A 144,179-nucleotide genomic window follows, 5' to 3' on the forward strand; every position below is an offset into this window, starting at 1 on the left:
TTTGCCTTCCTCATGGGTGTTTATTGTTCCTACCTGAAGTTCAACCTTACTTAGAAAATAAGTACGATTTAAAAGGTTTGTTTTCAGTAATAAGCTTCAAAAGAGAGTAGCAAAAAGTGAGGCCTTGTACAAGACGCAGTACAAATAGTAAAACCTTGAACAACCTGGTGCTGAAGTTAATGACTTCCAACAGCCTTAAGTCACTTTATTTATCTCATGTATATGACATGAGATTGCCTTAAAATGTGCCAAGTTTCAAAGCTCATCCTTAACCTGTCATGGTCTTGGGCTGGAGTTTGAATTCCCTGTGCAAGTTTTGCATTACCAGGGTGACTGCAATGGCTGCTCTGTTATAGGTCCTGTATTGAAAAGTGAGGGGTGGAAAAACAAATTCACAGGCAAGTTCTTGCTTTCCATATTCTAACATTTTTAGGCTTTTCTTAGCAAATTAAGCACTCAGAACCTCAGCCCACAGTTTTTTAAAATGCATTTATTTTTAAAGCTTACATAAAATGTTATGATTCCACATTTAACTGTTGGGAGAAGGAAGACATGCTAGCTCAACTCTTTCAGTGAGGCTGGCACCAATCATTACCACTGAGAATCTGGACAGGAACTGAATGAAGTCCAAGTAGCAAGCCCAAGAAGCAATTTCTAGGGAGGTTTTTGTATTGAGCAAAATTGACTGCTTACAACTGGGATTCTGCAGAGTTCTTGTTGAAAACACTAATATATTGTCAGGTTTACAAACACCAAGGAGCATACACAAACTGCTAGAAGGCAGAAAATTTCAGGTTTAAGAGAAGCTATAAAGCAGACATCTCATCAGTGTCATGTAAATTGACTTTTATAGTTGTTAAAAGAAAGTTGGTTTTCTCCCCCATTAAAGTCCTTTCATTTGTCATTATCTTTTTACAGTCTTTTCTGATTACATAAAATAAACAATTCTCCCTCTAGAGCTGGCAGAGCCCCTATTACCATTGATACAAAGGATTTTAGTTTCCACTAAAATCTCTCTCCTTCGCATGTCATCTTTTTCATGAGCAGACCCGTGGCTAGCAGAGACAAGATCTCAGACAAGGGAAGCTCTGGTGAGCTATTTCCATGCTGGCAAGAGATTTCCCACATGACAGCTGTGCTGAAAGTGTAATTCCAAAACTGTGCCTTTGCATTATCCCATAAACATGATTCTAGGGAGATTAGTTAAAAGGCATTTCAGCATTCTGCCACCCACACCATGCAACTGCAGAGGAGTTTCAGTTCAGATAAAGTACCCGCATTTTATGGAAACAGCAGGGAGAATTTCCATGAATTTAACAAAAAGTCACAGCTCATGGAGAAAGTAAGGAAACTGGCACTGGGAACATTCTGCAAACAATTAACACATTAAGCCCTTTGGCTCTATTTTCTCTTGTTATTCTTAGCAACTGGTATTTCCAGGAGTGCTGATACATTTAGGATCATAGGAGGAGTGAACAGGTTTCTCTATGGGTAGAAACTGGAAGCAAATTAACTGAACAGGCCAGCTAGGAAACCTGCCTAGCTGAAAGTCATGCAATCCATGTACCATTCTGTCATCATGAAAATCTCTTCTGCAAAAATATATTTTTCAGTGATGTGCACCAATATTGCCACATACATAAGTCATGATCTTAGTAAATAATTGTAATCATTCACTTAAAAAGAGAGCTGTGTCCTGAATTTTTCAGTGTATTGTGTGTTTGATACTGTTTCCTTTAGCTTAAAGACCTTTATATTCTCAGTATTTAACATTATATTCTCAGTATTTAACATATGCCAGGGACCAGAAAAATGATCTGAAGGATTTTGATTCTCCGCTTCTCTGAACTCATTTATCATTTGTTATGGTAAAAAAAAAATACAATTTTTCTTACTTTTTGTTTCTGAATGTAATGTTAGTAAGGGAGTTAAATGGTGGTAATTAAATACAACGATCTCTAAAAACCTGCTTAACTAAAAGGATGTAAATATTTCCCACTAAAAGAAAAAACATCTTTAAATACCTCTTCAGTCAGGTTGTTGTACTTTCTGTATTGCTTTTAATGCTGAAACATAGCAACTTCTATCAGCACATGATATCTCAGCATGACAGTTAGCTCAGAAGAACTTCTCTTATGTGCTGGTCTTAAAAAGAGAGAAACCAATACTTCTTTTGCACTGGATTTAACAATGTATAAATAAATCATGCAGGCAGAGAACAAAGGTAAGTGCATTAACATCGACAGAACTTCTTTTTCCTATTCCAGGACATAGTCATGTTTTACAGAAAAGGATGTCTGCCATGAACCCTCATCCACAGGTATAAATGTAAGTAAATTAAAACCCATACTCCCAAAATTCAACCACAAAGATAATGAAAGGTTGCAAAAGTTACCTGTAAACCACCAAATAGAAAAGCCAAGAGTCATCATGCTATATTGTAGTTCCTCCTGTTTGGCTGGCCAGTTGTGCATACATCAACTTCTAATGGTACACAGTCTAACCCAGCTACTGAAAACATTTTTCGCATGCAGGACGACTAAAAAAACACTTTTAGAAGCAGCAGAATTGTGTCTCCTCTATGCTATGTGCACTAATACACAGATCATAATACATTTTATTTTTAAAACACCATATGCTTTCCCTGTCTGCATTTATCTGCCTGATAAAGTGCATTCATATGGCTTCTCTACCTTGCTCAGGAAGTAGCTGGTATTAAGACTTGGTTGAATGCAGGTAAATTGCAGATGATTGCTCTGTTCAAGCCCAGACTTCACAGTCTTCATGTGAACCTATATCTGAAGAAATAGTCTGTACCAAAAAGGTAACAAGCAATGGTTTAAATAATACGTGTGACTACTGCACAGAGACACTCAGCAGACCAGCAAAGAGGCCAGTTTACAGTCTCTGTGACTTGAATTGTTCAATATAATCAAGTTGATTTGAAATAGGCTTATCCAGCTTAAAACTTCTTGTGGAGATCTGCTGACGAATATCAGGGTGGCCTGAAGAAAGCTGAATGAAATTCTAGTGAATTCAAAATATTATATGTGGGTGAATAAACAACTTTACCTAGATATGCATAGTTATAAACTAGGCTAGCCAAGACCATGTAGAAAATATGGTACACAAAATACATCAGAGCTCAACATTCATAACAATCTACCACACTGCATATTTAGAAGTGAAAAAGCTACAGACAGAGAAGTCCAGGACGATGAAGGGTTTTAGAAGAGTTCCTCTAAACAGAGGATCTAAATTAATTCTTTTTTTTTTTTTTTTCTCATTTGACCTTTTCAGTTTGCCAGTTTGTCATTCTGATCAAAACAAGTTAGTCTCAGGTTTCTTCAAGAGGACTACTTGACAAGGCTTAAGAAGACAGGAAAATGAAATCAAATACCATAAAAAATAAACAAAAGCAAAATATGAAGAGAGTATGGTAGGAGACTACAAAATTATATATGCCACAAAGTACATTTGTAGAGAAGGATTCTTCGTGACTTCTCACAATACATAAATAAGGAGGCACCAAAAGAAATTATCCAGTTTAAACGAAAGGAAATGCTTTCTCCACATAGTTTCTTAATTGGAGTGTGGAATTCATTACCACAGGAAGTTGTGGAGGCCACAGCATAAAAGGAATTGAAAAAAAAAAGGGGGGGAATATGTGGAGGATAAACCCATTGATGGCTATTAGACACAATGATCCGGATGTAAATTTTAGCACAGGAAATTCTTAAACTATCGGTTACTGGAGGTGAGGATAATAGTTTCTTACATCCCCTGCTTCTCATCCTTCTCTGTAAGCATTTTTTGCAGGCTACTGCTTGCAATAAGACACTAGATTGGCTAGACCTTCAGTTGATTCATATAGAAGTTGTTATGGTCTTAAGTCAAATTGCATTTACCAAGATGTCAGAAAACACAGTGAGTCAACACCACCAAGTAACATATGAAATCAAATTCAGCAATTTGTATAGTTATCCAAAGTAAGAGATGCTATTTTCTGAGAATGGCATAAGAAAATGCATAGTAACTACAAATTACATACTTGTGAGAAAGATGCTACATCAAGGAAGCCCTGAGTTTTGCATGACAGAAATCTCCTTTTGCAGTGAGTGGCACCCAAATGGAGACTCGTGTCTAGGTTGAACCAGATTCGTGTCTGGCTTGAACCTCAACAATTAAGTAACATACCTGCCCAAGCTTACCCAAAAACTCCCCAAGGAGGAGCACTGGGAGTGCTACCTATAAATAATCGCTAGTTTTAATTATATGAGCCTGAATTATGGCTAGTCTTCATCAAAAATACCATTCTACATACCAAAAACATTGCCAAGCAAATGTATCCAAGACTTCAAACTGGGGTAGGCGCCAGCAAATGCTGTGCTGTCCTTGTGCTGCCACTAATAGCATGAGAAGTTAAGCATTCTGGTGACATCTTCATTAAAAAGTTTAAAGCAACATTTCTGCCACGTGCTATCTTACCCTAAAATGGGGAAGGGAGGGTGGAGGGGCTGTTCATACTCATGACTGCAGCAAAAAAAAACATGTCCTGTGACTCAGGACGGCTAACCCCAGAAATGCAGTGTTGCTCAACAAAACAAACCACAGACATTCCTGACTACTGTGAGCAATGGGACATGCTCTAGTCTGTTGAAAGTTCGTAAAAGGAAAATTGTTGCTAGCAAGAGCTAGACTTCATACCAAAAAAAACCTCCTAATTTTGTTCATAAATCCACTCATATTTACTCAGGATGGGTCTAATAATCCAGTCAGCAGAATACTTCTGGGATAGTACAGCAACATTCTGTGGCATGCAAAGCTGCCCAGAGGGACAAAGAAAAGTCCAGGACAGAAAATCTCAGGGAGTCCCACTGAGCACCTGTCTCCTAACAAGTAAGAAAAACTTTTGTGTTCATTTGGACTCAATAGCAGAGACTTATGGCTGCATGAGGTTGCCAGGAATAGAAGCCCATGGAAACAAGGTACAGTACTTGCCCACACCTAATTAGCTACACATTCAGGGGTGTTAGCACCTAGCTACCTATGTGTATGGGGAAAAAGTCTTCATCAATCATTCTTACAGCTTCTTGTATGAAAACCTATAGTAAACTACCTCAGACTTCAACACATTGCATTCAAAATCTTCTATGTCATTTTCTCATGATCCTACACACATCTAAATTTCCTATTTTAAAGTAACAATCCTCATTACTATTTTCGTCTATAAAACTGTAATTTAAAATTCTTCTTTTTTATGAAGAAGCTTGATAATATCTGCTTAAGTGTTATATCCTTTAAACTAAAAGTCTCATGGTTGTGTATTTGGTCACTACATTCATCTGCTATTAAAAGTGCACTTAAAAAGAAAAAAAAAAGCACACGCCCAAGTGATCAAAAGAAAGTTAATTGCTGAGACTGACTTACGATAAGAACCAACACAGTCAGCACTTTGAAAGCATGGCTCAGAAGAACCGGCACCAACAGAGAGGCTTTCTGTAGTCCTCTGATATTTACATTAGAAGGCGTTTGTGCCAAGCCCAGCAAATTTTCTGACTGAAGGCAGCAAGTCCCGTGCAGAGGGTAAGGAAGGAGGGGCGGGCGAGGGGCTGCGGGCAGTGGGAGCTGCGGGGTGAGAGTTCCTTTCCCCCCAGCTCAAAGTGTAGGAGGAACAATGCTGAGAAAGGCAGGCGGCTACGCCCAGGTCAGCGGGGACAGACAGTCCCCCCCCCCAGCGACAGCTCCACGTCCTGGCTTTTCTGCAGCATTTCGCAGCTGTGAACTGCGGAGCTTTATTTCCTTGTCTGACTTCGTGGCTTCAAGGGGAAATACATTAAAAGATGAAATTTGCTTACAGTGATAAACTATAAAGGGGACAGTTTTTATGCGTTACTAGTAGGCATTCCTTGGCTGGCATCCACGTAACCCCGACAGCTTTTCTTTCCCAAGGAGATCTGCAGTTATTGCAGCACGTCCCAGGTGCCTGAGCTAGGAGTGTGGTCACCCCACAGCAGGCACTGGGGACCCCAGGTGCTACCCAGCCCAAACACCCCTTTGTCACCGCTCTCTTCTCACCCCCGGGCACAGCACTCTGGGTGACTGCCCTCCTCCTCTGTTAATACCCGTAGGGTTCACATACAGGGGGGAAAACTGGGTTGGTATGCATTTCTTACAGGGCGCTGCAAGAGGATGCTGTACCAATTAATTAATCATACCCGCCTCAGACACGTTTGCGATTTGGGGGATCCAAGCATCGCTTATGTGTAACAGCTGCACCCTGCACCGCCAGGCAGCAGGCAGGTGAGGCTGGGGAAATAGCAGCGCGGCACACCTGGCAGCATTTGCAATGCACCCACAGGTCACAGCGATGAGCAGGCTTCCCTCAGGACATCGGCCCCACGCCCAGGCACCGCGGCTCCAGCCCATCCTTCCCACGGCAGCTCTGCGCTGAGCCTCCATCCCCCAGCGCTACGCTGGCCTACATCCCGAGCCGTCAGCCACGGGCCGTGCGGGGCCCAGGGTTTCCCCGGGGCAGCCACAGCCTCTCACTCCACCCGTCCTTGCAGCGGGGCTGGCGCACAGCCCTGGCTCTGCCCAGCCTGGCTGCTCGGGCACCGGCTGCGGTCGGGCCCTGCCCGCCCTTCCTGCGGAAAACGCTGTCCGTGCCGAGAGAGCCCTGGCTGCGGGGGCCGCGGGGCCTGCGGGAACACAACAGCGGCCCTGCGGCCCGCCATGGCAGCGAGGAAGGCGGGGGCAGGCAGCGTGGGGCAGCAGCCGGGCAGGGCAGCGCGGCCCGGGGCACTGCCAGGCACAGCTTCTGCAGCGGGACCACGGCAGCGGGGCCACGGCAGCGGGGCCATGCAGCAGCGTGGTGCAGCAGGGTGATGCAGTGGGGCCGTGCAGCAGGGCCATGCACTGCTGCTCCCACACAGCTGGGCAACGGCATGGGCGCCTCTGGGAAACTGCAACAACTTCTGCAAGGAGCAGCCAGGGAAGAGCTTGTGCACTGCTAAGCAAGGAGGCAGCAAAGCCCCTGGGCGTCTGACAGCACCACAGTCCACAGACAGCTTCGATGAGACACCTTAACCAAGGCTCTGGGTATACCTAACCCTTGTCGAAATTCATGGAACAGCTCACTACCAAGGGAGGCAAAAATTGTGCTGATTCCCTCTCTCACACATATCACACTGGCCGGCAAGCTTTGAACTTCTCTTCTTAAACTGCATATGTCCTACGCTGTATATTAATTTTTTCAGAAAAAAAAAGAACAAAAAACATTAAATAAAGAACAAAGGAATCCTGGATACATCGTATGCTCACTTGTCGCAGTTTTGTTCCCATTCCCCATACCATAAATAGGCACAAAGCAAGGCATAACCATGCCTTGAAGAGTGGGTCTCTGATCTGCAGGCTTCTGCTTTGAAAGAGTGAACAGTTGCTCATGCAATTGCCAGTCTAGGGGTTCCTGTAGTTTATGTTTAAATTTTTCATTTTCCGCGAAAGGACAGTTTTTGCCATGTTTGCATAAAAATAAAAGGGTGTTCAGAACACATGGCAGCTTGGGATGCTAATTCCTGGGCATAAGCACTGTGGGATAACCATCGCACACACAGGGAACAAAACAGGCACAAAGTCAGACATGACAAACTGACCCATAAGATGTGGCACCAGTGACTGGGCCTTGTAACACAAACACAGTCCACATAAGCCTGAGCATGAGTTTAACCAAGTTAATTTTCGTTATAAATTTTCATAATAGAAATCCCCAAAGTGCTTTGGTGATGCAGGACCTCCAAAACCCTGAGTTATGCAGAAGAGAGGTCTGGGTAGGTACATGGAGTATACACACAGTTCTTATACCTCATTAAGTGGTCTCTTTCTGTGTTTCAGTTGTCCCAGATCACACTGGTAGGTGGAAAAGAGGGAAGGGTTGATTAGGATTAGAGACAGAGAAGGGCATTTACATATACAGGATTCCACAAGCCCTCAAATTCTTAGAGTGTCCTGGCTGAAACAGGAGCACCCAGCTACCAGTTCATATTGTATATCCATAAAAAAGCTCTTAAATGCCGCTGTCCTTGTTGCATTGGAAAGTGCTTCATCACCTGGCCAAAAATGCAGAGAGCGCTTCAACTCCTTCACACATACATCTCATGATAGACATATTTCAGTCAGAAAACTGCATTTTATCTAAAATTTTAAGCACTGCTGGCTGTCCTAACCCCAATCGCCCAGGTCTGCAGTCCACCCTGCTGCATCAGCACCTGCCAGTGCTGCCTCCCATCAGCTCCATCATACAGGCAATCTCACACAATCACCTTCAGGCCTGCCTCTGACATCTGCTCCATGCTTTCCTGCTGACCCACCCAAACCCACTCATCAGACAGTAGCTGGGCCACCCCTTTCTATGACCTTTGACTCAAATCTAGACCAGAGGAAAGGAATTGCAGAATATTTTTGCAAATGTGTCTCACAGTCAGGATGGAAAAAGCCAGTCTGACCAATTCTGCACCAAAATAATAACAGCTAAAGTCAATGGGTTATTCCTAAGCATGCTCTTAAGCAAGTGCCACAGAGGTGTTGGTCTATCAGCTGTCTAGCTCTTACTGGGTAAAAGCTCCCTGTACACTGCCCTTGTTCATAATGCTCGTGAATGATCTCAACTTACACCTTGCAACTCTAAAACACTCCAATATATTTTTTTAGAAATTAGAAATACAAGAACTATGTATTTTCCGTAATATATAATAATATATATGTTTATATACAATAAGTATTCATGCTAATAATATATATTAAAATATAAGTTAGGAAAAAAGTAGAAAATTAATTTCTCGTTTAGTCAGACAGTAAACGTAATTCTTATCAAACAATCAAGCACAAAGGAAAACAATATAAGCTAACAAAATAGTCCATTAGAACATGTTAACGGAGGAAGACGACTCCACAAACTTAAAGGAAATAAACAATTATGACATCAGTAGTCTAAGAAATTGTCCTATGTTAGTGGTGCAATAATATGTATCTGAAACAAAATCTCCTATCTGTTATAAGTTTATTCATTGAAAGCTGTGTGAACAGGCTATTGCAAATGGAAGCATTTTCCCTCTTTTCTCCAGGTAGCTGTTTATTGGTTTTGGTGTTTTAGCCCAGCTCCCAGAGGGGAACAAAAATGAAATTATTTAATCCACATCAGTGAAATATTACAACTATGAGTAAATCATGTTCTGATGTCATGATGTGAAAATTAAAGTTTTAGTCATGGAAGGCAGCGAGAAGGAAATTTTTCTCAGACTGCCTGGTGCTTCCAGCTCAGTGCCAAAATAGATATCATCTCTCAGGTTCTGGTAGGTGACTTCACACAGGGAATTTCCCTGGGGATCAGAAAAGAAATTCCAGAATAAAATGGAAGATATTAAGAGATAGATAGATAGATAGATAGATTGATAGATAGACAGACAGATAGATAGATAGATAGATAGATAGATAGATAGATAGATAGATAGATAGATCGATCCCATTGTCTCCATGCATAAGTTGATAGCTCTTTTCTATGGGCAAGGGGTGGATAAGGAGAAGGAAGGAGGGAACAAGCAAAACAGGAAAAAATAAAAAGGAAAGAGAAACAGATCTGAACCATCACAATCTATTTACAGCAATTTGTGTAGTAACAGGTCTGGCTGAAACACGTGTAGGAAAGCCTGCTGGAGAAATTAAATCATGCTCAGGGTTAGATGTCAAGTTTTCTCAGCCAGGATTAAAAAAAATGTTTGTTTCCAAATACATTTATCCTGCACACTGTCAGGAAATAGTTTAATGAAAGCTGTTGCTAAGCCTTGTTTCTTTTGCCATGAAGTAAAGAAAACAGTAGTGGTACTGGAAACACTGAGAATGGCTGCTGATTTCTGTGTTATCTGCTGGATAAATGGCCTCTGTTTCTGTGTTATCTGCTGGAACTTGTTCCTGGTGCTTACCCAGCTCTACCTGATTGACTGCAAGTTTGAGTAAGACCGAGCACTAAGAATAGCTCTAATCACTGCTCAAACATTTCCCTCTGCAGGCAAACCAACACTAACCTGTTACAGTTGGTATGATTCTACTTCAAACTTCCATAAATGTTCTCTGTTTTTGAGGTACTTACAATGTTTTTGTTTGGTTGCATGAGAAAGCAGAAAATCAGTGCAAGTACCTGTGGAAATGGCATGCTGAACACACTACGAAAAACAGCTTTGCCGTAATTGTAAAGCTTGGAAAAACCTGGGTCATTCTCTGCTTCACCAAAAGCTGGGAATGTGTATTTTGACTAAGTCAATTTACATTATTTTGTACTGACAGTGCAGTTAAGAGGTGGATGACAGAGAAAGAGGAATGGAAAGATATATGGAGAAGACATACACTGACCAACGCAAACTAAAAAAAACTGCCAAAACAACCGTGCCTTAAGGAAGGAAACTGAATCAAAGCCGAGATGTGACTGCTCAGTGGATGAGACTGAAGCAATCAGTGATTCTTTTTTGCTTGCAGAGGGCCTCTGTCACTCGCCTGTGAAAGCACAAACAAAGCAGATTAACAGGCAGACAGTGTGGAGTGCTGACTGTGGCTGAAGCTTAAAAATATGTCAGTGAGATAAACGACAAGTTCATGTTTTAATAGTACAGCAGTGTTACCCTGAAGCTCTGGGCTGTCTGGCTGCACCAGCACAGTGAGGAGCAGGGGAGATCTCCCCAAGGCTCCTTGTGCCCCGTGGACGGGAAGCTTTCGTGTGCTCACAGTTTCCTCTCACCACATTCCACACAGACACATGGGATTTTCCCTCTGCCTTGGCCAAGAATCACACTACTGATTACAGGACTAAGGCAAGCCCAGGGCTGAGCCACTTCCCAGCTATCACTCATGTGCCTCCCAGAGCAGAAACGCAGACTCTAGAGCAGGCGTGTGCTTTGGTGAGCTGAAGCTTGAGCCGATGGCCCAAGAATGGTGGTGCAATAAATATTTCTTACATCCAAAGGTTCCAGATATGGCTAGACACGACCCAAAAAAAGCTGGTGTAACAGAAGTACAAAGGATCTTTTTGTCATTGTCTCCAGGCTTTCTACCTCAAACACTCCTGAAAAATTTGCCCCTCTGGTTATTTGAAGTGGGATGTAATATTCATAGAACAACTGGTATTTTGTTAAACAAAAAGTGACCTGCAATATTCTGTAATCGATACTGACATTTTTCATGTTCTGTCTTGGTTTTATTAAGCCTGCTTTATTTTTTTTTGGTCAAAAATACCATTTCACATTTTGTCTTTCATTCTGCATTTAACTTCACCAGCAAGTGTCAATAATTCTGCATTTACTTTTGGGCCCTACCTCCCCTGGTTTTTTTAAGTTGTACTCCCACAGATTTGATAATAATTTTTATCCCTTGTTTAATAAAACTATGTACTACAGATACAAAACTAGCCACTGTGGAGAGAGTTATTATATCAAACTTTTAATGGAAGCCTTTGAGAATTAAAAATGAGTACTTAACAATATCTTGCAGGAAACTTTGATATAGCTTTTAATTTTTAAGTTTTATTTTCCCAAATAAGTTTTGTTTGCATTTTTAAGTATTCAGATGTATTTAAAAATAAAAATGTATAAAAGAAAAAATGTCAAGATGAGCAATTGTAAAGTATACCATGAAATTTTCAAGGCTTTTGACATGCAGAACTCTTACAAACAAAAATGTGAGCAGGCTGAGTGAACCTTAGGGTAGGCTGAGGAACTTTAAGGGGTGCTCTGGAGAAATTCACAGCCTGGCTGGCAACAAGTCATGCGTGACATTTCTCAGAGGAGGCTCCTGGAACTGAGCACCCTCCCCAGTAAGCTGGGCAGGGGGACACGGTGCCCCCTCAGCAAGTCTGGGGAGGGCAGCAGTGGGCAGGGGCAGTGCCCTGCAGTGTGCAGGCTGGCTGGGCTGCAGTGGCAGACTGAGGGAACGGGTGATCCCCCTGCTCTGTGCTCCTGAAGCTCCCACCAGGGTACTCTTCCTCTGTAATCACACAGGCATTAATAGAGCTCATCAAAACATGACCAATTTTGAAGAAGTAAAATACTGAGGGTTCAAGCTGAGTCGTCAAACCAAGCTCAAGAGTAAGTTTGGATACTGATCAACTAAGAAAAAAAAATAAGTTACTAAAGAGTCAAATGAGAAAAATGAGGCTGGATTACTTTTTACAGTAACTCCCTTGCCTCTATCTATTTTGTAGTTCTTCCGTCTGTGTAAATCCCCTTGTAGTCACAAAAATGATGTGATAACGAGCTAGTGTTAGCCTCGTGATAACCTGAATGTCGGAGGTGAGAACACACCTTGGAAATATCAGGCAGAGGATACCAGCGTTGTGAATGGAGAAGGAAATGCTGTCAGCAAAGCTTCATGTTTTGATCCACTGAGTACATGTACAACATAGGCTCCCGCTCTTATCTTGAGGAAGCTTTTTCTTCCTATGTCTCTCACTTGCTCAAGAAGTGAAAGTAAGCTGGTCTGCATGAAAACAAGAAGAAAAGGAGTGCAGTCCAAGTTTTCCAATGGCAGTAAACCCATTTCTGTAATCTAGCCATGTTCTCCAGTGCTGCCCTCACAGTTTGTTCCCCCAAATGCCTTTCCTGAGGCTCCTATGCTCCCCTGCTCCTGCACGCCAGACCAGTGCTCCTCCTGTGTTTTGACATCAGCAGCAGAGCCAGCTCACATGTTCCAGCTGAGCTGCCCATTCCTGCCTTTCACATGTGTAAGGCCACCTGACAGATCACATGGGTGAAATGATGGGGGCTCTTCAAAATACTGTCTGGAAATCCTGATTCCATCAACATACTTGATGCGTGCACCCATTTCTATTTAATTATGTTTCAAAAAATAATATCATGGCTATGTAATTCTAGTTTTATCAGACCCATGCAGCTCTGAAAAATGATCTTTCACTATCACAGATATAGTTTCTTCTACAAAAGTACACAGAATAATATTTCACCGTCTGTTTTGCACGTACACTGGTGTGCTGTTTTCTTTCAAAGAGTTAAAAAAGCAGAATTACCTCATGCAGCATAGGATAAGATTTTTCAGTTGAATAATCTTTTTGGCAAAAATGCAGATTTGGGTACAACTATAACTATTTGCAGACAGGAACATAATTAGTTGATTAGCTTCAACTGAAAAAGCCTGAAGAGAGGGAAAATGTCCAGAAAATGTAATTTTTAATTTTAAAAATAATTTTGATTAGAAAAGTGTCTGAATATAACATTGAATTTTAAAAATGCAAACAAAAAAAACTCCTAGGGTACTAATATTTTTTCCTCTTTTTCAGTTCAACAAAAAAAGAAGAAATGTTTAATTTTAATCACAAACGAGATTGAAAATGAGAGTTAATCCACAAACTAAAACGACTCCTAGAAAATCAGTTGCAACGCAATACACTTGAGCAATCTCCCCTAGTCTCAAGATCATCAGTTGCTTGAGATTTAAGGCTGCTTATATATTGAACCACAGACTCTTATAAGTCCACTGCCAGCATTAAACAAAGCTTGAGACAGAGCTACACTTCTGGTTAATAGCAATAATCTCCCAGTTCAACACAGTCAGGTTCCATTTGGCTGCTGGGCATCTTAAAAGTAAAAGATAACAGCTTGAGATCTGTCCTTCTACAACACGGTAGAAATTTAAACAGCAGCTCCCTTCAGTGTTACTCATATTCTATGAGATTATGTGAATGTTTAGTCAGGAAAGTAAATGTTATTATTTTTTTTCTTCTCATGCAGTGGAGAAATTGAAAGAATTAATACTGAGTTATTTACTTGTTCCTGGAGGAATGCCGACTGAGCTGTGTAGTTTTGGCTATCCCTTATTAGAAGCAATTATTTTAATTAAAAAACAATGGATAAATAACTTAGAACTTCTGGGAGAACATTTTTCCAGTGGAAAACATCTATTTATGAATGTCCACATGTTTTGAATAGGGATTGCAAAGAAAACTCGGGAACAGCTGCCAGCAAAGTCCCTGGACCCCCCAGATACCTGCTGTGAGGCTGCTGAGAGTCCTGCCCTCTGGGTCTGATATATCTGCACTATTACACCCTCAATCTGGCAAACTGATTTTCCTAAGAAAAAAGATCACACTTTGGCAGCTTTGCTTAATAGAGTGATTCTCAGGCCACAACCTACTTGTGACCCAGTGAATCACTCTGACACTTTTCTGTGTGCTAAAAAGGTGGGTCTGGAGCATGGCATGTACAGCTCACCCCACCAGGACACAGCTTTCAGCCAAAGCCACTTCACAGAGCAGCTGCCAGGTTTATCCTCATATGCTGCCTGCCTTTAGCGCCTTAATTATCTTATCAGTTTCAGCATCGTATAGCTATCTAAAAGCACCTGTGGGAAAGAGACAGTCTTGGGAAAAGGGCATTATCCCTCCTTTCAGGTCTGACCTCAAAATTTTTTCCCAAGCCTCAACACTTGTTATGACACCAATTTCAAACCTTCGCAATAACTCAGTGTGATAAAGGAGGCAGCAGCCAGAGCTCACACCCTTCCCAGGGCCAGAAGGCTTGAAAGCCCTGGAAATCACCCTGTCGTGTTCTCCCCACTCCAGTGGTTGCCAAAATAGCTCAGCTATCTGCATCAAACGGCTGGCAAAGGGATTTCAAAACTCCCTGGGCTAGCATATGTTGCTATGAAAGTGTGGGGGCCAGTTCTGCTGTGCGTGTGCAGGATGTGAACACTGCCACCGAGGGACACCTTGGAAGGGCACACAGGTGCACTGTGTGAGATCAGGACAGCATCTGTGCCTTTGGGTGCATCCTGCACCTAAGCCAGCCACAGCCAGGGGGAACTGGAAGTAATTTCTGCATCCCTCCTTCAGGGCTTGCAGTCTCCCTGCCTGTTGTGTCGCTGTCTTTCATGATTATGGGATGATCTCACATGCTGAGAAATGTCAGAACTAAAGGATGAAGTAGGCAGCCTCCAGCTTTACAACAGAGAAAACAGACTCAGTGAGCTCCTTTGGGGAGGTCGCTCACAGAGAAACAGGCTGTAGACAACAAAAGCAAAACAGGACCGAGCAACATAACTAAATTAAGGGCAGCAGTACTACACAAGAACTAGGATGATATTTATATGATATTAACATAGAGTTGATTCAACATTGATATGATATCATAGTGATGTCACTCACATCATTACATAAAGTGCAAACGTGTTTTTTCATAATATTTATGCTAATCATTTGGCCTTTGAAAAATAAATGTATTGTGATTTTCCTACAAATCTCTGCAGCAAATACCATTTTTTGGAAAACAGAGAAGTAAGAATAGGTTACATGGAGCACACAGGCAAACATCATGCCTTCAGCTGCTCTACAAAGGCAAAGTAACCTGGCATGCTCTGCATTTCAGCAAGTGGAGAGCACAAAAGGAATTTTTATTCCTATGTTACTTCTGGTGGAGCACAACCTAAATTCTAAGGATTAATGGATGCTATAACCCAAGTCCTAGACCTATTAATATTCCTGTTTATGTTTTGTTTTACATACAAAGTGCTAAGAAATAGTCTGTAAGGCATGTTTTCATTGCCTGAATAAAGATAAAAAAATCCTGCCACAATCCAGGCTTGTGGTACTTGGGATGCTAATGGCTTCGCAGAAGCCTTTTCTGCTGACCTTCAGATTTCTAGAAAGAGCTTCTAGAAAAAGTCCTTTGACCCCGCTCTTCCTTGATCACAGACAAACCCAATATTTATGCACTTCAGTCTCCAATTACTCTTTAAATGTCCCACAAAATTCCAAAAAATAAACCTCCCTTGAAACTACCCAGCAGACCCTCAGGTAAAAAAAAAATAGTATTTTTACTTTCTACATTTTCTCTAATATTTGCCAAAACCTATACTGTCTCTTAGCCCTAAAATGTCTTACAATGTTACATCACACATTTTTCTTTAGATTTTAACCCCCTCATCCCCTGAAGGAATAAAATTTCCATTTCAGATTTTTCTTTGTTTTGATAGATAGCATGCAAGCAAGTAGTTCATGACGACACACTTGCTATCAGATAAATTGATTTTTCATGAAGGATTTTTAACTGCTTAGAACTTTTCCCAGCAAAAGCCGTAGTAAATTGGAGGGAAATCTCATTTCTCATATGTGATGCCAACATTATGCAGCTATTAGGGAAGAAAGACATTGATATTTTACTTAATCTTATGGACTCCTGGAAAATTTTGACTTTGAAGTTTAACAAAAGGCTTGGTATAAACCCAGCATAATTGATTCTTCACGGGGAATGTGAGGGGGCATATGGTCTGCCTGTAAAACCCTCTTTGCTATATATGTATTATACAGTATACATGTAGTCTCTAGTGTAGGTACTACAATTGCTCCAACACTGCCCTATGCTCATTAGTCCAATGTATATTCCCAAAATGTCAAGACAAAGACATAATTGACTGCAATTATGTCTTTACACAGAAGCATATAAAGAGAATTTTAATTCAGTATTTGTAAGGGCCCTGTCATATATAGGTATAGCAACAATGACTCATTATTCCTTTTTCTCCCTTTCTAAAGACATCTTTCTAACAGTTTTTTTCTGACAAGTTTGAAAAAACATGGATTTTAAGTATACCTGAGCACCATATTCACGGCAGATTCTGAGGACTTATACTGCCAGATGAGAGAGAGTTATCCTTTTTACCAAATGCAAACTCAGAGCTTCAGCTAAAAGTGATTACTGCTAGTAACCAAAATAGCTCTTTTTTTGCTGCCTGTGTTTCCACTGCTCATTTCTAGGAGTGACTGAATTTTAAGTCAGTCACTCAATGCATGTGAAAGAATCAATCATCAAATATATTCATTTGTTATAACTAAAATATCCTAGTCGTCTGAAATTGTCCACATGTGGGGATAAAGTGCTTCACAGGCAGCAGGAATAACATGGCAAAAGAATATCTCTGTTTTTCCAAAAATTTTAAACACAGTCTACCTTGACCAAACATAATTTTTCCAGTGAGGTTTTACAAAGAGTGCTTTAGAATGAGAATACAAAAACTCTGCCTTGGAGAGTATTTTCTGTTTTCATATTAAGATCAAAACCAGTGGTTGTGAGAATCACAGTTGTCTAGGAGAATGGATATATCTGTTACAGTTGTCCAGTTCACAGACCAGCTTACAGACAGCTCTCTGGAAAATAACATATCTCCCCAAAAATGAGGAAAAAAGCAGCATTTCTCCCTGAGACATTTCGTGAAGAAAGTTTTCATGCCATAAGTTGCTTTAGCATAGAAATGAAGGGTGGCAGCTTGCACTATTTGGTGAGACAGGTCAAAAAGTGTTATCAGGTATCAGCTCAAGAGACCTGCCCAGGTCTGATAGTTCTGAGTACCCTCCTCATCATCTACCATGAAGAAATGGAGCTAGGAATTCCTGGTTTAATGTTTTCAATACGAAAAGAAAATCAGGTGATGAGGTTTTGGGGGCTTTCTTTCAGAACTGAAAATTTTTCTGTGGAATTGCCCTGGGGATTTTGTTTGGTTGGGGCTTTTTGCAGGGGCTGGCAGGGCTTATGTAGGGAGAGATTATTTCCAGAGAAAGTTTCTCTGCTTTGCTAACAAATTGTATCCATGTAATGTGCAATATCACCACAGATGTATCAACTTTAGAAAAGAATATGTGGGGGTATCATATTCCTCAGCTATTTTAAGATTCCATTATTACGAAGACAGCCTAGGTATAAAAATGCATGTACAGACACAGCCTCATGTTTTCAACAGAGCCCACATCTAAAGGCAAAGCTCAACCAAGAAGCATAAATATAAAAACAACCTGCATAATTTCTAATAATCCCATGTTAAAGATCTGATTTTATTTGCATGAGTACAACGAAATTAGATGCCAAATGAGGAGATGCAGAATCAGAGAAAAAAATTCTTGTGCCTTCCTTACAATAGATTATGTTATTGTGTTTAAATACTGTACCCTTCTGGTAGGCAATACACAAACAGAGTCAATTTTACGTGGGAGTGGCTGCTGTTATAAACTCTTATATACAGCAATCAGAGACCAACAGAGCATCTCAGCTGACAGGCAGAACAGGTTTCAGTATGTTATTCCAGACCTTTCTACCTCAAAATTAGCTGTCTGTGAAATGAGAGAATACAAAGAAACCAAGTTTTATTGAGGGATTTCAGCTGTTAATCCCGATATAAAATTATATCTCTGTATTCTCTTTAGGAACTTCTGCCAAAAGCCTGCAGATCTTATGGTCCTTCTGAGAGCGTGCAGGAATCCATTCACCAAGGTTTAGGTATCTGCAGGCTAGGGCTTTGGATTTCACCCAGAAAGATAGCCTTTTATGTGGGTGCCCATCCTTGCTGAATACAGGTCACGTAGAGCAGCAGAGAGATGAGCAACACATCAGCTAGGCTATAATCTTGAGCCATCCCTGATTACAGAATACCTTGAAGATTTGGTACAGCTTATTTTGCCATTTAGTATTGCCCAAAGCTCCCAGTCATTTGGGCATAAAACCCTTGATCCCTAGAATGTGCATTGAAATCATGTTCCCTTCCCCTGGACATACTGGCCCAGGACGTGGGAAGTGACACAGTCTGAGCAGTGCCCCTGGCTGCTGATTTCTCATCATGAAATGGCTAAGCACCCACACCTGGTTTTGGGTTTGGATTGGGGATGTTTGCAACACAAACTGGCAGATGCAGGCCAGTTCTGCCCATGCTCCCAGCCTGAAAAGGGTACTGTGACTGTGTTACCACCATACCAAGCCCATAGTAATACATCCTGTCATTGCACTCCATCTCCCTCAGCAGGCTTAATTAGCTCAGCCTCAAGTACCATACTGAAGTGATCTGTGCTGGCTGCCTGTCACAGCACAAGCTGGCTTGTAGCTGGGCAATTAATTTGGCCATATATAAGAGATTTGGTTCAATTAGCCTGGTTTGATAAACAGGCCCCTAGGTGAACAATGATAGGATAGATTCAAACCCAAACAGGGATTTCACCCAAGGAGCTCCATCCTATGCTGCATAAGCCATTGGTCAGACAACTGAGCAATCCAAACTCCCAACCAATCATATGTGTTTGCCTGGGAAGTCCAAACTCTCTATTTGAGCAGAGTTCACAAGAATAAAATGCTTTTGTCACAAGAATCACAAAGTGCTGGTGTCTTTGTCTCAGACCCAGCACCAGTCAACTTTACAGGTGCCTGTAGTAACGAGTAGACATAAGCATCCATCACTTCCCAAACTCCATTTCTGCTGGTCCTCTTATGGCCTCATTTCATACCCGTTCTCTGCATTCCTGACCAGACAGGTAACACCAGCTTAGCTTTCACCCCAGAAGCCAAGCCCTGTGGCCTTTTCACAGTTTATTCCAGCTTTCCGAGGCAGATCACCAAGGTACCTGGCAAAGCATCTGGGGAAGCTAGTTCCTGGGATAATATGGACATACAGCAAAGGGAGAGCACTGCTGGTGACTGCCTTCCTCCCATGAGCTCTGAGGCATCTGATGATGTCTTTGCTTCCCACTCACCCTGGGGCCCATGACCTCTCTGTAGGCAGCTGGTGCAATGGAGAGATGAATCAGGACATGTCAACATGCAGAGCAACCTCTGAGGCACGGCAGCAACAAACACGTGAGGAAGATTTCCACTGGCAAAAGGGAAGGGGAAATTCCCCAAGGCATCTTTGCTTAGTCTTCAAGACAAGGCAGCAAGCAACAGGCTCAAGTGTTTTCCACTTCAGAATGTATTTTACTTGCCTTCACTGCCATTTAGTTAAAATAAATCAGAGGTTAACTTTTTATGTGGCTTGAAGGAATAGAAAATTCAGTTTGGTTCCTACCTAAGCTTTATGTAGTCAAATAGTTGTAGTATTTGAAAGAAAGCCAAGGCAGCACACATATTCAGAGCCTGCTGTGCACAGCACATTTCAGCCTCACTCAAGGAGAAGCTAGAATGCAATAGTGCTATCCATGTTTTTCCTTTCAGTTTCCAGATTTATAAAACAGAAGACTATTAAATCACACCCAAATACCTAGAACGCTCATTTATAAAACACTAACCATAAAATTTCATTTAATTATCCTGTATTGAATTCAACAACATGCATCTGATTAAAGCATAATTTTTGTAGCTGAAGCCTACCTCCTGTGAAAAAGAACAGTATTGTTTTAAAGGAATGAAGCTGTCTGCTCTCCTCTTCTTCATTTCCTTTCCTGCCGTTTGCTTTACAAGAACAAAACATGCAACTTACAGGCAAATAAAAATTACTTGAAGATACTTACAAAATTTATATTAACTACTACTCAGTCCTCTTTTGCTAAATAGACTGACTTGGTTTAGGCTGGTCACTGACAGACTTTCAGCCCTCCAATGGCTTTCATAGCCATAGTCATCATTGTCTTCAAATTTCTTCTGCATTTTAGGTGGACTCTGGAGGTGCATACTGTACTGAAGTATTGGTTCCCTTTCTCTCTTCCCTCCTTGTCTTTACTGCATTCGTGATGACAGCATCAGCCTCTCTTACCCTAGAGCTGTGGTGGCAGGCCATGGAAAGGGACAGACTAGCCTCGACAACTTCATGGACTTAACACTTTGGACTTCCTACTCGAGGTACAGCCTTCATTGCCTGGTTTGTACTGGCAAACTGTCTGCATCTAGGCTGCTGTGCTGAGACATCCTGACTCCTCCCTTCAGCTTTAATGTCCCCATCATTGATTAAAACCCTGCTAGATTTCTCAACATAAAATCACAGGGATGTACAACATGAGAATATATGCACCTAGGTTATTGACGAAAACACAGACTAGTTGAAGGGTTTGTAACAATCTAGGACATGGAACATGCTAGAAATAATTGCATTTGGTGAGGTTTCCCTTTTTGGGACAACTTTTAATTTGTGTAGTACTTGTTTTACTGATGCCACTCTGTGTTAGTTTTAAGTTAGAATATTATGCAGCACTAGTACTGTCATTGTATTTGTATGCATTTAAATGAAATATAGTCAGATTAAGTTTTCTTTCTACCAAATAATGGAGAATAATTTTTTCTTCCAAAATTATACTGAATTTCATTAAATACTTTCCCTATCCTTTTATGTCTTTATCATTGAATCCCCATATTTCCTTTTTTCTTTCCTTGCAAGGGGTGGCAAGACAATAGACTAATAATTTACACAAGACATTATACTTGTCTTTTTCAAAATTCAGTCCTGCCTCAGACTTCCAGTTCATACTTGCACAACTATTACTCAGAGATGCATGACTTCTTCATAACTATAGAGTATTTTTCACCAGTCAAGCAAAGCCCAGCCAGGCCAATTTCTCTTGTCACAATGTATCCAGAACAGCCTATTTTAAAAAAAGGAAAAATAAATAATTTTTAACATATGTTCTTTAGATATCCTCATGCCAATAAATTTTAAGGCAGTTTTCTACGTCTTCATAACCTGAATACATCATCCTGATTCTTTCCAAACACAACAAAAGCACCAAAACCACAAGACACCAGAGCAAAGGAATAATTATGTATGATCGCCATATTTTCTTCACAGATGCTGACTCTTCAGCACCTTGTAAATTGAGCAAACTAATAAAGGGGAAAACCCCCACTGTGACAACAAATTATGGTTCCCTTTTAATTGAAACACAGACTCCACTGTGGTTAATTGAGCTGTGAAAATGAAGAGTTAATACAAACAGGTTCTCAAAAATTCAACCTCAAGTTAGGATTTACCATACCTGCTCCTTTTATTACCCTCTCTTTGCATGCCCGTGGTTCTCACAAGGAGACTTGCACCCAATGGACCACAACTGTTCATGCAGTTGAATGTAGCAGTATGAAAAAATCATGATGCAAGTACTGTGAAGCCAACCCATCTCCTTCCTCACCTATAATCCCAAAGCAGTGAGTCTAGTCGTAGTTGGTTCTTGAAACAGTCAACAAGTCTGTCAGAAAATATTTTCCTTCATCCTTCAAATGTACAAAAGCCAAATAAACATAGAAAAAAGTCACTCTTGATATGATTGTGCAAACCTGTCATTCCTGAGCAAGCTTTTAGATGCATCCAACCAAGAAAGAATATAAGGAAATACATGTGGAAATCAAATTTTAAACTTAGCACCTAATCCATTGGAAAAGTATCTTTTCTACGGGTAAATGAAAGTAGTTTCTTTACTATTGCTACAAACGGAAAGCTGCTGCAAGTTGGGCTGCAATTAAGACTTGTGGTTGCCATCAGCATTGTCCCAAGCCAAGAGACTTCAAGGGAGGAGAGGCTCTTTGAGGGCAATATTTAGAGTCATTGTCTGTTCATTGTGTTACTAACCTAACCACAAAAGCAGGTAGGACTGTAAGAAAGTTTATGTCCAGTGGATCATGTTAAGCAAAGATTTTACTAGAGCTACCCAGGTACATCACCTGCTACTACAACCACACAATTATTATATACAAAATGTTTCAAGTATTGCATGGTAAAAACAGGAAAGAATTATAGTAATGAACATTAATCCATATGGAGATTTTACTGTGTGTATGGAGTAAGATTTACTAACTTTTCGGCCATAATCAGTTACACTATTTCTGAAAAATCTGCAATTAGTACCAGTGCTTTTCTGTGAGATGCAATTCATATACAAAAAGCTACCTAGTACAATAAACAACACCAGACAAATGTTTTGTTGATCCAACAAGCCAGATAAGGATCTGAACACACCTTCACGGATGCAATTACTTCAAGAGACAAGAGCAGATTCACTTAAAACTCACTCTACCTGTACTATCTCAGGAGACCAAACGCCATACGGGCCACTCCTCTGCCAATCCCCAAAAAAACAGTTTCGTGTTCTTCAGCGCTCCGGTCCCCTGCACGGAAGGTGCACACAGGCTCTGCAGGCTGTCACAGCCACGCAAGGGCTGGTCTGCAAGGACAGCCTGTGCCCTGCCTCACAGGTCTGCAGTGACACACCTCTGCAGTCCTGTTTTCACCCAGGAAACCCCAGCAGCACAGGGGGTGGCAGCCCGTGGCATCCAGAGCACAAGCAGGATCTAAGGAGCCTCCCAGACACAGTATTCTCACAGGATCCTGCTCAGTACTTCATATCAACAGCTCCTACTACAGACATAGACATGGCAGCCCTGTACTGGCATCTCTGGTCTCTATATAGACCATCATCTGTAATCACAGCTCAAAACCAAAACACAGCTGCATGGTACAAGTAGCTCAATTGGTGCAAACTCACTTTTGCTGATACCAACCTGTTCCAAAGCATCTAGGGGGTGACTTTTCCCCCCAAATACATTGAGAGGTGAGGTACAATCCCTCGTCCCAGGGGAGCAAACAGGCAGCACAGCCTGTGTTATCCACACTTGCTGGTGCAATGACAATGCTGTTGGTCTGTTTCAGACCTGTCTGGCTGCCAGGTGCTCAGAAGCACACAGGTTAGTGCGCACAAATATTGAACTCCTGACACTCCCAAACTGCTGTGAAAACATAGCCCTGCTCCTTAATGCAGATTCACAACTTCTAGAAGTGATGCCCCATCTGATTCCTCTAATTCCTCTGCTGATATCAACATTTCAATGAGTCAATGGAATGAGTATTTTTACCATTAATGGTAACCTTTGCACACCACGTAGTGTATCAGTTATGTATAATGTCTCTACATCATCATTTGGTAGTATGAAAGAACAGAAATTTACAGCAGTGCTTCCAGTAGCTAGATTAATTCTACTTTTGTTTTGACTGCAAAAATTGCCCCAGTGCTCTTTATGTAGTGAGGATCTATCAGGTTGTAGTCCTGTGTTTAACGTTGATTTTACCTCTACTTTTTCACTAGCTCTCACTATTGATACACTGTTTCTCTTCCTTCTTTCTACATTGTCCTCTAGATTAAAATATTTTTAATGTGTTTTCCTTCTAATTTTTTGGTCATTTTTGTAAGCACGAAAGAAAAAAAATTTAAAAGGCAATGAAGCCATTATCAGAATAAAAAAAATCCAAATTAAAACATTTTATACGAGGGATTTTTCTTCTGAATTTCTAAGGCACAGAGTACTCTATCAAACAAAATAGAAAAGAGGGTTTTTTTAAATCTCACTTAAATGGGCTTATTCCTTCAACAACAAAGAAAAAAAATGTTCTCTGAGCTACAGAGGAGGCTTTAATCTCAGCTCAGTTTTAATAAACATGACTTTGGAGAAAAGTTTTTCTGACCTAGAATTACCATAGGCAATCAAACATAAAAATCACTATTCAGCTTATATAAATAAAATATATTTTATCAACAAGTTATATTGACATGGCTTAAATGCTAGGGAGAAAAAAAAAAAAAGGTCTTTTATTGAACATAGAATCATAAAATGGCTTGAGTTGGAGGGAACTTTAAAGATCATCTAGTCCCAAACCCACTGCCACAGGCAGGGATGCTTTTCACTAAACCATGTTGCTCAAAGCCACACCCAACCTGGCCTTGACACTTCCAGGAGTGGGGCATCAGCAGCTTCTCTAGGCAGCCTGTTCCAGTGCCTTTCCACCCTCATAATAAAGAATGTCTTCTTAATACCTAATTTAAATCTACCCTGTTTTTGTTTAAAACCATTTTCCCATGTCCTATCACTATAGTTCCTGATAAAGAGTCCCTCTCCATCTTTTCTGTAGTTGCTCTTTAGGTATGGTCTCCCTGGAGCCTTCTGCAGGCTGAACTACCCCAGCTCTCTCAGCTGTCATCATAGAGAAGGTAGTTCAGCCCTGTGAGCACCTTCATGAGCTTCTCTGGAAGATAAAACTGTCTGAAGTTATTCTTGCTTGCATCAGAGATGTTGGGAATGTCTCATGTCCAGTGAGCTTCCTGCAGACATCCCAGCTGCTGTGAGAGCCCCTGCTCTGTCCAGGCAGAGCTCACGGTGGCCTCAACCAGCTGCAGAGATCTCAGTGCCCTTATAACTAGGTGCACGTTTTCAGCAGACACCTGCACTGCTGTCCTTGACAAACTGCTCTTCCAGCTGTGGTGGCATTGTGCTGGTAATTTCAGTTAGAAACTCAGAAAACTCTTCCCTTCTGCCACTTGTTCTCCTCTTCCTTACAAACTACCCACAAGAGCTCTTGTTTGGGATTGTCAGTGAATCAGAGTCAGAGGGAATAGCAGAGAGTGCCTGGAGAATTTAGTCATCTGTGTTTCTATTTGAAGAACCAAGAAATAGGGGGCATAATCAAGAAAGTGGACAAGACATAGTTGCTGGGATGGATAGAGCTTGTTTTCAAAACTTTTAAAGACTTGTTATTTTCAGAAGACTGAAAGAGAATTTGCCAAAAATCTAAAAGAAAGACTTTTTTTTCATATGTAAACAAGGCATATATGTATAGATCCAATTTTGTTCTTTAATAAAAGGGAAGTTATTTCATCATTGACATGTACCAGGTACTCTTGGAATCAGCAGTGAAAAACAAGGCAGAGAAGATTGCTGCAAACATCAGAAACTCCATGGATGTAAAGAGTCCTTATGATATAATGGCAGCCAATTCTTGCTATTCTGCTTCTTACTATCAAAGTTGTGAATATTGTTTGATAAAAGGTCAGACACTTAGGGAAAAAAATAAAAAGATTTTCTATTCCAACACACTCTTGACAAGGCTGCTGAATAAAGAGCTTGTTGAAGTGACAGGCAGCTGCTAGTGTGTTTTTAAAGGAATTGTTAGATCAGGAGAGATATTACAGCAGTAAAGGCGCTGCAGAAGCTCTTACAGTGAGATGCAAATGCAGAAATTGGAAGAGAACTTATTCCAGTGTCATCATAATTAAGATTTAAAAAAAATGTTGTGCAAATAATCATGAGAGTATTTCTTTTAACGTGGCTTTGATGAAATATCCTGTCAGTCTGCATCTTTTAAACTCAAGGTACAGTTTATAGGAAAAAAGCACTCCTGTTCGTGCCAAAAGGCAAGGTGGTCTCAGCTGGAAGCTGAAGTCTATCCCTCACAAACCTTTGCCACACCTTCTAACTTAAGTTTATTCTGCCCTTGCATGGAACAGTAAATGAGGATGATATAATAGTGAGTTCCAATATGAACTCACCAGATGAGGGAATTCCAATAAGATTAATTTAAAAAACAAACAAACAAACAAACAAACAAAAACAAAAACAAAAACAATTTAAAATAAAAAAAACAGGGAGAGAGATAAATAAATAACAAGAAACGCCACCTTCTGTTGAAAAATCACTCTTATGAGTGTGATTTAAAATTGAATGGGTATGTCCACTGAATTCAGTTTTTAATAGAAAAAGTTTTTCAGTCGATGTTGTGGCCAACAACAAAATACTATCTTGCTTTCCAAAAGGGAAACATTCAAGTCAATTCCATTGCCTCCTTCTTCACTGATGAATTGTTAGGTTGCCTGGGTAGCTATAGCAGATTACAGAAAAAGTAGAGCTGCAAAGTCTTCTGGAACTTTTCTTGGAAGGTCTTGTTTTGTTTTACTTTGTTTTTAATTTCCCTTCATTTCATTCAAAACAATATTTTATTGAAAATTGCTACTTGAAGAGTATTTCATTAAAGTATTACATTTAAGGACAGAGGGGGAGCTGCACATGCACACATGGGGTCCTTTGAGCACATCAGCTCTCCACCCCAAGCCCAGTGCAGGCAGGAGGGGAAGCCTTGCTGTAGGTACCCAGCACTGCAGAGCCCCCCACAAGGTTTCGTGGTGGCACAACAGATTTGTCCTGATAACAGATGTCCTCAGCTTTGGCTTGTCAGAGGGGAAACAGCCACTTCAAAACAGAGCATGACCTCGACAGTCAAACCCAAAACACTTCTGCCAAAGCCTTTCCTTAAAATTTCCAAAACAAAACACGAGCTCTCAGAAGAGAAAAAAAATCATTTTTTTGAAAACATAAACATTTCCACTGGAAAACTGGAGGCATCAAGTGTAACCTTCAGCAATAGAAACAAATATTTCCTGTTTAAAGAAAAATAGGGTTTTGTTAAAAAATAATTCAGAATATTTCTAATAAAAATGTATATAAATTCAATATGTGGTAATCTAATCCTTGTTTTCGATAAAGAGAGGAGGCAAGGTTTTGGGTATCATTTACCTTCTTTTATTAAACCTAGGACCTACTTAAACTCAGTTCATCATTGCACACAAGGATAAGTTTAAATTGTCCTAACTCAACTTTATATAATTTCCTTTAGATATCCACAAGACATCCAGATGTTGCACTGGTCATACACCTCTTCCCTCCTCGGCCTGGCACTGGAGCAGAGCCCCGTGTCACTGAGTTTCTTTCAAAGGGCAGAGCAGGCTTGGAGCCAGTCTGTGTTTGTCAGCTGTGTGAGGTCCTAGTTCTTTGTCCCCTATTGCCCTTTTGCGAGCTCTGGCTGCAGTTGCTGTCTCGCTCTGGACACTGGCCAGCTGAACAGCTGGGTATGAAGGGAGAGATCAGACCATGGGTGCATCCAGCCCCGTGCTCTGCCTCCAGCAGCACGACAGGAGACACCAGTCACGCAAGCCTGATGCTCTCCTGCACCTTCCTCCCACACCCTCAGATGCTGTGTCAGGGTTGTTAGAAGATATATGACCCTTTTTGTGCTCCTTAAACCTTAAATTTAACTCTTTCCAGACCTATTGCCCATTAAATTGTCCAGTGTATATTTGAATATGCTGATACCATCTGCTTCTAGAGTCTCCTGTAAGATCAGATTCAGAAGATCACTACTCACGTAGCATAGTGTTTTCTCTCAGATTTAAACTGATCTCTGACCAGGTTCAATGAATGACCCAAGTTCCACTATACTTGGGAATTTATTTGTGCATTGCACCTGTCCACCTCCATTCTGATTTTGTAGGCTTCAGGCTTAGCACTCCAGCTTCTTCTGTTCCAAAAAGAAGAGTCTCTTTAATGTTCTGTATTTTAATATCTCCTTAGAAGACACTGATCTTGACTGCTGCCTTCTTCTAGGTTCTTTTTGAAGTGTAGGGAATGGAATTGCACACAGAACTTAAGTTGTGCACATGCCAAATAAAAGAGTGCCTTTTTTCTTCCCATCACCCCTCTAACGCTGACCAACATTTTGTTGGGCTTGTTAGCATACTGCTGTTGTATACTGAAAGTTAATTGAAGAAAGCCCTCAACAGTGAGTCCAAGACCTCTTTCCAAGTTCAGCATCATGTAGACATGGTTAACATTGCATTTGCCTAGATTTATGGCCTTATATTTATCTGCTTGAGACTCGTCTACTGGCTCTATTGCTTGCTTTCTCATTTTTCATTTGGATTTCCATTTCATCAGCCCATTTGATCACTTCCTCCATGATGGAAATTGAATATTAAGCCCACTGAGCCTCTGTCTTTTGCTGGACAGATCTTCTAGAGGAAAGGAAGACTTCTCTCTTCAGATAAAATAGTACCTATTCACACTTACATAATTCACTATTCAGCACAATACCCTTCATTCATCAAGGTATGTCCATGTAAAGTGTTCAGTTGAAAGTTGAAAGTGTTACAATCATACACAGAGAGTTGAATGGTACAGAAATAAAAGAACTAGAAGAGGAAGAGAAAAATTCAACGTTTTTGCATAAGAATATACCAGCCACTAAGGAGCTGCAGATTTTTTTTTTTCTATTTTGTGCAAAGGCATTTGCTTAATACCAGTTCTTAATTTTGCATGAAGCATTCTTAGAAAAACATTTTACAAGAGGCTACATAAAGAAAACAAAACTTTGTGATTGCAAACAGAAAATGCCTTTGGTCTCCACCACTTTTGAAAAGGAGAATTCCTCAGTTGTAATAAAAAGAGAGTTTGAAGTATTGTTATCCTCTAATAGAATTAACAGTTAGGCAGGTTTTTATTGGTCTGACTTCTATTCGTAGCAAGATCATTTCCCTAGGACAAGCAGAAAATAGACTGAAGTCTTCCTGACACTAGTTCTAGTTCTTACCCTCCCAACAGTGCCCTTCTCAGAAAGCTACTTTCCATTATGTTGTGGCCCACGGAGTTCCTTATCCCTTGGTCCCCCAACAACACAACACATCCATGTTTATACTTGAGCATCTTGTCTGAAAATCAGATTGTTTCCACAGCCCACCAGAGAACTCAGAGAAGAGCTGACAGTGTATGTGTCTGCAAAAATAATTTCTATAATAGCATTTTCCCCTCATAAACTCTTTCCCTCTCTTCCCTTTACACCTGCATATTTCAACTGTCATTGTATTGCTAACAATAAAAGTGGAATATAGACCTTACAGAGGAGTTTGGCATAGTTTAACTCTTATACTACTATTTTTCAAGGTGTGCAGTAAACCAGGATATTTTTTCATAAGGTCTGGCATGGTCCAATATGGATTTTAAACTTAGGTTTGACTTAGGGACTGTATGCTATGTTAAATTTCCCAGAAGTATGTATGTGGCTATGTAACACTGCATGGTGGATTTTCCAAGGACAAGCCATAGAGCACAAGCTGGAGCAGCAACAGCATCACCACAGCAGTTGTGTATCTGTTCTATGACAGTTTGTTAGTTCATAGCTAAATCCTCATTATTAACTAATCTCGAAACTCTTTCTGCCCTTGCTTGCACTGCCCTGGCACCCAGCAGTGCCTCTCCTGGAGCAGAAGAGTTGAAGAAAGCATGCTTTCCATCACGGGGATAGTTTCATAACACCTAAATCCTGGCAGAAGCAGAAGTTCATTCCCCAGAAGTGCCTGAAAGAAACTCACACCTGGTTATGTCTGTATAACATCCTCATCTGCTTCCCAGGCCACTCTTTCATTTTGGCTGCCTTAGTTAAAAAAAAAAAAATCAGGAGAAAAGAAAGTATTGAGGCTTCTCCTGTAAGAAACACTGTTGCAAAAGGGGGCTACAGTAAGGGACAAAGTGCAGGGAGTGTTGTGCTGTCCACTGCCGCAGTTTGAGCACCTTCACCCAACAACACAGTACTTCTGAGCAGCTGAGTGAGGGAGCACTGACTGCTAGACTGCTGACATTTGTTAATGCATCCAGCAAACTGCACATCTGCAGTAAACAAAATTCCTTCTCATGTTTGTAAACTCAGAGCAAAGATAAGGTCAGCCAGGATTCAGCCTCACTGTGCAAATCTGATCTACTGCTCAAAGGACTAATCAAGGGACCTGGTAGAAACAGTCAGAGTAATTTTCTCATTTCCTTGAGCCTCTGCTTCATATGGGAGAGAGACAAATTAGCAACAAAGTACAAGGTCCAGGCATGTGCTCTTGAACAGCAGAATTAATAGATAACATGATTAGTGGAGATCAGTAAACACAATGTGTCCCAAAAATAATCTCTCAAGGGCTCTACCAGCTAAATTTAAACTATTTAACAAGGATAGCTTGTCTACAGCAGCAGCAGATTAAACTGCAGAGTTTGTTGTAGGCTTAAGGGCTCAACCATTCAACCTGTGTTTGCATTGAAATTTAATTCCCTTTTGACGTAGAAGGCTTGGACAAAGTCCTCTGTACCACGTAAGCTCTGCGCAGGAAGCGGGCAAGTAATCAGGATGTTGCATTGCCAAGGAAATTCTGGCTGGCCTCAGCTGGTGGCCATGCCTTGAGCAACCAGCTTCAAGAGCTCTCCGAAGTAAAACAATGACACAGAGGCACAGTTCCTTGTCCGAGTGCCAGGGGAGACTGTGCAACCTCCTGGCCCCATCAGCAAGATGGAGAAGGTTCTTTTAACAAAGACTTCCTTATGAATTGCCATTTTGTCCCCTGTGAAGTCAGGTCTAAGTGCATAACATATAACCACATGTCATGCTACAGTCGTGCCATTCACACTAGGTCAGATTTTGGCCCCCGACACAGAGGGCTCAGATGCTCCAGCACTACACACAAGGCTTCTGTGTGCAAGTTGAGAGAATGATTCCAGCCCCTCTGTTGGCATATAAATATTAATCACTAAAACTAACTCTAATAAGGGCTCAGAGAGCTAACTGATGCTTTATCCAGCCTAATTTTCAGGGCACTTGGGGTTCAGCACACAAGTTAGCCTAAAACATGCCATAACAACTCCAATGTAAAGTTTCAAATTATCCATTGGAGAAGTAGTGGAGGAGGCATCCCATCCTACCATCAGCAACCCTGCCTGCCTCAGAACAAAACTTTTGCCCAGGAAAGAAGGGTGGCACCTACCTCCAAGGCTGAAAGCCTATCTAGTCCCATTGTCCAAAACCAGATCTTCAGGCTAGTTCTGGATATCTTTATAGCTTTAATTCTACACTGCTAGACCACTTGCTCTGGGCCCTTGGATAACCCAGCACCATGCTGCAGGTTTTTGTCTCATTATTTCATCTAGAGCTACCTTGATGGCTCCCACTGCCTACAGCAGAGAGCATGGACACACTGCCCCAAGGACTGGCTGGCTGCTCACCTCATTGCCTTGACAGTATCAGATGGCCATGTGGTATTTAACTTCCTTATCATTCTTAGGGCCTCTTTATTTTTTTAAGTATTTGCTTTCATCTAGATAATAAATACTTCTTCCTTTTCTTACTGTTTGCAGTAAATCGCATGCTGCCATCTCCATGCACACCTCTGTGTATCCAATCTCCAACTTTGCACACACAGTACTCTTAGTCCTCTAAGTGTCCTCTGAGGCATTTACAAGAGAGAATTATTTGCCTATTTTAAAGTAAGGAAAATGAATGGCAGAGAGCCAAAACCACAAAGTAACTCTGAAACTAACTTGGTCCCAATGCTTGGGTCACCATATCAAAGAGGTCGCCGTTGACTTCACCCAAGTGGGGAAGAATGACAAGTAACAACTTTCCATCTTCTCTGAACTGAATGTGCCTCTGGATCACTGTTTTTGTACCCATTGTACACATAAACAATGACTGGGCAACTCACTCCATTAACTCCCTGAGCCCAAGCACTCCTCTAAGCAAAGAAGCTGATTTACACCAGGAATGAAAGTATTCAGCACCAGAGAGGATTAACATGCCAGACTTACCAGCAGCAAGAGAGGCTAGGGAAAAGAAACAGGCCTTAGCCCAGGCACCTATGAAAAATGGCTGGGTTTTGTCTGGAAACAAACTGTATTCATATATCGCCATATATACTGTGGAAGAAGTTACTTTGATGGAAGAAGTGACTTTAACAGGAAGATTTTCAATGCTAACATTTCCTAAGAAGGTGCCAATAATTACTGTATTCCAATCAAAGCTGTTATTTTTGACCTAGTGCCATGCAGGAGCCTTACTTTGCATGTCTTCTGCAACTGCTGCCAGCTGTGAGGGGAAGCACATGGTGCCTCTGAGAGGGCAAGCCTGAGATGTGGCAGTGTGGAGGCAGCACGGAGAGACAGGTCCCTGCAGGTTTCCCTTGAGGGGCAGCTCCATCCTGCACCCCTTGTTCTGCTGGAAAGCAGTGCCTGAGAAGGAAAGGGAGAGTGTCTTCTGACTGCCTGCCCTCTCCTTGCTTTTGCTCAGGCCTCCAAAGATGTCACAAGAATCTTTGAGGCCCAGGAAAACCAAAATTGCCATAAAACCAAGCCAAAACTACTGGATGAACATAAGAGCAGCACATTTCAAAGCAAGTAGAATATTGAAGAATTTTAAAATCTCACGCTCAGACTGCAAAAAAGCTCTATTACTGAAGGCAGACATAGGTTCAACAAATAGGTGTTTTTACAAAGGAAGAAATTCAATGCCTGTGGGTTTTTAGGACCTGGTAGGATTAGAATGTTATAAATGTAAGGGAGAAGACAAGTGGCTTTTTGGCTTGTATTTTTCTTTCGGCTTCTAGGAAACACCCTCCAGTGAAAAACAGGTAAAACTCAGTGAAGATTATTGCTCCACAAACTCATAGAGATCTCCAGAAAAAAAAATCAATCCTCATTTCAGAGCTCTGATTCTTCAGAGATTGAAACTCTTGTCTATGGAAACTCTTTGAGTTTGGGTATTACAACTTGCCAAAAGGGATAAACAGCTACTTTGGCAGTTAAGGTATTTTTAGACAAAAACAGCTGGATGGCACAAAATCTATGAGATAGCATTCAAAGATAAAAATGGGCCTGTAAAATATTCCCAAGAAAGAAAATGTTAGCTTTGTGATAAATATTTGCCTCTATTTCAATAAATACAGCTTTCTAGTACAAACATTTTTTAAAAATATATAATTTTGTACAAATAAATATGTTTTCTCGTAAAAAAATTTCAAAATATAAAGAAAAAAAAATTAAATAATTTTAAGAATGGTCGTAATATAAAAAAATTACCATACAGCCATTTCAATCAAGATATTGCAAGATTCAAGGAGCATCAGGAGACGTAATATAGAAAAGCCATACAAACACATATTCATACAGAGACCCAAAGCACTTTACAAAATGTATGGGTTTCTTTAACCTACAGATGTCACAGGACAGGCATGCATCCTAACTGGTCAATTGTGTTCAAGTATTTCCATGCAGATCAACAAACTTGTTTATGTGAAAATCCTTACATACGTCACATGCTCACACAAATCAAATCTGTTTGATGGGTGTAAATTATATGTAAGAAGCTCAACCAGCTTCAATCCAGCCTCTAGAACACAACAGTATTTCATGTTTCCTTATACAAAGAAAGCGTCAAATTTTTTCTCAGACCTAAAACCATCTTTATTGTGAAGCAAAAAGGCACTACCTAGTACCAACTTATTACTTCAATGTCTACAACAGTTCCTGAGAACATTTGAGCATCCTGAAGTGCTCCAGAAAATCAAAAATATTTACCCAGTTTGGGGGTCTTTAGAAATGTCAAATGTCTGAAGGGAAAATATTTTCTTCCACTTTGCAGTGGCTATAAGCCATTTAAGTACTAGAACTAATATTGTTCATTGAGTATTGGTTACATCCCTCCACCAACACATTTCATCAGCTGGTCTATAGCTGAGCAAGGCACACCAGCTGCCAAGGCCAGCATGCTCTGCACAAAGGCAGCAAGGACATTCCTGTTCAAAACTCAGCCTGCTTATGTGGCAGAAAAAATTAATCCACACTCCTGGACTTGGTTTGGCAGGCACTTGCTTGAAAGACTAAAAAGGCACTTTTAATGGAACCAAGATAAACTAGCACTAAAAATACTACGATGGGATGTTTTTCACCTCTGCTACATGATTACATTACCCTTTTTCAAACTCTGTGATCTGTGGAGCACAAAGAACTAAACTTCTGAAGCCTGTCAGAACCTCTTTTTTTGAGAGAGCAGGAGAAATATTTGTCCTTTGAATAAACACACAGATAATGACATAGCCCACTGCTCCCACATACCTCCGAACATAGAATAGAACCCTTCTTCTGTTGCTTTTCTTTGATTTCCTCTATATAATGTAAGCAAAGACAACAAGAAAGACAACAGAAGCCTCATCCTTAGGATATCTGAGTGCATGCCAAAATCTGAGTGTAGATCTAGGCCTTCAGAACAGTGTGAATTTGACTTAGCTGCCAGAAGGTGCTCATTCCTGCTCATGTGGAGTGTCAGCTCAGACACCCAACAGGCATACTACTGTATGCCATAATAGCCAGCCACAGCATCCATCTTTTTCCTCAAACTGGGCATGTGCCACTTCTAGTCACTGATGTGCAAACACATTTCTCCAAAAAGAGGGAAACACACATTTTTAAGGACAACAAGAAGCTTGCCCATCATAGGAAAAAAAAAAAAAAAAAAAAAAAAAAAAAGAGGAAAAAGGGGATTACTTACCCAAAATGTTATGGAAGGACCTGTGCACAGGAAAACATTACTCCAAAATACAAACAAATCTGGAAAGCTACAGCTGCAACCAAATTTTTTTTCTAATTAAATGCAAACATTACATTTCTATAGTATTTCTCATGATCATTAACCTTTGCTTTTGCTTCCAGAAAGGTGGTGTGTTTCACAAGAAAATTGTTGTGCAATTAATCAAACTATAGATGGGGACAGGAATCAGCAAACCTAACATGAGATATCAGCTAGGCAAGCCACAATTTGCGAGCTTGTCTCGTAAGGAAATTAGAACACTTTATCTCCATCAGGATTTTATGGCAGGTCAGTAGTGTGATTCCATAGGTATACCAGGACTCAGGGAGGAAAATCTCATTTTTTTTTCTCTGCTGAAGATTAATATCTTTAAAAACATAACAAGACAGACTGGTATAAAACTACGAGAAATTTGATAAACAACATGGATCCACATCAAAAGATTATATACCATTTGTTCATCATGTAAATTATGCTGTCTGGGATAGAGAAAAAATGCTAAGTTCAAAGGAAAAATAAGAACTGAAAAAAAGAAAGCCTGCTCTGAGTCATTAATTATGAATTCTCCTGAAGTCTAGTGAAGTGACCCAAGCAATGAACTGAGTGATTAAAATCATGCTGCTTTTTTAACTGGAAGGGGAAATATTAGTAAAATTTACAGTTTCATCTGTTTTCACATAAAGGTTAAAACCTTGAATTTCTAGTTTCAGTTCCAGGGCAGAACTCATTGCCACTGGGACAGAGCCTGCCCAAGATCACGGTGAGAATCTTTGTGATGCAAAAGGCCTGTCAAAGGCCTCCCCAACAAGGATGAATTTCAGCTGGAGCAGGAGATCAAAGAGCATGCAGGAGCAGGTTGTTGCTGTGACTTGCTTCCCACGCAGCTTCAAAGGGACGGGCAGTGCTGTGGCAGAAGGGGTGGGCTGCTCACAGGCTGCATGGGAGCAGCTGCTGCACTCTGGCACCTCCAGGAGCTTGAATGTAGGATATTGGAACAAGAAAAAAGCCCAGTCACAGTTGTCTGAGTGGATAAAAGACAGATACGTTCCCTGTCTCAGAGGCTAGGTCTGGGTTCTCCCTCTGCCATCTGTTGGATGGTGATGTACACGGGTGAGTTTCAGCACTCCTGTCCCTGCAGCAGGACCCAGCCAACAACTGGGTATTGCTCCAACACTCAATCTGCTGCTCAGCCACAAACACTCCTGTACATTGCCATCACACTTTCTTTACTGCATTTTTATCACCTCCCTCTCTCATAATCAGTGCTCCTAAATTAAAAAAAAAAAAAAGTTTACTTCCTTTCTCTAGGTGTCCATCCCACCTCTACTTTGGCTGAAATGGAGCAGTGGGGTTGTAGTGTGTGGAAAATAGTATTTATGATGTTAGCATACCCACACCTAACTAAAAATTCATAATTTATTTACTTTGCAGCAATAAGCAGGATTTGCAAACGCTAAAAGGCCACACTGAAATGCTGAATAATGGGCACTAAAGGCCAGAAAGGTCCAGGTCAGTGCAGCCTACCCAGGGAATGGGAGGAGTAGTTTACCCCTGTGCACTACAGATCTAGGGGAGCTTCTGGGACCAGTCCCAGCTTGTGGCTTTGCACTGCCTGTGCTGGCAATGCCATCAAAACTGCCTTCCCTACTCTGATTTTACTTCTGGTGCTGACAAAAAGTGAAGGAGAGAAATATGTTTTTCCAGTAGCAGTTTTCCAATAGCTGTACATATTTATTTCATTTTAATGTGGGACGAGTAATGAAAAGCACCCATTTTTAACTATGGACTGAGACTGTGATGGTGATGAATTGTTTAAAAGCTGGACTACTAACTAGCTGAGGTTAAATTAATTTTTATGGAATTTGAAACTAGAAGGCAAAGATACCTGCTCCCACAGCTAGCTTATTACTGAGGTAAAAGTACTTTTCCCATCCCCAAAATATTTAATGGAAAACTTTAAGCAGCTGAAGGAAGAATCGTCTATTACTCTTTTGGGATTCAATGTTTTTTTCCTACTCTTTTTTCTTTTCTTTGTCTTCTTTTTTGTTTTCTTCATTATATAAAGCAGCAGTTATCAAAATCCAGATGTTTTCCACCCCTATTGAAAAACTATTTCAGAAAGGAAATAAGCAATGCTGGATTCAAAGGTTACTGTGCTGGCTCACTGGTATTCTGCTTCTGTAAAAAAATACACACCTCAAATACACAGTCACAGCCATATGGTTTCAAGAGGACTGCACAGGTAACTGTAAACATTAAAACAACCACTAGAGAAAGGAAAAAAGTTTTTATTAAAGTTCTTAGAAAACACTTAATGCTTCCAGAAGTCTTACACAGTCACTGACATAGGAGAAAAATATACCACCTTTGTGTAGAAAGTATTTCTGATAATTTGGGATCTATAGAAACGTGGAGCCAACCAGCATGTGCAGATTTTGTGCAGGGATTCAACCTTTACATTTACAAATACCAGGTAATTTTCACTGCCTCCTTGGGATGATGAGAGTTATTACTCCCATCTCACAGATAGAGATCAGAGGATGTTAACTGCTACCTGGGATCTGTCTTGTGTTTGGCCTAAATGGTGTGACAGTCACTGTTTTTAAATGTAAATGTCCTCAATAATTTTTTTGTCAGTCTTCACTGGAAACCCTTCTTCCCATACCTTCTGACTGGATGGATGCAGGATGGGGACTGGGGGAGCACAGTCCCTCCCACTGTAAGTAAAGATCAGGTTTGTGACCACCTGGAGAACCTGAATGTGCATAAGTCAATGGGATCCAGTGAGATGCATCCCAGAGTCCCGAGGGAAATGGCAGCTGTAGATGCCAAGCCACTCTCTATGATATTTTAAATGTTGTGGCAGTGAAGTGAAGTCCCAGGAGACTGGAAAAGAAGAAACATTGCACCCATATTTTAAAAGGGTAGAGAGGAGGACTCTGGGAACAATTAACTGGTCAGCCTCATTTTGTGCCAGGGAAGATCATGGAACAAATCCTCCTAGAAGCTGTGCTAAGGCACGTGGAGGACAGGGTGGTCATTTGTGACACCAGCACAACTTTACCAGGGTCAAGTCCTGCCTGACCAATCCAGTGCCTTCTCTAGAGGACTGACTGCATCAGTGGATAAGGGAAGGGCTGTGGATGTCCTGGACTTCTATGAAGCCCCACAACATCATTCTCTCTAAATTGTAGAGAGATGGATTTAGGAGATGAACTATTAGATAGTTAAGAAAGTGGCTGTACAGTCCCATTCAGAGGGTGGTGGTTAATGGCTCAGAGTCCCAATGGTCATCAGTGATAAGTGGTGCCCTCTATATTGGGACCAATGTTATTAAATATCTTCATCAGTGACGTAGATGGAGAGGTTGAGTGCACCCTCAGCAGATTTGCAGGTGACCCCAAGCTGAGTGGTGCTGTTGACACATCTGAAGGATGGGATGCCATCAAAAGGGACCTGGAGAACTGGGCAGATATGGAGCACACAGGGCCAGTGCTGGTGCTGCACCTGGGTCAGATCAACTCCTGGTATCAGCACAGGCTGGGCATGAACAGCCCCAGAGCAGCCCTGCCCAGAAGGACTTGGGGGTGCTGTGGGTGAGAGGCTGGACATGACCCAGCCATGGGCACTCCCAGCCCAGAGAGCCAAATTGTCCTGGGCTGCATCCAGAGCAGTGTGGGCAGCAGGGCAGGGAAGGGATTCTGCCCCTCTGCTCTGCTCTGCTCTGCTCTGCTCTGCTCTGCTCTGCTCTGCTCTGCTCTGCTCTGGTGGGATTCCATCTGCAGTGCTGTATCCAGGTCTGGGGTCCCAGCACAGGAATGTCATGGAATAAGTCCAAAGGAAAGGTACCAAGATGATCAGAGGATTGAAACACCTCTTGTGGGAGGAAAGGCTGAGATAGTTGGGATAGTTCAGCCTGGAAAAGACCAACTTTTGAAGTGACTTAATTGTGGCCTTTCAGTACCTGAAGGGAGCCTACTAGGTACATAGAAAGAGACTTTTTACTTTTTTGTGTAGTGATGGGAAAAGAGGGAATGGATTCAAACTAAAAAAGAGTAGGTTCAGATTAAATATTAGGAGTAAGTTCTTTGTTGTGAGGATGGTACAGCACTGGAGCAGGTTGCCTGGAAAAGCTGTGGGTGACCCATTCCAGGCAGTGTCAAGGCTAGGTTGGATGGGGCTCTGAGCAACCTGGCCTAGTGGAAGTTCTCTGTGATGCCTCTGTGATGATGAGGAGCTGGAGCAGAGGCTACACACAGAGTTGAGGGGACTAAAATGGGTATTTATTGAGAGGCCTACAAAAGCCACCCCTAGCAGTATGAGTGCCACAGCCATGGCCCCTGCCTGGATGGCTCCAAGATGGAAGCAAAGGAGGGCTTGGTCACGAGTCCTCACACATTTAGAGGTTTCAGTCCATTTGCATACAGGAGTCAACTGTCAATTAATATTCTCAAATAGGGAAGTTTCATCCTTCTTGCTTGCTTGCATGTCCACCCTCCTATTTTCACGTTGTTTGTGCTTAGGGCTTGAAGTTTAAAGATGCTGTCCTTGAGTCCCTAGCTGGAATCAGACTGTTTTGTCTTCATCAGCCAAGCACAACGGAAAAGCACATCCAAGCAGAACAGAATAGAAAACTTAAAACTTAAAGGTATCATCTGCCCGTGGGAATGGGGGGGTGAGACTAGATGATCTTTAAGGTCCCTTCCAACACAAAGCATTCTTTGATTTTATGATACTATGATTCTGTATAACACTTTCCTAAATATGAATTATGATTCATGGTATCATAAAAGAAGCCAGATAGATAAGAAAACAAATAAATTAAAAAACAAGTAAATATGGTTGAAGATAAATATAAATATAAATAAAAATGTGTTATATTTGCATGAGTTTTGAACTGCATCATTAAGATCCAGCCATTAAAATTCACAGCTCAGATAAAAGATTATGAGTTTAAAGTACATAGAGTCAGAAATGCAAAAGCTGTAATTTTTTTTTTCAACTGCTCTTATGCAGTTCTGTTGTACAGTACAAAGGAACTGTATGGCAGGTATATGTGATATTTTCTTCATATGCATTTCCATTTCTCTCATAAACAGTACTGGTTTAGGACTGCCCCAGAGATTCCAGTCAAGGACCTCAGTTTTACGATCCTTGAAAAACAAATTTTTATTACTCAGTATGCCTTTAAGTGCACATTTTTTTTAATGCCACATTTCTATAATTGGTACAGCCTTATTCCTCCCTGCAGCAGTTTTCCTCATTTCCAATTAAACCAGGAAATCAAGAAAACCTGTAGAATTTGGCCCTTCGGGGGTTTAATCTCAACTGCACCATTTTCTGTTTGCTTTTTTATTTTCCTATTTCTCCTGCCTTTCAACCTACATTTCTTGCTACCCACTCATCCTTTGAGGCCAATGCACTGAAAGCCTCAGGATCATCAGGGATATGGGGGATGCTGAGATGCTTGTTTCCTTCTGCATCTAAAACCATATTAGCTGTACTCAGTGCTGTCCCTCATCTCTACTTTTAAGATTTTGGTATTTTCCCTCTAAACCTCTGACATCTGCACCTTAATTCGAGCATTTCTCTGCTCCCAGGAAGAGCCAAAAGCAGATTCACATCAGTTGAGGTTGCTGCTTTTCACACAGACCAGCAGAGAAGGAGATACAAAGGCCATCCAGGAAATGCTTTCCATCATATACAAAATACTTTTTCCATTTTCATATTGTTCAAAGAATCTATTGCTTTCTCTGCTAGTGGAGAAGGATGCAAAAAGTTGTTCTTGCAAGCCTAAAGGCAGGAAAACTGAAAGCCCAAAAAGGCAAAATACAGAGCTTCTTGAAGCACAGAAAGCAGCCTTTTCCCTTTAGGACTGAGGTCTCAGCTTTGCTCCAGACCAGTCACTGAGTGTGACCCATCTTATTTTTGCCTTCCCCTCACATCTTCCTGGATATCTTTATTGATAATCTGGATGAGAGGATTGAGTCTGCTATTAGAAATTCACAAACTACATCAGTTTGGGTGTGAATGTTGATCTGCTGGAGGGCAGGAAGGCTCTGCAGAGGGATCTGGGCAGGCTGGATCATGGCTGAGGCCAATGGTGTGAGGTTCAACAAGGCCAAGTGCCAGGTCCTGCCCTTGGGTCACAACAAGCCCAGGCAGTGCCACAGGCTGGCACAGAGTGGCTGGAAAGGAGCTGGGGGTGCTGGTGCCAGTGACTGAGCATGAGCCAGGGTGTGCCCAGGTGGCCAAGAAGGCCAATGGCATCCTGGGCTGGATCAGCAATAGTGTGGCCAGCAGGAGCAGGGCAGGGATTGTCCCCCTGTGCTGGGCACTGCTGAGGCCACACCTCGAGTGCTGTGTCCAGTTCTGGGCCCTCCCTGCAAGAAAGACCCTGAGGGGCTGGAGTGAGTGCAGAGAAGGGAACGGAGCTGGGGCAGGGTCTGGAGCACCAGTGCTGTGAGGAGCAGCTGAGGGAGCTGGGGGTGTTTATCCCAGAGAAAAGGAGGATCAGGGTGACATTATCACTCCCTTCATCTGCCTGGAAGGAGAGTGGGGGGGGGGGGGGGGGGGGGTGGGGAGGGTTGGCCTCTTCTCCCAGGCAATCAGTGACAGGACAAGAGGAAATGGCATCAGTCTGCACTAGAAGAGGCTTAGAATGGGCATTAGGAAGAAATCCTTCACAGAAAGGGTGATCAGATATTGGAAAGGGTTGACCAGGGATGTGGTAGTCACCATCCCCAGAGATGTTCAAATAAAAGTTGGATTCAGGGATTCAATTATCTCAAAGGTCTTTTCTAACCTAACTGATTCTGTGATTGTGTGATTCCGTGATCTTTGGAGTCTGTCTAGAGAGGCTGCACAGAAACACACAACATGGAAAGAATCTCCCTGTTACCATTTTGGGAGAGATGAGGGTATCAGACTCATTCTTCACCTTAAAAAAGACATATCTGTTTTCAGTAGGTACAGGCCAATATATTGGCATAATATCTGCTCATTGCAATAGTTGTCTAAAGGAAATAAATGCCCATTTTTAGCAAGACATTGACACTAACATTGTGTTTGTGTTCAATGCAACAAAAAGAGCAGGTTAACACACAGAAACCTAATAGCAAAATGCGTGTTCCAAAGTTTTGCACAAAGTAGGGTATCTACCTGCACCAACAAGTTTTCTATTCATTTGCTGCCTTTTCTCTACCTATGTAGTATCCTTCTGCATCTTTTGTCTTCTCACTTTTCCCTACCTGTATTTAAAATACAATTTTTTTTTTTTTAAGTGGCTACTGAAAACATTTTTCTCATACTGGATCCCTAGCAGCACACCATGAAGATCTGCATGGGACATAGCACCAGACTTGAACCAGTCCTGCTGTCCCCCAGGCCTTGGAACTCAGAGGGTGATACAAACCTGCTCAGTCCAACTTGCAGCTCTGGCCATGGCTCAGCTCTGTGTTATTGCAGTCACATCTTCCTGACCAACACTGTCTACCCACACATCCTGCACATCACACAATCTCCACACTTGCTCTTCCCAATCTCACACAGAGACAAGACAGGAAATCTGCCTGTGTCCCCCTTGCACTTCTGTATCACAGATTGCACACCCTGCCTGCTCCCTCCATCTCAATTTTGTCACATCTTCCACCTTAGCTTGGGGATTTTTCAAGTGACTATCTCCACTAAAAATAACTATCATTGCTGTGCAACTAAAATACCTCTCAGTCATCAAGAATTTTATGCCCAACCCTGCACTTCTGTTGCCTCATTCTAACAATAAATTTTCACTCCCTCCATATACATGCCTACCTTTTCTGTTGTTTGCATCACATCTCAGAAATACAGGCTGTAAGGTTGTAAGAACAGACTTCTGCCTAAATTACAGGCATTCCTGAGTTAATTTTATTTAGTACTAGAGAGGCATATGTTTTTTATTAGGTTTTTTGAAGTTGTTTTAACTCCGAGAAAAATAACTCAATATTCATTAAAAAAACCCAGCAGCTTAAAATGATTACTACCATAGAAGCCAAAATACAGTATCAGCAAATATGACTGAAGTGCACAAGGTAATATGATTTATAAGCCTCTGTAATCAAAAAGATGGATCATCATTATAGAAAAAAATATCAAGCAAGTGTATGTTTATCAGAGGTTTTGGAGGGCATACTAGTGAAACCCTACAATACTAATCATTTTTATTTCCAAGAAAATAATTACCCTTAAAGATATGCATTTTCAGCAAAGTGTGTCCATTTATATATGCTTTAAAGCAGTTATATCCCAAATTACCTTTATACTCTACAGTACACTGCAATTACATATTATTATTCCCTGAATGTGCCTGGATCTCTCAAAGCTCATGGCTCAAATGGAAAGTCCTTCAGCTTCAAAAATTTATCTGAATGTAACTGTTAAGTTGCATGAGAACAAGGCTTTTGTTCAGAAATTAATTGGAAATTTTGTGGGGTTTTAGGAGAAAAATATATGTTGAGGCTTGTAAGCAAACTGCGATTCAGAAAACTACACTTGAGTAGGTAACTGCATATAGTGTCTGACAAGTTATGCTATACAAGAACATACATAGTTTTCACATGGAATCCTAAGAACTATCTATTTCTTAAACCCTATGTTAAACCAAATTTTTTTATCATTATTTATGGGTAACGTCCAGGAAGCAGCCTAGAAATGCATAAAGTGTCAATTTTGTACTCACACAGCTGAGGAACCATCACAAAAGGTAAGCCATTCTAGAGCAAGGCCATGAATTTCAGACTTTCAAGGACAGTGCTCAGAACTTTATTCTATTTAAATAAAATGTCTATTTTCTTATAGATAATTTCTCATTTAATACTAATGTGAAAATAATACCATAAAAGATACAACAAACCTTGTCAACAGCTCATCCTCAATGTTTCCAATATTTTTAAAAAATTAGTGGGGTTAGATTAGGGCTTCGGCTGAAAGAATATGTCAGACTCAAGCTTTGGCACAAGAAAAGTCAAGTCAGAAGCAATGTATTTTCAAACAAATTTGAAAAAGCTATATTATACATACATAGCACATTTTTAGATTATGGAGATGTAAAAAAGCTGTTTTCAACATCTGCTTTCAGTTCTCAAATGGAAATTATTTGAGTTGCAATTTAAAGCAAAGGCAAGACATAAGGCCCATACACTATGGGCTACTACTTTAAAAATTTAGTTATCAGAAAAGTCAGTGGACTTGAAGTTTCATCAGATTTCTCTCTTTTTTCTCATCTGTTGAGTCTATGAAGCTCCTCAAGGGCAGAGCTGCACTTTGGCCAAAAAAAAACTGGGATGGTAATTTTCAGATAGGACACTGCAGACTTTAAAAGCTGAAACTTTAAAGCAGCCTTTAAAAGATTCTGTACTGCACTGGTGTGTGACTCTGAAGTTGATATAAAGTGTTAGCAAGTTCTCTTCACAGTGTAGTTAGACAAAACAATCCTTTTCCAGCCCTTGAACCAAGGACACTGTTGCAGCTTCAGGCCCAAAAAGTATAAAAAACAGCAAATTGAGGAGAGCAAACTGGGAGGATGGGACTTTATAACCTGAAGCTGCAATTGGTGGACAATTAACCCCAATATAAAAATGGACCAAAACTTATAAAAGTGTGAAAACTGGTGGCTGGTGGTACATCTCGGGTGTAGCCGTGGCCAGGCTCTTGTACTGCCCCAGGTGTATTCTTTGAAGGCCTTATAACAAATACCTACTTTACCTACTTTATTCCTTTAACACTGTCCAGCCTCTGTTCCACGTAGCCTCTCCAGACATCAACACCAAGGAGAGTAAGTGACCTCAACTTTGCACTTCTGGCCATGAGGCAGAGCTGCAGCAGTGCTGACGCCACTGCACTGTCATGCAAATCAACCTGCTCAGGGTTAAAAGCAAACCAAACTGCAGTGCAAGAAGAAACTTCTGCCACAGCCACTGGGTGCTTTAATCCTGGTGCTGAGACCCTGGGATGGACCAACATCACTTGAACACACCAGGAATTGGCCATGGCTGCAGGGCCAGAGCCCAGGCATGCTCCAGAGCTCTGCAAAAGTGCTGTGTTGCAACCTGGCAGAGGTGAGCAGGAGTGCCTGCTTTAATGGTTCATTTGTTCATTCTAAAGAGAACAGGCAATTGTTTTGCCAGCTTTATAGAGATCAGTCTGAAACGCCCTCGCTACACCCCATGCATGACATCACATTGCTATTTTAGCCCATTAGATGTAGTTAAATGGGAGATATCACAGGGTTTCAAAGGAAAAACTGATAAATTAAATATATTTGACTCATGTAATACTATTTTTGTACAGAAAATATAGGGAGGACTGATAAACTTCAGTGGCAATAATGAGAAAACTGGCTGCTAATAGCTCAAACTTCCCTCTGCTGATGCTGAGCCTACAAGCATCTTCTTCCATTCTGTTTCCAGGGGCACCTTGCAAATATTTTCCTGGGCTATATTAACTCTGTTATAGGAGACTGGGCTATATATATGCTTTTCTTTCTCTGATTCATTTCATATGATCATGGATTTCCAAGAATTCTTGCAATGCAGAGATGAAAGCTGCAAATGTTTTTGGGATTGCAAGAACCATTCCAGGAAACAGAATTCTGTTAGTCTATCTGACTGTATCCCTACATTTCTGTGATGTTTCAACAGGCTGCTAGCAATGCTTCTAAATAGTTTAAAAGCAAAATGGAATGGAAACATCTCAGAGAAAATGGCTGAGGTAAAAGATCAGCAATTTCCTTCTTAGGAGTCTCTGCAAAGACTGAGATGTTACATTATATATTGATGACTGTTTTCTTCTACAAAATCCCCCAGAGTGCCAGAGGTAGCTAACACACCATGATATAACAGCTGATGCCATCATCCAATTATATCTTTTATTAAGTCAGGCTCTTTAATTAGTGTAGCTTGAAGGTCTATAGCATTTAAAGAAGTCTTGTTTTCTTCATCTCTATCACATTCCCTTTTTAAAAGGGATCGTTTTTAGTAAAAGCCATTGGTTACTGTCAAATCCAGTTTACTTGACCTTTTAGGAGAAAATCACCCTAGAAGATGCACAGCTCTGCTAATGCATCCAGCCATGAAAAGAGAGCAAACCAACCCACACTGAGACAATTTGTAGAGACACTTATCTAAGAATGAGCTCATAATACTCACAATAAGCTTATAATTTGATTTTAGTCTGGCTTCTCTTTTGCCTTTGAAATACACAAATTCATGAAAACCAAGTAAGTTCCTGCACTTCCTTTGCTCCTTTATAGAAATAAAGTTATATTGCATGTGTCAGAAAAAAAAAATGCCCTTTAGCTACTGCTATGTGTTATTTGGTTGTTACAGGTAGCACTGATGCATTACAAGTTAATGGATTTAATGGGAATGGCAAATTATTTTTAAATAGATATCAAATTTATCACCAGCCATAAAGCACTGTAGGAGAATGGGAAAATCCATGCCTTCTGTGCCAGAACGTTAAGGGATTCTGAGGGGAAAGTGGCAGTTCTCTGCCTATCCAAATCCCAGTCCCATGGATGCTGGTTTCACCAAGCCCAGAGGTAGTTTTAGGAGGTTTCTGTGCAATTAACAATTTACATCCAAAAGAATTTTAGCAGATTAATGGGTAGTTTAGCAGGGAAATACAGTCATCTGTGAAGAGATGGGGCACCTTCATAAATATTTCTTATAGTCATGACATTGTCCAGAAAAAAAAAAAGGTACAAGAAAAGATGTTTTTCTCTGCAATGTCTGAGTGTGGGGAAAAGCAAAAGTGTAAAATGTTTCACTGGGTCTGAAGAAACACGAAAATCTGCAGTAATGTTCCATGATGTTCATTTTCCAGCTTCAGATTGTGAACTTTCTGGACATGTCTCAACACTTCCATCATACCAGATCTGTTTGACACATTAAGGGAAGAGCTATTGAAGCTTCAGACTATGATCTGTAGGCAGAGCTAACATTAGGAAACCATGTCCAGGAAATATAAGCTTGCAAGCATTCTCATGTTCAAAGGAAAGCTTTAAAAAGGGGAGCCAGAAACTGGTTTTAAAGCTAATTTGTTCAGTTAATTTTGTCTTTAAGTCTCTTCTGAAGTAATCACCAGGTGCTGCCTTCCACTGGCATGCAGGTCTTCTGCAGTAGATTTCATCAGTAACTGCAAAGGAGCAGTATCAGAACCAAGACGAGGGTCTTTGCAAATTCAGTTCCTTTGTAGGTGTAAGATCATTAACCACCAAGTAATGAGTAGTTATACACAGATTTATGAAAACGAATGCATACTTGGTTGAGCAGCTGCTGAATGTTGTCACAGTCACTGCAGTCAGAAAGATTTCTGGGAACAAAATGGGATTAGAGAAAGGTGTGACAAAGCCTAAGTAGCAGGAAAGCTCCCAAACAAGCTAGCCCCCAAGGTGCTAAGAACAGCATACAGGATGGGAAGAGAGGTTGAAAACTGGAAAGGTTAAGGACTGCAGCATAATTTATACAGAAAGAAGCTTCCCAGGCTGTTGTCTGAACTGTCTGAATGACAGTGCTACTGACGGGACATATCTCAGCAGGAACTGGGCTTTCCTATGAGCTTGGTTCTAGTTGCAGGCTTAAGATTTGTGGCACAGAGCATCACTCTGCAATACACCTGCAAAACTTGCCAAACTAGAAAGGCCAAAATAGACACAGCACTCTGACACCCTGAAGGCAGGATAAGGAGGGTCACTGCTCCCCAACACCCCAAGATGATACAACAGCCCCTCAGGTGTCCCCACTCTCTGAACATGGCAGGAAAGCACTACTTCCTTTAGGTATTAGGGCTTGTACTCAGACATCTGTTTCAGAATTTTGGGATTTGTCCAAGTCTTGTGTCTTTGCTGCTCCTTCAAGGCACATGCCAATCCACTGAAGTCAAATTCCTTAAAATCTGAAAGGTTTTCAGGGTACTTACTGTTTGAAAGTTAGTTTTATTCATCTCCATAACCCTTAACAAATTCTTTCTAATATTTCTTCTTTATTTTCCTCTAGCCCATCCCTCTTTCCTTCAACTCTCTGAAGTATTCCTTTTCAGAATTTTCTTATTTAGGAATTTTTAAAATACATCCCCTGAAATTTTCTAGTCAAAAGCTCAGTCAGACTACAATAACAATCAGATATTTATTGTACTGTGTATCTGAGAGCAAGTTCCTCCTTCTCAGCCCAACAGCTGCTTTGCAGAATGACATTTTTTAAACTTGAAAACAGTGGGAGCACAGCAAAGATTGCCAAACATGCTGAGAAACATTTTGAGATTTATCTGCATAGACATGATGGTGTAAATATTGACACCTGGTTGAGCAGACTGATAATGTTATATGGATAGTAATTCCTCTTCCCATGCTATTATCTCTGCTCTCCAAAGCTGAGGCATTCCTCTGAAAAGAACAAAACATTTTATCCTAAGGCACAAACCCAACACCTATCATTCCTGAAAAATTCCAGAATTTTGGATAAGTATCAACCCTGCCAGGTCTTTACTCCTAATCTGCCTCCACCCCAAAAAAATTCTTACAGACAATGTTCCCTCTTTTTTAGGAGGTATGTAAAACACAGGCTCAGGCATACCACTCTAGAGACATAGGAGCAGGACAGGATGAAAAATGCAAGGGACACCTGGCCCCACTTATGTAAAGTACCCAAAGACAAGGGTGCTTTCATAAACATCAGTTCTCTGTGCATTTTAGCATGACAGCATTACAGTTCAGATGGAATAAGATGTGATGACATGTTAGAACCAGGCCAGCAAGAGAGCAGGCATTAGATTAGCTGCAATTTTGCTAAACCCACATTAGGACACACTGTTCAGTTCCCATTTTCAGATGGACACAGCTACAAAAGGGAACATAAGTGGCTGCAAAACACACCAGTGAAAGTTTGGAAAGCCCTTGCTGGGGCCAGGTCAGCCCAGGGCAGGGACTCCCTGCCCACAGGCGAGCGCTGCCTCAGACCTCTCCTGAGCTCTGCCCTAAAGATTTTGACAGCCACATTCAAATCTGACAGCACAGAGGCAGGATTAATATTTTAATGTCTCATGTAGAGACAAAATCTAGCCTGGCTTATAAATACTTTATTGAAAAAACATGTTCTTTATGCTAGCAGAAAAAGAGCCAATGTTTGGCATGTAAACTTGAAAGGCCTGTCCTAGAATGACCTAGCTGTGAGACTCAAAGCACTGCTCCAGCTGCCTCCTGGCACTGCAAACATGGTTGCTGGCTTGGCTTCAAATCAGCCCAGAGACTCAGGAGAAAGCCCAGAATTTGCTGGACCCGATGATCCTATCCTAAATGGTTCTATCGTTCTGTGATTTGGGAAGAGCATAGAGTGAGTTGCTTGCACCGTTGCTACTCATTCATTCACAGGAGGAGGGAACACTGCCACGTTTTGGTTTGTTTTGTGTAGTGTGACCCCCTCTAGCATCTATTGAGAGCTAGCACAACTTTAAAAAGCAACAGTCAACAGAAACAAACAAATAAAATCAGACAGAGAAGAAACTGCAATGCAAGGGGAAAAACTTTTGTGTCTCAGATACCCTCAAAATAAAGAGTTAAACATGTGATGGCCACTAATATCAGGAGCATAATATATAATTTTCTCTTAAAAGAATATGGAAGCAAGATCCACTAAAAAAAAGCAATGTACTGCTTTGGCAAATTCCTTTTTCTTAAAGAATGGATGGACAAGCTCTCTCACATGGCCTTTACCCAACAGTGTCCTTGAAGCTCTTACCAGCATATGATGGAATATAGCAGAGATATATGCAATGGCAGAACATTTTGACAAAGACAGAACAGACATAAGGCAGAGTGCTATTTTAATTTTTAGTCCTATCTCTATTGCAAGATTCGCAACTGAAAACAAGGAAGAAAAGTATAGCTCACACATTGGTGGCACCCTCAAGGGAAACAGCAGAATAAATTACAAATCCTGGTCAGCCAAGGTTATAGGTTCTCCAGAAAAATCAAATGTGGTGCAACCAGGAAATGCCTGACCTAGCTGAGCAACCAGCATTACTGTACCTCATAGAGCCTGCAAAATAAAATATACATAGACTTATACAATGAATCAAAATCAATGGAGAAACCTTGGTATGTAATTTAGTCAAAGCAGAGATGACATTTTGCGTTGCAACACCAAATTACCATACTTACTATGAGAAATATTTAAGTGTCATATCCAATATAGCAGTTATATATTATAAATTAATCATCTCCATTAAGATGAGCAGAAAAGTGACAAAATAGTATTTAGATGAGTTACCTACTTTGTGAATGAGGACTAGAAAATTACCTGCCTTGTGGAAGCCAAGTTCTGATTCTCCAAGTTAGTTGCCCCAACATCATTTCTCCATCCATCACAGGCAGAATCACTGTTTGCATGAACAGGAGGAAGCTTCCCACTGAGACATCACACATCAGCCAAAGGCCAAGGCATTTCTATTTCAAAAGTATCCTTGACTTCCACCTTGGTGCACTGGTGTCAGATGCTGCCCATGCAAGCATTCAGGCATTCTCACTTGTACCTGGGTCCTGGTCTTCTGTAGGGATATATCAAAAGGAACAAAGCCAGAACATTTTTCCTTCTATCAATATGTATTCTATACTATTCTATACTCCTTGCCCTGGAATGTCCTTCAAAAAAAGATCTTCACCAAAAAGATCTTCATCTTTATTTACACTGGTTTGCAATCAAAGAATCTTATTTTCCTGTTTATGAAAAATCATAAATAAGATGTATGAGAGTTATCCAAAATAGACATTCTGTAACTGGACAAATTTCTCAGCAATCTCATTTTGCTTTAATGTCAATATACTTGAGAGTCATATCATATTTAGCAAATTATGTTGCTCTTTTAAAAATTTAATAAGTAACCACACCAAGAAAATCCACAACATAAGAACTGTGACTAAAACCTTATCTAAATCTAAAAACCTTATCTCATGTAAAGTATGTTTTTAATAAATATATGTTTTCATAAGTCTTCATTAATACTTAATGTTGACATTCCCAGAATAGAGGAGACCAATCAAAAAAGAAAGCCTTACAAAGTACTTATTATGGTTTGCATTAGCTGGGAAAGAAGTTCCAGTGGACAGGGGCTATTATGAGAACTGAATCATTCAACTGATTTCAATTAGTATAGAAATTAACTTTGGCTGCCTGGTGCAATGTTCTTTGATGAATGTTCAAACCAATAGAGAATGGAGGTACATTTAAGAAAAAAGCCCTTGCCAACAATATCAATGGTCTCCAATGGCCCAGTCCACATAGATAAGATCAAAACAGCTATCAGTGTTCTCCAAAATAACCTACAAATAAAAACATATTAACTTTCCTTAACCCTTAATTCTCTTCATCTAGTCCCATCACTCATGACAGATCCAAGGACAAGGAGCAATGAATATGTTTTGGTTTATTTTGTTTGTTTTGGTTTTTGTCTTGTTTTGTTTTGTTGTCCCATCCTGCAAGAGAAAGTAACTGGAACTGGGACCAGTTAATTTCCGGAGGGTTTTGTCAAAAAAACTGAACCAGTACCACCACTCTTTCTGTCTTTTTCTATGTAGTTAGTATAATTGTAGTTAATAATAAAATACATAAAATAATAAAATATGTAATAAATAATAAAAATCTTACCTATTTCCTTTACATTTCTCCAAATGGGATACAGCCATTGCTTATAACATGGTAAAATAAACTGTAGCTGCTCTAGGGAAATTAATTGTTGAAAGGTATACAGGTTAACATACATGTTCTTAGTTTAATGTACATACATGGAAGGCAATAAGAGGTTTACACAGGGATATGGTTAAAATTTCTGGGAAAGCAGTGCGTCTGAAGCAATAATTGCAAAGATGAAAAGAAAATGGTTAACTTAAACTGGGAGCTTTTTTTGTGCAGGAAAAAATAGTTTGATTTGAAATTGAGTGATTCCTATTGCAAAGGACCAGCCTCAGGGAGATACAATGGGAATTAGGGGGAAGAGCTACATTCAAGTGCAGTTGGGGTCCCAGGGAATGTGTACACAGCCTTACCCAAGCATGCAGTTGAGTACCTCTGTCTCTCCAAAATGAAGACAGATACTGATGGGACCTGACAGGAGATCTCAGTGGAAATGACACAGAAATACCTATGGAGAGATCCATTGTTGCAGCTGCTGTTATTGCTGCAGCTGCTGTGATAAAAATAGGGAATGATATTTATGTACATTTCTGGTTGCATAAATCTTAATACTCTCTTTTTGGTAACTTAAGTTCCAGAACTGGTTCGATCAGAAATGTGCCCACCTGGTGATCTCAGCAGAGCGCACCCATAAATTGGAGGTGGAAGAAGGGTTATAAAAGCAAAATCCTACAAAGTTACATGGTGGCAGCACTACAGTCCAGTGCAGACACTTGTCAAGCCAAGCCGTGTTGGCACAGAGCAGCTAGGGCTGTGTCCAGGCTGGCTCTTCTGGGAAAAATCTCACAATCCCTCACAGGCAAGGATGGACAGCCCGGTGTGTGACATGAGACAGGGCCTCTTCTGCAAGCACAAAAATTCAGCCCAGTAGGGAAAAAATATACAAATGTATTTAAATAGTGGAAATTATCTTTTTCATTATCTTCTTTGTTATACTGTATTTTTCTTTCTTCTTTTTTTTTCTTTTTTCAAGAGAGAGAAACAGTGAGAGAGACTATTTAAAGAGAGTATGGTTTTTAACTGGTGATAATAGCTCCCTACTGATAAAAGCTATCTGTGGCATACTGAGCAGATGGCAAAAAGCAACAACAATCTGTTTCTCCTTATTTTCTCCTTATGTGTCCACCACAGCTTAGAAAAGCTGGTGATTCTCGTACAGGTGAAATTTAAATGCATTTTTCTTCTTTATCCTTTTCTCCTCTTTCCTCTTCCAAACACACTGCACAATTAATTCTCGGCCCGAAGTATACATTATTTCCAACTACATACAAATGAAATAAGAAGCTGAAGAAAGAATATAAAAAAGAAACCAAGCTATCCTAAAAGAAGGAAAGGGGTTGGGAAAGGAAATTGCATGTAAGTTGAGTGTGCCTGCTGTTTCTCAGCGGGGAAGTAGAGGAAGAACACAATGTACAATTTATCCCATAAATTGAATTATCTTCCTTCTCCTCGCACCACAGTTGTTCATAGACACGGATACATTGTGTAAATACATTGTGATCCTCCAGCTGACTGAGATTTATTTCACCCCAGACTGCTGCAAAAAGTCCAGTGCATGATCAGCCATGCCAGAATCTCTCTGTCAATTATTCCTGAACTATATCTGGTTTGTTTGCAATAAAGCAAGGAGTCCTCCAACAAATCTCCCATACAAGTGCAACATACACGGCCAAGAAAATAAAATGAATGAAACTAAGGTTAAGAAATAATTAAAAAATGGAAACATCAGCTCTCTTAGTTTTTGGAAAAACACTGACATGAGGACAGCAACATGTAAAAAAAGTCCTTGGATTTCCTTAAGGGTAGGAATTCCTTCAAACTAAAAAAATCCCAGTGAATAAAAACCCCAGCCTGGACAGAAAAAAAAAAAAAAGTGATGTAAATAAAGTGCTGATCCTCCCTTTCCAGGGAATGGGCCTCACTTTTATCAGCAGAAATAAACGTGTGCACTTATAGAATCATTTGCAGAGTGGAGGGAGATTTTTTGGCCTGCTCTCTAATACCTTACGACTTGTACCTGCTGAAAAGGTATTGAAGAGCATTTCTAAATATTTGAAATATGTCATGATAGTTATCTGAATATGGTTATGTTTTCATGCAAGTCTGGTCTTTATAAATAGATTCAGAGCACAACATCTCTTAAAGTACAGTAAATTTCTCATCTGCCCTAGATTTTACCAGGGAAATATCCTATATCCCAGGCTTTGCAAGTCGGTATACATATATTGGAAAATAGGAAAATATTAAGACAGAGTATAAGGAAGGAAATTGTTTGAAAGCTGGTTTGTGTCTCAAAAAACTTATCTAGGTGCTTGGTCTCAGCACAATTCAGTTTTGACACCCCAGTCATGAGGCAAGAGCTTCACTTTGGGAGTAGAGAAAGGAAGGATGGGGTGAGAAGAAGGATGTGGGCAAACCCTGAGGAGAAGGAGTCAGCCAGCCTTCACTGTCCCGTTGTCAGAGCCATGTCTGCTCACCTGCCCTTCTCTGGCTTGCCCAAATCAGGCTGCTGACAATGGCTGGGGATGCTGACAATGGCTGGGGGATGCAGGCAGCACCGCTGCCCCTAAGAGCCTGCTTCTCCCCTCCCTAGAGCCAGGCACCACCTGGTTACACAAAATATCCAGTGATACCACTCGAACTAGGAAGAACTTTAATTCTGTAACTACGCTTTTGTTACAGCCTTAAGTATTCGAAGATTTTCTCCCAGTGGAGTAACAGCAACACCCTGATTCCAAGCTGTAAAAGTATTTTAGTGAACTGTGTCCTGTGGAAATGCAGCCCCATATTGCAGTGTAACTATACCAGGTAATGGTGATGTGCAAAATGAAACTCATCTACCAGAAATTTAGACACCTAAAGCACTACTCATGCTTGACCATTTTCACTTGTTTTCCCCTACTGATGATAAAAGGAGCTCAAAGTGACCTGCTGAGATGTGGACATGCACCTGTGCATGTGCAGATCACCAGACAAGTGTTGCCCAGTCCATGCTAATGCTGCAGCAGTCAACATAAGCATAATTGGCCTGATCTAACGTTATGTGCTAAACAATCCTCATGACAAAACATACAGGAAGTGATTACACACAGCTAGTACTTTTCTCAGAGGTATTATCATTTTCAAATGAAGACAGTACTGATCTGACATCACTGAAGGCACTGCAGTGAGTTATGAAGGAATGGGAGTGCTATCCTTTCAAAGACACAATTCTCAGAGAGGGTGATTATTACCTTAGAAATTAAATTAGAAATTAGAATTAAATTAGAAATTATATATGTTAAAACTTTTCAGCAGCAAGTATTTTTGCTCAAAAAACAGAGTTCTGTCTGCAATGGAAGTTTTAATGGCTCACATTGTATTAACCATCAAGGCAGGAAAAAAAATACACAACTCTTCCTTAGTAGACAGAAAATAAAAGTCAATGATGGCACATATTTTTTTTTTCCAATTTCAGATAGTTAGGTTATTTCTTGGTTTTTAATGCATTTATCTGCTGTCTGGTTTTAGAATCTTTATGGGGAGCATGAGGGATAAGGAGATCAACTTGTAGTAAGAAAATCTACCTACCTACATTATTAGAGGTTGACAGGGGAATGGAAAGGAAGAAGCCATGTTTGGCAAATTTAAACACATTTTTTAAATTAAGTTATTAAGTGGTTTCTACTTGAGACTTTATTTTTAAATAATTGCAAAAGTCTTCTACTATGTAGAGATTCTGCGTCAGTGTATGGGGTGAAATTATACCTGCTACTTGCTCCTTAAATTCAAAGAAAATTCCTTAAGAAAAATCCTGCTAATGTAGATTTTGAAAGGTAATTTGAGAGTTATTGACATTGCCCATCTTCCTGTTTGATGCACTTGGAAGAAGTAGGTTTATAGAGAAAGACATTCATCACTTTTTGCACTCTCATTCAGGGAGAGGAAGCAAAATATCGACAAGAATATTTAAAAAACATCACTGTCTCAAGTGAGTCACAATGGATAGAAAAGTGGAGATGTGGTTTGAGAAGAAAAAAATCCACAAACTCACAGTATTGATGTGGATAAGCACAGTCTGACATGGTGAAAAGCATATGCACACTGTGGAAAAAAACAAAAATCGTTATCATGTCCCATTCTTTGCAGCTCACTAATCCAAAAACAGAAATAATGTTTAAGTTAGTCAGAAAGAAAACAAAATTCTACACACAGAAAGGAAAGGGATTGAAAAAGATTAAAAAGCTTTTTTCAGAACTTCACAGTTCAGCACACTCTCCATTTTTCAAGAACAAACCATGAACTGAAGACATACAAGTTTCAGTTGTGTTATTTATTAATCCAAACGTTCCTGAACATGCTCTTTTATAAATTTCATATATCTTCCAGTAAAATGTTTTGCACCCCAGAATGAACGATCCTTTTGAATGATTTATTTTTGTCATTACTGCAAACCTGACCCAGTCTGCTTATCTACTTTGAAGCTTCCTTAGGACTAATCAGCTGTCTCACTTCTCTGTCTCAAAACCCCTTGTTTTGTCTTCCTTTCAGGATTTTCCAAATGACTAGAAAAAGCAAAAAAGCCAGGAAGACAGATAAGACTTTAGAAGGCTATAAAAACAGTGAAAGTCATTAAGCTTGTTAATCAACACACTACATGCACATGGGGGAAATTATTTTTGATAACATTGTGGTAATTTTCCCAGAAAATGAAAGAACTAAAAGTGGAAGATACAAGTTCACATTAAAGAATAGTCTTTGTAATTAGAATCTGCTGCTATAGCATTTACTCATGCCCCTGTAAGACTGACCTGCTGTCTACCACATGCAATTCAACTATACCTATCACAGGGTTAACCCCATTATTTGGATGTAGATAAAAGCATAGACAGGGCCTATTTAGGTCATTGGACAACTAATTTTTTCAAAACTGAAGAACACATTTGAATCACAGACAAGTTTATGAGTCATGTCTAAGAGCCTGCTTTTATGGATCAAGATCATCGACTTGTACATGGAGAGCTCCCTAGAAAATTCACAGTTAAACAGCCACATTGATAAGCATACTTCCTGCTGGATGAGACAAAACAGACTTTTCATCTAAATCATTACACGGTTTTTCAGAGGCCTTTCACAGTCTCCATGGCTTAGAAAAATGAAGCACTGTACGATTTTTGTGAAGAAGTGCTCAGCGTGAAAGCTAGCTGTCTCAGCCTACAAAAAGGAATTAATGCTCCTAACTTACAGGGCTTTCCTGAGATTATTTTTTCCACAAAGCAGGATCAAAGTTCTTGTCACAGCAAAGTTTTCCAAAGGCAAACTATTTCCACATAAAATCTCAGCTCCGTTGGCAAGGAGAACATTGGTTCCCAATACAGTTTTAAATTATTTCACTCTAGCTGAGATCCAGAACAGGATTTCACCTAACAGCAGTACCACTGAACAGACTCTAAGAGCTGTTGTCCACTCCAAGGTCTTATATGTCAAACAGAAAACAACTGTATATATATATACACTATATATACTATATATATTGAACTATGTATAATAACTATTAATCACCTATAGAGTGCAATATTTTATTTTATGGCTAAAACCACTACTGCTCAGCTTATGGGAACATGAACGGGCAGGAGTGTTTCATTCAGGTGCTAGCTAATATTTTAAGCAGAAATAAAAGGGAGAATTGAGAACTTTAGCATGATCATCATGATGAACATGTAGATGATCTGTAATTAAAAAGGAGCTTGACAACTGACTTCAGGAGCTACTGAGAACACAATGTTACATATTTTATGAAAATGATGAGTCTGTCCCAAAACCAGAGGCATAGTCTTCAGAAATGCCTTGAAGTTATAAAAGCACAGATCTTTCTAAACAAAAAGGAAAATTAAGTGCAATTGAAAATATTTCTACACTTACAAAAAAGGGAAACCACCTGAAAATTACTGATATGTAATTGTCCTTCATATTCACTTTCCCTCTCAATTCATATTCCTTTCTTCAAAAATCCTTTTATACAAGTACATGAAATCTGGAGCTGACAGCTTAGCTCATTTGCCGATTTTTGTCCTAAAGCAGTGAATTCTAATCCTTTCCATCCTGACCTGTCTCAGAGAGATAGTGCCAGTGTGTGGGTGTTAAAGCAGAATTATTATCACTTATTTAGCCCTTTAAAATAACATTTCTGGTGTATAAACAAAACAAACAAACAAACAACAAAATAAAGGCTAATTGTTTTTCTTACCACTGTGTGCTGCAGCAGTTTCTTCTTTGACAGAGCCTGTACTGAGTGGCTGTACCTCAAGCTTGGATGGGTGAGTTTCTGTTCATCATTTTATCCTTCTGTGAGTTGGATTAAATTGTTGACAATTAACAGTTAGGAGAATTTTTGACCACTATATGAGTAGAACAGACAAGGACAAAAAGGTTTCTTTTGTGTTCTCTTTCTTTTCATGACCTTTGTCATACTTTGGTTGGTATGCAAACAGCAAACATCCTCTGGAATAATAATTGCCTAGCATTAGATTGCAAATTTTGCTACAAGTGTTGACTACTCTACTAATAGGTTGTAACTCATGAAACTACTTATTTTTCTGCTACAAGGAAATATTACAGAAACAGTCAAGAAAATCCCAAACGCTGCTAAAATCGATCCAAACTTAAAACGTTTATCGAGTTGCACAAAGGTGTTGTCTCCAAACCATACAAAGACTTGCACCGTGCAGCACGCCTGCAGCTTATTGCCTGCCAATAGTCCCAACAACTGCAGGGAAACTATCCGTAATCTTAGAAGAGAAAAGGTAGGCAAGTGCTCTGCTGGACTTAGATGAAAGTATTATTCACATCAGAAAACAGGGCTGCAAGCTCAGGCCAACTGCATTTCATGCTTGAAGGTCTAAAGAGTCCTTAAAAGCACTGAAAAGAAATGTCAAGTAAACTTGGGTCAGCTCAGGGTTTGAAGACCAAACCAGGCATAATTTAATTTCTTTTGCTCAGGCTTTCTCTGGAGTAAATTCAACCAAAACCCACTCAGGATATTTGATGCAGCAGATAAAGGGCAATAGTAAGAATTAGTCTAGCATTTCATTCAAGTTAGTTGGAGAATATATTTATACCTGTTCTGTGATATAAATTAACTCCATTCATGAGGTCAAAAAGACCTTGTGAGACATGATAGATCTCTGATCACCATTTCTCCATCCATTTAGGGAAAACAAAATCCTTTGTGCACCAGGGTAGTTTAATCAAGGGTATTTATGTCCCAGATCATTGACAACTTAAGACTTGAGAAAAGGAAAGAAAAAAAAACCTCAACACGAACTCGGAATTCAGGTATTTTTTATGGGGACCAGCTGCAAACAAAAGGACTTTAGAGGGGCCTGAAACACAGTTGTATGCATCTATGTGCTGCCAAGAGAAATAGAGGAAAGCAAAGTAAGTCTGAAAGAGTTGAAATAAATCCAAGAGCATGAGCAGACAGTCCCCATGAGAAGAAGCCTGACTGAATGCAGAGAGCTGAGTTGCACAGAGAGAAACGTCCCTGTGCATCTGCATCACCTGAAGCCATGAGGATTTGCTCAGTGGCAGCACACAGGAAACTCTTCGGGCACACCCCATGTCTCAGGCTGGCAAAGGTGAATGGGTCTTTGTCATAAGGGAGCTTTCTAGGGCAGCTAATTAGCATCTATTGGGCAAGTTCGGTTTAAACTCTTGTCTCTAAAAACATGGTTTTATTCCCTGCAGGACACAGGTGGCCCAACATGTTCTCATGTGTAGCATTTCAGCCTTAAGAAACCATCTCATCTGCATCAGCAAGCAGAGAGCATCAGAAGAGACCTTCACTATTGACTGTAGCTCTTAGTAACCCTGACAACAACTCATCAAGTCCAAAGGAGCACAATCACACATTCCTATAGGCTGATGACAAAATATCCCCTATTTCCATCCAGAACTGGTGATTTTACAAGTCTACTGCATGAAAATAAACCAAATTCTTCTGTGACCATTGCTTCCATTTTGATAGTTGGGATTAAAAGTGAGCACATTTGAAGCCCTTGGGAGGAGTAGGAGGTAAAGTAACACTATTATCCAAGGGATGGGTTCAGTTTTTACAGTCTGTTACTCTTTTAAGAGGTTACATCATGTCGAACTGCTGCTGAAGAAAGCAAGTAAAGGAACTAAAGCTCCTTTTAAAAAAGGAGCTAAAAGTAACAGATGACATGCAGCTACTTAGCTGGCCAAGCTGAGAAGAAACCTCATGAAAAATTGTTACCACATGTTATCACTTGGGTTAATTAGTGACAGTTTCCTAAAGAAAAGAGAATAGAAAAAAAATTGAGCTTACAGAAACTAAAATGTGCATCATTTATAGGCAGTATGCACCCTGCTGTTACTGTGAGCAGGAGCTGGGCAGGTCTCAAGAGGAGCCAGAAACAGACTAACACTACACAGACTTCCTGTCTGTCAAAAGTACCAGCTGAAAACGATTTTCAGGTTAACAGGCATGTATCAAAATAAAACAGGTGTATCAAGACAGCCATGAAAAATTACTAGGTACTTAATGTCTTTCATGGGGATTATTTCAGTGAATTATTTCACAAATTGATCTTCTATTCCACAGGTTTATCCAAATATCAGTCTCTGAATAGCTCAGAGGAGGAATTTTCTGCTGAGGGGATCTGTGAGTTGTTTCCTCAAAAGTAGCCGTGTTTAACATAACAGTCCATGAATGTCAAACAGTCACAAAAGGCAAAATTTTTAACAGTGGAGACATGGAGCATCAAGACGTCTTTTTTTGCATAAACTCTTGCTGTAAAATAAAAACATGTTTATGTTCCTTCTTGTGTTCACAGGGACTAAACAACAAAGTCACACGCAGAGGCACGGGGGAGCTGGGCTGCACCTCTTGCAGGGCAGTGCAGAGCACCAGCATCTTCCCAGCGCCCTCACTGCTGGCAGCCTGTCCACCAGACCTGTCTGCTGCAGCGCCCAAAACGGCAGCACTGTGGTACAACTGATTAAAGCTTCTTTTTCCCCCTTGCTCCTGGACATCTTTTGTCTGCAGAATTTCTGCAATCACAGGCTCAAAGCCCCCGCTCCTTGCCAGCAATGTAAAGGATGTAGCTCGTGCTGCATTTCTCCCACCAGAGAAAGCTCAGGGGGTCTCAGGGGGGCTTTAAGGAAGCCTCTGAGAGGATGTACAGCTGCAGGATGGGACTGCCAGATCCTGCACAGGGTGACGGAGCGCTCACTCCCACCTTAGGAGGGAGGTGAGTCTAAGCCGTTCCTCGATTCCCCAACACCACAAAATAAAGGGTTCTTCCCACCCCTTGTCCACCCATTCTGGCATGACACAGTGACCAGCCGGGAGGGATTGCAAGAGGTCATTTAATCTTTCTTCTTGCCCAGATCAGGCTGCTGATGACACTCCTGGCAAGTGCTTGTTCAAGCAGCCCCTAAAAGCCCCCACCACATCCCCAGGCATTTTGTCTCACAGCATCTACAGCCCATCTACATAGCGGAGTGCCACTACTTCTTGCTCTATGCTCTGCAAGCCAGATTATCTATTTCCTTTTTCTTTCGTCATTTGAATGAATTTCTCCACCCTTTCAGAAAAATCTGAACAATCTCAAGTCATTGCACCTTCCCAAAGATTTTTTTTCTGTGGCTGGTGGTCTCGCAACCAAATGGCCAGGGATTCTGTTCCTGAAAATTTTGGACTTCTACTGTCCACCTAATTTATAGTTTTATCTTAGTGCAAGTGTTTCACACAGCCTCACCTTGCTGCTGTTAAGAGCTGATATCAGGAGCATCAGAGCCTTCACCAAGTTCCTCTGGCAGACCATGACAGCATTTCTACCAGAAACCACATTTCAGGAAAAAAACTTTCACCCCTCCAAAGGAGTTAATGCTTCCCATGACACCCAAACTGCAGCGATCTCAGGAGGCTGCCAGTTCCCAGGCTGTGGGCATTAGGAGGCAATGCAGACCTGTCCCTCCTCCCTTCCAGCATTCACACACCCTTGGGATGAGGCTGAGCCAATACATCAGCAGGACCATATTCAAGTTCCCCAGGAAAGAAGGAGGCATTTCCCCAGAAAGAGCAACATAATATCCACTTGCATCCATAATAGAAGAGCTCCACAGGCAAAACTGACATTAAAAAGGCTAACTGAGGAGTGTCTGAGAAAATACTGCAAGGTCTTCACCATGAAACTTTAAAAAGAAAATAAAAATAGACCCAAAAATCCGTAAATAATATTTTAAAAGGTTAAAAAGGGACTCTTGCCTGAGGGATTTAAAACGTGTTAAAATGAAAACCCCAGGGCCACACTGTCTTAATTCCTCAATTTTTCACGGGAAATAAATTTATGATAATATTTTCCTGAAGACAGTTCATTATTCTGGGCTTATTAAAAATCAATAGTCAGGAAGACTCCATTGCTATGCTGCCTTCTGTATACTAATTAAATCCTTTAACTGCATTCAGACAGAATAATTACACACTCTGAGATGCATGAGTGCCTTGTTAGAGCTTTCTCCTGTGCCTTACCGTTTCCCAGGGTGCTGTAGTCTCATTTCTAGCTACATCTATCAGTCAAATGAACCTACAGAGCACAGTATTATTTCCCCTGCAACAATTAAAGTCTTATCTAGGGTATCTTGACCAAAACCAGACAGCTTTTAGAACAGTACATTTTTATTAAAACAGATCTTTTTTTTCTCCTTAGGGTAAAAAGAAGAACCTGCATCCTAATCAAATATGAAATAACCTCATATAACCTTTATAAATTTCAGGGAATTTAGAGCTTGAGTGTTTTGTTTTTGTGGAGGTATTGCCTGCGGACGAGCAGCTTATTAAACCTCAGACATCTGATTTTAACATAAAATGCTCTGTGTACTAAATAAAACCCTGTACTTCCACTTTCTCTGGTATGAGTAAACAATTTTCCCTCCTGGTCATCTGTCTGCCTGGATTCAGTCACACAAAAAGGACACCAAAAAGCACAGTGCAGTTTTTTATCTTCATTTCTGATATATTTAACAAACATTGGCTGCTCTACTTGCAAGCTTCCGCAGAGATGCATCTTGACTATATTATTTAAACAGAAAATTATTAGATTGGAGCAAATGTATATTCCATCAGTAACCCCAAATTGCAGTAGCCATAAAATAACAACAAAATGAAGATTTTTTAAAAGAGCTAAGGCTTAATTTGCTCACCACTTCTGCTAGAAAATTGCTAATATTACTTGTAGTCTCCATTCTCATAGTGGCTCACAGACATATCATTATATCCAGATCGTTTCTTTCTTTTTCTTTATATATACACTGCCTGCAGTGTAATGGAATAAATTACCAGTTATGGACTTTTCAAATGCTCACAACTTTCAATCACTCCTCCCCCTTTCCTTTTTTAGTAATTTCCTTTTTTAAAAAAAACCTAAATTCGTATCTGTATACAGCTGTAAGAACAAAATTCCATTACACGCATCTTCCTAGTCTTTTTTCTAGATTTTAATATGATTATGTTGAAAGAGTGAGGTGAAGTGCTGGGAAACATTTTTCCTAAGAATTCCGAAAAATCAAGTCTTTATTATAATTTTGACCTACTACTCTCTTACCATCAAGATAAATCCCTGAATACCTAAACTTAGATGACTCTCAGGGCGAATTTCTTAATTTTAGGTCACTGCAACCATGTAAATATTGTTCTAACTGTGCTGGCTGATTTATTTCTCCCTTCTATCTTCCAATACAACTTTTGCTACATCATCGCTGTTATCTTCAGTTTCAATGCATGTCAATGTTAAGATTTGGTTCTCAGTGCAATGAAATACATACTGGGTAAGCTAGCATGGGTTTTTCTCTTCCCAGGTAGGAGCATAAATGAATAAACCTAGCTTTAGTGATGGGAAATCCAGATACTGAGATATTCCGAGAAAACACAATTGCCAAAAGAAATGTTGAAAGCAAGGTTTTTTAAGTGCATTGACTCAAGGAAAAGAAACCAAAAAAAAACCCAAACCCATGCACCTCCTGCAAGGAAGACATTTTGATTGTCAGAATTAGGAAAATCTACTCTGAAGATGCATATCATCCAGATCTCTCCTGCTGTGCATGGGTGAGTGTGGCTTTCTCAGAACCAGGGTTTCCCTTCTTCAGGTGTAATGACACTCTCCTAGGGGGAAAAGTCCCAAAATAAGCCTGTCTTACAAGCAGTCAAAAGAAAATGGCAACACTACCAGAGTTAAAGCACACAATCTGCATTTCTGTCCCATCAGTTTTATCCAGCAAATTCTCCCTGCAGAATACCTCAGCCTCAGAAGAGTGTTTTTTCTTCAACCTTTTTCCTTCACAAATGTTTTCAAACTTTCCATGCCTGGCCTTCCAGGAGCAATTAGGGCAATTGTGACTTATTTAGAAGCAGAGAGAAATATAATCCATTTGATTTCCCTCTGAAGATACAGATGTACAATAAGAGAAGAGGGAAGGGGGAAGTGAGAGACAGAAAAATGGAAAAGATAAAGACAGGGAAAAACATTCTTTTCGTCAGCACATACAGCTCTCCTGTCTACAATTTAGAGACCACCCAGCCACAAAACCTTACCACACCAGCCTGTCACTCCTATATCAATCCCTCAGCTCTTCTTTTTTTAATTTCCTTGTTTTTTTCTTTTTTTTGGCAGTCTAGATTATTCTTAAAAAGATGTTCAGACATTTCTAAAACTCGTCAAGTAGCAGCAATGGTCTCTAAGGGCACTTGCCATGAAAGACATATACTATTCCTCTTTCTATCTCATCACTGTTTTGCTTATGTTCAGAGATATTGCAGACACACAACTTCCAGCCCTCCTCAGCACTCAAGGCCAAGTCAAGGTGATATATGTCTCCACTGCAGAGCCACTGTCCTCTCTTCTTTACCTGAAAACCTGCTCCAAGGCCAGTACGAAAAAGTGTTTGATTTGCTCTGAAACGTGCCATAATTTTATTAATTAGCAAATCTAGTTCCTCAATATGTCTGCTCTATTTAAGCAGTCAAGGGGTCCAACTACAACCACAGAAAGACACACTCTGACAGGAACAATTAGACATCAAGAATTTAAATCAATGTCAGGAGGAAGCACTAAAACAAATGAGATGCCAAAGGGGTTCTGCCTTGCAACCTCCTTTTTACATTGCAGAGGCTTAAAGACCAGCCACCCTGGGCAAATGCAGCCATGAGATTCATTTATGCTTCCAAGTAGGAACTTGTCTCATATAAAATTAAATATTAGAAATACACATTGCAACAACGATTCACAAGTGGTAATGCCTTGTTTAAAGAAGAGTGTGTTTTCCTCCAAATTGTGTGCCACTCAGCTTCTGTTCAAACAACAGTGGTTTTACTACCTGTAGTCAGCAATATGCTTTAATCTGTGGTAGATAAAATGCCCTGCAGAAGGACACAGAGATTATTTATTGTTCCCTTGCTATTAGTACAAACAGGATAAATGGCTATTACTATAAACCACTGCTTGTTTGCCAGGTGGAGCCTCCTATGCACCTCAAACCTAAGCAAGTGAGAACAGAGAACAAACTTCAACCCATGACCAATCAAGCTGCAGCAGACATAACCACTGGCGGGACCCTCTGGGACTATCACAGCACCAGATTTTGATATTTTTGTTTTCATGGTGCTGCACTGACACACACTGACACTGCACAGTCCAGCCACAAGACATAAACCCAAATCAGGAACCTCCTTCACAGCAGTCAGAGAAGGTGATCATAATGCTGGTAGGCTTCAAGCCTGTTATGTTGTTCTTCCTTTCCAGGGCACACTTGCACATGCAGCTGAATAAATTGTCTTCTAAACTTTGGAAGACAAAACTGTAAAAAAAATTTCCTGAGAGAGTTTTTTGTCGTGGAGAGAAACACTGTTATGTGCAGAAAGCACAAGTGTGTCACAACGAGCAGCTTGTCCACGAGTTCACACACAGGCCCTTGCAGAGTCTCTTCCCAGACCTGACCAGTCCTTGCACATGTGCCACTTTACAAAAGATCCTGCCACAGAGAGAACAGGAGGAAACATGTGCTACAACTTAAAGCGATATGTAATTTTTTCCAACTGGACAAAAAGAAGCCAAAGTAAACATTCTTTTCAGGCAAGCAAACTGAGTCGGCAAAATTGGTTCTTCAGGTAGTATATCAAAGGCAGGAAAAGAAACCACAAGAGCTGAAGATTTTAAAATAAGAGGGTGTGACTGAAGAATTGGCTCCTTGCAGCCAATTTGACTATCTTATCTTTAAGACAGTGAAAGTAAATCCATCCCAACAAAATTCCGCTTAAGTATTCTCATATTAGCTTTTGTGTTGGATTTTTAGCTCACCTTAAATTTATTCTTCATTGCCACTTTAAATATATTGGCTCATGAGTTTTCCTTATTAAAATTCTTCCTGAATTGATGCCTTTTCAGTGTTCTGGGCACTCCTTACACACAAAGAAGTGGATGAAGAAAACAATGCAGTTCCTTCAATTATGGGGTTATTCAACATCAGCTACCAAACCACAGCAAGGTACTGAGATGATACATTCTTCTTGCAAAGGTACAGTACTTTTCACCCAGGAGCTGGTTGAAAACCATCACCAGTGTTTCTGCAGTGACAGACTGGTGACTAGTTTACAGTGGTATGATATGCTCGTACTTTGCAGGCATCTCTTGCCTGAACAATGCCTTACATGCATTACACTGCAGGTCTGACACAGATTATGGTGAAATATATACAATGCAGTGTCAAACTGTAATTTCAGGAAATAAAAAACAATGCCAAAGAATGTAACATCAATGAATACAACAAAAGTTTACAAATACAAAATCAAAAGAAACAGCACTCTGTCTGCACCTTCACACTTCAGTTATGCATGTGAAATGAACTTGCCAGAGGCAGCTGTACTTCAATGGCAAGGGAAATGTCACAGCCTTGGAAGTGTACTTGGCTTTGAGAAACTGAAAAAAGCAACAGAAGGGGGACATTGTTTTTTGTCTGGATACACACACAGAGCCTCCAGCCAGGCTCAAGGATCCCATTAGCAGCTAGATACTGAAGCAAATTGTTCAAGCTACCTGGCAAGGTTACCCTATGGACACAGAGCAACTACTCTCATCATTGCCTTCCACTCTTCATCCATCAAAGAGGATACATCCAACATATGACCCCCAACATCACAATTAGGCTACTTGACACATCACCCTACAAGTTTAAAACCTTTAATTGATTCCTGCTTTAATATATCCCTGAAGTTTAACATAAGCAATCTGTGAAAAGCTTTGTGTAGGTTAGTTAGCAGCTCCTACTGTTGCAGGGAGCCTACAGGGTAGATCATGCCCAGTCAGCCTTCCTGGAGCTGCACTGCTGAGACTCTGAAGAAAGAGAAATGTTACAAGACAGGAATTAAAAAGAGGTCTGTGGGTTCACTAAAACCAAACCCAGAAACTTGACTTTTACAAGAGATGCTTCATAATCCCTCTACCATCTACCATTTGGACCGAGGTAAGCATTACTCCAGTTTCACTTACTTAGGAAGCCATGTGTTAGTACAGTGTTAAGTATATTGAAATTCCATTTAAAGTCTTGCACAGGACATGAAGAGGATCAAGCAGAGGAACTGGCTCTACAGGTGGAAGGACTCTCAGCTAGCCTACTCCAAAATAGATTTTATCTTAAATTAAAAGAAGAACAAAGCAGAGCTCCACTTAAGAAAACAAGTCTTTTTAATCTGACTGAACAAGGCTTATAGGGAAAAGATTCAGCCATAGCCATAGGGCACATCCATCTACTCCAACAAGTGCAGACAGATCTGAATGCCTCTCTACTGCTTGCTAGAATGACAAACACAAGCCAGCTCCAGTCACCAAAATGCAGCACAGCCCACCAGAAAACGGGGCCATGGAGCAGATTTCTGGCTCAGATGCTATGCTACACCAGCAGGGCAGGCAACTCCAACCCAGAGATGGCATAATGCTCAGCTGTCTGTGCAGATGCAATCACACACACCTCAGGAACCTTGTAGGTTGATCCCATTACCTGCGACATTTTAGCTACTGGCTCCAGTTTTCTGTGATCCAGGGATCTGTGAGCCCACAGGCTGGAGTAGGGGTCTGAGCAGAGCCCTGGCTCTTTTATCTGCCAAGGCACCACAAACACTGTCCTCTTTGCTGTTCTAAACTGCCAGACAGCAGGTGTGACACAACACATACTACATCTACACAATGGAGAATGAATTCTCTCTCAATTTTTTCTTTCCTCTTTGTGATTAAATGTATTTTTGCACCCCCACATTTACAAAAAGCTTTCAGCTCATCTGCTCTGTATTTTACTACTCAGCTCTCAGAAATTCCCAACTTGTGAACCAAAGCAGGGTGGCAAGTAGTTTAACACATTAGACCAAAGTCACTTAAGCTGCAATGGATTTTTAAAGGACAACATTCAAGGCTCATAGTGATCATTCAGGCTGTCAAGACATTGTTAGTCATCAGTGAGCCCAAGAAGTGAGAGGACTCCTCACCTGTCATTTCAGCCTGCCAATAGATTTAAGTGCTTTGGGGAAGGTTGTGCTTGACTAAGGTTTTTTCATTTCAGTGGACATTACTCAAAGACCTTAGTTGAGCTGTGACCCAAAACAGAGCAAGGCTCAGCCCCAGTGGAATTCAGATGAATGGGGCTCTCAGTAAAGAATTGCAGTGGTGGCGGTATCTTTTATTAGACTAAGCTGTACAGCTCAAAGTGTAGACAAGTTCCTCTTGGCATCTAAAACAGAAGTAGAAGATTGCAAATGCAAGCACAAGCTGAAAACAATCGAGTTTTTATTAGATATGTATTAATTTGATCATCATTGAAAGCAAAGTTAGATTTACCTTACTGGACCAGAGGGAAGGAGGAAGTCAGGTGATAAAGCAGATGTCTCAGTGCCACGAACTTACAAAAATACTCAAACAGAAAACAGCATTTTCCAGAGGCTAAAATATTGCCTAACATTCAGACAGCAGAGGCTTGCTTCAGTATGGTTTCTCCTCTGTGCTCTTCATCACCCTTATCTCATCTTTATTTGTGCTGCTCACTGGCTACAGCAGGACTGTTTTGGGCTCTGTTTTGGGCTCTGAGCAATGCAGAGCATAACTCCAAGCCTTCATCAGTGATGAGGCACCAGCCCAGCCCCATGTGTGGGGCTTTACTTAATACAATAAGCAAGAGGATGAACTACTTTCTTGGGCAGTGTAAAAGCCATGTTGGGTTAAGGTGTCAACTTTCTCCACCAGAAAGGTCAGTATCCTAGATATTAGACTATTTCACTGTGGATGACCCTCCCACAAACAGAAGCAGACCTGTTTCATGACTGTGTGACTTGGATAGAAGTTGCTGCAGTGCAGTTGTTGCCTGCAGCTCTCCCTCTTGGGTCTTCCTCTCAGTCCCTACTCCTTGATTCTCACCACAGAGGAGTGGTATAGGATGCTGGTTCCTCAGACAAACAGGGTCAAGTTATTCATGCTGCATCTGTACAGTACTGGGTCCTCAGAAATGGTGAAATTGCAAGAAGCATCGACCAGCTGCAGGGTGTCTTTCTGCCCATTGTAACAGCAGCTGAGTTGAGATTTTTACTACTGCTCCAGTAAGGAAAGATTAACAAAGAAAGGGAGCAGTGCTATTCTGTAGGCAGCATAACTCTCTCTAAGGATCATGCTGTCTCCAGAGAGGCTGTCTCTACCCTCAATTCTTTCTAGTTTGCTGGCCAAGTTAATCGAGGGCTAGAGATTAGTGTTCAGCTTTGTCACGAGGCTGGTCTAGTTAAACTCACAGATCCAAAAGTTATCCTGCCAGTACGAGGGGTGAGCCCTTTCTGCTGTGTTTAGTCATGAGTCAGCCTAATATGGTCAGAAGAGATTACATTGAAATCCAGGTGCACCACAGGGTTTTCACCAATTTTTTTAATTCTCGCATATACACTCAGACTTCTCATCCTCCCTACAGCTAGCACAGAGTTGACACACTTCCACTTCAGTGGCCATCTTTCTCATGAAAATGTTTCTGTTGAAAGCTAAAGAGACAATCAATGCATGTCCCCAGTTTTTGCGAGGGAAAAGTAGGCAGCACAGATGTATGTCTGGACATACATGCAGCATTACAGACTAGTACAGGCAGGTAAAGGTGGCCAGCAGTGCTTAAAATAAAGGGAAACATTGAAGACCATCAGGTGGCCTCTTGACCCTTTGAACACACTTGTTACCTGCAGCACATGGCATTGCACTTCTTCACCCCAGGCCATGCTACAGAGCTGGAGCTTAGGAGAGCACCTCAGGGACAGCAGTACCCACTGCCCTTGTGCCCCATGGCTCCATGCCAAATGCAGAGTTTATTCTCAGATATCTGGATTCGTTCATACTCATCTTCCTCACATAGGCATAGTCCTGCAGGGACAAATATATCTTGTCACTCACTGACAAAATGACCTGGTGTTAGTCAGTGCAAAGAAAGTTCACACAGCAGAAAGCAGCACTGTACAAAAACATCTAGGCAAGTTTTGACAGAGATCAGCTGTTAAAACTACTGGTAATTAATTAAATACTAATAGTTAAAATTATTAGGCTCAATCAGCTCAAATGCACTGTTCTAGTATCTCTGACAGGATTCAATCACGTAACTGGGCCTTTCAAATCTGAGATGTCCTCTTGGCATATCACTATTACACGAGGCTGATCTAACCTCCATGACAGGAGCGAGGTGCCACCCACAAATGGAGCTGAAGAGGGTGGCAAAAGCAGAGGCAGTTGAGAATGCTGGGAAATGAAGGTCCCAAGGAGAGGACACATGCACTCACATATGTGCACATCAGGGCAGAGGTCACTGCCTGCACATTTCCCCCACAGTGCTTCAGGCAGGCAAAGCACTTCAGGCAGCAGCAGCCCTCGGAGATGCAGGGCACCGGCTGCTCATTGTCATCATATAAATCTTCATCTTTTTGGTTAAAAACGAGAAATTTGTATCCCATGTGAAACTGCCCTGTGTTGTTCCCACCCTGACTCAAGGAGGAGTGGCTCAGAGAAGAAAGTTCCCAGGAAGTCCCACAGCCTCTGCCCACTCAGCAGGCAAGAGACCACTCTGCGCTCACCCCTGCTATCAGGATGAAGGCAGAATGCTTCATTAAAGCAGGGTAAGTCCACATGTGATGGAAGGCACCTCTGAACAATTTCAGCTTGCAGTCTAATGTCTGTCAGGAGTGAAAGAAATAGCTGACACCTACTTGAACAAAGGAGACTGATAGTTGCCCAAGGTCATTCAGGCACATTTGACTTTTTATACATTTGCTTTAAAATTAAAAAAAAAAGCTTTATTAATGATTTTCATTTTATCAGTGATTGTCTTGAATATTTTTTCTTTCTATTGTCATTTTTCAAGGCTATAGGTCAAAGCTAAGAAGGGTAATCAAGCATGAATGAACTCAGACAGCACGAGAAACAAAAAAGAACAACACAAACATTTTGACCCACATGCAGTGATGATCAATAGGGAGCAGCATGTCTTCTATTTTTCACTGTCTTTGCTGAGCACTGCCATAATAGCTAGCAGTATACAGCCAAGGAGGTCTGGCTTTGTTAAATGACAAAACACATTGCAAAGTAGGGGCAAGGTACATGGTTTTAAAAAACCACCATCAACAAAGAAACCTACAAAACAACAATGACAAAAACCCACAATGAAAAAAAAAACCCCACAAAAACAAAAACAAAAACAAAAACAAAAACAAAAACAAAAAACAAAACAAAACAAAAAAAACCCTACCAAATAATAATAGGAACCATGATTTTTCTAACCACTTATCTAGAAGAAAGCACATCTAATATATAGGTAATTTCTAGGATTCTGCTAAGAGAACAGGTTTCATTTTACACGTTGTCCAGGTTTCTCATGAAATTTATATTTTCCTTTATCAATACTTCCCAGCTCACTGTGCATTTTTACTGAACATCAAAACTTCAGTCTACAAAGCATGCACAAAATTGTTTTTGAAGTTCCACAAGCTCATTAATTTTGAAACTTGGAAATAAGGAGGGCTCTATATCAAGTTTTTCTAAAAGATAGTCACAAACCAATATAAAATACTATACAGGATTATTCTAACTGCAATCATCAGTGCAAGTAAATAAGAAGAGATGTCACATATTCCCAGTGATTATAAGTGCTCTTCCACTCCTTTAACAAAACTGAGTCAAATGAGAACGGACTGTCATCCTGGCTAGTTACAAAGTCTGGTTCAGAGCAGAGCCTACCTGCCAGCCCAGAAAATGACAGATATCCTTTTCATTAGTCAGGGAGAGTAAAGATTCGTGCAGATGTCAGCATCTACCCAATTGATTCAGAAATCTCTGCCATTTAAGTGATGCACAGCTACAGATGTAGACTGTTGTATCCATTGCCATAAGGCAGCGAAGGATGGTTTGCAGGCGAACTGTGGTTTATGTATTTCTGCAATATTTTATGCATTCTTGTATTTATTTCAAGCTGTCACCCAAATTGTACTACCTTTTAGCAAGAGACAGATAGATAAACTGGTGCACCTCACTGTGAGAGAACCGGATTTTAAGGAGAACTCAATTATGGTTTGTAAAATAATCCAGCTCCTATGAGAAAACAGTGTTTCTGAGTTTGACAGAAGCCTTCTAACTTTGGTTGATTTAGCTTCTAAAAGTGACAGAAAATTCTTTTAAGGCATTATTTGAGGTTATTTATCCAGAAAGTGTTTCAGGTAAGTTGTATAATTCATGTATTGCAACAAGTACCTCATCAGTTGCTCACTTAGGGGTTATCAACAAAAATAAAATCTATTTCTCAGGTAAAAATGCACTGCTACTAGGAGATAAGCTTCAAAGTGTTATGCCAAGATACTGAATCTGTTAATTAACTAGGACTCTGGGTTCTAAGGAATACAGCTAGTAATGATTCTGTCCATGTGGTGGAAGGACTTGATGAGACCCAGCAAAGTATGACCAAGATAGTCAGCAAATGCCAATACAATGCTCTCCGAGTTGTTTGTTCTGCTAAGTCCACTAATTAATTCCACTGATATCTTTAAGCAGTTGCTGAAAGCCATAGAACTGAACCCTAAACATATACAGCCCAGAACTACAATCAGGAAATTAAAAGTTATCTTGAGACCAAATTTTATTTGCACAGGCTGCACCAAGTTGCCCTATTCATATAGTAAATAACTTTGCCAGAGTTGGGAGACAGCAAAACATTTCTTTACAAGACAAACCGTAACAAATGCTTGGAATGGGCACCTGCACTCGGGCTTAAAGGCCAATGTGTCTCAGAAATTAAGTCCTCTGCTTAGGAGTGGGGATCTGCATATATGAAGACCACATGGCTTATGGGCATCCCAAGAGACGGGCAACTGTGTGAATTGACACATAGAGGTAACCAGGACAACCACCAAACCACAGCTGAAATGCAGAGTGGATTTATGTCACTGCCTTGCTAATAATGCCAGACCATAGAGGCACTGTGGAGGACAGGCTCCATCAGGCTGAATTTGTCCCAGAGGACAGTGTGGGGGGCTCCCCCCGGCTTGCCTCAATACTTGAAAGTGCTTCCTGCATGCACACCTTATCAAAAGGCTGTGCTTTTATGATGTCTCTCTCTCCTAACAGCAGGCTGAAACATGTTTGTGAGAGTTTGTTATCTCTACACAGGTATTCCACTTCTCAAAATAGGCAGAAGATGAAGAACACTAGGCTTAGTAAATGGAGTTTCACCACACTGACATTCTTAGCATACCCAGCTGCAAGGTCACTTTGAGAAAAATTATTCCCTCCTTGACAAATCTTCCAGTTGTAACCTTTTCCTCACAACAGCAATACAGAGACCAGCCAACATCAGCTGTGTTTTCCTAGTGGTACATCTGATCAACTCCCTGCACTGAAACAAGAAGTCAGGGAGTGTGCTTTATGCAGATCTGAGCACAAAGGAGGGAACTCTGTGCTAGGCACTAATAGATTTACTGTATCTGTAGCTAATATAAAAGGTTATCAAAATTAAAACTAAGGGAAAGGTTTTCATCCAGCCACAGATAGGATATCCAGCCAGGATCTTAGAGAACAGAGAAAACCAACAACAAAACTTTTGGTCTCTCAGATGGATTGGAAGACTTCTTGTGAAGGAAATCTGCACTCCACATTTTCTGCTTCCTCACATTTACCTTCTTCCTTCTGTATGTATCAGGTTAAATGCATTTCCTCTCTGGTACCTCCAGTCCAGATGGCCATACAACATAGTTTTCCTCTCCAAGTAATGGACTGGTATTTCAGGGCAGGCACTCTGGTGCAGAGTAGTGCCCCATGGCTATAGCCAGCCCTGACACATAGGGGCAACAAGGCTGGATTGCTGGGCAGGTACAGCACCAGACAGATTTCCATCACAGCTGTCTCCCCAAGATGTGCCAGGAGTTGTCCCTTCATGACACAAAGACACTGCTCCACTCTTCTCCAGGAGATGTGCAGCCAATGCTATCACTCCTCTTATCACTCAGCCACCTGTGTACAAGCTCTTGGACATACCAGCCTGCTCCACTGAACCCAAAGAAGCCTTCATATGGGAGGCTTATTTGAACAAAGCAGTGTACTGGGATTCTTGTAAATAGCATAATCTTATTTACGATATTGGGACTAACCCCAGTGCCAGGACAGATGGAGTAGCTGAGCAACTCTTGATGCTGATCAAATCCTCTACAGAGCAGTGCTGCAAGACTGTGGTTTCCAACCACAGAGCCAAGACCAGGGCTACCCTGTGTGTCTTGGAGGTGTTTCATTCTGCCTGTGGTAGTGACTCACCTGTCTCCTACCACTCCATTCACAGATGGGTACAGATGGGGACAGTCAGCCCTGGAATGGAAGGGATCCCAGCCACAGGTGGTGGCTAGCCTAGCCAGTCCGCTGAGCAAGCTGTACTTGGATGTCCTGGAAGAGGTTGTGGATGTCCCCCATGAGAAACAGAGCAAGAGCAGCCCTGGAAGAAAGAGAAAGAAAGGTAAATCATTAGTGAATGCACAGATAATGAGTGGTTTATAGTGTTCTAGTCTTCTCATTGCATTATTGGGTTCTACGTGTGATATTACAATACAAAGTCTGAAAAAGCAAAATGCTATAGACTTTGGTCATCATTCTTTGCCTTCTCTAGAAAACGAATCTTACCCTGGCTGATGATAGTTTACACTAAGTAAACTTAGTTTACACTGTCATCATCTATTGCTGAGTTTTATTGATTCATCTTAGCTATATTGTTCCTATTTTAATTTTCCTTCTGAAAGGAGATTCTTGGAAATTTTTCATGCAGCAGTAACTCTATCTGATCTTATCACTTGTCCAACTTAAAAAAAGAAACCCTATTAACTAAAATCTGAAACTTGTACTTCTCAATTGTGCAAGATCTTGAATGGGCAGGAAGATATTATCATTCACTGGAACATAAACCTTCATGTTGCTGTCCTCTCATGGTCCTGAACGTGAAGAAAGACAATTATCTCATCTTTGCACCTCAGGATCTGGAACCCCAAAGTTCCAGTGGGACTGTCTTCCTCAAAGAAAAGACTAATAAACATCATCAGACCATGTTGCAGTGTTAGTTATCTCAACTAACAAGTAAATAAACCTACTCACTGTTCAAACACCTATTTAATTAAAATTCCTCTGCCAAATTTACTGCAGTTATAAACCAGAAGAGTAATCAGTAGTGTGGCATAGACGGTTAGGACTTGGGTCATAATTAAAATAAATACTGCTTATTAATACATAAATTGTCAACCAGCCAGCTCAGTGACTCAATAACAGCTTAATTCTGATAATTTGTTTGTTATTTCAAATGAAGAATCTAAACTTAATGTAAAATGGTCAAGAATACAAAGAAAAAATGTGTCTGTCTGTTTCCCTTTCTCTGAAATCGAACAGTGAAAACTGAAATAGATAGTAACTTTTCTGCCTGTTTCTCCACCAAGGAAGATGAATTATCTCTTGCAACAATCAACATGAGGCTCTGGGGCTCTTGTGTGATGGTACCAAGCTATTTTTGCTTCAACTGAATTCGACAGAAATTCCTTCACAAAGATTCATGGAAAAAAGAAAGGAAGGTATGAATGTCATGTATATCGAAAGACATGAAATATTAAGGAAGTAAAATGTTACAATGAAGCAGGGGTTTCCTTAGCAATGAACCATTCCCTAATTTCCTTATCCAGTGCTATGCATCTGTCCATGTTTTCTAGATAACTCCCTTGTATTTGATGCTGTAGTGGCTGCAAGTTGCATCAGAGGTTCCTCTGGCTTCTCATCCCAGACCACTTGCATAGGGCCATGGGGTAAAGACAGATATTTCATCCTGCCTGGTGCAATCCTAACCAAATGCTAACCCTCCTTTAAATCAAACAACATTGCCAGTGCCTTTGTGATTGTGGCAAACCGTAAATCAGCAGGCGGCAAACACAGAAGGAATGAGCTGGTCTGTGGTTTTCATTCAAACAACTCACACTGGAGACATGGGCCAACTCACCAGAGACAGCTCTGGTTTGGGAGAAAAGCCTTGGAAGCACATTTGCAAATGGGCACAAAAATCAACAGGGTTCTGGCTTGAGCTGAAAAGCCCAAGCCATTATTGAAACATTTTTTTTTAAAAAAGCAAGCCATTCACATTCAATCCTACCCACACCCACACTGTGTTAGGGGCGAATGTGGCAACTGGCCTCTTCAGTCAGTCTGACAAGGAGGAACATCTCAGTTGGCTTTTGATTTCACTGTCACCCCAGAAAATAATTTCAAAAATCCAGGCATTTTGAGGCTTGCTTTTTTCAGATATAACTTGTTGGCATGTTAGGGAAACAATCACAGTCCATGAGACACCGCACTGAAATCCAGGTGACCACAGCTTAAAACTTTTTGAAAGGCATTTTTGCCTAACTTGCCTAGATTTGCATCCGTAATGTATCAGCACCAGTCTCAGATTTCACTGGACTGTGGCACAAAAAGGACCTGCTGGGCATCCAGACACCACAAATGAGGACACAGCTACATAGAGACCGATGGCTCTCTGAATCAATCAAAAGTGAGGCTACCCAGACCTCACAATAATGATGTCTGGCCATGACCATGTTTTCCAGACACAGTTGCTTAGTTGTGCTAAACTTGAGCCTGCAAGCTGAATGTTGGCTTTTTCTTTCAGCCACTTCAGCCTCCTACAAGCCTGCCCTCACCACAGGAGCATGGGCATGAAGGACATAATAATGGCAAACACACAAGTAGGCTGTGAGAGCTGAGAGTTAAGGGTTTGTGAGTTTTTATGTAAAACGCCTATTCTCTAAAACATCAACAGAGAGTTTGCACCAGCTGAGAAAGGTGAAAGATAAGTCTTCATCAGTTCCAAGGAAGGAAACGGAAAGGCCTTCAGTAGATTTGCTGTTCATTAAGGATACTCAGTCACAGACTGATAATTTCAGTGAGACAGTAATATTTATAATGAAGATCAAGAGCCCAAGGAGCAGTACACATAAAATGGCAGTAATTACTCATGAAATATTAAGAGGAGGAGATGACCTAGAAAAAGAAAATAAAAAAAACCAAAACATAACAAGCAAAGAAACCCAACCCAGGCAAAAATAAATGAAGGCCTGAAACTGAATTCTAAAATTTACCTCAAGCCAAGTCTTATGCAAGGAAGATGATAAATACTGGCAATAAACTTAAGAGCAGTTGTTCACTTCATGGTCTCCAAAATGTAATGTTGAGGCACCGGTAAATGTGGTAGTCATTGGTTTTCTTCCAAAGACCTTGAAACTGACCTATTTTCCTAATGAAAAAAATCATGTTAATTTATTAATTTAGGATGTGCGTACTTTTTACATAACGAAACGGCATCCAAAGTTGGACTGCTAGGATACAAACAAAATATTTCACTCTGACAGACAACTAAGGACAAAAAATGAGTAAAAAAAAGGATTGTTTAAACATCTACGGAAACTTTTTTAAAGTAGGCTAGACAAGATTTTCATGTATCCGAAAACAGAAGATCAAAGCTGAAAAATTATTTAGTCTTACCTTACATCCACTTCTGGTCCCTATTCCACAACAGAAGGGGAAAAACCCAAATAAGGTTAAGAAGACATGCACAAAGAGAAAATTCAATCAATTTTCAGCAAAGATTACAGACAATGCTTTGGGCCCAATGTCATTTACCCTCAAATCAGTTTAAGCACCAACTCCTGACAACAGTGTTTCTCATGATAATATGGGACTGCATGAAAAAGGAGTCAAGGCCATATGAAAGAGGGAGTTCTGCTGCTTCCATGACTTACAGTTGACAAAAGAAAAATTTCATCTCCTTTTTGTTTTACCTCATCAATAGCAGATATATTTTAAATGTTCAGTTTATTCCAGCCCATGGGCCTCTCTTTGCTTATCTAGAAACAGTTACTGATGCAGCATAAAAGGAGACACAGGATTATCTTAAGTGGTAGCCTTTACTGAGATTCCAAATTTTAGTGAAGCATCCTCCTCCACAACTCTCTTCACTATAATAGAAGGACTAAATTTTATTGAGCAAACAAAGTACTGACAGGACACAATTTTACCAACAGCAAAAGGCATTAACTTTATGTTGCTCTATTATTCTGCATGCGTATGACTGCTTGAAGTGATTAAAAAACAACTTCACACACAAAAAAACAGATGGCATCAGACGAAGATGGCACATGAAAGAACATTACAAAAAAAACTGACACAGTAAATGTTAAAGAAAAAGAGGCATTTTTATATCTACATATATGTATGTGTGAACTTAGTTATCCTATTAGCTGTGTCTTAGGTTCTCATTTAGGTTAACTTCCTTAGGCTGTAAACTTGAATTCCTGGTCCTAAATTTTATCAGTAGACTCACTCCATACCAATAAGAAAAGGTCCTTCTGCTGCAATGTTTTATACACCCTGAAAACAATCTGCTTCATTTCTTGTGTCCCATTTCCATACTCATATGCCCAAAACAGAAATCTGGATTATATTCTCAGTAAGATCCCCATGGTTGTGACCATTGCTCTGCCTCAGCTCCCTTCCTCCTGCTCAATCCCATGGGAAGTAGAGTACAGTCTACAGTGACTAGAGATCATCACTCAAAAGCATCCTCTTCCATTTACCCTACACATCTAGAAAATAAAGCAGTGTTGGTGGATCCTTTTCTAGAAGGGAAGGCCTGATCCTAGCACAGAGAGCATGGATATAATCACATTTCTGCTGACTCTCTGCCTGATCTCTGGAGCAATGTGTCCTATTTACCAAAAAGAATTGTATGCCAAGCACCTTATTACAAGACTAAATTCTGCCAGTTTGCCACACAAATGCCTGAAGCATTTTGCTTTTGCTCTGAAATTATTATTGCTTTTATCAATTCACTTTGCTTGAGAAAGAAGGACGCATGTTCATATAGGCCCATAAATGCTTCCATAGGCATGGTCTTTGACACCTGTAACTTCAAATTTTATATTTATATTTCTTCCATTCTGCATACTAGAAATTTGGAGCAATAGTAGCATAAGTAATAATTCTAAAATCTGGTGGGAAAATACTTGCTATATGAAAAATAAAAAGACATCGTTTGGATATCTGGACCATTGCTTTTCACTATTTGGCTGGGACACTTAATTTACAAAAGGCAAAAACAGAGTGGGAGGAGCAAATTTAAGTTCAAACTTTTCAAACACAGGAAAGGATTACAGACTAGTTTTACACTGAGGGATCAGTCTTCTCTTATTAAAAGAATGCGTTCAACAAAGGTAGATGCAGTTTATTGTTTAGAGTGCTTTTGTACATCTTGGAATACCATGTTCCCTCTTATTACATTTTGCGAGTAAAGACTGCTTGCCTGCAAAAGGTATCGTCCTTTTCTGGCAAATTACAGACACTGTTTGTATGTACCTCCAGGTCCCTCTTAAAAGCTGCAGTGTCACATGCCCAGGTCAAAACTCTCGTTCAGGCTAAGGCAATGTTTTTTCACACACTGGAAATATATCTGCAGCACCTGGAGCTGTACTCAAGGTATCATGAGTGGAGTTAGCAGCAAAGATATACACCTACTTACTGTGTAATCTGCCAGGCTCCCTGGAGGATATTTATAGCCTAGAGTACAATTTTGTAGCTATTAATATCCAAGTTAGCTAAAAAAAAGCTAGCTCATGTACAACTGTACGTGTTGCAATCACTCTTTCAATCACAGGACAGAAAATATCACAACTGGCTTTAAAGCAGACTTAGCAACAAACACGAAGGTTTTTATGGGCACGCCTGCCTGCACAGACAAGCACAACTGGCTTCAGCAGGCACCTGGAGGAGAGCCAAGGCTGGCCACGCTCTGTGTGAGGACACGAGCACTGCACTGTAGCACAGCACAGAGGAGCAGCACAAACCCACTGGCACAGGCACAGCCTCCTGTGCTCCCTGCTTCTGTATAGCACAGCTTTTCCTCAGTGCTGAAGCCACCTACCACTCCCCAGGGTGCCGCAGGTGAACACTGCACAATTTTCCATCTGTGGTTGAAGAGGGTCTTGGCACAAGAATGCCGTTCTTCTCCACGGGAGAACGGTATGGGCTACTGCTTGATTCAAAAAAATTTCTTACAGCATTATTTTATTCAGGCAAATTATTAAATCTCTCTGTGTCTCAGTTTTCCCACCTGTAAAATTGACGTATCTACCTGAAAGAAGCACACATCTAAGCAGCACTTCAGGGATGAAAATCTCTATATAGGTGCTAATTAAATATGAAGAACAGGCAAACGTGCACATGGAATGGTTATCATGTTACCACATCTATGCATTATTTTTGTGTGTCTTCTGTAGATTTTAATGCTTATTTATTCTTTTAAAGCAGATATAGAGAAATGCAGTCTGGGTTCAGCTGCTGCAGGTAGACACGTAAAAGGATTAAAGTGTATCTGTTTAATTAATCAACAACAAAAGATGGATCTTTCAATGTCACTGTCTCTGGCAACTGAACCAACTAAACTAATCTCCAGTTTAGGAGATACCAGTTCCTTCTGCCCACTTGTCCCTGATCCCCAAGTTGGATTTATGCAACCAATTTGAGATCTATACTATAAGTACATCCAGTGAAACTACCTAGGTGAAATGGAAAGAAAAAAGGAAACAAAAAACATCATGTACACACCCATCCTTTCCCAAAAAAGAAAGAACTAAAAAAAGTTAATCCAGACCAATTTAACAACCTGGTTGAGTAAGAAGCTTTGCAAACACGATGGGTTAGCTGGGGTACCCAAGCTCCCACATGGAAACACTGAGTAACCCTCCAACATAAGTTGGGGAACACACCTGGGGAAACAGTGGCAAAAATCTCCTGCACTGGCTACAAACCCATCTGCTAATTTCATAACTTTGTTCAATTTTATTTTGATGAGCCCTCAGATATATTTGTTGTGCATGGGTAGCTCAAGATGTGGACACCTCTCTCTCTGCTACCCAGCACACCTCATGCAGAGTTGCCACGTTGTAAAGCTCAAGAGGAAGAAGCCTCATGAGCTGAGAAATCAAACATTCCTGGATGCAGGGAAGACACCAAATGCACATCACAGCAGCTGTGTACATCATGCTGCACATTAGCCATAAGCCTGTGAGCAGGCACACTACCAAATATCCATTAGTTTCAGACATTTTCTCATGCTGCTGCCAGGCAGGGACCAACTTGTGCCACTGGCAGCCACTTGCCGCCTGGGACTGCCAATCTCCAGATGTCTGCATCCAAGCAGCAGAAAACAGTTGAAAAAGAGACTGGCCTTTGTGATTCCCACTTTGCACATAGAAAAAGTATCCAAGCACAGGTTTCTACATGAATCCCCAGGAGCATCCTGCAGTCCCCTAGATGAGGACTGCACCCCAGCACAGGGGAGTGCATGGTCCAAACTGCCCTGCAAGAACCCTGCCAGGAGAAGGCAGCCTGGGCCACTCCTACATTGCAGGCATAGAACTGTAAGTACCTTGGAGCACAACAAATGCTACAATCCAGGTGAAACAGAGGGTGCTCAAGCTCACACCCAGCCAAGTCCTGCCAAACTATCCTGAGACTCTCCTCATTCCTTTTATCTCAAAAATTGCTTTTAAAAAATGTACCTATATGCAGGTCTTGTCATGGTAAATAGCTTACAAGCTGTTTGGTTCAGCATGCCCTATGAGGACCATTGGACAGGCACTGGTCAGACAAGAAGATCTTGTCCCCAGGAAGAGAGCAGGCCCTTCCCAGCTGTGATGTTACACCAATTTTCTGCCATAACACACCTCCCAGAAACAAGCTCTCATCACTCAAAGCTGCCTCTGGACTGGCTGAAATTTTACTGCATGAAATGAAACTGTGAAGACACACCACTAAGACATCACAAAAGCAGGTTAAATCTTGCAAGGAGTTATTCAGACTCTACAAGGGGAAAGAGTGAACAGATACAGCCTACATTGCCCCTTGTTTATTTTCATACACCTATTTTGAAAGATATGTCAAAACAAACAGAAGACTAGGAAAATATGTGAAATGAAGCTTCTGCAAGTGTTATACTTAAAATACAGCTTAATTGTTCAAGCGAGGTTACGTAAAAATAACCTGGTTTACTATCAGATTTCAAATCATTTGTCTCCAGCCTCTCTCACTTAAAAACTTGCGTTGACTCACCAACCCTGTAAAAATCAACAACTTGAAAATCAAAGCTTATATGCAGTGTCAATTGGGATGTTTCTGTTTACTACAAAGCCACCAGGACTTTGTATTTATATTCTGTGTAATTTATCTTTTGTTTGAACAATATATTATGACTTTATATCCATTTTATTTGATATGAATAATAATTCCCAGTATAAAGCGCAGTTATTTTGAATGAGAACTGAATGCATGCTAGTTTTCTATTTAATATGCAATTGTTAATAAAATGAGAACAAAGTTCCTGCTAAAATTTCTGTAACACAAATAATTGAACAGGAGAGGCACCAATGCTAGAATTCTCAGTTGCTAGATCCTGAAATTCCTCAGATGCTGAAAACTGAGTAGAGAGAACAACAAGGTGCCATCTGTTTGTATTAACTGGCAAGCGAAAAGTGGTTTATGTAAATTAACTTCTCCAGATAACATCAGACCCCCTTATTCAAATTTGTCTTACTGGTAGAAGATGAAAATCCCTTCCAATGCAAGTTTTGTCCAGCTTCCTACACCATCAAAAATAAAAATAAAAGCTTCCAGACAGCCGAAAGTAATGTTTGAACGACTATCTGCTCTAGGATTTATGTTTTTGAGGAGTACAGGAAATGGTGCCTCATGAATACTGCATCTGCTTAGGGAAGTCATTCTGAGAGTTTCAAAATTACTCACCAGATAAGACAAGGCATTGCAGTAGATTTCAGTAAGAAGTGGCACAGTCCCCCACGCAAATAAATCACTGAGATGCAGCTACAGTATTGCAAATTTCGTTCCAGTTTGCCACTTAATTATTGCATGGCTTTCAGGAGGTTACTTTACATCTCTCCTTTTCTTTCTGCTCACATGTCTTCTAGAGGTGGAAGGGAATGGATAAAGGGCTTGAAATATAATGGTAATTTTCCACCAGGAATAAGTCTTTACTTCTGGATAGCTTTTTTCCTTTAAACAAAAGGTTTCAAAGTGTAGTCTTCATACAATGGAAAAGACTGTCAAGTGCTCCAACACTAACATACACCAAGATTATGCCTTGCAGTGCTGGATTTGATACTGTTTGATGCTATTTTATATTGGATTTTATTCACAGTGCTCCTCTTACCCTCAGGTTTAGGTGCTCATTAAGAACAAGGTCTAGGGGTTTTGTTGTACCCCATTTTGGACACAATGAGACAATAATAAGCTTGACCTGGGTAAGACAAATTGTTCTGAAAATGGTAGAAACACAAATCCTACATTAAAAAAAATCTCAATGTGCTTTTTATGTGATTTCCTACCACATAAAAAAAGCTTATTTTCTGAATCGTAGGAACCTTAAAGTATTTCAGGGTTTTTTAAATAGCCATAGTGTCAAGGACAGCTTTCTCTTCTGATTCATAATTTGAAATACCTTATTATTTAATTTCAAAACCTTTTCCGTGCTGATCCTTGGCCAAAAAGACAGATTGAGACAGACATACAATGGTTAGCATTTCGGCTCAAAGCGTTGAAACACATGCTGTCATGACAATTGTCAGCAAAGTAGCATATCACTGCCTGGAAAAGTAGATGTGCTGCCATCCATGTGATAGCACAGTAAGCTTTGGTGTCTGCAGAAAAAAATACTTTCCACACAAAAAAAAACACATTTTAATGCAATCTTCAAGTTTTTTACAGTCTAGTTTAAAATTTATCTGTAACATATTTTACTTAATGAGAAAACAGAAAAAAAACCCATCACTCTGCTTCTGTATTTCAGTCTCACAACCCAAAACAGCAGCAGAAATGACAAGTGTAACACTGTTAATTAGTTGGACATGAGTTTTTCGCTTGATCCTAATTTAGAGAAGAATGTATTATTTTCTCCTTTTATGTTAGAGTACATGTCATCCATATCACTACAGTGGAAACACAGGCACATTCTTAAGTATCATTTAAGAATGATACATTACATAAGACTTTAATTTCCATGCACCTTTCAAAATCACAACTACAACAAGAAAACAACAAGAAGAGGGAACAAAAAGAACCAAGAAAGCTCTCCTAGTCCTCCTCTATTTGTAAATATCACAGTGCTTGGGCACTGTGTAAAAAATAAAACTACATCCAAATGCAGGTAACAGCTAAATATAATACAATGGCTATTGTGGGAGATATCAGCAGAATTTTCTTAGGACAGAAGTAAACAAAGCAGTTAATTTGTTTTTTATCCTCTCACAATCTTTCATTTTTCAAGACAACATAACATCAATAGTTCCCATATCTTAGCTTCACACATTTTCAAGGAATCAGGCTTTCCAGAGTGTGAATAAAAGGGCTGTCCAAAGTAATGTTTAGGGTCACAATTCAGCAGGTACAGGGTTAGCTGCCTCTTCTCCTTAGCTAACCATCGTGCACAACTGGGAGCAATAAAATGTGCTACAGGAGAAAAGTGGGGGCTGTAGGTGTTTGGCTGCTCCTGATGGCTTCTATCGAAGGTGTTTCCATGGCTGGTGCATTTAGTGTCCAGGTTTACATTGCTCCTGAGAACAGGATATTTGGATGCACTTACCTTCTGTAATGCTGCAGAGGTGATTATTTATCTATCTTTATTCACTTACAGCACACAAGTAGTTTTGTCCCTTTTCTGTGCCCTTCCAAATCTTTTCATGTGACACTGTAAGGATCCGGTTGTAGTTCAGAGGAAGATGCCCTGCTGTGACTGTGGCTGGCAGTGCAGAGGCGGCACATGCAGGACAGACACTTACAGGAAGAAAACTCAAAGGGATGGTCGCTCAAAAAAGTTGCTAGTGGGACCACATAGATTGGAAACATATGTTGTTCTTCAGTGGCTGGAGCTCACCAAGATCGTGTTATTAATCCATCCAACAGCAGAAATCAGAGTCAAATCTTTAGAATTTTGGGGATATATGACTTAGTGTTCCATCTCCTAATATCAGAGACTAAGGAAAAAGCAAAAAACTCCAGTTGCATACAGCAATTTGGACTAGTGCAGGGTGCACCTCCAGCTGCTGTTCTTCCCCTCTGTTCTGGAGCACAAGAGATACAGTGAAGATGCAGCTGGAGTAGGTCAAAAATCCATACTGAGCCTGAAGTATCATTTTGGACATAGTAATCAGAGTAATCACTTTGGTAGTACAATGCTTTCTGGTGACAGTCTCAACTTCACAGTCCTTTGGGCTTACAGAGGCCAGGTTTCACTCAGGACAGCTGACAAACCTCTGCTTACACAGTAGTGGGGAAAATATTAAAAGCATCTTAAGAAGTGCAAACCTCAAAATTGTTTCCCGGTCTTATGTATTCCAAATGGTGAATGTGACAATATTGTACAATAGGAACAAAATCAGAGAATGGTTTGAGTTGGAAGGAACTTTTAAAGGTCATCTAGGCCAAACCCCCAACAATTAGGGATATCTTCAACTATGTTAGGTTGCTCAAAGTCCCGTCCAGCCTAACCTTAAATGTTTCCACAGACATTTCCACGTCCATAACTTCTCCAGGAAACTTGTTCCAATGTTTCACCACCCACCAAAAATATTTTCCTTTACATAGGTCAAATCTAAGCTCTTTCTGTTTGAAGCCATTCCCCCTTGTCCTATCACTACATGCCCTGTAAAAAGTCTCTCTGTAAAATCCCTTTAGGTACTGGAAGGTACTATAAGGTTTCCCTGGAAGAACCTTCTCTTCTGCAGGCTAAGAAAACCCAATTCTCTCAGCCTGTCATAATGTGCAGGTGTTCTATCCATCTAATAATTTTTGTGGCCCTCCTCTAGGCCTACTCTAACAGAGCCACATCTCTCTGGTTCTGGGGACCCCACAGCTGGATGCAGGGTACCAGGATCTCAGCAGAGCAGAGCAGAGGGGCAGAATCCCCTCCCTGCCCTGCTGCCCACACTGCTCTGGATGCAGCCCAGCACACGTTTGGCTCTCTGGGCTGGGAGTGCCCATGGCTGGGTCATGTCCAGCCTCTCACCCACAGCACCGCCAAGCCCTTCTGGGCAGGGCTGCTCTGGGGCTGTTCATGCCCAGCCTGTGCTGACAGCAGAGACTGCCCTGATCCAGTTGCAGCACCTCGCACTGGCGTTGTTGAATCTCATGGAGTTCCCAAGGGCTCACTTCTCCAGCATGTTCAGGTCCCTCTGGGTGACATCCCATCCTTCAGATGTGCGAATCTCATCTTTCAGCTTGCAGTCATCTCCAAACTTGCTGTGGGTGCACTCAATCCTTTTGTCTACGTCACTGATGAAGATACTAAATAATTCTGGTCCCAGTAGAGAACCCTGAGGGCACCACTTGTCAGTGATGTCCATTGGGATTCTGGGCCATTGACCATGACCCTCTGAATGGGACTGTATAATCATTGAATCCATCTCTTTCCAATTTGAAGAGAAAGATGTCATGGGGGATAGGATCAAGGATTTTACAGAAGTCCAGATAAATGACATCTGGACTTTCCTTGTCCAGTGATGAAGTCACTTCATCATAGTAGGCCACTGGATCAGTCAGATCAGTCAGATCCTGTCAGATCCAGTAGATCACTGGATCAGACAGGAATTCCTCTTGGCAAAGTGATGCTGGCTGTCTTGAATTGCCTCCCTCTTCTCCATGTTCCTTAGTACGGCTTCTAGGAGCCAGGCTGACAGGTTGTAGCCCTCTAGCAGCATGGTGGCTTCCAGCTCCTGTTTGTTTGAAGATTATATTGGAGAGCTGATTCATCTGTCTGGGGATGGTCAAGGAGCAGTCCACAGAGATTTCGTGAGGTGAAAGTACCTAAGTGACTGGCATCCTAAACAATAAGTTGGGGAGTGTGTCCCATCACTTCTTGCATCCTTATTTATTCTCTGAGATCTCTCTTTTCTTTGGTAAGGACCAAGATCTATATTCATGTGGTTACTGCGCTAAAAGGAGAGAGAAAGGACAGTAACACACATGGACTTCTTCAGGGAAAAAAGGCCAACTTTACTGTACGGACATGTATTTAAAGCATGTTACGTGGAGCTAGCATAGGACAGTAGCTCATTGGACAATTGGGAAAAACATCCATAGGACAGTACCACAGGATGTATCCCACAGGAAAGACACCAGGTGTTAATCTTTATAATGAATTCCACTCTGTTTTTCACCATATTATCACCTTGGGAGACTGCCTCCCTAACTGAAGCTGTAGTCAGCTTGTTAGCCTGGGAATGGACTTGAAAGTCAGGAGAAATTCAGGACTGAAAAAGAATTTCCAAGCTGTAATTCCCTAGCTCTCTAAATGTGTGTGTCCACGCATTCATCTTTCCAACTTTCAGGTCAGAGGTAGTGATAAGGGAAATTGTGTTTATGGCTTATAACAAGGCCTCTCTCCTTTCCCCTCTCTCCAGGAGGAGCAGAGAGGACAGTCTGGACCTAGCTCCCTGCAGCTTCACTCAAAGGCAATGTGAAAAATCTTCTTGGGCATCAGCTGGAGGAGTTTTGCTCAAGACTGTATTGACAGCAGATCTGGGTCGAGGAGATGTTTCTCCTGGGCCACCATGATGATGGCAAGGATCAGCAACATGGTGTGGCTAAGATATTACACAGTGTGTTCTGTTTGTCCTAGAGGGAGCAGACACATGGTATCTGTGGTAGATTAGTCTCTTCTGATTCTGCACAAGGCTCATCTATAGTGTCCTGAGGACTGAAATAGTGTATTTTACTACAGTAGTCTATTTTGAAATAGAGCACATGGACAAAATTCGACAGGGTTCTTAGGGCATAGAGGTGCTCTTAAAACTCCCTATAGCTCTCACATTGGTGACATCCTTCTCTGACTCTCAAGATGCTCCAGGTAGGCCTTAAGGCACAAAAAAATGAAAAAGAAAGGGAGGGCAGAGCTTCTGGGGTTTGTTTGGATTGGTATTCTCAAAGCAAACAGTAGGAAAGGAGTAACTCAATTCAGTACTTGTTTACAGTCCTGAAAAACAGAAACCACTTAACTATTTTACAGTGTTGCTCTTCCACTTTTTACAGAAGTTTAACCCTGATACCTATTGCACTAATGGCCAGTGCTGATTCATGAGCAAGCCTATCAGCTTAAAGGGAAGAGAACAAAGACACATTATCTTCCAAAACAATCACTGAAAGCAAAAGTCTCTTAAATTTGCTTGAATAGGAGCAAACACTTCTTTTTGTTTAACATAGATCTAGTCTTACAGCCCAATTCAGAATGCCTTTCTGTAGAACACTACATGCTATTCAGGACAACGAGGTCCTTAAAAGTTTAACAAAAAGCTTTTTCATGGAATTTTTTTCTTGGCTGAAAACTCCCTGCTGGGGGGCATAAAGGTTTGGGGAGTGGATAATGTGCTCAGTGCAAAAGAAACTGCTATACAAATAAAAGCAAGCGGAAGACAAGTTTCCAATTTGTCTCACAAAGCTCTCAACATGGCCCATTTAACCTTCAAAATATTTGTGAAGATTTGCCTTTTTGCAGTCCCCATGCCTTTGTATAGCTATTTTCTCATTGGCACTTTTTTAATTTGTGAATTTAAATCCTCCCTACATTCACAAGAACAACTCCCAGCTGAGTAAAAAGTACATTTCTTCAATGTAGAAGCAAGATGTGGTATGATATATCGACCTAACACTAACACAAGCTGCTGCACTTTTCTCTAGTGTAGGATCTTGTTGCACCTCTCAATAATCCAGATTAATTAAATACCCTGTCAAAAACATAAAATACTACAAAAACTGTCAAAGGTTTTCTGATCCATGAGTTGATTTGATGTCTGGGAGAATGCTCAGAAAGATCTAGGTCTGTACAATTTACAGGGAGGCTTGGAGGGAGAAGTCTGGGAAGATGTTTCAGCCTTTCTTGGACGAAGCAGTTTCTTAGGCTGTCTTTCTGGTAGAACTGCACTGTCCCCCTGTGGTCACATATGTAAGCAGCTTTGTGTCATACACTGCAGTTACTTCTGTCTTTATTCTTAGGAATGCCACCACTGGCTTCACAAATATCTGAATCCATGCAAGACATCGAGAGAGAAAACCTATATAATACATTAACTGTGTTCTTACAATTATGAAAATATAACCTGTGTGTGAACAAGCCTTTGCTTGCTGGGATTTGCAAGTTACAAAGAGAAAGTGATTGCATAAGAATTTCTAAATGTGCCACTGAAAATGAACACCAAAGCTCCTTTGAAGACTGTTTTGAGGCCATCTGAGAGGCTTTGTACACTTACTCTCTTGTACATTCTGCTGTGCCAAAGATAACAGCATTAATGTAGGAATGGCAGTGAAACCTCTAAAGAAAATACATACACATCCTGTTGATGGCATGAGGAGGAATAATTCATCCTACACATCTTTGGCTTCCCCCTAGTGTGGATGCTACCTTGCCCTCTTTTTAACTGTTTATGTTTTCTTCTCCTTTTTTCCAGAAAATGGCATAATTTTGTTAGATGCTTGGTAATATGTGTATACAGAACTGAATCTTGGCATATGGTGTTTATCTCAGGAGCCTAAAGATGCACGTCTTTAATGCCAAGAATGTCTAAATCTTGTTTCCTCTTTGTTTAGTTGCATCTGGGAGATATCCCTCTCTGTTCTGGACAAAATCCATGGGGTGGTCCTGTTCAGTAGAGACAATGGAAAGCCAGACCGCTCTCTTCTGATTCAACACAATCTATGATGAGGTGTTATTTTCATTTCTGTATCTCGAATATTAAAGAGGAATAAACAGAAATGTGTGTTTATTGTGACTTTGTTACATCAAATACTCTGTTACGTGTTGTCTCAACATTTGCTTGTTTCTGGCATGCTGACATTTCACAACCTACAGTGAACAGGAAATCACCAAGGATGATTCTGTTTACTTTTAGATGTGAAACATACATTGCTCATAAATAAATGACAGCACCATAAAGACATGTGTTAGCTACAAACTTTGACTGAACTGTAAGAAAATTACCACTGGCCATCTTAAACCCAACTATATGTAACTAGTCTGGCTTTGTGATCTCAGCAAAGCACTTAGCCAGGATGTTTACAGAATGACTGGGGGTATGAGGAGGAGAGTGGAATTTTCCTCAGATTTTTCAAGCCAGTATTGGTACTCTTGCTGCTTCAGATAAAATGCAGCTCAGAAGTGATGCATTTTGAGGTGCAGACTGAAAGCCAATAAATAAAGGACAAAGCATCTCAAATACTGAGAAATTAACATGGGACATTTACGTGATCTGAAGACTGGCTTTTGCATTGTGAAGTCTGTGTGTCAACCCTAGTTAGCTGGTAGCCATTACTCAGGAAACTGATGTTAGTTGGTATTATAAAGGCCTATTTCCTCTTCTCTTCTAAATGAAGGACAGCTGAAGATGGAATGACATGCAAATCTGTCTTTGTATTCCAGAGGATGTGGCTGTTTTGTACCTCTACTCTTTGAGCAGAATAAATCCACATCTAAGAAGGCGTTCTGGAAGTTCATAATTGCATCCAGATATCACATGTTGGGGTCTGATCTCTCCTGTCTTCGTGATACAAGTACTTCAGTCATTCCCTAGAATTAAACTTCTGGTGTTTACAGCCAACAGCCCAGGCATTACAAACAAAATAAAAGCTGGACTTAAGAGTAGATCTGCAAAAACACAACTTTCATATACATCAGCAAGCACCAAAGTGCAAAATTTGAGTTCTAAACTCTCATGTCTTCTTGCAATTTTCAGCCATAAACCTGGACTTGAATACCTAATCTAGTTCACCTTGGTTTCCCACCCAAGATGATAGGTCTACTAGTAGATTAACCCTACTGAATAAAACTTGTGTGTTAAGCTCCTATCAATCAAGTAGAACATCCTCTGACACAGGCCTCCTCCAGGGGCTGCAGGTGGATCTCTGTAAGAGACAGTCCGGAGTTTCCCTCATTTTTCCTCACGACCATCACAAGACCCCGAGGACCCCCACCCACTTCAGGCAGAAGTTTCTGGCCTGGCCGAGGTGGATGCTTGCCAAGGGACTGTGTGCAGGTGTGCTGTGCTCACTGGACTGTGCTGTCATGGTACCAGCTGAAAACTGCACGGTCTGCACGTACACACCTGCCTCTCGGAGCACCTCACAATGGTCCATAAATCTCCCCACTTCCTGGCCAGAAGCCACTCTCTTTGGAAAAAGACTGTAAAGAAGTGACTCTCCAGAGAAGCCTTTGAGATCTCCCCACGGATGAAGACCCGTCCATTGGCTGGCCCATGAGGACGCCGTCCCATCTGTTGGTAGCAATTTCCCCATTCCCTTCTTTTTCTTTCTATACTTTGTTTCCTAAATCCCTCCCCTCTATCACAACTGAGTTGTTAGCATTCAATAAAAACGCACTGCTGTGAGTAACCTGATTTTGTCCCCTGCTGTGTCTTTTGCACCCCTGAGATCAAACGAACCATCACGACCCCCGCCTGTGGTGGCAGATCGTGACAATCTCTGCACCCTCTTTGACCTCCATGGGCACAGGGCACAGCTGCCTCACCATGGGCTGCACTGTGGGCTGCAGGAGAATCCCAGCTGCAGTGCCTGCAGCACCTCCTCCCCCTCCTTCTCACTTCATGATGTGCTTGTACTATGAGAGCCAGCTGAGAGAGCTGGGGGTGGAGAGGAGAAGAAAAGGAGGCTCGGGGACACCTTATCACTCTCTACAGGTGCCAGAAAGGAGGGTGTGACAGCGTGGGGCCTCTTCTCCCAGACAGCCACCAACAGGACAAGAGACACAGTCTTAAGCTGCACCAGAGGAGGTTTAAGATGGAGTTTCTTCACAGAAACAGGGATTAGATATTGGAATGGGATGCCTAGAGAGGTGATGGAGTCACTGTGACTGGAGGTGTATAAGGAAAGATTGGATATGGCACTAACTGCCATGGTCTAGTGGACACAAGGTTCAGTCACAGGCTGGACTCAATGATCTCAGAGATCTTTTCCATCCTAATTGAGTCTCTGTTTCTGTGGTTCTTTGATTCACTAACCCTGGTGCTTGCAAAATTGTTCTGCTCTTTTCTGGCCACAATTACATCTTTGCAATAACTCTTATTTTCCTTTTTTTCATTTATATATATTGTCCCAAAAGTGTTACCTCTGTCACTGATTTTCTTGGCCTTGGTTAGCAGCAGGTTCATCTTGGACTCAGCTGTAATTGGCTCTCTCAGACACAGAGGGAGCTTCCCACACCCCTCTAGCCCCTTCACTACCAAAATCTTGCCACAATAACTCAATACAACAGATGCTGGATAAGGGCACTACACTTCCACTGAAAGAGGGTTAAGAAATTCTCACTAAAATCTGGCAACCATTCTCTTGCAACAGGAGGTTGTCCTTATCCAGGTGCTGCACTGGCCCTAAATCATGACAACACTGTGATAAAGAACCACATTTCTATAAAGGTTACAGTCCTTTAAAAACTACCTAAGAGCCACATAATACAGTATGGTTTGTTTCATAGTCCCACTGTGTTACTGCCAATTGAATGACAGCAAAATTCAGACCAAGAGGAAGGCTCAATGCTGCTGATTCAGGTAATAACTTAGTATCTGTGACACAGTGGTTTAATTCCCCAGCTCTTGTTAGTGACTGTTGGAGTGTGAAAAACAGGGGTCTCCCTGAGCTCCTCAGCGAGAAATCAAAATGCAGGGTTTGAATTAAAGCCTTTAGAGAAATTAACATATATTAAGCCACACAGACATGAAATAGAGGTGTAAGCTTTAGTTTTATGTAAATAGAAATATTATTAAGTTGCATAGATATGAAGTAGAAGTATAAATCTTAGTTTTAAGTAAGGAAAAATATGTTTTAAGTGCCTTAAAGAGCAAAAGCCTTAGAATCTAGAGTAAAAACAAGCTTCAGTGAGAGCTCAAAAACATAGATCTAGACATAATAAAAATACAGTAAGAATATTGCTTACATTCTTCAGAGAGACAGATAGGGGAGAGACACTGGGCACTGGAGAGAGATTCTCTCCCTCCCTCTCTCCTCACCATTATCATCATGGCTCAGAAGAAAACAGGAGCTGCTGCTGCAACTTCAGCCCTTCCAAGGACCTTGCACCAGGAGCTGCTTCTGCTTCTAATCGCGACTCTGTGCCAAAAGCTTTTAGCACGGACTTTAACACTTGGGGGCCTCTCTGTCTTTTGAGACTGATGTGCCTTTACAATAAACAACTTTACAGCAACCAACAATTTGCTCTTGCCTTTTTGAAGACCTAGACCCATGACAATCTTGACAAGTGACTTTTGGTGTGTTCCAGGAGACTTCCTTAAATTTTCTTTTCCCACATATCCTTTTCTATAAATTTGGCTGCTGCCATTAATCTGTATACACTGACTACTCGCTCTCCACCCTCCCCTGATCACACACACAGGCAGGTGAGCTCTCAAATACTACCAATAGTGGAGCTATTAGGGAGCTTAGATAAAGCTGAATACAAGAAAGAAGAAAGACATCCCTCCTGGGCTTCAAATACTGCATGCTGTTGCAGGACTATGGAAGGCCCCAGCAGAAACATGTTACTTTGCTTTAAATGTTTTAAGTATATGCAACCTAAGAATTATTTGCTGTTCATGAAACTATTTTTAATTGGTGTGATGATAGAAATATTGGACTATTAATCAATGGCCAGGACCACCTATTATTCATGTACATAAATAGAAGGAGAGCCCCCATAAGTCTACAATGTGAGACTGCTGGTAAACACAGCTGTTTAAGTATTGGGGTCTTTCTGAAGTGTAAACTAGTAAGAATTTACTAAAACAAAGTGTTTGAACTAGACTTGCAGGGAAGAGATGGAAACCAGCACAATCTCTATTTTGCAAGACAGAAAGAAATATTTTTATACAGGACTTCTGGTTCATTACATTCCCCAGGTATATAGATATCACAGCTGAAGGGTTTCAAGAGAAATAAGTGCAGGAGTAATTAAAGAAAAATAGTTTAAAACTATTTCCAATAAACCTTTACTTCAAAAATTGATTGGGTAGTTGTCCAAAACCAATTGTCTAGATGTGCAGAGGGTAGCCAGCAAGAAAAAATAAAACGGGCTTAATGAAGTTGCAAGCTCCCATTTGAAGCAACACAACCTCTGTGGCAGCAGCAGCAGACAGTTCAAGAGTGTAACTTCTGCTGAATGCAGAGGCAACTTTAGCAGTAGGGAACCTACCAGGGACCTTCTGCTGCTGGATAAGAAGGCGTCACATAGAGCTGAAACAGGGATCATTGATGGGAAGAGGCCTCAGACCCAGGAGCAACACACGTGTGTCTCCCTTCCTACAGGAACAACGTTGGGAAGCAGACTTTGGGGTACATGGTCTGCTCCCTGTATTTAAATAGCTGCCTCAGCCCCTCTCCCTGCTGCTCCATCACTTCCTTCTTTAGTCATGTCCAATATGTTAAATGTAGTTAATATGAAAATGTAACATAAAAAACTAGGATGATTTGTGTCTGTGCCCCCTACCCTCCTTCCAGCAGGTCACGCTGGAAACTGTCATGAAGAAAAATTGAAGCTGTGCCATTTTTTCCTCCTCTTCACAACTGACTATGACTTGAAGTTTTCAGTTAAAGAAGAAAGCCAGCTACATTCTGCTGATGAGCAGAGGAAATTAAAATAAGAACAAAACAGACAAGAGACCATTTGGATTATACAAGCATACAAGCCGAAGCATAGCCAGGTAAGTAGACCAACAAACAGTACAAGAAATGGGAAGGTTAAAACAAAATTATGAAACCATGTGAGAAAGATTAATTTAAGAATTCTGGACCCTATTTGCAAAAAAAGTATGGGACACCATGACTGACTAAATTCTTTTCTGAGAAATGTGCCATTGAAAAGCCATGTCTTCTTTGCCTTTAAATTAGCCTTCACCTTGTTTCTGCATCATTCATTATTAATTAAAATAAAAACTATGTGACCCAAGAACACCAGGAAAAGACGGCAAATTTAGAATATAAATTTTTAAGTCTCTCTAAGAAGTGGTTTAGTGGCCTTCACTAGCATCAATATCAATCTTGCTGGACAAATCACTGTGTTTACTCCATCTCCAAGTCCTAACTGCTCCAAAAAGGATTTTAAAAGGTGTTCCTTTTAAATGGGCATTTGCATTGTGAAAATGAGTAATTAATACCACTTAGCACTAGCTAGTGTGTCAAGCAGGTAGTCACACAAATTTTACTGGATTTCTTGGCAACACCTAGGAGCCTCAATAACAAACAAGCATGAAAGTGTGCTACCCCTAGACAAGCACAGACTGAAAAGAGTCTTCTTTCCTTACAGCTTAAGTATTCATTGTATCATAGATTCATAGGTTCATAGAATGACCAGGGTTGGAAGGGATCTTAAAGATTATCTAGTTCCAGCCCTCTGCTATGGGCTGGGATATCTTCCACTAGATCAGTTGATCACAGCTCCATCTAATCTGGCCTTAAACACTTCTAGGGATGGGGCATCTGCAATTTCTGTGAGCAACCTGTTCCAGTGTCTCACCACCCTCAAAGTAAAGAATTTCTTTTCCTAATACTTAATCTAAACCTACTTTCTGCCGTTTTGAAGGCATTTCCCCTTGTCCTGTCAGTACATGCTCTTATGAAGAGTCTCTCTCCATCTGCCTTGTTGATTCCCTTCAGATACTGGAAGGTCACAATTATGTCACCTGAAACCTTCTTTTTTCCAGCCTATACAAACTCAACTCTTTCAGCATTTCCTCACAGGAGATGTGCTCCATCCCTCTACCTTGGTGGTCTTCCTCTGGGCTCACTCCACCAGGTGGATGTCCCTCCTTGTCATGGGGACCCCAGCTCTGGATGCTGTGCTCCAGGTGATCTCTGCAGAGCAGAGCAGGGCAGAGCAGAGGGGCAGAATCCCCTCCCTGCCCTGCTGCCCACACTGCTCTGGATGCAGCCCAGGACAATTTGGCTCTCTGGGCTGGGAGTGCCCATGGCTGGGTCATGTCCAGCCTCTCACCCACAGCACCCCCAAGTCCTTCTGGGCAGGGCTGCTCTGTGCTGATACCAGCTACTGACCCAGCCTAGGAGCAGCACCTTGAAATTGGTCTCATTAAATTGGATGAGATTCCCATGGGCCTACTTTTGAAGCTGGTCCAGGAAATTGTAGGCATTGCTCTGTATGTATCTTTGTATTTTTCCTAGCACCAGAGAGAAAAAGTTGAAATGGAAATGCTGGAGCCTTTGCCATTTGTCAAAGCATTCCTTCAGAACAGGGGGTTTACTGTCCAGAGAATCCAATATGCCTGAACAATGACTCCCGACTAAGCAATATGATGTGGTTTTCAAGCTTTTCTGTATGACTTTTACACAGGTTAAGACAATTTATCTGGACTGTAATGCACCAGTTTCTATGCCCTCAAGCATGCCAGTCCCTATTAGGCAGGAGTTTGCTACATGCATGGTGGGACAGCAAGAAGACTATAAAGTTGGTCTTCTAGGCAGGGCTTTCTCCCTCAAAAATCTTTTCCTTTCTAATCCTATTTGTTTTCTGTGCTCCTTTCTTTTTCACTAGAATAGCTATATTTCAGTGTATTTTCCTCATGCTGCAGAATTCATCTGAGCAATCAGTTGTTCTGTCTCTGCACTTCTGTTTTGGTTGCTGCAAGAAGTAGAAAAACCTAAATGCCATGAGTAAAATTAATCTCACAGCATTTCACACATTGTTAGAACAAAAATGTATTTACATTTTAGACAATGCTTGCCCTTTTAAGAGATCTAGTCTAACTTTGGGGACCTAAGTTATGTAAATTATTTAGTAATATTTTTGTGCATTCTCTTATCTTAATGTAACTCTCTTTTGCTGCATGCTACATTTACCTAGTCAATAAAAGTACAAAGTAGACCAAAACTGAATGAGAATGACTGGGTTTTCTGGTGGTTTCAAATTGGTCTTAAAGCAACACAGCCCCTGAAATCTAATGAGAAGCCAGATACACTGGGATTCTCTCCATACTCCTTAATGTCTCTCTGCTATGTTTAACCTTGAAAGTCAAAATACAATATAAAAGTTAGATAGTTATGTTTACAAAACTTTTACAAAGAAACTTCTATAATTACAGATAGATGATAAAAATTAGGTAAAGTAAGAGAAGGAAACTGACCCAGGGAGAGAACATACGAATTCTGATCATAGTTTTGCACTGACCCATTGTAAATCTGACCACTTTCCATAAAATTCGCTAAAGACAGTATCTAAAAGCAATATGTAATTCATTATCTAACTTGTGAGCTATTGCCATGTCTGCAACAGAAGGCTTTAAGCAAAGAAGCAATTTAATTTTCTACAGCTGTTGACTTTTGCTACACCCCCTAAAATAAAGCATGTTGTCTTAGGCATGCTGGTGAGAAGTTTGGATCTGCTTATTGTATTGAAATTAGATATTTCAAGTCTCCACAAATACAACTATTTCAAGATTTGGCAATGATGTTCATTGAACAGGAAAGGGCTTCCTAACCAGAAACAACGTACTTTTATCTTCTACAAAGAAGCAGCTTGTGTGAAGTAAGGAAAGCCGCTGCTTGGGGGGATGATGAATAATTACTTAGTTCCCTCACTTGTGCCAACTTGATTTAAAATGCGGCCATGTCTAAGAACCCAAAATGTAGCAACAGGAAATTCCCCTGAAAGATCACACTTATTCAGGTTTAAATCCTGCAACTTTCTGTGACAGAAAATTCTTTGAGTGTGTGTAGATGAAGTAGAGATGCAGATAGATTAGTTACACCCTCATGTGCAGCCCTCCACCTGCACCACTGAGGGCTTCCCAGGGACACAGACATCCCCAGCACCCCCGAGCTTCAACAGATGTCTGGTCTGGGCAGGGAGGAGCAGCGGGAGCTACACATGGAAACTTCCTGGGAGGAAACAGCGACCATATGAGCAATGCAGAAAAAACCAGAAACCGTCTGAATGATAACCATGGAGATGATGGCTGTGCAGAGAAGTCACACACTCCCTGGGTGCACTTCAGCAGCAGGAGGCCAAGGAGGGGAAAGGAGGAGCTGGAGGAGGCTCTTCTCCTCCATCCCTGGTGACAGCTTTCCAGGACTGTTCTGAAGGCAGAAAAGGAGCAGCACAATGGGCAAGTCTGGAGCCTGGCTGCAGAAGCTGGGAAACCTTTAAGGTGTCTCCAAGGAAAGTATTAGGGAGTGGAAAGATATTTATTTTCTAGGCTTAGATTAAAATTACAATTTACATTTTGTTTTACCTTTTTTCAGTACTGTGAATAACAGTAATATCTCTGACTTAATATCTCACTAAAAAAAAACCAATTTTTGCTTTCATTTCCTCTCAAGCAGCCTCTTGATGCTGCAGGGAATTTTATCCTAAATTCCCAACAGTGGGCTGTCTCCACAGGGAGAAGGTGGAGGACATAACAAGGGGAAATGCAGACCACCTGGAAGATACTGCATGCAGGAGACACGTTGTGGAAAGCTAAGGGTCAGGGGAAGGTCACCTGACAGCCTAATATAGACCACCTTGATATAAATCCATGTACCCCAGCAGCAGAATTAATTAATCCCTGCAAGAAGGAATTGCCCAAGAGAGGTCCTAGGAGACCTAGGGCTCCTCAGAGAGCCCCAGCACCACAGACACCAAAGAGTAGTATAAACCCAATGGACTTAGCTCTGAGCATGTATTAGAGAAAAATTATCCCATGTATTTCTGGCACTCACATGCTTCTCCAGATGCACTGCCTAAGTATGAGGTTTTGAAGAAAGGAAAGCTTATAGTGGGTAGTCAGGAAGAGAAATCCATCTTAATAGGGCCTCTGGGCACGTTGTCTTTATACAATCCCTACAGAAAACCCTAGAAGAAATGGAACATGCATGAACACCATTCTCTCCAAGAAAAAGAAAATTGTTTAGCTCTTTCTCGTCTCCATTCTTTCCATCTTTCCACAAATCCCACCTCCTTCAGCAACATTTCCTAGCCATGTTCCACTGACTGGGTTTTCCTGCGATTTTCACTATTCTGCTACTTAGTAATTATCAACACAATTTGTCCATATTCATCAGTGGTATAACATCAATGACCTCAGTCGGAATCACACTAAGAATTAATGTGGTCTATTAATTTTGCAGAATGTTGTTGATATGTAAGTAGTTACGTTTTGCCGTTGCCAAGAGTGTTGATGACTCTTCCAGTTCCTAGGGCAGATAAGGGGAGGGAGGGATTGTTGTAGGGAGCTCTGCACTATCTTGCCTAAGAAGATTTAATTGTGTCTGGATAAAAGTTTTTGGAAGCTATTTTTTCGTCCAACAGGCTTGTTTGCTTTACGTGCTGATTGTATTTAACATTTATTTTAAATTTTCTGGGAAAACGATGTCATTCCATGGTGCATGATACTTTTAACAATACATGATATCACTGTTGAGCCAAGGTTTGGGAAAAGGATGCATCAACCTTGTGTATGTAATGAGCCTACACTCCCTTTCACAGTAGAACACTAAACTCTTATTAATAAAGGACTTGTGTAAAAATAATCGAGTTTGACCTAACACTTGGAGCAACCAGATTTCCCTGCAAGGCTTTTTCTCCCACGTATTGATGGCTTCTCATTTAAATGAAAATTTTGTCATTTCTCTTTGAATAAAATACAGTGTGAATGACAGAATGAAGTTCAGTGCACCTAAGGTCTTCTAATTCCATACAAAAATTGATGCCATGCTATGTGCATTGATCTTTGCTATTTTAAAGACCTAGAAGATTGTTAATGGTAAGCATTAAGGAGGCATACTGTAGAAATTGAGAAAAAGGGGAAGGCTAGCAGATAAGAAGGAAATATTTCAAATTTCATCCATCTGGGAAGACCCATGGGAAAATTATAGACTAATCATAGTATGTGAACATTTTAATGAAGAAAAACTATTCGTTTTAATCAATTACAAGACATCTATGTTAGCATTAAGCTTTAATGAAAATACATAGATTGGATTAATGACAAAAACTCCTATAACCATGCTCTACAAATATATTGCATACTGAATACTCACATTGGCTTCACAATCCAAAAGATTACAGGCCCAGATTGTTTGACAATCCTAACAGCTCTGCGGCTCAGAGGAGATCATGAAGCAGAAGCCTATTGATTTTGAAGGAGAATATGTGTAACTACTACAAGATTTATCAAAAACTGCCTGAACTCACTATGCATGTAGCACACCAACTCAACCAGGCACAGGGAACTGAGAAACTTTTAGCTGCAAACACAATTTTTTCCTTTTGGAACACAAATTTTGTTTAAAAAGGGATTCCAAATGGCCACTCTTCATACCCAGAGAATAAGGTCATGTTTTCAGCCCAGCACGCCCTAGCTTTGTACAAAAAGGGCAAGGGGACAGTGCTAAGAGCTCTATAAATAACCCAAGAGTAAATGTTCTCTGCAGTTTGTCAGATCTGACTGTGGAGACTATGCTCTGCTATATATAGAATAAGTATTTTTAAAAGATCAGAGGAAGAACAAAAATAAAATAAGCACATTGAAGCATATTTTGAAATACAAGTTTAAAGTTCAGCAGTTAACTGAATCCACGGCCATCTCCTGTCCTGCAGAGACAATCCCTGTTGATTTTCAACCTCTGGAGAGCTTGCTAAAGGCAACAGGGGCTGAGGCTTCTGTTGAAACAGGAGACTGCACAATCAGTGAAATGACAAGAGTGAGTCTTGCTCTCCACATCACCTAGAGCAGACAAAAAGAAGACAGCCTAGTTCCAGCCCTACCTCAGGACCAGTGGCAGGGAAGAGACAATTTGCCTCTCTGGACCCAGACTTACAAATGAAAGAGTCCATCAGATAGTGGGATTTTTAGTAGCAGTTTTATTTCATGATGACTTGAATAAGTCCTGGTGTGGTCACAGATGAGGGCTTACCTTCAAAAGTGTCTCAGAAGCAGGTCACAAAAGCAGTTTTGTGGTCCTGACATATCTGCCAATTTAAGCCTTCTCTTAAAGAGCTGCTTGAGGTAAAGCCCATCACCAACCTCAGTAGAGCCATTGGGACCCTGTGGGGATAGGTACCTTCAGAGGATGGGACATGATAATTACAAATTTGAAAAACAGCATTAAAAAGAATATTTGTAAAGATTTTTTTTAAATCATGAGAACAGGAGAAAAAATTTCCATCAGATCTCTCCAGAATGAGACGTATAGATGGTTGTTTTCATTAAAACCAGGTTTCTAGGCAGCATCCAGAGAGTTCTGAAGCATGTGTCTGAAATAAAAATCAGATGCAAACCAGGAGCATACAGATGAAACCTGGCCAAACCTTCAGGGAAATTAGCAAGTTCCCATGTGTGCTTTTAAGAGGATGATTCTCATGCTTGCTTTATATACACCAATTAACCTCGCACAAAGAGTAACACTGAGGAAGCACCGTTTTTGTAGTATAAAACCAGCATGAGACCACACTGGAGGGAGCAAATTATTCTTTACTATAGTATCTCACTTATACCTGTTAAACAAGTGACAAGACCAGACCCTTGATCAGAATATCCCCAAGTGCCATCCTGGATTATACAGGGGGCATAAAGGTAGTACAGAGCTCTCCTTCAGGCTTAATGCCTAAGCCTTTGAGGACAAGGAAGCATTAGGCATAATTTCATGTCACCTTCATGGGATAATGGTTGAGGTCTGTTCACAACACCAGCTAGGATTTTGGCAGTGGGAAATGGGTGGGAAAGGATTATGGAGAGATGTGGAGGAGAGGGAAAATGCTGCAATATGTGCCAACAGCTGTGCTAGACATTAACTTCTATTTCTACTACACACATGTTTCTCCTTTCCTCTAAGAATCATAAAATTATTTGGGTTGGCCCCATCCAGCTTGGTGTTGAACAGTTCCAGAGATGGACACTGACAACTTCCCTGGGCAACATGTTCCTGCGCCTCACCACACTCACAGAAAATAATTTCTTGCTAATGTCTAACACGAACCTACGCTCCTTTAGTTTGGAACCATTCCCTTCTGACCTATCACTACATGCTCTTGCAAAAAGCCCCTCTCCAGCTTTCTTATAGGCTCTCTGCATGTACTGGAAGATGCTACAAGGTCTCTACAGAGCTTTCTCTTCCCCAGGCTGTACAGGCTCTCTCATCCTGCCTTCAAAGGAAAGGCTCTCCAGTCCTCAGAAAATCTTCAGCCTCCTCAGGATCTGCTCAAACAGGTCCATGTCATTCTTACACTGGGAACCCCAGAGCTGGATGCAGCACTCCAGGAGGGGTCTCAGCAGAGCAAAAGGGCAGAATTCCCTCCCTCAATCTGCCGGCCAATGCTGCTTTGGATGTAGCTCAGGACACAGCTAGCTTTCTGATCTGCAATCACATTTTCTGGATCATATTGAGCTTCTCCCACACCAACACCCCCAAGTCCTTCTCCCCAGGACTGCTCACAATCCATTCTTCACCCAGCCTGTATCTGTGTTGGGATTACCCTGACTCAGGTGCAGGACCTTGCACTTGGTCTTGCTGAACTTCATCAGACACACACAGGCCTACTTCCTAAGCCTGTCCAGGTCCTCTGGATTGCCCACCAGCCCAGCCTATGCAGACTGAATGGGCAAGTGTGACAAGATGTGTACAGCAGAGCTAAGCAGCAGGACCTCACTGCCTGGCCATAGTGGCAGAGATGGCACAAGGAAGCAGCACCTCCTATCCTCAAATCACCAAAAGGGTGGGATTTCTCATATTCACTCTAGTCTCTCTTCTGTCAAAAGCAGGAGCAAGGACTGCAGGGTGTGGTCCTCCTAAGAGCAGGACCTAAGAGCATCTTCTTTCCCACACTGTAAGACCAACAGACAGACCATATGATGCTCAGAGCAGCCCTCCCTGACAGAGGAATGATCATAGATTCTGGTTTAGGCACTTAGGGTATCACCTGGTTCCAATTTCAGCATGTCTTATTTTTCACATTTTACCGTTTTCTTCCTTTAATTGACACATTTCAAAAAGCTGGCATGAAGTTTGAAGCATGCATAACATTGATCTCTACATTCAAAATCCTCAACTGTACTCTCAGCTTCTCACAGTGAGAGAAAGAGTCATACCATTACCTCTGAGCTCCACAGGTCCAGTTAATCTTATTAATCAAAAGTCAACAGACAGTATCAAGCAACACTATGTTTTTTCCCAGTAGTGGGAGAGTCCGCCAGCAGCCCATTGGGATGACTCTGCATGAGAAATGCCCATGAGTCAGGTAGAGGGTCCAACATCAACCAAGTTCTGCAGGGCTATGAGAAATGAAACCCCCATTACCCAAACTGACAGACAATGGTTATGAAAGGCACAGAAATTTTAGTAAAGGGACCAATGCAGTCACAGTGAGCTCACACAGAAGCATATGGTATGTTTTATTTTGAGCCATTTGATCAGCTCCAAAGCCTTTCTGTTTCTAAGGAGGTTCTTGAATTCATGTGCCCCTCAAAGAGCAGACCCCAATGGCAGGAGGAATGATGTGAACCCACTGCCTCAGAGCCCTGGGTCACAGGGTGGAGCTGCAGAGGACACTGGGATGGGATTGCAGAACTGTCACAGGCAGGATGGCATCTGGACATGGGAGCTGCAGAGAAGCTGAAGGAAAAGCATCTGCAATTAGGGCCATCAGCAGAGGCTAATTTTATAAATTGAAACAACAATAATAATGGTAGAGGCATGACAAGCCTGGTTGCAGCTGGTTGGGATTCAGCCGGCTTTATGTTGTTATGATTAGCCTGACGTTCAGCTGGTGGGATGCTTGTACGGGCACATGTGTGGGCGGGAAGATAAACACAGCTGAGCAAACCTGGTCCCTCATCTTGCTTCTGCACGAGCAAGTGAGCTTATCCCCAGCTCAGATAAGAGCCATGGCCATCCTCCCTCCCACATCCAAAAAGGTGCAGCTTTATCACAGAAGCATTTGTCGCGATTTTGCTGATGTTTATTGTTATAGACAAAGCACAATTTAGTGCTGTGTCAAGCTCATGAAACTCAGCTGAGAAGTAAAAAAAAAAAAAAACACCAAATCACTTGGGGAGTCAAAAAGAGAAAAAGAGCATCATCTTGACAGAGAAAATAGGATTGCTTAAATAGGATTGTTCTTTCTGAGGTCAAGATTCCCCTTCAGGAAACCTACTTTCAACCAGGTCTTTATTGGAGAAGCTGGACAGACTTCATACAAAGCCTATATTTTTGTTCTTATGGTATGTTAATGGCAACCAGTTATAAACAGAATCTGCACCTGAAAGACGACCTGGCTGTGAGTGACAGGGGAAGAGAGAAAGAGAGAAAATACTTAGCCATTAGAAGGAGACAAAGCAAATGTATTAATGGATTGAGAAAGAAAAAAACATCCTCCCATGGTAAATTTTTTGCAGTTCTACAGCCTCTTCAGATACACTCTCTACATATTTTGTCTGCCCCTGTTTTAAACGAATGGCTTGACTTTCTCCAAGTCCATCACATTTTAAAAAATGAAAAGATATCATTCCCATAACTTATGATAGAAAACATGATTGAAAATTATCTTTAACTGGCAGCAATAAAGAATGTATTCTGTCTTCCCCTATAGCTTCTAATAACTGGAATTTTTCATGAGGACTGGTAAAAAAATTATAGGACTTGCAAACCTCCCCAGGGGTTAATAAATGAGCACAGATGGCTGAAAAAGCACAGCCAAGACTGCCTCATGGCGGATCCAATGTCTTAAATCCAGTCCTACTACTGCCAGTTTGCTAATTCCCCCCAATAGCATCTCAGTGCCCTGTGAAATTCATTATTAGAGCACTCAACACATCAGAGATGCTGGGGGGTGGTAACCCTCAGATTACCATTAATCCCTTTGCTACTGATCCCTCCTCCCTTGTTTCTGCCATCTGAGAGGTCTATGTGTAAATGCTTCCCAACTCACTTTGCATCTGCCAAGGCACTTCAAATCCTGTCAGCTACCTAGATCAGTTTGATGGACACGTAACAACTCCACCAGGAGAGAGGCAGTGAGCTTTTCACTAGCACAACAGTTTTAAGAATATTCAACAACTTATTTACATCTATTAATACACACAGTTTGATGCAAAAGAAATTTTACCTCCAGTTCTGCTATCTGTGCCCCTGCCAGCAGATATCCTCATTAATTAGGATGCAATGAGGATAAGTACTTAAGCAATAGCACAGCAGGAGGTGGAAAGCCGAGGTGCTTTGTGCCCATCTGTGAGTTGGAAGGGAACCAAGGGATTTCAAAAAGTAAGCATAAAACAGAGAATATAGATATTCAAAATGAAGATGAAAATGCCAACCATGACACTGTTTGCCTCAAGCTTACCTAAATAAGAAAAATCCTCCATATTCATGCAAATGGGAAGTGAGCAGAGCCTTACTGATACCAATTTACTTAACCAAAGAGTACAATATATCAAATATAATTAATCTTGCCTTTTCATTCTGCTGTGCTACATAAGGTATGTGTTACATACCACCATGCAAAAAGTTGACTTTTTTTCATGTATTTATTGTTAGTTAAGCAGTTGAAGTAACTACATAAATAAATTGTTCCTTGTATATTGTTTGGAAATAAGCTTTTCATTTAAAAACAAAAAACAAAACAAAACAAAATAAAACCAACCAACCAAACAAAAAACCCCACATTTTTCAGCTCTCATTTCTAAGCTAAATATACCAAAATTCTTTGGAGATGACACAATTTGTCATTCAACCAGCACAAAAAATATGATCCATCAACAATATGGTTTGTATGTCTCCTCTTGCAGAAAATAATCTTGAATGTGAGCTAGAATTCATAAAACTCACACAACAACAAATGACTGTTTTATGGACACAAAGGCTGTTAGAATTGCTTGAATTATTTATGACATCACTCAGTTTAATCCTGATATTCCACCAGTGTTCTGTTTGTCATATAAGCAAGTCTTTCTGTGTGGAGTGGGATTTCCCCTCTCTACACCAGTGCTTCTTTTTCACCTCATTCCGAGGAAGGGCAACAACCTGGATCAGAATGGGGTTCCAAGTGGGTTACGGATCTAGCACAATACATGACACAGAACGTCTCTGAACCCTTTTCCCTACCACTAGAATAGTTTGGGGTGGAAGAGACTTTTAAAGGTAATCAAGTCCAAATCTCCCAAAAATTACCAAGGACGTCTTCAAGTAAATTGGATTGCTCAGAGCCCCATCCAGCTTCACCTTAAATATTCCCAGGAATGGGTCACCTATCTGGGCAACTTGTTCCAGGGTCTTACCATTTTCACTGTAATACATCTCTTACTTATATCTGGAATCCATCTACCTTCTTTTAGTTTAAAACCATTACCCCCTGTCCTATCACAAGCCCTGCAAAAAAAATCTGTGCTCATCTTTCTTACAAGCCCTCTGCAAGTACTGGAAGGCTGCTAAAAGATCCCCCTGGAGCCTTCTCTTCTTCAGGTTGAACAAATCCAAATCTCAGCATGTCTTCATACAGAAGATGTATTAATTTCTGCAGCCCTTCAACATGTCCATGTCTTTTCTGTGCTGAGAACCTCAGAGCTGGATGCAGAACTCCAGGATAGAGAGGCAGAATCGTGTCCCATGATCCTCTGGCCACAGTTTCTGATTTAGCCAAGGATTAACTATATTTTGGATTTTGAAAAACCAAAGGATTAAGTAAAGAAATTCTCCATTCCACCAGGAAAAATTAAAGGTAATCCATATCCTACTTCACTGCTTATTGGTTTTCTGGGCTTCAGGCACTCATTGTTGGGTCATCTCTATCTTTTCATCCACCATCACCACCAAGTCCCTCTCAGCCGGGCTGCTCTCAATCTCTTCATCTCCCAGACTGTGTTGATAGTGGGGGTTGCCCTAACCCAGGTCCAGGCACCTTGCACTTGGACCTGTTACAGCTCTTGAGATTCCCACTTCAACAGCTTGTCCAGGTCCTTCTGGCTGGCATCCCATCCTTCAGGTGTGTCAACAGCACCACTCAGCTTGGGGTCACCTGCAAATATGCTGAGGGTGAACTCGAAACCTTTGTCTGTCTGTGATGAAGATACTAAATACCGTTCTGTACCGTCCCAGTACAGAACCCTGAGGGCACCACTTGTCAGTGATGTCCATGGGGACTCTGACTCCCTGACCACGACCCTCTGGATGTGGTCATCCAATCAATTTCTTATCCATCTAACAGTCCACTTCTCAAATCCCTCTCTCTAATTTAGAGAGTATGATGTTGTGAGGGAAAATGTCAAAGGATTTAGAGAAGTCCAGGACATCCACAGCCCTTCCCTTGTCCACTGATGCAGTCAGTCCTCTAGAGAAGGCACTGGATTGGTCAGGCAGGACTTGACCCTGGTAAAGTTGTGCTGGTGTCACAAATGACCACCCTGTCCTCCACGTGCCTTAGCACAGCTTCTAGGAGGATTTGTTCCATGATCTTCCCAGGCACAAAGTGGAGGTTGACAGGTCAGCAACTCAGTTTTAAAACCAGCTCTGTTCAACTATTGGAACAATTGCAGAACCAACAAAATCTAAGTTTTGGCACTATTCTTTCCATATAGGAGCTAGTCCAGACATAGCCACAAGAGTGGGCCTTGCTTGCCAAATCCACAGAGACTGTCTAGCCACCTGTTGGTTGGATTCAACTGACAATAAGTGTGTTCTTGCCAAAACTCATCTAATTGGACCACAACTTCAGGAAGTTTCCAGCAGCAACTCTCTTATCTGTCCAGGTGTAATAGAGGGAAAGGACTTTAGTTACTCACAATATTCTGACGAACAGCTGTGAGTGTAACCATTCTTTAGTGGATATAATACCCAGGCAGCATCAATCATATAGTTCTGCTGGGTACAAGCTAGCTAACCACTCCACTCAACATCTATTTGGTCAGAAAGTATGCAAGATAAAAAAGTCATTTGTTTCCATATGTAGAATATTGACATAATCAATCGTTTATCAAAACTAAAAGCAAGTATCCACATTGTCAGGATTACCTAGGACATGAGATACAAAACAAGAAGCAACTGAATAAACGTAGAAACTTGCTGACATGAAAAGGCAAACCAAAGGATTAACTGAAGAAATTTAGCATTCCAGCAGTAATAATTAAATGTAATCCATAGCCTACCTTACTACTTGTTAATTTATTCTAGTTTACCAATGTACTGGCTCATACCAAACTCCACCTCAGGAATTCAGTATTGGTTGGCTCTGGTGTACCTTTATTAAGTAAAAAGTTACTATAAAAAAGACTGAATTGGATCTCCTTTTCAATCCCTTCCTGATTATAGGGTGGGCCCCTGTGCTTTTTTTCCCCTGTATTTTAAAACATTTATCTGGGGGCTTGCAAGCCAAACCCAATGTCTGATCATTTAAGGTTAGGAGATGGCACGCCAAGTACTTATAAAAAGATCCAAGCCAGTGAGTCTCTACTGTAACAAGGAAATCATGCGAAAAATGATTTTATAGCCTGATTGACAGTGCATACACAAAGCAGACAACTCCTACAGGCAGCAACTTACTGAAGTGCAGGAAAGAGGCATTTTTTCCACACCAGAGTGCCGGCCACCCAAGAAAGGAACTAGAGAGCAAGCTGAGAGGGCGCTTGGGCCCTGGTGAGGAGCAGCACTTGCTGCACTCCCAGCCCAGCACCCCAGCTGCAGCAGCAGAGCCATATCTGCAGAGCTTCTCCCCAGATGAAGGTGACCAGCCTGCACACATTGGGACAGCAAAATTTAATTTTCCTTGAGCTGCAGAGCTGCCTGGCCCAGGTGTGCTTTAAATAAAGTGACTATCTATGGTAGAGCAGAAAGGAATTTGGAAGTCACAACTTTCCCTGGGGCAGTGGGGGTGTACAACCAACAAAAAATGGCCCAGCAATGGTTAATGGCAGATAGCCAGACCTTCATTCCTTCTCTGTTTAACAAAGATGGGTCAGATGTTTCCAGCTAGATCATCTCTGATATAGAAACTTCATTGATTCGATCACAATAATTATTTGTATCCTGTCATTATAAATAAACTTTTAAAGGATTGCTGATTTTAATTTTCTCCATAACATTCCATTTTCAGATGTACTGCCAAAACCACTAACACAAAACCAAAATTACATAAACAATCAAACTATGAATTCCATGTCTGAATTAAGAGTATGTTATTTTTGTCATATGTATTTAGAAACAAATTTTCTGCATTATATTTATTTGAACATAAAAATATAAATCTTGTCATTACTAATAAAATATTATCATAATAATAATTCATTTTTTTGCTTGACATGAAAATACCTGCTTCTGCACTGAACAGAAAAACCTTAATTCCATCAAGCTGCTATCACAACTTCTGCCATAAGTGAATGTCTTGACTGAATTACAGCTTTTCAGTTCCTTTCCTTTATTTATTTCATCAAAGATACTTCTAAAAAGAATATTGCCTTCATCCAAAAATAAATCTGGCTGAAAACAACTACTGAGACCTCCACAAAAAGTGATTAAATAATGATGTCTGGAAGCAGCTGCCAAGCATAGGAAAGCTCAAGCATAACATGAACTTTTATCATTATCATTCCTACCACCACCTAAACAAGAGCCTGGAAATATTAGAGTTTTGAGTTCTGAGATCAGGACAAAGTGCAACTACACAGTAGAGACAACACTTTGAAAAGACAAGATGCAAAATTTCCTTCACCTAAAAAATCTCACAGAGGACAACCAGAGAGAATTCCCCAGTCACCCTGGAAAAATTTCGCAATTTATATTTTTACATATATTTGAAGGGACGTCTTGGCAGCCTCAATAATCTAATTCCAGACACCAAACCTGACTCTCATTTGCAAAAGAGAATAATCTGAATTTTTCTAGTAGTGCCAACTCACAGTCTTTGAGGTTATACACATGATGTAGTCCAAGCAAGTGCGCTTTGGAGCTGTAGCAAAGGATCACTGACAGAATTAACCTGCCAAAGATCACAGAATTTTAGAATCATAAAAAGTTTGAAAAGACCTTAAAATCGAGTCCAAATTTGACTAAATACCACCATTGCACTAAACCATATCATGAAAGCACCACATACAAAACGTGTTTTGAACTCTTCCAGGGATCGAGACTCATACACTTCTCTAAGCAGTCTATTCCAATGTCAAACCATTCTTTCAGTGAAGAATTTTTTCTGAATATCCAATGCAAACTTCCTTTGGTGCAACTGGAGGCCAATTCCCCCTGTCCTATTACTTGTTACCTGGGAGAAGAGGCCAACCCCCACCTGGCTGCAATCTCCTTCCAGGCAGGTGTGGAGAGTGATAATGTCACCCTGATCCTCCTTTTCTCTGGGATAAACACCCCCAGCTCCCTCAGCTGCTCCTCACAGCACTGGTGCTCCAGACCCTGCCCCAGCTCCGTTCCCTTCTCTGCACTCACTCCAGCCCCTCAGGGTCTTTCTTGCAGGGAGGGCCCAGAACTGGACACAGCACTCGAGGTGTGGCCTCAGCAGTGCCCAGCACAGGGGGACAATCCCTGCCCTGCTCCTGCTGGCCACACTATTGCTGATCCAGCCCAGGATGCCATTGGCCTTCTTGGCCACCTGGGCACACCCTGGCTCATGCTCAGTCACTGGCACCAGCACCCCCAGCTCCTTTCCAGCCACTCTGTGCCAGCCTGTGGCACTGCCTGGGCTTGTTGTGACCCAAGGGCAGGACCTGGCACTTGGCCTTGTTGAACCTCACACCATTGGCCTCAGCCATGATCCAGCCTGTCCAGATCCCTCTGCAGAGCCTTCCTGCCCTCCAGCAGACCAACACTCTCACCCAAACTGGTGTCATCTGCAAACAGACTGAGGATGACCTTGATCTTCCTATGTAGGTCATCAATAAAGATATTATCATGTGATTCATTACTGAACTATCAGTATGGGTGCAGGCACCTGTTCTCAAGCAAGACAGCTGCACATCACCAGTTCTTGCTTTCAGCTGCACATCGCCAGTTCTTTGCTTTGCACTTCACAAGCAGTATCAAAACCTCACCCTGTCTTTATTTTCTTTCAAAGCATGGACAGGTAATAAGTGTATGTGTTTTCTGTCTCACACAATCCCTCTGAATCCTGGTAGATAAGTAGAAACACATTGTATTTTCACAGAAGACAATAGAAATCAATTTGTCAAAATCTACACTCAGGAAGAGATACAAAATTCAGCTGTATCAAAATAATGTCACTATCAGTATGAGGAAGGTTTTATGAAGTTTATGCATCCTTTACTGGTGAGTTACTACCATGTGCTGTAGGAGTGGACCACCTTCTGCTGGGTGATAGCGCTTCTCCCATCCTCTCGCCAGGCAAGAAGACATGTCCTCCAACAACCTAATCTATCTCCTAGGACAAGAACTCTTTGTGGATGTGCACCAGTTTCAGGTGCAGTCAGCAGTTACCCAATTTTATTATTTTAATAAATTATTACTCATTTTCATATGCCTTTGATTTGGGAGTTTCATGACAGCGCTCAAAGAAAACCACTACAGGGAGTCATACCAGTCTAACCAGAAATTACTGGAAACATTAAGGGCGATTTATTCTTTCAAGATTATCTAGGCTAATTTTGCAGCCCTAAGAAGTTCAAAGGTAATTTGGACTAATCTGAAATGCTGCATGCTTCTGCAAACCAATCAGTAAAACAAACTTGTGCTTTTGATAGGCACTATTTACCACTACATAGGAAGAGACCATGCCATTCAAATACTACATTGCTCATTCCATACCAGAACTCTCTTTCACAGTATCAAAAGGCCACAAAGCTATTTGGACTTTGGAGCAGTGAGATCTCAGATGTGAAAATAAGAATGTGAATTCACCCTCAGGCAGTATACCATGTTTGGCCAAAGCGATCAAAGCAAATCTCCCCCCCTTTTTTATTTTAATGTGCTTCCAAGTTGGCAACTTCTATGACAAGTTTCAGTATGATACTATTTCAAACAGAAGAGATAACATATAATACCATGCAAACCAAATTGCTTAGTAGAAACTAAGGGAAAAAAAATACATCTAGATAAATACATCCTATGATGGGTGAACAACTGGCTGACAGGTCAGGCACAAAGGTTACAGTAAATGGGGCTGCATCATGCTGCCAACAGCTCACTACAGTTTTCTGAAATATGCTGAAACAAGTGAACTAGCAGAAAGCTGTGATGGCTGTGATGTTATATGATCTATGAAATCCTTTTACCTGAACTTGCATCATAAAGTCGGCATATTCAGGACATCTTTTCATTGTATAGAATTAATTTAGAATTTCACCTCTAAAAGTTTTTAAAAATGTTTACAAAGGAGAAAGTGAAAACATTCTAAAAATAATATGAAAACTTTCTCCCTGATTGATCAACTGAGGTACCTGGAATACAAGACAATTCCTGAGGCTGAGATTATAGGTGGGTGACAGGATGAAATCCACTATTCTTGTCTACCCCTAAGTACTTTCTCTGGGTATTATTTTCTTATGTCTTACAGATTACAACTTCTGTCGCTGAACAGACTTCTGTTTTATAAAATCTAATTTCATCAAGGTGCTAATGCTGAGTATCCAACAGACAACAGATCGATATTCTCTGTATTTTACAAAATATCTGCAGAGGTAGGAAACCTGCTGCTGTTTCACTGGCTATGAAGTTTTCAGTGTCTCACTGAAATGGAGTAGTGTAGGTAGTGGTTAGTAGGGACCTCTGGAGATTGTGATCTCCATGCCCTGCTCAAAGCAGAACTTCAGAGTCAGATCAGATTTTTCAGGGCCATCTTCACTCAAGTTTGGAAAGTCTTGTAACATTTCAAATGAAGGTTATTGCATGTAGAGATGTAGTGAAAAAGCCTTAACAATAAGGCTATTCACCTGTTGCTGGTTTCTAATGGTATGCACAGTTGCCAGGATAAAAGCAGCAGGAAACCATCTACAGCCATCTGAAAAAAACACTTTCTTGTTCCCTAATGGAAGTTCTCTGCCCTTTTTAAGCCACCACGGCTGCCATCTCCCCTCACCTCCATCTAAACAGACCCACTGCACCACCAGAGGCTGTGGACAGCCAGGACCACTCAGGCATGTGGTATCCTGCAAGCATCCTTCAAGAACATCTTTATACCTTCCCCTTGCTCTAGAAGAAAGGTAAAGTAAAGACACCTCCCGACTTTCCTTTGCATGGGTGCACATTCAAATACCTTTGCGCTTTGATTATTCCTGCAAATAACCTTGTAACATAGCTATGGAGTTTTTTCTGTTCTTTACACTATAGAGTACCACTGTACTCTCAAAAAGAAATGGAATAAAGTGCATGTTTGAGATACATCAGAAGGATTTTCATCCTGTCTGCTGTTAAAAAAAACTCAAAATTTCAGGTACTCAGCTTGCATAAGTCAGTACAATTTCACTGCTTTAGTAAAAACTATGCAGACTTCTGTCACCTAAGGATCTCCTCCACCATGCAATTACAAGCTGTGAGCAACTGAGTTGCAAAACAACTGCTAGAAAAGTGTGGGGAAAAAAACAGGACAGCACAAAGCTTTAAAATACCCAAGGCTGTCTAGAGTAAAAAAAGTTCATAGCACGTCCCTACCATTTAAATTAATTAGGACCCTGCTTTCAGAGGATACAGATTGCAAAGCCTTTGCAACAAGACAGCAGCAGCATAGAAGTAGCATCTTATCTGTACTCACTTTGTCTGCTCCACTCTGATAATCACTGAGTACAGACACCAACACAGTACAATCGTAGAGGTGCACATCACACTGGTCCTAATCAGATTACGTTGATTATTTTTCTCTGTAGTAATAACAGTGAAGTTGACCTGAGCAATCTAACACATCACTCATGAGAGGAGAAACTCCTCTTGTAAACTAGTACAGGCCTTGAAGCTCCACCACATTTACAATTCCCTGGGACATATCTCACAGAGCTCTGCTGACTATTACCCACTGGGAATCTACTGAAATGCCCTTCAGCTTTGCAACTGAGAGGCTCATATAAAACAGAGGTTAAAATAAGAACTGAGAAGAGAAATTAGCCAGTGGAGATGCATCTTCTGTTATAGGTTTCATTGCTATTTCTTTGCTATTTGAATGAAAAAAATCTGGAGATGAGATAGTGGCATTTTCAGCGGTGATAAAACACTACAGAGGAGCAGTACTCAGGTCTGCAGCTGCAGACCCATGTCTGCAGACAAGACACCAAGCCACTTTACAATATATTGACAGCAGGTTAAGCTTGGTTGCTTCAGCCTCATTTCTGCTCTCAGCATGTTCATGTCATCCATTGGCTGCAGTGATACAGGTGAGGTGGTGAGGTCAGGTCAGCGGGAAAAGCCACCCACCCAAATTACACCACCTCTTACACAAACACCCTGCGGCCTTGCCCTCAGGGAAACACCACCTGGCACATGCCCTGACATACAGGTCCACTTCCAGCTGCATGACAGCAGCATGGTTAGTAGGAAAGTGATGGGACTGGAAACTGCAGAGGTAGACCATCATGTAATCCACCTCATGTCCCCCTAAGGGGGCATCACCCTACCCTGCCTGGGATAGGGTGCAGAAAAGACCACCACATTGTACCTTGAAGGCAATAACATGAAACAGCATAGTAACAGGGTCGGATCCTGCTGCAGTAGATTTCACACTCTAGAACATCAAAGAGAAAGAAGAAAAAGGTGTTTTACCCTTTTGCAGACTCTTTTCAGACTCACAGAATTTGCAAGATTGACTTAAGTTAAACCCAGTGGCCCATGTTCCCTCAATGAAATCCAGAAGCCATAATAAAGTCCTGTATCTGTTCTTAATACCATTGTATTTAAACTAGTTCATGACCAGGATCTGTAACATATAGGGGATGTTGTTTGAGGGGGAAAAACTAAAATGAGTATAAAATTAGTGATCATAAATAAACTGTGTCTAGCAGACCCCATCATCATGTGTCTTACACTGTAGCATAGAGAAGAGGCAGCTGCATTACATTCTCTAAGTGCTTAGCTGATAACAGCATAAACAGAAAGAGCAAAATCAAACTGTTTAATATAGTCCTCTTTAGATTTGCAGCCACCCTCAGTAGCATCATGTATTGCTTATGTTCCGCTCCAAGTAGAAACAGACTTAATTTCATCCCCATGTCTTCCAGTTTAGCCACTACATCATTCTGAACTGGGAAACAGAGCAATAGCCACAATCCTAAAATCAGCAAAGGAAATTTTTTCTCCTTGCTGAACAATACAGAGTTCATCCTAATTTTGGTGGCAATAATGAATAACAATGAGCTAGTTATTGGTGCATAGGGAAGTTACAACACATGAAGATCCCAAATGATAAAGCTTCATACTGTTCATTGCTGAATCAATTTAAATCCTGATTTATGGTCCATATAATAATTAAATTAACTTGCTATGGATTGCCATTATGTCCTACCTTCAGGAAATGCCTTAAATAAACACTTAGAACTAAAGGAAGGACTCATTGCTAACCATATTAGCTCATGAGTGAGGACAACATCACAAGTTATAAATCAGGGTTGGTTCAACAGCAGCAAGAATCTTGAGTTTTGCTCTGTAGCAGTCCTAATAAAAATGCATTTCCATAACAAAGAGGAAATGTAATCACTCCAGCACTCTTTCAGCAACCGGTAAGCTCCTAAGGAAAAGTATCTGTGACGTGAATTACTATGTTAATATCTGTGAATGACTGAAGCTCCCACCAGGAGTTTATGAAGAAAGGTGGCATACATACAGAGGAATCTGGGGCACTGCAGAGGTACCAACATTAGGCACAGCTGAATTACAGCAAATGAACTACAATTCCCCTCAGGAAATGATTAAAACAAATGCTGTTGTTTTTAGAAATACGGATGTTTCCAGAAAATTGCAACGAGGCATAAATAGGCCTTAAATAATAAATACGAGTTTGCTCTGGAAAACAATTACATATCAATAAAGCCTTCTCTCTCAGTTGACCATCTGCATGAACTCATAATAATAATAATAATAATAATGTGATACCATGGGCTCATCTGGGTGCAGAGCTAAGGTATTAAAGGGGTAGATATTTTGCCCTGTAGTTTTGCCTTTCCAAATGTGATCCTGTTAGTTTGACCTGGTTAGTAGGATCCCTTTATAGTGCCCTGTACACTGCCTAACCCGCTTGAGTTTTTAGGCATATCACCTGTTGTAAAATATTAGTAGCCAAGCTTGAAATTTTCTGCTTTCAAAGTTTTACATGCACCTTAATTCTCCTTAAGACACCAAATTTTGGGCATGCACTTCTCTTAGTTCTCCAAAGGGTAAAAGTTAGAAAATTATGAGTGAATACAGAAAAGCAGAAAAGCCTCTACCCACAAACAGAACATAACTCTAAAGGCTGTCAGGCTGTTTCACTGAGCAGCCTATAGCTGAATTGGTATCTGGCTTCCACTCTGTCTCCAGAAAAAAAGCGGGAGATGTCTAAGGAGAAGGCAAGCCCCTAATCCCAGCCAAGACAATCCCCAATCCATCGATGGGGTAGGAGAGAGAGGCCAGTGGTGGGACAGGACCACATGGAGCCACTCGAGGCCTGGAGCCAGGCTTACTGCTGTGTCAAGGTAGCTGCATATCACACGTCCTAGCTCACAGAGATGGAGGATCCCAGGCACAATGACCAAGAATTTTTTCAAGGGGTAAATAACAGTTTGAAAGAGCTGTCACAGAACTGGGAATGCCTGTGTGCTCACACCAAGGTCAAGCCCTTGCACCCACAGCTCTCGCAGGACCCCCACACTGGTCCCCAGGAGGGACCCAGATGTCCCAGCAGCACGGCCACAGAGGCAGCAGGAGAGGTAGGTGACCTATACAGTGCAACTCCTGCCCCACAGGTCCTGTGGACACCAAGCTGGCAGCTGCTACTCCGGCTGGAGCATCTGAGGAAGAGAGGAACCATGCACGTCTCTCTTCTGCAAAAGCTGCAGCTTCCCTAGTCTTTGGTAAGCAGGCAGCAGCAGCAGGGACAGAGAATCAAGTCCCTGCTCTGCATAGCTCTTTTTGTCCACCCAGTCCCTCACCAAGCCAGCTGGAAGCCCATGACCTCTGCAGGCAGAAGGGAGAGGCAGTGGGAGAAGCACACGGGAAACAAAATAATCATCTTCCAAAACAGCTTTTGTGTTCTCTGTCTGCATTTCAGTTTACACCTAGACGAGTAGAAAAAAAAAAGTCAGGCAGCCCTTATTTGTGACTCTAGTTGTCCTCTAATACCTGTAGCTAGCTTCCAATGGTACTTTGGTACCACAGCTATTGTTGTAGAAGATGCTAGATGTGCTTGACTAGAAAAATGTATAGTGTAAGCCATACCCTTCTCACTGAAGCACTTTCCCTACCTGGAAAAGTGACACACCAGTTAAATCTCTAGGTTTATCCAAACTCTGCATTCATGCTAATCTAGGCAAGCATTGATGGGGCCCACAAGAAAGAGCTGGGCCATAAAAACCATTGAACAGTAACCAGAGTAGAAATCTTAGCCATTATGAAGATGAATAAAATCTGCCCTTATATTGCCAAATATATTCTCCCCATACTTAGAACAAAATCCCTCTCAGGAAAGTTCTCTGCCAGTTGGAATTGGAATGTGAGAAACCACACTCCAACACAGTTTTTTTCATGTCTCTAGACTAGAAGCATTGTCTTTGTGCTTCCTTGAAAGCACTAAGTGAAAACTCAGTGAAACGAGAATAACAGCTTCCCTTTTGTGACAAGTGTTGCAAATGTGAGTATACTTGTGAGGTATTCAAACACTGCACCAATAGGGCTGTGATAGAATGTTGGCTATAAATTAAGTGTTTCAACAACTTTTGGCATTAAATCTTTTGAAATCAGTTTTTAAAAGTCATTTATTTTTGACTGGGTTTCAAACCTTTTAAAATATTGGTTTAACAAATGAGATTTTTATCCAGATGAATTATTTTGATAGATCCTATATCAGATTTTATAATATAATTTCATAGCATGTTCTTAAATTTTGGAGAGAGGAAGGGTGGTCCATTTACAACCTTCTTACAAAGTAAAGAATTGTTCCTGAATATTTACAGGCATATTCTTCAGAATGAAGGATGGATAGATGGCATTCTGACTGAGAGAAGGAACACAAACCCACGAAAACTGTATGTATGTCTACAATAAAAGATTGTTCACACCAAGCACGTGTGGTAAAAAACAGTGTGTAATATTGAGAAAGAACATCTCCCTTCTCTTGTTTCAGTTCAGGTTTCTTTCAAATTTTTCTCTTCTTTCACCTTCTCCTTTTCCATTTTTCTCTTTATTATTATAGTTGTTGCTGTTGTTATCGATGGCACTGTTGCTGCTGCTTTATTTTTTCATTGCTTTAAAGCTATTTTTATAAAAAAATATTAGGCAAAATACCCTGCATTTTATCTTACTTCATCTTGGAAATTCTGCATTGAGCACAAATAGTGTTTAACTTTGAAGTTTGTGAATCATGCTGAAGACTAATATACTGAAGCTGAGAAAGAAACCTTCAAACTTTGAGTTTTCTACTCAAATGGTTGAAGAATAATTGATAATCATCTGACCATATTTGCCTTGCATATAATAGATGCATGTCATTTAAAAGACATGCAAAAATTATGCTTACAACAACAACAACAACAACAACAACAACAACAACAACAACAACAACAACAACAACAACAACAATAATAATAATAATAATAATAATAATAATAATAATAATAATAATAATAATAATAATAATAATAATAATAATAATAATAATAATAATATTACCCTTTCTTTACAGGTAGCACCACATAGAAGACTACTTCTAATCAACATTTGGAAATCAGTAGCTCTGTCTCCACCAGCATGCCTGAATACTGGAAGATCATTTCTATCATGGCACAGGATCAAGCACTAAAAATGTGTCTAGATATTATTTCTTACTGCATGTAAAAGCCACTCAGACAGCTGCTGACACTGTTAACACAAACACTTTCTTTTTCTCTCCTTTGACGTAATTTAAGTTCTCTAGCAAATAGGGGTTTTTTTAAAATCTCTTAATGATGTTAAAAATTTATTAACTCAAATCTGGGAAAAGGTATTTTCTTAAAAGAAGATGTTTAAGAAAGACCAGGCTCAGAATGTGTAGAAGACATTGGATTCACTTATTGTGGGATTGTGAAGACATTTCAGCTCGCCACATCCCAAGAAAAATGAAGTGACTGCAGTTTTCCTTGGTGTCCCATGGGTCATCTGCACCCAGGCACCTCTCCAAACAGCGTGTGTGTGAGGTGGCAGTGCAGTACCACTGGCTGCCAAGTCCTGGCACAGCTCGTAGGTTTGCTTCTGGTGGCAACAAATTGTGCTCTGTATGTGCCTTTTGAACCCCGGGGATCTGGCAGGATATTTAACTTAAAGCTGAAATCCTGCTTCCCATTGTTCTGTTGTTTTCTTTATCAGGATGTTTTGTGGCACCCTTCCAGTTTCTCCTCATCTCTTTACCATAGATTCAGGTTTTAGTTTATTCCTTGCCTCCTTGTTATCAAATTCTTTGAATGAACTTACCTCTACAATACCCTGTAGTGACTAACCTATTCATTCCATTAACCCTTGTTTTTCCATTTCTCTCAGTGCTTACACAGGCGCATTTCATCCATCTTCACCAACCTCAGGGCTTCTGTTAAAACACTCTGACCTGTACCAAAGAGCATCACTTTCACCAGTGTCCAGGCACGGAGATAGGTGCTGTTCCCCACAGCCAGAATTACCACCCTGCTTCCAGGAAGTAGAAAAGAGCTGTACAGATGTGAGCTGTACACACTGCTACATGCCCTCAGGGCCACTCAATAGCCCAAGGTCTCCATTATTTATTAGTGACAAATAGCCACATCTATACTTACAGTGAGAGACGAGAGAGGGCCAGGAGCTGTCTCATGCATTTGGATGCACTGCTGCCAAATCCGCTTAGCAGTCTGGAAAATACCTGGATGTTTTGATCATTCCAAGTGGATCCCTCCATTACCAAACAGCTACAAATGTGGCCAACCCCAGATGGGAGTAAAGAGATGGGGTTAATCACAACAAGAACCGCATTTGCAAATTCTACACTTAAGTTCCAGAAATTATTCTGCCTGTAAAATAATAGGCTGCTCTACATGCTTCCTACAAAAAACTTAGCCCTTGCCTCACATCAGTGGTGGGGAAATTCACTTGCTCGTATCTGAATGTGCTCTGAAATGCTTCTAAAAACCAAACCCAAAGCTTTGGTGTTTTGTTACAGAGACCTACTGCAAAACAGATTTAAACCCTCACTGCTACAAAGGACTTAATACATATCATGATACTGAACCTGAAGAGGCATCAGTGTTAATATAATGCCAAGCTACAGTGTGCATTTCAAATCAATCAGAAGAGAGTCGCCCTTTAAAATCAGCATTTCGGAAAAGTTCTGAACTCTGGTTACAGTCTAACCTTTTCAAATCCACTGTTGTGACATTAATTATAACATTTAGCCACAGAATCATAAAGGCTCACTGAGAACAGGCAATTTCCAATACTCTTCCTCTCAGCGTACAAATGTAAAAAGAGCTGTGACAATAGCAAATGTTGATATCAGAGGCAGAAGGAAAGCAGAAAGTACAGATCCGCCATGAGTACATATAGCATGTCACTCATCTCTACGAATAACTTTTTTCATGCAAATTGTGTTTATATCCCTCTCTAAACATGCACATACATATGATGAAGAATTATGTCATCTTGGAGACCTGGTTTTTCAAGAAAATAAGGTAGAAAACAAAAATTAAATCACAGCAGTCCTTCCAAAGGAAATAGCCTCGATCTCATTTGTCTATGTGAACATAAATCTACCTAGGTCATTGCAAGATTTAAATAATTTAAATCAGTTTATGATCCCAGGAAACAAACAAAGATTTCCCAGCATAAATTGAGACACAATGTCTAAAGCACATAAGGGAATAAACAGAATAAATCAAATCATTAAGAATTTCAAACTAAAGGACTGTGAGAGCACAATTCTTTACCAGAAAAAAAGGTAAGTTCAACAGTAGTCTGGCTCCAGCTGAACCCACCTGTCCCCATACTTCGCTGAACTGATGACTAACGAAGCACAAGTGCTGAAACCCCCTCAGCAATTCCTTCTCATTACAGACCCAAGGCTTCTACTGACTCCAGTGTGGCTGTATCTTTCCCCTTTAGAGACAGTCTTTCCTTTTCAGAATCAGGTGCCAACGTACAGCACAAGAGCTGCAACTCACTGCATGTGTGGCCACACAAGTGTTGCTCTCACGATCTTCATACTGCATTTCATAAAGAGGTTTCGTTAAAATGAGGCAAAGTCACAACATTTTTTTGCTTCACTTGCCTGAAAAGAACCACTGATGGGACACGTGGGATGCTCACGGAGAGCAGAGATGTGTGGAAAAGCCAGGCAAGGCTGCTCCGTAGCTACAGTGCTCAGAGTGCACTGACTTGCAAAGGTCCAAGCACTTGAGGAGAAGCAGGTCACGGGCCCTGGCTGAGAAGCTCCACCACCACTCATACCCTAATCTGAGGCTAGAAGAGTCAGTGGAAGCACCTCAGTCCCCCTTGGAGCCAGATCAGAGTGCATTTGCTGTGACAGCAGTTTTTCCCTTCTCTGTTTCCCCCAAAGGCAGTAATGGGTGTCATACTGGATTAATGATAACAGAGGAAAATGCTGGCATAGCAGAGGTACCTGACATAGCTGCAGCTTCACCTCTGTGACACCATTAACCCAGAAAAGCAGCTCATGAGTACCAGCAGTGTTGTATGACCTGTGCTGGCACACCAAAGACAGCTGCAATTTTTTGTAGCATGTTGCTATATATTTCATTTTGGCACAGATAACCCTACAGCTTGAAGGCAGATGTGAAGAATGAGACCTCTCCTTTAAGTGGTGCAGTGTAACAACAGTTCCTCATGCATCCACATTTATCTAACAAATGTACATCTAATAAACAATAAAGACCCTGTTCTTTCATGTTCACATATTGGAATTATTTCAACATTTGCTATTAGAGAACAGTGCATAATTCTTAGGGCATTTTCAGCCTCACTAAGCCAAAGAACAGCATTCAGGATTCCGATCCAATTTCAGCCCTACATCTAAAAAATCCTCAAAATGATCACCAGAGTCAAATCCCACCACTACAAGAATTTATTCCCCAAAACAGTGATGTTCCTTTAAAGCCAGAGCTGGGAGTTTGTAAATCCCAGCACAATAATTGCCCTGCCGCAAAAGGCTTCAGACTGACAGTGCTCTGCTAATTCACACAAGCAGGGGAGCAAATACCTGCCCCAGAGGCTGCTTTGGGTGCCTGGAACTCTGTTGTGAATAGTCAATAAACACTGATATTCAAGAAAAATAAACTGCTGAGTTTATTCTACATTTTCAAAGCAGTGCACATATCATTTTCTACACATGAAAGCTTAATAATGCCTTAATTTAAGCCAGCTGACTGCTGGAAATATGATTGCTTACAGAGAATTAACACCATATGATAATTTGCTTTTTCCAGATTTCATCACTTTGAACATGGAGATGAACTGAATATTTTCTGGTCATACAGAAAACAAAAAGCTTTAAGGGATTTTAAAAACCAGGATGATCTAAAGCAAGACAAATGGTACCTGTTTTAAGTTTTCCTATAGTCGTTCCCTCCCACATTAAAAAAGGCTCCCTTACCCTTGATCTGAAACAGAATTGTGGCTGATGACAGCAAATACAAATATGAAAAGTATTAATGTGCTACTGACTTCAGGGAACGAAGTCTCTGATTCTTTATCGGATTTCCTGTGGTGGCTCTTTGATCAGAAAAAAAAAAAAAGTTATTTTAAAAAATCTGTCATCAAGTGAATGGTACTGCTGTGATATATTGTAATGAAATTCAAATTTGAAAGGTCTTTATAATCAGAAGAACTGAAAACAGAAATACAGGAAACAAATATGATGAATTCTATGATGTGGGTGGTAAAAACAAAATGAGTCTAAGCTGGGTATCTGAACCTAACTACCATCTCTCCCAAAAACTGGGGGGGCTTTATCTTTGGGTATAGGCTGTATTTACCACTTTGTGTAATAAGACATTCTAGTATTACATTTCCTTTCTCTTTGTTTCACAAATTAATAGACTGACTCTTAACCAACAGAAGACAAAACTCTGCAAGTATTTTCTGGAGAGCTACGGATAGAAAATTGGTTTTTTCCTTCTCACCACGGAGAAACTTCCATCCCTCAGCAGCCACCTTTTCTATTATTCAACACAAACAAATCGCATACAAATCAGGGACTCTAAGAAATATTTAAAAATGTAAATACCCAGGTGTTTCAGCTTTTTAATAGTAAGTAAGTCAGTTAATTCCCATATATTTTCTTTTATGTCACACATCCTCCCCTCATGAGGAGCCAGCTACAGCTTCTGTCATACAGAATCACCCTCTGAAGGCAGAGCTGACCCGGATTCACCTCAGCAAAAGTCTGTAGCATACTCCAGGCCATGGCTACCTTGGTATAGAGCAAAAAAATCGCACCAGTGCAGTAATGTCACTGCAAACATGAGGCCTTACAGGTACACAAGCCCTGATGTGGGTAACATCATGCCACTTGGAGGTTAGGTTTTTCCTTTTGCTTTTTTTCTCTCAGGGAATTTTCTCCCATTTTGTTGCTAACAGACAATAACAACCGGATACTTAAGAGAGACAAAAGAAATTGTCCTGGGAAGGCTGGCTACTCTCTTATCTTAGAGTTTCTCCTGGAGTGGGAAAGATTCTGCAAGAATTGGGCTGGGAAAAAGTGGAGAGGATGCAGCCGCTAGCTCTTGCTCTCGGCAGCCGGAGGGAAAGGACGCTGCAGTCGCTGCGGGAAGAATTCGCCACCTCTGCGGGGTTCTGTTCTCTGCTGCCTTCTACCATGAGAGGAGCTCTGCTCGTGGGAGCAGCCCTTGCATTGGCCCTAATTAACGCCCAATTTCACCAAACAAAGGACCTCTCACCATCTGCTAGGGCGCCTCAGGACAAATCCCGGGATTCCCGAGCCCCTTTCCCCTGCCAGGGAGCCTCTCCCTGCCGTGTTCGCAGCCGGGCTGTCTCTGTCCACTTCCCCTGCCACTGCTCCGCGTTTTTCAGTTCACTGTAGCCACACGCCCTTTGCCTGCCGGGATGCTCTGTGGTTCCAGTTAAGCTGCGGAGTTTCGGCCGCCTCTTGCTCGCTGCCCCGGGCGAGCCCGCCCTGCCATTCCCGCTGCAGCTCCTTTCGCTATCCGGAGGGGCACCGGGATCGGCCGCCACCGGGGGATTGTGAAGGATCAAACCCCCTCCCGTCGCTGCCGCCGGCTGCGTCCGCCATCACGGCGTGAGGGAACCAGCGCCCCCTGCAGGCCGGGGAGTCCCGGCAGCGCCCCTGCCGGCCGGCAGCGGAAGTGCAGCCGAGGGGCAGCGCTGGGCCCGGGTTGGGCCGGCGCTCCCGGGCGGTAACGGCGCTCGGCTCGTTTGTCTGCCTTGGCACACACGGACACTAAGCCAGTGTGTAAAGTCACAGAGCTGTCACTGCTTCGCCCAGCTCTTTGCCTGAAAGCCCCTCAATGTCAAAGTTGGAATTATTCGGAGGGAAGGGGCTCATATTCTGCATTTCAAGATGGGCTCCCACCTCCCTTGGCAGACCGCTGTCTTTCAAACCAAGATACCCCTGAAGACCAGGGGCCAGTCTGGCTGCTCCCAGCTGTCATACAGCTGCGCCGTCGGGGTTAACAATGTTACAACTTCCTCACAGTTTCTATGTTTTCCTCAAGTTTCAGCGTTCAAGTTTGCACTATACATTTTCATAGAAACAAGGAATATTTCAGGCTGGAAAGGACATGTAAAGGCCATCCAGTCCAACCCCCCCTGCACTGAGCAAAAACGTCTTCAACTAGATCAGGTTGCTCACAGCCTTTCCTTACAGGAGAAATATTCTAGATAAATGCTGGCAATTAGAGGGAAAGATCCCATCTCTTACTGATAGGACTGTGCTGCTGTGCAGACAATGCAAAACTACCAAACACTAGAAGACACGTAAATCCCACCTTTCAGTATTTTATATTATATGACCAAAAAAAAGATCCTTTTTCAAGAGGATGTCCATTGCGACCAGAAAAGAATCTGTGTCAAGAAGAATCATGTGTGGCCATGAGACAAGAAATAATGTGGTAATATTAGACAAAAGTGGCAAACACGTGCTTTTCGTACAAGCAGTACATGTAGGGTTTCCTTATAAGCAGTATATGGGAATTTACACAGCTTTGGCATATATACATTCATTATTTGTACAATGTTTTCAGATCTCGGATATTAATTACATGAAAGTCAGTCTTATCTGATCATAAAAGAAACAGTTCCTATTCCCACTGTGACACAGTGACAAAATTCCTAATGACTTCAAAAGGAAACGGGAACAGATCAAGAAACTAAGTGACCTTTTTACCCCACTTCCAGTTTTTGCTCTTTAGATCTAATATTTATGTATGAAGATCAGCATCATGAAATAATAATACCCTTCGCATCTTCCTTCATGTGTTTGAATGAGTAAACAGAAAATAAAACATGTGAAATCTGCATTGCCTGCTCAGAGGGGTGTTAAGTGGAACAGCAGTGCACCCCTGCGTGGTGAGGCCAGCTGGCAGCCAGGATCCTGCACTGGTGGCCAGCTGAAACCATGTATACCATGAGGATGCAGCTGCAGGCACATGCTGTCTACCAAAGTGCCCCACACGTGGGTGTCTGAGATCTAGACTGAATAAAATTACTGCCTTTGTAATCATTTTGCCCAATCAATAAATCTTAACCCCCTATGTATCCTTGTAGTCTTTTTTTTTTTCCCTTAGGAGCTGGGGTTTTTTTAAATTTTATTACACTGCTGGTTTTGATTATTAAAGAAAAAAAAAAGCACCAAAAAACCCCATCAAGATCAAAAACACTCTTAAGAATTTCTGTCAAGGTGTCCAAAGCAAATACATTTTTATTGGTGTTGTTCATGGTTGCCCTTATTTACACAGGCCAAGCATCTTGCGCACGGGAAGATTGAGTAAAATTAAACCAGAGCCAAAGTAGTCAACACTTTGCACTTTCATTTTAGCACTATTGACAAGAGCAGCTCTCATCTTGTGGGAAGTAGAGGATGCTTAAGATACAGTATGGGTGCAACCCGAGCTCACAGCTCCATCTCTGTCCTGCCTGCCACGGGCGGTGGAGTGAGCTGCTGATGGCTCTTGAGCAGGTTTAAGCAGTGAGTCTAAAGGACCTGCGTGGGGTGCACACATGAGGAGCTGCCTTGCAGAGGGAGGGTCGTGCAGTCTCTCCAGAGCGAGAGGACAAGCTGTGGCACAACATCAAGCCAAGCCAAGAGCCACCCAATCGGCTTGGGGCCAGCCTATGAAGCAGCCCATAAAACAAGAAGCCTTCTGTACTGTCTCCTACCAATGTGAGGGCAGATATGGGTGGTAAAGGGAGCAAGTTGCACCTGTTGCCTCCAGCTCTCTGTGTGAGAGTAAGCAAAGACCACCACCACATTTACAACACAAAGATGAGTAACATGCTGAGGGTGAGCTGTAACAGGAACAAACTGCTAATATATCCTGCACAGGGAGCCAAAGGCAAATTGTGACTTGCAGTCATTATCTCCTGCTTTGAGATCTCTAAGGATCAACATCATCTCCTGTGTGGACTATATGCACCTATACATGTATTTAGTGCTTCCACTCTAGTTCACAAATGTGTTGACCCAGAAACCAGTCCAAATTCCTGGTAGTTAAATTTGCATTTAAGCAGTAAATAGAATCTCCTCTTTTTTCTTTTTTTTTGGTCTTTTATTTTCTTCCTTTTTTTTTTTTTTTTGTCATTGAAATTTGAAAGCCATCTCAAGTATCACTTTTCTGTCATCTTTATGCCAGAGACTGCCTAAGTAAAGTCTCACTGACATCAAATTGCTCCAGAAACAATCACAGCCCACTAAAATATTACAACCTTTATTCTTCCTTTTGAAGAAGAAAAAACATGCCCTCAGGCAAAAGAGTTTATATAGCAGAATTCAATCCCAGACTTCAAACAGCTGAATGGAGTTGCTGTAACAAGGGATTATAATGAAAAGGCTTCAGAGCCCTGGGTGTGGTGGGTGGTGGAACAAGGGCTGCTTAAGGGAACTCGGAGCCTAATGTTTCATGTGACATTGTTCCCAGCTTCAAAGCCATAAGCTAAATTGCTGTGCTGAAACCACTATGAAACAACACAGTTTTTAGTATATGGAGTTCTGTATAACCGCACTTAAGAGCATAGAATTTTAACAAATGTTTTCCTTAACCACTGTGTGGTCTGTTGGGACAGAATTTCCCAGAGAGCTACATAGATAGCACAGACCAAACTTCATTCTTGGATTTGGTCATTCGTGGCTGCTGGCACAAAATAACATCTCACAGGCTGTTTCCTAACCTAGTGCTTACTCCTTTGGTCCTTCAGGACATGCAATATGACATATTTCCTCACATGCCATTTCAAACACACCCATTTGATGCCTGCAGCCCACCTCTTGAGTTTACTCGTCTTGGGGCAGCGAGGCAGAGGGAACTGCAATCAGGCAGATCCAAACTACCCCTGCCTCAGCTGGAGTGGAGAGTGCATCTCCTGCTCCACAGCCCTTGCAATAACAGAATCACTGAATCACTGAATGAGTTGGAAGATGGAGCAGGGACACAGCTGACGACAACGTACTCTTAAGCCACTTCAACAGCAGACACTGCCAAACAGTCTACAGGGTATTTTCTGAGCTCCCTTCCCTTAGAGGTTTGCTTTTGCTGGGCCAAGAGTGGAAACAGGATGTATAACTTCCAACGTTCATGCAAGAAGTCTTTTCCAATCCCATTTAATGCCTGGCTTTGCACAGAAATTCTATCTCCTTGTACATCCATATGTTCACCATAATTAACTCTCCCACACTGGCTGGGAGCAGAATGTCATGGCACAAAAGTTAATGCTGATGGGACATTATCTCCTCCTTCAGTTGCCTTGGGCTACAGGCACAAAAAATGAGCTAGCAATGTACTTCTGCTTCTAATACCTATGAGGCTAACCAGAAAGGATAGACAGACAGAATTTTTCCAATAAAATAAGCAGTTCTGGCATTTAAATATCACCATTAAGCTACAAATTACTGACTAAAATAAGAAAAATATATTGGGCCTATGTTTGCCAGTAGTATATTTAATAATATAGGAGTATTTTGTGCTTTAAGTTTCCTGGCAAGGAAGAAGATACATTCTCTGCTTGGACAAAATTCTTGTGCAAATGTGCAAAAGACTTTTTAAAAATTAATTGTAATTAATGGTTACTGTTTAAAAATCATACTTTATTGGTGAGGGCAGGGTGAGGGGAAGTTTATGTATATGTTGCCCTAAATACCAAGTGGCTGATATATTTATTACAAAACTCGTTCTATGTTCACTCCAAGATGAATGCCCAGCAATAGGAAGAGAAGGTAGAAATTCTGTCCTGGCTCCCAAAGACCTAGGATATATGATGAGTCCTGTCCCAGCCACAACACAACCCTTGCACAACCACACATGTACAGCAGCCAAGCTCCTGCTACGAAGAGAAGTTATTTCAAACAAGGGTTACAGATTGATAGTTTCAGACAAAAGCTAGATCAAGAAGCACAGCCTCAAAATCAACAGCCCTTCTCATTACGGTTTTGATCAATCAAAATCAAAGTGCTCTGCTCTTTTCTGGTTTGAGCATTATGAAAACCAATACATAAAGAGGGAGTTTGGCTCTCTGTTTCTCTCTTTGAAAAAGCCTCCTGCTGACTCCAGTGGCAGTTGGATCAGTTAAGTTTTTAAATACATAAAAGAGATCACTCACCCTGACTGAAAATCCTAGGGATGATGGCTTATGGTCTTTTTATTGCTGTCAGCAATTTGGGTTACAGCTGCCTCCGAATTACTACTTTGAATACGTTTTGTAGGCAAGAAAGAAAAATAAAGTAGAAGCAGAATTCAAGATTTTAATGAACCAGAGATAACGTCTGAGGCAGCACAGTGGAAACGATAGAAACTGAGTCACTGAACATATGGTGCGTCATAGCTCAAAAGAATTTATTCAGAGCATCCCCGAATGAATCAGATATTTTGTAAATAATAATACAACCTCTTTATTACAAGATCAGAGCTGTGAGGAACTCAGCACCTCTGCGTTTTCTCTGTTATCTTCCCAGTTTATACTACAGCAGAGTGGAGATGATGCAATCAGCTTTCAACATACTCTATTAGGAAAAATCACATGACAAGAATAGCAAGTTAACAGGCTGTTTGCCAGCTCAAAATCCAAAACATGCAGCCTACTGGTTCATCTCTGTTCTAATGGAAATCCATTTATAAATATTTATTTTCACAGTCCAAGCCAGAGTACAAAAACCCTGTCCTGGACATTAGATCCGAAATCTCGTCTGTTTATGGTCACAGCCAGACTGTAGGCTTTAGCATTTCCACAGACTGCTGCTTTCACTGAGCTTGAACCACAGAGCTCCCAGATAAAAAGACTGACTCCTTTGCAGAAGACATTGGTGGCAAGAAGGGAAGGCCTCATCTCTCTCTACAGGACTTTTCACAGTTATAACTCCTACTGCCAAAAGCCCTTATGCCATTAGGGTATGTGGTCCCAGCCCTCCATTCTCTCCCCGGGCAGGTCTTTCCATTTCTGCTTCACCTCATCATCTTGCCCCTTTTATCTTGCTGAGTTTCTCATTTCAGCTCCCTGGGTACCCTCCAGCGCCTTCCTACTCACACTCCTTCCCTCCACTCCTCCTTGCATCCAGGGCATCTCGCAGCCCTGCTGTGCACCCTGCTTTAATGTTGAACTGAACCCTTAATGCCACCACCATGGTCTTTTTTCAGTCAGACTTTCTGCCCATTGCCTCCCACCAGAAGGCAGGACCTTACCTAGGTTTCAGGGCTGGCTCAAAAGTGGAATGCTTGAGCCCAAGTGCTACCTTGACAGTCCAGACCGGATTTAGTTAGACCGTCGATTTAGTTTTTCTGGAGACAAACACTTTGACAAAAGGCTTTTACATGCTGCCATCATTCATGTTTATTCATTAAAGGGATGAGAGAAACAAAATGAGAAATTCAGACTTCACTCAGTCCTAAATTTTGGCAGGCCTGGTGAAAATTAGGCTTAGCCACCCCATATTTATTTTTTTCTAATAACAAAACTCATCTTTCTGTTTCAATTTTTAGAATTATGTTCCTATCTTTATCTTTGTTCTGTTCTTTTCAAAAAGATGTAATGTAAGCCAGAACATATTTTAATACATTTGTGGCTGCTGGTAAAAAAAAAAAATACAGCTTTTTCTCCTATTACTGCTGTGATTTTTGTCAGAAATAAGTAGCCCCTCTGTGAAAAAAAAAAATCACCAAATGCTGGCATGAGCGTTAGGTCAAAGTAGCAATTTACTGTTTTTACTGTCCTGTTTGGAGCAATATTATTGATGGATGTTTAAAACACAGAGCAATTACAGAGTGATCTCTCCTGCTTTGGCCTAACTTGGAGCCCCTAAACACAGGAAGATCCCTTTCAGGGCTCCTAATTGCCAGAAACACTTTTGCAAATCTGAATTTGATAAATTAATAATTCAACAAATTCTGAAAATCTTGGGCACTCTGGGCAGCTTGTGCAGAATGCACTTTCTAGGTACCCTCTAGGTACTGGTGGCACCAAACTAGGAAATTCAGGCATAGTGGTATAGTAGGAGCTGACATAGCTGGAGACCACTCTTACAAAGTGATGGGAGCCACTGAAAAGATACCATTTAAAGGTGAGCTCACTAATTAAAAAAAAAAAAAATAAAGCAAACAAACAAAAATTGACAAAAAGAAATTTCTTCAAGCTTTGGCAACTTATTATAGGTGGAAAACATTTGCCTTTTTTTTTTTCTGCTCCACAATAACGTTCAGCTGTGGGGGGTAATGATTATAGATATCTTCATTTTCCGAAATGAGACTTTTTTCCTCAGCGCTATAAATTATAAGTGCAAGACAGAGAAAATTACATGTAATTAACTCTCATTGCAAAAACAAAGGCCTTTCCACTTAAAGTAAAAGTTCCGGTGGAAAAATTGAATTCAATAAAGAAATAATAGCATCAGAAAGTTATTCTTTTTCTTAAAACAAATCCCATGGAAAATGTGGTATTTAAAATACAAAAACGGAAGAAAATAAGACAAGCAAAGGCTAATGTGACAGGGAAAGAGCTATCAGGTTTCTCTGATATGTGCTCTCATACAAGGCATTTTTTAACAACCACTTTCCGTCTTTGACGTGCACGTGAAAATCTTAGAAACATAGTAGGGTTTTGTAATCACTTCTGAATGGAGTATTGACCAATCTATAACCATAAAACTGCTAAGTTTGATTATGAAGTCAGCATTGGTACACTGGTTTCCAGGCTAAGGTCTTCTGTACTGATTAGCTCACCATGCCATGATGCAGTTTTCTTCATGTCTGCGTTCGGTGGCCAAGAAATTGTCTTTATTTATAGCTTAGTTGGTGAAAGGCTGGTGCTAATAATGCAGAAGTTTTTGGGTTCAATCCCTGTATGGATTGTTCACTTCAGAGTTGGACTTGGATGGTCCTTGTGGGTCTTTTTCAACACAGAATATTCTGTGATTCTGTAACTCTTATTTAAGTAAATCTTTGATGTTCTAAGCTTTAATCAAAACTACCATGCAGATAAGGCCTGAGAGGGAGCAACTATTAAAAAGTAATTGCAGCTATGAAGTGAGAACTTTTGTACAAAGAAGACTACTTCGATTTTTTGCAATTTTTATCAAAATCTATTACAAAGCACCATGGCTTCTTGCCTCCCACAAGGGATGAAATATTACAGGGCCTAAGTGAGCATGTACAGTTAGTTTGCTTTCATTTCTGCTTTCATGGTATTACCCACAAATTATGAGCCACATAGTATAGTATAGATTATAAATAGTAGTCAGTAGAAATACATCAACCATCATTCTGATTTCTTGAAAGAAGAAACAGATGAAAAGTCCCTAGTTCAAAATTGTTTATGAACCCAGTTTATTTGAAAACTACATGTCTTATCGAGTAAAAGCATAAAGAAAAAAATTTTGTACAGTCTCATTATCATCAGTCAAATGGAGATATCTTTTGCTCTTTGCTGTGATGTAAATACTGAAGAGATGGATAATCACAGCTGTGGAGCACTGAGTATATTAGCATATCTATGGATATTAATGGAAATAGAAAAAATACTGTATTTCAGTTTTTATTTTCTGTGTATTATGAGAGACACACTAGGATGCAATATCGAAAAGAAGTATATAAAGAGTACTGTACATGGAAGCTACTCATCTCCTCTACTGGGAGTACAGGAAAACAGGTACTCTGCTCAAATCAATGTGTGTTTGTTTTTTTAAAGTATGTAAAAACAGCAAGCTGAACCAAACAAGAGAAGGCAATCAGCCTGCATAGATGAGAGATGTGGAGTTACTCTGTATGTGACATTCATTCTGCCTACAGTCTCCTAAAATGTAATTGTCCAATTTTGACAGGCTTTCCAAGGTTTCTTCTGCGCTTGGTGGAAAGAGATGTGAATTTCCAAAGGCCTGTTCAGTCTATGTATCCTAAGAGGAACAAATTAACTTACCAAACTTGTTTTGTGTACTGGCAGTAAAGGGAGTGTTAAGATGATGGGCATGGCAAAAGGCTTTGCCTTCACCTGGTTGTGCCTTCAGCTCTGTGAGACCCTTGCCACTTGCTTCCTCCAGGATTAAAGGGAACGCACGTCCCAGAATCCTTAAACCATGCCAGGCACCAGTTCACATTATGCCAGTACACTCGGGCATGCTGTGCATATGACATGCGTGCTTTATAAATATCTCCCAGCTCTAAAATCTGCACAGAATGGCTTTCAGAAGATTTGGATCTTGTGCCACACCTGCAGTAATGGAGAGACACCCACTGGCTTCATCCATTGTAGAACAAGCCCAGATGAGAAGGAAATCCTGAGGGTTATCCTGTGCCCTAATAAAGCAGAACATCTGGCCTATAAAAGTATACATTGCACTTTTTATAACTGCTTCATCATGTTTTTTTAAATTATTTGGATTATAAGGATACTTCAAAAAACTTTTGCACCTGCCCATCATAATCCCTCTAAGTGTATTACAGCACGTTCCAGGGATTGGAGGAATGCATATGATTTAGAAAAGCTTCAAAGTTTGAATAACTTCAAAGTGACAGAATTCTTTTTTTTTGCAGAGAAAAACTATTGATTCTGTAAGGGGGGAAAACATAGAATGTTAACACAAGCAATCATGGTTTAAAAAACAAGTTCTCCTTTTAAAAGTTCAAAATGGGAATGTGATTATTCACTGTCATCTTTAAATGAGATCTTAATGTATCCCAAAACAGATGGTTCACTGTTAATGTTTCCTGTACCTAAAATGATTTATTCAGTATCACAAAAACAACAACTTTCAACAGCTGCTGAAAATAAATACTAATCATAGCAAGAAGACATAACCACTCACTATGCCCCAAAATCATTAATAAGTCAACATGCACATTCAGAGATGACAGCAACAGTTACAGTAAATGGTACCCTATTTTGTGTGTGTGTTTTTAACTAAACAGACTTTGCCATCTGTGGTTAATTATTCTGGGATCATTGCCATTATTTTATTCAAGATTTGCTATCTGGTTTTAATAAATTAATGAGGTGTTAGAAAAATCCTTATGTGAATGGAAAGAATGCATCACCTCTGTTTATATAGAAGTCCCAAAATCCCAGTATCAGCTGCTGCTCCTCTCCTTAGAAGACACCATAAATGACTACTAGCACACCATGTGCTTAATTACCTTACTAACCCTCCTCTAGGAAACAATGCATGCTTATGCTCCCCATTTCAGCTTTCCCAGACAGACTGTTCCAACTTAAGCCTTCAATACTGGATATCCCTTACAGTCTTTCTGGAATTTTTCAGTAAAACCCACTATTTTTGTTTGAGAAGAGAGGTCAGGGTAAAAGAAATCACTAGAACTTGGTGAATCATTCTTAGAAGACACCTAGGATCACAGCCAATTATGAGACAGAGATAAAGAGAGGATGAGCCTTGGTTATTTAGAATGCCTTTGCAGTTCACATAAAAATCTGTCTAGACTGGAGCAGCTTACACACCAGGGCCTTGCTGATATGCTGTGGCTGCTGAGAGCTACAGCTGCTGCCCCGGAGCAGCCAAGCTCTCTGCTGCCTTCAACAAGGCTAGGACAGGGCACTGCCTGGTCTGCCTGGGGAACTGGACTCTCAGACATCAGGCAGAGGTGGAAGTCACCAGTGGACCACCTTACTGCTCCTCACATGAACCTGGAGAAACAAGGTTTGGAACAGCCATTTGGAGAGGACCCATCAGATGAAGGACAAGGGACCTGACCAGGACATGTCTGGCCTGTTAGACATCCCCTGAAGCAATGTAAATAAGGCTGATCCTAGAAAAAGGAGCCTCATCTGGTCTTCATATTCAGTGAGGATTCAGGGCAGCTGGGCTCTCCATATTAAGAGAAGGCTGAGTGTCTGGGCCAAAGGCAGAATATGTTGTCTTGTAATTAAAGATTGTGATTTTTTACTGCTTATGCTAAATTAGGCTGCTCAAAACACTGCTCAATTTGGTGTGCCTTAAATTGAAAATATTTAATCTTATAACCTAGGTATTTCTTAATATCTGGTTTTTTATATGGTTTTTGTGTCAGTGCACTGTTACATATAGAAAATATGTTGATGTACTACTATCTAAGTACTAATAACCGAGGTCAGTGGCATTGCCTGGGGAATGGATTATGAATACAGAGTTGGTGACCCAATGAGGAGCTGGGAATTATTAGCAAAGCACGAATTACCCTAGAAATACTGTGGAATGAGGTTGTCATTTCTTCAGCAAGGATGGCTGTGAACTTTAACTTTGAGGGTCTGGTTGTAATCTGTAAGGCATGGACTTAGGAGAATGAGTCCTGCTCATAAGCTCAGTGCTACAACAGCACAGAGGTCTCCCACTATTAGGCAAAAGCAACAGAAGGCTTTCTTGTTCAAAAATTATTAGCATGTCGTTCAGTCAGATCACCTTTGAGCAGAACTGAACATCCCCACTGAAGCAGCAGTTTTTCTCAGGCTGGCTCAATTTTATGTAATCACCTGAATCTATTCAATTAATACCAGCTGTCAGACATTTTTCCATGTGTTCTGCTCTCTACTTTCTCTTTTTATGCTTGAGCCTGAACATTGTGCTAGGGTATGCCTTACATCAAATATTTTTGCTTTGTACCTTAAATTAATCTGAGGCAAACAATATCAAACCAATACATTGTTCCACATCATGGGGTTGAGTTGTACAATTTGATGGGGAAACCGATAGTGTTTTTTTTCAAGTTAGCAGTGGAGAGCAATTAACCCAAACTCTTGGACTGTCAACAATTGGACTCGTTCTTGTAGCAGGAATAAATGTAATACACATGCTAGATTTGGAAGGATGTATATTTTACACAGTGCTCGCAATGATCCTATCTAGACCAGTATGCTGTAAAAACACTTCCTAGAATGTCAGGACTAGAAGTTTACTTATACACACATGCATACACACAGAGAGAAAACAGTTATTTTGCTATGATTTGTAGATTTCTAGCAATTCTATACACAGAATGATTTAGAACAAAATAAGAGCAAGCAAATGATTTTTTAAAAACCCTTCAAAATGTTGAAAAAGATAGGTGCAAAGGGCACACAGTTCCTGAGAATCATTGCAAAATGTGGTCCTTGGGGAGAAGCCTGGATATTGCCCATGTCAAATAGGGTTTTATCCTTGCAGGTGAAGGATCTAGGTACTACCCAAGACAAGTGGAGGTTATGCATGCAGGGGAGGTACATAACACTGTTCCTTTGCTCCCCCTCTCCCGTCCTACATGAGCATAAATCCCACTTTACTTTCTTTCTGAAACAAGGCACTGCACATAACTAAGTCGCTCTTCTAGTCTGTGGATAAAAGCAACAAGAATATATCTTGAATAAGAGGAAATGTAACAATGTTATCTGAGGCTTTGGCAGCCTTTATCTCAGAGACCACCACGCTATGCTATGATGCCTGCCTAGGGCTGTGGTGAAGCCTTTTTGCCATAGACACCAAAAATAGTGCTTTGCTTGTGTACCACTGTAAGGGCAGGTTGTGACCTTCCCTGGTTCATATCACTGCAGAAAAGAAGTTCTGTTCAAAATTAAATCTTTGCATGATCCCCCTAAGGCCCCAGAATGCAGCAGCTGAGTCCCTGGGCCTGACTGAGTCCTATATAAGCAGCAGAAGGACCTCTCCCATAGAAAGCTTATGTCCTGTCCATTTGTTACACACGGCAGAAACCCCAGGCATCCTCAGTGATGCAATGCCTTCTGCTACTGCAGCAGCAGCAAACTCTTCTGTGGCAAATCTGACAACCTTCTGTGATGCCATGGCAGGATGGCAGGCAGGATGCATGGCAGGATGAGGGGAGAGCAGTGGATCTTGTCTGCCTTGACTTCAGCAAGGCTTTTGGCACTGTCTCCTAAACATCCTTAGAGTTAAGCTAAGGATATGTGGGTTAGATGAATGGACAGTGGGGTGGACCAAGGACTGGCTGAATGGCAGAGCTCAGAGGGTCAGGATCAGGGCAGTAGAATCCAGTTGGAGACCTCTAGCCAGTGGTGTTCCCCAGGTATCAATACTGGGTCCAGCCTTATTCAACCTGTTTATCAATAGCCTGGACAAAGGGATACCCTCAGCAGGTTTGCTGGTGACACAAACTGGGGGAGTGGCTGATACACCTGAAGGCTCTGCTGCCTTTCACCTTGGTAGGCTGGAGAGCTGGAGAGAGAGAACCCTAATGAGGTTCAACAAGGGTCCTGCAGCTGGGGAGGAATAACCCCAAGTACCAGCACAGGCTGGGGCTGCCCCACTAAACAGCAGCTCTTCAGAGAAGGACCTGGAAGTTTTGGGTGACTTCCCAAGATGGGTGACAAGTTGACAATGAACTGCCAGTGTTTCCTTATGGCCTGGAGGACCAGTAGGATCCTGGGTTACATCAGGATGAGTGTGGCCAGCAGGTCGTGGGAGCTGATTTTTACTCAGCCCTGGTGAGGCCACATCTGGAGTGTTGCACCCAGTTCTGGTCTCCACAGTTCAAGAAAGACAAGGAGATACAGGAGAGGGTCCAGGAAAGGGTCACAAAGATGATGAGGGGTCTGGAGCATCTCTCTTATGAGAAGACACTGAGGGAGATAGGTCTGTTTAGAAGACTGAGAGGGGGTCTTGTTAATGCACATAAATATGTCAAAGGCAGGTGCAAAGGGGATGGTGCTAGATTTTTTTTTTTTTTTGTGATGTCCAGAAACAGGGCAAGAAGCGATGTCCAGAAACAGGGCAAAAAGCAATGTCCATAAACTAAAACACAAGGAAGAACTTTTCATTGAGAGTGGCACTGGAGCAGGCTGCCGAGGGAGGTCATGGAGTCTCCCTCTCTGGAGACATTCAACATCCACCTGGATGTGTTCCTGTGTCACTGGTTCTAGGTGACTCCACCTTGGCACAGGGGTTGGACAGGATGATCTCCTGAGGTCACTTCCAACTCTAACTATTCTGCAATTCTGTGATTCTTAAAATCAAGACCACAGAGGCTTTCCAGCAAGTGTAATCACACTCAAATGGAAAAAAAAATAGAATAAATTTTAGTTCACATCTTGTATGAACTAGGTAAAGCTTAATTCCTTTTAGAGTGAAGTGAAAAACCATGTGTTTTCCATGTAATTTCGCCATCCTCCAGAGCAACTCAGAATTACAGTGAAGGGAAATATTTACATACTCTAAAGGCTGAGTAAGTGTATTACTCAAGGCTGAACTTCTGTAAATTAGCATGAAACATGGACAAATAGTGAACTCAGAAATTATTACTGCACCAAGCTAATGCATAGTAAAGCAGTTTACTGGCAGGAGACAACACACATCCAAACATGCACTCACATGAACAAAGGAATGAGTTATGTATCAATAATTTCACAGTTAGTCAAAGAAGCTAGCAAGAAAGAGAAAGAACTGAAGAGGAAACAATGTTTTAGAAGTAAATGTGCATGATAATGATGAGTTAAGTTTTGAAGGTTATGATGAGTGTGACATTTTAAACAATACAAATTAACAACAAGTGTGACAAATTAAACAACTGGCTACATTCAGCTACATATCAGAAAACCTCTAATATTATAAGGATGAATAGATAGAACCTAAAACAAATTGAAATCAGAAATAAAACATTGCTTAAGGAAGATGCTAATATGGGCAGCAAAGAGAAGATGGGACTAAGGGTATGAAAATTCAAATATTCAAATATTCAAAATATTCAAAATTTCAAATAAAGTAAAAGCACAACTAAAAGATTTTGTGCATTATTTGTTGAAGGAAATGGTTTACTGAAGCAAACTGAATTCCAAAAATTTTGAAGGCCCTCTATGAAATCTGGGCCTTGATAGTAAATATTTTCTACAAATTTCTTGAGTCTGAAGGCACAATATGAATGGATAATAGGAAAAAACATCCATATTCAAAGAAGAGGGAGTGAACTAGGAAAAAACAACCTATATTAGTCAAACCTCAATAGCATTTAAGGTTTTAGAGCAAATTAGGAAAAGCCATCTAAGGAAGACAATGAAATAGAAACCGCAAAATACAAGTATAATAAAGGCAAAGCCAGGCTGAAGTATTCTTCTTCCTTAGGAAGAAAACCAAAAGCTTCTTTAAAAGCAAGCAAAGGAAACATACTTCAATAAACACCAGCTAAAAACTTGTGGAACGCTACATGCTCAGTTGGTGGAGGGATTATTCCAAGAACTCTTAAAGTGTGCAGGCAGCTTCAGGAGAGCTGACTGTAACCTGAGCTGTAAGGAGAACTGTCCCTCTGGAGTGACTGTGCCCTCACTTGTGTCTTAGGGTGTCCATATTATTTCATAGTCTCCTTAATCACCTTGGGATAATGTCTATGGGTAGGACTCCACTGGTTAAACCAATTGTGCTGGTTTTGTATTAATTGTATTTAGGTGAGGAGAGAATGAGCCTAGCCTAGGAAGTGATGTTCTCAAAGAAGCTAACAGCTTCCTCCATGTTTGGCAAACCAATTGCTGGCTGGCTTTGAAAACAGGCATGCCAATAAGCCGATTAAAGACATGGATACACCTCTGTGAGATTCACATTTTAAGACCAAAAACCCCCATGATTCTCTTTTTTTTACCTGAGTTTTTCTGTTACCTGAGTGCAGGTAAGAGGCCAGCCCAGCTGGGCAGGGCCGGCTGGGCACGGGGAGGCCATTGGCCACAGAGATGCTGGCTGCTGCTTCCCTCTCCCCTCAGCGCGGCCAGGCCGGCCCGTGGCTCGGCTGGAATGCTGCTGCTGCTGAGTTTCACCAGAAACCACCGGGCAGAGGCAGGGAAAGCCATCGACCCGCTGTGCTCTAGCCTGGCTGCTGAGATCCTGGCCTCCCCCACCCCAGCACAGCCACCGAAAAATTCTCCACCATAAACAGCTCCGGCCACCCAGTAAGGATCACAGGAGAATCTGCAGGCCTCAGGTGAGATATTAACTCTTCCAGTGCACAGATGAGACTGCAGACCTTCAATCCTCTCTCGAGTGAAAGAAAAGGACGGAGTGAAAACATGCAGAGAAACCACATGAAGGTATCAAGTCAGTAAGGAAGGAGTCAGGTCCCAGATGGGAGAGGATGAGGAAATGCCCTAGCCTGGACTGACATTCTCTTGTAAGGCTATGGTGAAGGTATGATTGATACATCAGAATCTTTTCCCTGTAACTCATTAAAAAGCATGGGGTGGTTGAAGCATTCAAATTGTAGATATGAACAAAGCCATCTATACTAAAGCAAGGAGATGTTGAATTAGATGTGATACCATGAGAAGTCTGAACAGAGAGAGAAAAGAGTGATGAACATCCTTTGCCCCCAGGGAAGAAGAAGAAGAAGAAGACCTGTGCTCCCAGAAATTATGATCTCGGAAATAGATGAAGAGAACCTTTGCTTTTTTACAGATCATGCTCAAAATAGTACCCCATAAGTTTGACATGGCCCATAAAGGCAGCTGTGGGAAGGCTGTAAAAATGGGAGGAACTTTCCAATAGCAGATTTCTGGGCAGCTGCTATTTGTGAAAATTAAAAGCCACGAGAGAACTGTTTTCTTGTGGAGAAGTCTCCATAGCACAACGAGAGACACCTCTCTAAGTGAACTGGAGACTGATTTGTCTCTCAATATTATCAGTAGGAAAGAAAAGAGGGTATAGGGGGAAGGAGAAGTGTTCCTATTATTTTTTTTCTTCTAGTTTCTATTAATAAAGTTTTCCTTCATACCCTTTAAAGTTTGAGCCTGCTTTGCTTTCTCCAAATCCTATCTCACAGCAGGAAATGAGTATATAATTCTCGTGGGTGTACTGGCAATTGATCAGCGCTAGACCTACCACATAAACGGGTGCATTGGCCAGGAAATCTCAAATTGGCAAACCAAAACGACTACACCAGTAGAAACCTGAGGAATAGGAGAAAAGCAGCTGGATACACTTCAAGAGCAGGAGATCTCACAGCTTGAGTAACCAAAACTGACCCTTCCAGCTCATCATTTCCTTGACCTCACAGCCCTAAGGATGCCTTCCTGTTTTGTGAAAATACCTGGAATCATGAAAATATCTGGAATCATGAAAATATCTGGAATCAAGGAGGATGAGTGTACACTAACCAAATATGGGAAGAGAGAGATGATTTGGAAAGCATCATCACTGTTTCACAAAGGCAACCCTCCTCTACAAACCTCTCTGAATTGTCAGGAGAGATATGCAATTGTGTATGATTGTCAGATAATCTCTCTGTATTTCTAACTCTATGAGCAAGGTCATCCACCAAGGATTTCTAGACAGGTAAAGGCAGCATTTTCCAAGGTTCTGCCCTGGGATGTGTGGTGTAGAACAAATTTAGAATGATGTGGAAGCACCAATGTGGTGACTGATATTGCTGATGTTTATTTTTCAGGGTAGTTGAAAAGGGCAATCTTCAGCAATTTCAAGAGAATCTCATGAAACTGAACGACTACAGATAATAACACAGCAGAAATTCTGGACACATAATAATAAAGTCAGTCTTAAGGGAGAAAAGCAAAATATCCTAATTTCCAATGTAAGATGATGTTTTGCAAGCTAACCATTACCACTCAAGCAAACTTTTGAGATTATGATAAATAGTTACATAAATAACAATTGAGTGCTCAGTAGAAGTCAAAAGAGCAAACGGAATAATAAGAACTCGTGGAAAAACAACAGAGACCAAAATCAAGACTATTATGTCCCTATATAAATCTGGGGTTTATCCATAAATTAAATACTGTGTACAATTCCATTACTCTCATCTTCAGCAGCTCATAATAAAATTGGGAAGTGTTCAGAGAAGGGACACAAAGATGTTCAAAGGTGCAGATTATTTCCCACTAAGAAGCAGAAGTTTGGGGTTTTTTTGTTTCAGAGTCCTGAGTCTGAAAAAGAAGCAACGAAGGAAGACAATGATAGAGAGACACACAAAAAGATGTCGCCCTGCAGAGACAGAGGCACTGCATCTGGCAGGCTACTCAGAAAAGGCATTTGGGGCAGGCTGTCCAGGACAGGCATTGTAGCATTAATCATAAAATAAGCAATTTGGCTAACCAAAGTCTGCAGGGAAAGATAATGCCTTATTAAATCAAACACTATACTTGGGGAAGAGATGAAAGATTTCTGGGTATGCTCATCCTTCGGGTTATTTGGCATCTACCACACTATATATCTGGAAAAAAAATGTCTCTTTCAAGGCCAGTATTGAAATGTCTTAAACCTTTCTCTTTTTCTAATGACTTGATTGCTATTTTGTCCGCAAAGCACAACACACATCAGTTGTTTTACTGTCTTCACAGTGTCCATGTACGGGCTGAAGCCCACATGATTTAGGTGAGGTGGGAATGGGAGAAAGGATCCCCACACACACCCTTCTCCTGCTCATTGCATGGGGAGCTGAAGCCTGTGGCTCAACATTATGAACCTCTGCAGCATCTAGATTAACATGAACACTGGCCAGTGCAGGAAAACCTTAGTCACTTCTGAGTCTTGGTTCCTAACTTAAAGACTTTTTTAAATGAATAATAAAACAATCCAAACAGGAAGAATGCTTCCGACTGTAACAGGAGTGTTTACCAGGGTGAAGATAGCAAGGCGGCTGTATATTCTCTTTTTTTCTTGTTGGCAAGACATACATATAAGTGATATTTGTGATATTATTCAGCAGTGTCAGTACATCTGCTCATGCCAGTGTTAGAGGCTGATAAGGAAGGAATGCAGATATCTAGGAAACTGCTGTAGCTGAGCTCTCATCTGAGCTGCATGCTGTGATGGTATCTTCTCTGATTTACAGTTCAGAGCATTCAATTCTTATTATACACAATCGGGAAGCAATCTGCATTTTCTCTCCTCTAGCAATCCAGTGGAACAAGAGTTTTTATCTTACAATGTCTCCTCCGGTGCTCCAGGAAGAGAAATTTTTAACATAACAGAATGATAGATTTACTGTTAAATGTAAGGCTACTGGGTACAAGTTATTTGTCCTCATGCTTATTATTCCATTATTGGAAGTTAAATACGTTTGCCATGCACTATTACCTCAGTGACCTAGAGAGCACGTCAGTAGAGCACTACCCACATTGCCGTCACCTGTGATCTCCCTGGAAGTCTCAGAAGCAGCAGCAGAAGCAAGACAAGGAAACAAGAGCAACCCAATGGAATTAGTGGAACTTACACAATGCACACCGGGGGCAGAGTCATTAAAATGCTGGAAAATCGGTTTCAGTCTGCAAATTATCTGTGACCTAAATGTCTTTTATAGATTACCGATCCTAATGACGTTTTACCTAATGGCACATTAAAAGCAGTTTTTCATCATATGTAATTAATTGTTGAAAGCAAACAAACACCCAAATGTCTGATAGCATAGCCTCAATTCTGTATACCAAGGTAAGTGTTGAATTTTATTCACACAAGTAGCTCTTTTAACTTCATGCATACAAAATTCCAGGAAAACAACTACATTCATCTGCACTTGCAAAGTCAGAGCCAAGGATCATTGCCAACCTTCTCTCCTTATAAAGCAAAACACATACTTTCTTTTTGTTCCAGAGCACTTGTGGTAGAGACTAGTTAATCTCTTTGTTGTGAGGTCACAGTGTGGGAGTGGGAGTTGGGAGGGAATGTGTGGAAAGAAGGAGAAAAACAATAAAGTAAACATTTCACAACAATCTCCAATAAAAGTCACCACAAGACATGCCAGCACTGCCAGATGGATTGGGTAAATATGAATTTCAACAGATTTTCCTCAGAGATGATCTCCTAGCTTAAAAAGCTACACTGTGAGTTGACTGTTTATGGATTGGATTTATTGCATGTAAGCAGCTTCAGCCTAGATATGTTCCATTTAACCGAAAGAACACAAAGCAAAAAAAATCCCTTTCTTAACAAAAAATTACTTCCCAGAGAAACAGCATGACTGAACTATTTGATACAAATTTGTCATATTCTGCCTTAAAACTATTCCTGAAGTTTTATTACTTTTCTTCCTTTCACATGCTCATTTGAAATTCATTATTGCTCTACAAGGTTAAGCAGCTGCTGTACACAAGGGTGAATACATATCAGCAAGGTGCAATGGTTTCTGTTCACATAATTCACAAGCAGCTATACAGCATTGGCCCAAGAGATATGAAACTGTAGGCAAGTAAAGGGTGCATCACAGTTAAGCATCACATATATATCTGTGGATTTAGCAGCTGCATGCCTGGTCAGGGCTTTCTGGAACCACAGCCCAGCAGATGAAAGCATACACACACT

Source organism: Sturnus vulgaris, chromosome Z (genome assembly GCF_052056855.1).
Source record: "Sturnus vulgaris isolate bStuVul1 chromosome Z, bStuVul1.hap1, whole genome shotgun sequence".
NCBI classification, from domain to species: Eukaryota; Metazoa; Chordata; class Aves; order Passeriformes; family Sturnidae; genus Sturnus; species Sturnus vulgaris.